The sequence below is a fragment of the Corythoichthys intestinalis genome, chromosome 3, assembly GCF_030265065.1.
Source record: "Corythoichthys intestinalis isolate RoL2023-P3 chromosome 3, ASM3026506v1, whole genome shotgun sequence".
NCBI lineage: Eukaryota > Metazoa > Chordata > Actinopteri > Syngnathiformes > Syngnathidae > Corythoichthys > Corythoichthys intestinalis.
The window spans coordinates 53,142,875-53,264,770 of record NC_080397.1 but is presented as its reverse complement, the minus strand read 5'-3'; the positions used below and the strand labels follow the sequence as shown (position 1 = coordinate 53,264,770).

Below are 121,896 nucleotides of genomic sequence, written 5' to 3'. Positions count from 1 at the left end.
CTAACCTAGGTAGCAAAAGTGCTAGCTTAAATGCTACAAAATGCTAACTTTTTTTGTTTTAATGCCCTTAACTAATGGTTCAAACACATATTCCTACAAAACACGGCTGAATATACCTATAAATTAAATTAAGAATGCATTAAAGAAAAAAAAAAATCTTGGTCTTAACAGGGAGCAGCTGCATTCAGCCATGTGAAATGAGTTAAGTCATATTCACTGTCACCACTAGAGGGCAGTTCATTCACCCAAATCAATAAATACAAATGCAAACACGTTCAAAACAAACCATTACAACGCCACATTAATTAAACGAATACTCGAAGCGGCAAAATTTCATCCGAATCTATTTTCTAATCTAATCTAATAATTACTCGAGTTAATCGATTAATCATTGCAGCACTAAACTGAAGTGATTTACAGCCTTATGTGGGCCAAACCAGAGTGCAGCTATCCTTTATCCATGTGAAATGTCCGAGTGCTCCTGTATGGAAGTATTATTGAACGACAGTCCAGCCACACCCAACGCTGCCACCAGAGGGCAGTGTATTCTTTACCAATAAACAAAATACAGTGATAACTCGTTTTTCGCGGTTAATGAGGACCAGAACACCCCACCACCACCACCACCCAATGTATTCATTCAGATTTAGCATTGGAAAGAGATACATATATGACATGTTTTTTCACTTTTTCTCCTTCAAAGTATAATTAAAAATATATAAATGTATATATACAGAATTTATATGTTTTAATGTTTTTAAGCACTTCAAATGTCAAATTAATCATAGGTTTTAAACATGTTACTGTCCCACCGAAATATTTTTAAACAAGAATAAAGTAGAAAAATGCTTGTCTTCATTAAGTCCTTCATTGAGTGAGTCCACTCGAATCTGCTCAAGCTGTTCACTTACACACAATTAGTTGCCACAGCAACTGTTTAACAGTGGTGTCCAAACTATTCCACATCGGGCCGCAGTGGGTGCTGGATTTCATTCCTACAAAACAAGACGGCATCTTTTCACCAATCTGATGTCTCACAAGTGTAATCAGTTGATTCTAGTCAGGTGCTGCTTGTTTTAGCACAAACTTCATTGGTTAAACTGTGTGTGCTCGATTGGTAGGAACAAAAACCAGGATCCACAGTGGCCCTTGAGGACAGGTTTGGACACCCATGGTTTAACCGGTTAAATGATGATTGACGCATGCGACGCTTTGAACTTTCGGCTTCCAAGCGTCTCTGGAAAGATCATGCCTTAACGTCTGTCAATCATCGTTAACTTTAATAAGCAACTCCAGTGCACGTCCTGGACAGCTCTATAAAATACTGCATTTTATGTATTTATTAATTGGGAAAAAAATCCGTGATGGACTGAAGTTTGAAGCGCGAAGTAGCGATGGATCACTGTACAATACTTTTGGACTTTTTGTATAGTTATTTTGAATTTTTAAAGGGTTAATCCCGATTTACACGGAAATTCGTGTTACATCGCCAGCGTAGGAACGGAACTTGCTCGTAACCCGAGGACTACCTGTATGAGTGAAGTTTTTTTTGTTGTTTTTTGATTTTTTTTTTTTACACTGGATATTTTAGTGATATAATTAGAGAACCATATACGACAACTTTGTACTCATGTAAATGAATGAAAGGCAAATGCAGTAACACCCTGCAGTGACTTATTGTTGTGTATTAACCCATGGAAAAGTGTTATTGTAGACTTGACTTTGTAAGCAAACGATGACAACCTCTTGTCTATATCTACAGTATACTGAAAATGCATAACAGTGCAATACTCTTATTGGTATATACCAGGTTGGTTGTTATTATGAATCCATGGCTTCTTCTGGAAATATTTGCCTTCGACTATCCAAGCTTATCTCCAAATTAATTTTTTGAAATCACAATCAAGATGCTGCAACTTCTACAATCCTAACTCACGTTATTAATTGAGCACCTTGTTTCCACTGTGTAACCACACTTTTAACCACATGATGTATTTAGATTTGGACTTTCACATGATAATTCTCTACTTAATCTAGTTAGCTGCACAGGTTAATACACTGGAATAAGGCCCATGTTATCCAAACGTTGACTTTTGAGGTGGAACACCTTAATATAACATGCTTAATTGCTGACGAATGCCTTTGTACAGTAGTGGACATAAGAAGCTTTTCGTTTTCTTGTTTTGTAATGTATGGTATTTAATGTAGTTAACATTATTGTAATTAGAGGTATGAGAAGACTGGCAATATTTTTGACTATTTAAAGTAATTTTGAACTCATGATATTAAAGACGTACCTCAGGATACTCGTGTTGAAGCATGATGAATGTATCATTGTGAATTGACAAAACACACCATTCAAACTCAAGAAGCCAAAAGAACGATACAGAAAACGCATTATATTTGCATTGTGAGGTTTTATTGAAATGCAGGACAAGGATGTCTGCCAAACATACAAAATATTTGTAAGTTTAACAGCAGTATTTGGGGCATTATGTCAAAGCATTTAAATGTGTCAGGTGGTTTTTCAAGTTCAGAGTGCATTTCATTACACTGGAATCGAGCAGGCCGCGTGAGTAGACATACATGATAGAAAGATTGTTCACATTTGGCTGCAAATGCTGAGGAAGATAAAGGACAAATATAAAGCAATAGATGACATGCAAAGCAGATAAAATGAGCTCAAGTTACGTTGCTGTTGTTTGAGCAGTGGCGCAGCACCCCCTGGTGTTGGGGAAGGGGGAAAAAGTGTTTTTTTTAGATTCCATTTTTTTGGGGGGGGGGGGGGGGGTGAGATGGGTAAAACAAATAAAAATAAATAAAACAGGCATTATTGACTCGCGCTAGCTTAGCCACTCCGGAGCCCTGAAACTAACAAATAACTAACAAACTGCATGGAATTTGTTGAAATCAACTCCCCCGACTAATTAAACCCTGCTAATTTGAAGATTAAAGTGCTTGTGACAGCATTAAAAAAATCTTAAATATTACTATTATTATTATCATGTGAATTTGAATCATATTTAGAGATGACTCGAATGAATATATACAACAATTTGGAAACGCGCAGATGACGAGAAATTAGTCTTTTCATCAGCCGTTTAGCCCCGCCTGTCATTATCGAGCTCGGGCGTTGATGACTTCTAGCCTTGTACTCCAGACTCACCGCTGTTCCAGCGATTGAGTCTGGCCACCATTAAGCGGATAAAATTTCCAGGGCGGAGTAAGCCACAACAAACAGACAGCGGAGTGGACCAATCAGCGACGGACGGGACGAGGGACTTGCGCCCGGAAGTAAGCATAGAACGGAGTTTATTCAACATGGCTAGCGCGAGACAGACTGTTGTCAATGACTTGTGTCGATGTGTTTTTGGTAATTTAAAACTGATTTTACCGTGGATTGGAACATATTCTCGGCTCTCCTGTTCGCCATCTGTGTTGTTGGGGAGACGACTTCCGACGCGGAGAGTGACGTTGCTCGTTAAGAACACGTCACGCAAATAAACGAATCTGATTTGTTGATTGATTTTGTACTTGCTCGAGAGGCCGTTAATGGTCTGGGTCCCAGACTATTCTCTAAGTGTTTGAAAAACACAGGGAGAACAGTCTGGCCGTGCCAGGCAAGATGACTTCAAAATGTCATGATTGCTTCAATCTCTCAACTCCACTCTCTACTCGGTGGGTAAAAAAATTCTGAACTTCCTCTTTAAGACAGAAGCATTGTCAGCCACAAAATGCAGGCCTTATTAAAACGTGTGCCATGGTTCCAGTATTTCCCATAAAATACATGTAGTTTATTCACTTCCTCATAAGTCCAACGGTCCCACAGTTGTCAGACTTATTCCTCCGCGGTGAAAGGGAACTTTTTGAAATCCCAAAAGGCTTACAGGCCTCTCCCTGGTGCAGCAACAAAAACCTGCAGCACATTTGGCTGGCGTGATGCGAAAAATAAACGAATTAATCCGCTGAATCCGTGCTATAAAGCAATGCTGTATTGTGAGATGCTGACCCGGGTGACGTCACATTCGCATTCGTCCTCAATCCAGGAAGTCACTGATTTTCATGGCACAGGATTAAACAAATTTGAATATATACAATGAATCACAAAAGTGAGTACACCCCTCGCATTTCTGCAGATATTTAAGTATATCTTTTCATGGGACAATACTGACAAAATGACACTTCGACACAATGAAAAGTAGCCTGTGTGCAGCTTATATAATAGAGTTGATTTATTTTCCCCTCAAAATAACTCATAATATAGCCATTAATATCTAAAACCCTGGCAACAAAAGTATGTACACCCCTTTGAAAAAACGTACATCCCTAAATGTCCAAATTGAGTACTGCTTGTCATTTTTCCTCCAAAATGACATGTGACTCGTTACAGGAGTGCTGTCAGCATTGCTGCAGAGATTGAAGAGGTGGGGGGTCAGCCTGTTAGTGCTCAGATCATATGCCGCACTCTACATCAAATTGGTGTGCGTGGCTTTCACCTCAGGAGGAAGCCTCTTCTGAAGACGGTACACAAGAGAGCCCGCAAACAGTTTGCTGAAGACATGTCAACAAAGCACATGGATCACTGGAACCATGTCCTATGGTCTGATGAGACAGGCGGGCTTTCTTATGTACCTGAAAATGACAAGCAGTACTCAATTTGGACATTTGGGGATGTACGTTTTTTCAAAGCGTTGTACATACTTTTGTTGCCAGGGGTTTAGATATTAATGGCTATATTTTGAGTTATTTTGAGGAGAAAATAAATGAACTCTATTATATAAGCTGCACACAGACTACTTTTCATTGTGTCAAAGTGTCATTTTGTCAGTGTTGTCCCATGAAAAGATATACCGTAATTTTCGCACTATAAGGCGCACCTGACTATAAGCTGCCACCCACCAAATATGAGACGAAAACGACATTTGTTCATAGATAAGCCACAATGGACTATAAGCCGCAGCTGTCCTTACTGTATTATGGGATATTTACACCAAAAGATTTTAACCGGTAACACTTTATTCGACAGCGGCATCATACGACTGTCATAAGACCAAATGAACCACCATGAAGCTTTGGACCAATTAGCTGCAATGCTTCATTTCTTCAAGAAGCTTCATTTGGCCATCTCTACTCCCTTGGGGGATACAGTCAAGCTCTGCTGCCACCTGTTGTCAACACTGTTGTTGTCCAACATGCCTCCTAGCATGCATTGCAGATGTAAATAACGATCAAAACTCATGAGCTAATCATTTGTTCACTTACTGTTACTGTTCCAGTTGTTTCATTAATTACTTGTTATGGTATTTGGTAACACTTTACTTGACGGTGGCGCCATCAGACTGTCTTTAGACAATCATAATTATTAGATGACACTTTAATGAGCATGAATGACTGCTTATAACAAATGTCATTTAGTGTTATTTGGTAAATTATCTCTCTTTTGAATGGATGTAAAAGAGCCGAGCTGGACATGAATGGAGTTCGTGACATAACTTACTGGATGACACTTAAGCATTCAGTAATGCCTGTGATTGTGCCATGTCACTATTATGACGTTCTTATGACACCCCTGTCAAATAAAGTGTTCCCTATGAAACCCAAATAATTCAACAAATAAGCCGCACTAGACTATAAGCCGCAGGATTCAAAATAAAGGAAAAAAGTAGCGGCTTATTGTCCGAAAAGTACTTAAATATCTGCAGAAATGCGAGGGGGTGTACTCACTTTTGTGATACACTGTAAATCGATCGCTTTCACACACATCCGAGCGGTCCATTTCATTCAGGAGCATAAAAGACTGCGTGAAATATGAAATAAACATGCTTTTTGCTGTCATAGGCACTTTAAGCCTTATGTGAAAAATTCTGAACTTCCTCTCTAAGACAGAAGTTGTTTGACCGTATGAATGTGATATTGTGCTGGCATTGACAGAACAACCGTTTCAAACCTTGTTGGGACTTTGGAATAAGAAAAATACATTAGTGTGTTTGTAAGCAACAAGCGCTCATGAACACCAAGAGTCAATGCTGATGTTGCTCTCCTCGTTGAGTAGCCAATTTTTTTTTTTTGTTGCAATTATTAATGTTAACTAAAGCACGCTTAACTTACTACACAACACAAATTAAAACAGTATAATATAGTGCTAATGGTGGAGGTGCACTTTAAGAATCTTTATGGAAGACACATTAACTTGAATTACATTGGTAAAATTTATGACAGGCAGCATGGTGGGTAATTGGTGAGCAAATTTGCCTCACATTGCTGACATTAGGGTTCAGATCTCCTTACGTGGAGCTTGCTTGTTCTCCCAATACATCCTGAAGACCCAAAATGGTCCACAGCTGTGAGTGTGAACAGTTGTTTGTCTATAAGTGCCCTGCTATTGAGTGAAGAAGTAAAGTGGAGAAGTGAAATAGCAGCGTAACGCAGTCTGCAAGTCAGCTACGAATCTGTGCACACGTTGGCAGACACCTCAGCGTGTGGGTAGTGCGTGAGTAAGAGACATCCAACTGAGCGTGACTGCCTACTCAAGTGTGTGTGAGGAGAAAGAAGGAATGGGAGAAGGTGAATATCAGTCACCAGTGAAGGAGGGCCTCCTACTTCCTGATTGGGAGTCTCTTACTGCTTACAAAGCCTTCACATGGCATGTTTTTCTCAATCCCCTCGAAAGGACCTATCGCAACCCCCCCATAAAACTCGGTCAATTCAAGGCTCCGTCAAATTCTCTCAATGACAGTAGTTGAGTGAACAAACGATTTATGGATGATGGTGGGAGTTCAAATTTCTGAATCTGCACTACCATAGGTGGTTCAGGGTTTCCCCTACATATTAATAATCGTGGCACTGCGCCACACCAAAATAAAAGCCACCACATCTCGCAGATGAGATTTTTTTTTTTTTAATTCGTAATAATTCATGTAAAATTCATTCTAATTATTAATTCGTATTATTCAACATGACGTCTAGATGAATATAAGGTGCTCATTTTTACGCACTATTTGCCATAAGTCGTCTGAAATAGCACGAGAAATACAAATTGTTCTTTTACACGCTTTATTTTGAAAAGCGCATCAGTTCTCCTACTGAAGCTTTGCGCCTGGATTACAGTGGCGCCTCCAGAAATTTTTCATAGGGGTGGCCAGTGGCCACTTAAAATCTTGGGGTGGCACCCCAAAACTAAAAGCCATAATTTCAGGTTTTCATTATATTATTGCAGTAAAAAGGTCAGGGTAAAACTATCAGAAAGACTTAAGGACACGGCTACCGATATACTTTGGTGTATTGTCTAATATTTGATGTTACTAATGATTTAATGTGCATAGCCCATAACTGTCCATTCAACATTTTGAGTTCTACAACAATTCTGTTTTATTGTGTTATGTTCTGTATTAGGCATAAGATGTACATTTAAAGTGATCCTCTAACTTAAATACATGTAGGCTCTAACAAACCACAATTGTTCTCCTGTACTAAAATATGTTGTTAGAAACACATAAAATGTTAAATCAATGGCAATATTTTATAATACACTGTATTTAGTCCATATTTTGACCATTAGTTGGCGCCATGGTTTGCAGGCTGGCAGTGATGATGTAATTGGGATCTTTCCAAATGTGTAGCGTGTTAAACAATTGCTTATTGCTGCCTAAACTCGCGAAGTAAAATGCCACGATGTGCTGCTTTTGGATGCAATTACCAGTCAAATGGAAACAATGGGAGTGAAGTGAGTGGTCAAGGTGGAATTATTATTTTTAGTGAATAAATGTGCATAAGTGGAAGCTTCTCCCCCTTTTTTGTCCCTGTATGCACGTATCCTACCCACCACGCGTTACAACTGACGAAGGCAGAAGTGTTGGCCGAAACATGTCAGGTAAATAACCACCTACAATTGCCTGGGATAAAAGAAAAGTTTTGACGAATCCCCGATCATGTTGTGGAATGAACAGTAGAAGCTAGCGACGTTAGCTTTTATTTACCTGATGTGTTTCAGGAACGCTTCCGCCTTCGGACCCTCTGACGAAGGCGGAAGTGTTCGCCGAAACATATCAGGTAAATAAACCACCTACTATTGCCTGGGATAAAAGAAAAGTTTTGACAAATTTATAAGTGTAGGCAAAATGAACTCAATACAACTATGATCGGGGATTGCCACGAGTTAGCTTTCGGCTAACATCGCTAGCTTCTACTGTTCATTCCACAACACGATCTGAGTTTTGCCTCGAGTTACCTTTCGGCTAACGTAGCTACCTTGTACTGTTCATTCCACAACAGTTGCCAGCTCTGCTTTAACTAGGGCAGTACTTCTCAAATAGTGGGGCGGGCCCCCCCAGGGAGGCGCAGAGCGATGCTGGGGGTGGCGCATGTGATCTTGGGGAACATACTTTTTTGTCGAACTAGAATAAAGTGTAATTGCACATCCACTTAGTGGGTGGCAGTGCCGCTCTCATTTTCAGCGTGTGCGCAGTATTTTTGAACCAAACAAGAGCACACAGCAAAGAGCACTGGAGATATGAAAAGCTAAGACAAGGAAATATGACGAAGTGTATGTAGCACTTAGCTTTTGGCTTTGACTTTTAGTACAGTGCGAGACGAGGAAAGACCAGTCCGTCTACTTTGTCTATAAATGTTCGCAGCCGGCAGCAGGATTTTTTTTTTTCCAGCAAGTGCCAAATATTGCCAACAATCCTCCCGCTTTGTCAGTGTTACATCAGTAAACCAGCGAGCACTGTCAGCATCATATAAGGTGGCATACCAAGTTGCTCAGTACAAAATAACCACACACCACAGCAAAGGAGCTGATACTGCCTGCAGCAGAAATAAAAACTGACCCTCTGTCCAATGCCAAGTCGTTTTTGTTCTATTAATTTTTGTTTTTTATCGGTCTAATTGTTTGACATATTGTCCAAATGAGTTAATGTTGCTAATCAATTTGAATTTATTATTATTTACTGATTTTATTAAATTCTATTTTTCAGTATCAAACGGTCAAAAATGTTATCTGTAGTGTATTTTTACAGAATGGATGTGTGTGTGTGTTTTTAACACTATTGTAAGTTGATCTAGATTACTTTTTTCTTTAATATTAATAAGAATACAATGTTATACAGAGTTGTACTTATAATAAAAAGAATTTTATACACAAACTTTACTACAGTATATTTACAGTTGTGGCAGAGAGTTGGGGGGGGGCGCAGAACGTTTACGTCTTCCTGTGGGGGGACGTAACAGAAAATAATTGAGAAGCACTGGACTAGGGTGACCAAACGTCCCCTTTTGCCCGGACAAGTCCTACTTTCACGTAGTATCCTCGTCGTCCGGGCGGGTTTTATAAATTCATAAAAATGTCCGGTTTTTATGATTTTTCACGGGACCTATTTGAAGAGAATCCCTCCGGCCGCTGGATGGTAGCGCCTGCCTGCGATGACATGGCTCCTTGTAGTAGGGAGGGAAGAAGTAGTTCTTCTTGTTTTTGTTGGCAGTTTACCCCTATTTTAAGCATAACCGCCATCTACTGGGTTGATGATTTGGCCACAACGCCTGCCCAATTGTTAAGTTTTTTACAATAAATACGTATATAATGGCAACTGTTGACTTCCGTCAGAGCTTTGACCGTAAAATCCCATTTGGTGTCGCATCGGTGCGTTGCCGATGATTGTAAACTTTTATAGCAAAGTTTGATTTTTGCCTCAGCTAGCTATCAGTAAGCTAAACCGCGCTAGGCATTATGGGAAATGTAGTTTTGGACTGCTACGTTTGGAAACATGCTGGTTGAATAGTTTGTCAGTTTATTTCGGTTTTTGTTTGTGTGCAATCTAGAACATTTAATGAGAATATCAATTGAATGGGAATAACAATTTGTCAAGGACAATTGTCGTGGTAGTAATTTATGAAAATGTTTAGTTGGCACATAGCCTACTGTGTATATGTGTATTGACTGGACTACATTTCTATGGGTCTGCGTTATATATACTGTATATTTTTTTAAAAGTCTTTTTTTTTTTTCAAACTGCATTTTTCCATCCAGAGTGAGGGGCACACTATAAATATATTAAAGTGATATAGGCATCTTTGAGTGAACTTCGAGTAAAATTCAAGTATCTTGAGGCCGGGCTGAGTGTCCTCTTTTTTGGAAATCAAACTATGGTCACCCAAGCTTTGACAAAGTCATCAGTCATCTATCCAAAAATCACACTTACTTTTTTGCAAATCCTTGATCATAAGCAGACCGGTTGAGGAAGCAGGCATCTTCGAAGTGTTTGTAGCAGAGAACACTACTCGATGATGGCCTGAAATTCATTCGCTTCGTGCGAACGAAAGATGTCCTTTGGCCACTCATACAACTTTTCTTTAGATCAGTGCTTCTCAATTATTTTCTGTTACGTCCCCCCCCCAAAGAAGACGTAAATGTTTCGCGCCCCCCCAAACTCTGCCGCCAATGTAAATAGTATCATTTGTCTATAATATTACTATTATAAGTACGCCTCTGCCTCAAATGTGGTCCTTTTTTCCTATTAGAGAAAATACCAGATCAACTTATAAAGTACAACTTTATTAACATTGTTTTGTTTGAAACAGAAAAGACGAAACGCGCATCAATTTGCCTGAATTAAAAAAAAAAAAAAAAAAAAAGTCACATCCAAACTGTAAAAATACACTGAAGGTACATTTTAGACCATTTGATACTGAAAAATAAAATCAGTAAATAATAACAAATTCAAATTGATTAGAAACATGAACTCATGACGACAATATACCAAAAAAATTTACCGAAAAAACAAAACTGAATAGAAGAAAAAAAAGTGTCTTTGGACAGAAGGATAGTTTTTATTTTCGCTGCTCACGGTATCACCTCTTTTGCAATGGTGTGAGGTTATTTTGCACTGAGCATGCTAACAGTGCTCACTGGTTTATTGATATAACACTGACAAAGCAGGACGATTGTTGGCAATATTCGGCACGTTTTCGCCGAAAAACAACCAAGCGGCTTATCAACAAGATTGGAGTCTAGTGTCTTTAAGTGGTGTCTTAATTGATTTGGCTTCCGGCTTTCCGCGATAATCATTTTTAGACACAGTAAACAGTGGTCTTTCCTCATCTACCACTGTATTAAATGTCAAAGCCAAAAGGCAAACGGCCCGAAAAAAGCACATTCTCGGCGGCCGAGGGAGAAACGTAGGTGAGGGTGGTCGTCGTGACGATCCCAAGCCGAAAATGGCAGTGTCAAGCCGAAAATGGCAGTCCTCGGGCGGACACGTGAGAACCGGAGAAGACAGTGGGTCGCTGCTTGAGACAGACAGGTGTAGGGAACCGACACTGGCCGGAAAACGGCTTTCGAAATCGGCGTACAGCTCTTCATATCTTTCCTCTGTGTCTTCTTGCTTCCTTCAAAAATACTGCGCGCACTTTTAAAATGAGAGCGCCACTGCCACCAGCTGAGTGGACGTGCAAGTACACTTTATTCTAGTACGGCAAAAAAAAAAAAAAAAAAAAAGCATGTCCCCCAAGGTCACATGCGCCACCCCTGGCATCGCTCTGCACCCCACTATTTGAGAAATACTGCTTTAGATTGAGAACAATACATCGCCACACACCGCCGTGGCATCTTACCGAGAAGCAATACTGTTCTATGGCGGACTTCCCTCGCAGTCCTCTGTGTGACGTAATTTCCGAAGATTTCCGTTTGTCGAAGAAAAGCCTTTTCGTTGTCAAGGGCATTGCTATGGGTTAAACCAGTACTTCTCAAATAGTGGGGCTTGCACATCCACTCAGCTGGTGGCAGTGGCGCTCTCATTTTCAAAGTGCACGCAGTATTTTCGAAGGAAGCAAGAAGACACAGAGGAGAGATATGAAGAGCTGTACGCCGTTTTCGAAAGCCGTTTTCCGGCCGGTGTCGGTTCCCTACACCTATCTGTCTCACGCAGCGACCCACTGTCTTCTCCTGTTCTCATGTGTCTGCCCGAGGACTGCCATTTTCGGCTTGGGATCGTCACGACGACCACCCTCACCTACGTTTCTCCCTCGGCCGCCGAGAATGCGCTTTTTTCGGGCCGTTTGCCTTTCGGCTTTGACATTTAATACAGTGGTAGATGAGGAAAGACCACTGTGTCTAAAAATGATTATCGCGGACAGCCGGAAGCCAAATCAATTAAGACGCCACATATAGACATTAGACCCCAATCTCGTTGATAAGCCGCTTGGTTGTTTTTCAGCGAAAACGTGCCGAATATTGCCAACAATCGTCCCGCTTTGTCAGTTTTATATCAGTAAACCAGTGAGCACTGTTAGCATGCTCAGTGCAAAATAACCTCACACCATTGCAAAAGAGGTGATACCGTGAGCAGCGAAAATAAAAATTGTCCTTCTGTCCAAAGACACTCTTTTTTTTCTTCTATTCAGTTTTGTTTTTTCGGTAAATTTTTTTGGTATATTGTCGTCATGAGTTCATGTTTCTAATCAATTTGAATTTGTTATTATTTACTGATTTTATTTTTCAGTATCAAATGGTCTAAAATGTACCTTGAGTGTATTTTTACAGTTTGGATGTGACTTTTTTTTCTTTTTTTTTTAATTCAGGCAAATTGATGCGCGTTTCGTCTTTTCTGTTTCAAACAAAACAATTTTAATAAAGTTGTACTTTATAAGTTGATCTGTTATTTTCTCTAACAGGAAAAAAGGACACAATGTGAGGCAGAGGCGTACTTATAATAGTAATATTATAGACAAATGGTACTATTTACATTGGCGGCAGAGTTTGGGGGGGCGCGAAACATTTACGTCTTCTTTGGGGGGGCGTAACAGAAAATAATTGAGAAGCACTGGGTTAAACAAAGAATCTGGAAGTGTTGCGTTAAAAAAAATAACGAAAATATGCTTATAATTGTTTAGCCGTTGATATGATTCAAAAACATGGTTGGCCAACCTTACTTCACGTCTTTAAATTCACAACCACACTCTATTCCTATCCAACTCTACGGCTATGTGTCCGACTTTTGTGATTTAGCGGCGTGGTTTTGCGATAGGTCCATTGACTCTCCACATCTCCCACAGTTCTATCCTCTCGCATGCTGCAGTTAAGCAGATGGTCACCCTCGCTGGATGAGGAACATGGGGGTGATGAAGCCAGTAGAGGACATGAGGGGGAAGGGAACGAATCTTGAGTGAGGATTTACTGCTTGTGTGCAATGTCACATTCGACAAGCAGTTTGCCTTTACTATATTGTCTGCACAGCATGCCTTGCATGTGACACCCACGTACAACACCCGCCTCTCGTGCGTAACGCGCAAAATATTAAAGATGTTGACAGTGCTAATGATTTACGGTCATGGTTGGTGATGTTAAATCTCAGTGGGATTTATATTCCTCTAATCCATATGACCCCAATTTACAAACCGTGCTCATGAAGGATTTTTGTTACAATGTCAAGACATATTTCTGCTTGAGGTTTTTTCATTTCATATTTAAGGGTCGGTACAGTACCTACAAAAGGATGGAACCGTGTGACACCACTATTGGATAACTACAGATAAATATGGCATCATTACAATGTGAGGATAATTATAATATACGTGGAAAATTAGAATATAAATGAACAATGTGACTGACCTACATTTGGTGATACTTACGACAACCCATCCCCCTTTCTTGTGTTGTGCGTAGTGTAGTGTTGGACAAGTAAAGGCTTGTACCTTAAAAGGTACAATGTCACGAGGGGATACCCTCAAATGGAGTGCTGTAGGGAACATGCCTGTACCTTTTTGGACCTGGTAAAAGGTCAAATAATTATCCCATTAGGGCACAGTAGAGTGGAACGTACCTTGAGGGACAAAACTAGACTCCATTTAGTGGCTTTCTAGTTTATCGTTCACAGCTGAGTCTCAACCTTAAGTTTCCCAGTCCGGCCCACCCAGCCCATCGTCCTCTGAGTCCGACTCCGGCGAGGCTTCTTTTATCCGTCGAAGCGCCTCATAGATGCTCTTGGTCAGAGGGTCTCTTGAGGCAGAGATCTCCTTTTGGCCTTTCCTTTCCTGCGGAGGGACTTGCCTCAGTTTGACACCCTTGCGGATCTGAGCTAAGATGCTGTTGGTGTCGTCATCACTCTGGGCAGCGGGTGGGATGGACCGCTGGTCGACTTTCCTCAGGTGGAAACTGCCTCTCTTCAGGGAGGCCAGTACTTCATCCATGGGGGAGCTTCCTGCGCAGAGGAAATATTCTATGTATCATTTTTTAATGGGATTTAAAAATGAAAGGATTAGGGCTGCAGCCATCGATTATTTATGTCAGGGGTCTCCAAACTTTTTCCTGTGAGGGCCACATAACTTTTCCCTTCTCTGATGTGGGGCAGGGGTCAGTTTGTAACAGAAAAGGTGTGACGATTTCAGGAGTGCCAAAATGTAAAAAAATTAGGGCTGTCAAACGATTACAATTTTTAATCGAGTTAAAAACAGCTCAAAAATTAATTAATTGTAATTAATCGCAATTCAAACCATCTATAAAATATGCCATATTTTTCTGTAAATTATTGTTGGAATGGAAAGATAAGACACAAGATGGATATATACATTCATCATACGGTACATAAGGACTGTATTTGTTTATTATAACAATAAATCAACAAGATGGCATTAACATTATTAACATTCTGTTAAAGCGATCCATGGATAGAAAGACTTGTAGTTCTTAAAAGAAAAATGTTAGTACAATTTATAGAAATTTTATATTAAAACCCCTCTTAATGTTTTCGTTTTAATGAAATTTGTAAAATGTTCAATCAAAAAATAAACTAGTAGCCCGCCATTGTTGGTGTCAATAATTACTTACACAATGCTCATGGGTGCTGAAGCCTATAAAATCAGTCGCACCCAAGCACCAGCAGAGGGCGGCAAAACTCCATAAAACACAAATAAGTTCTTTATGGCGTGTCTTTGACCAGAATCGTCGCCTCCTAGCATAGCATTTGCTCGGCGCTGACATCACTCGTAATTTCAGATGAAGATTTCGAAGTCCAGTATTTTGGAAACACAAAAGTTCCTGAATAGACCCTACTCACCTACGTCACAAAATTACGTGTCACTGTATCCGGCCGCCATATTGTCCGTATTTTTTAGACCTTTTCTCATTGTTTTCAATTAGTCGTGCAAGTTATAGAGCAATTCATGGAAGCCCCGGTGTTATCTGACGCCGTAAACTCATTGGATGCGTTGCATAAAAGGCGTTATGTGGAAAAGCTTCAGTTTATCCATTCGCCAGATCCATATTTGATGCCTAAATCGATGTTTTTCGAACCGCTGTCTTCGCCGTCTTTGACGTCTTTGATTAAGATTAGTGAGCGTTTCACTGTACCGTCATTTAAACCTGTCTGAGCGGGGCATCTGCGTTAATTGTGTCAAATATTTTAACGTGATTAATTTTAAAAAATTAATTAACGCCCGTTAACGTGATAATTTTGACAGCCCTAAAAAAAATATTATTTTTCAGAAAGCCACAATCAAATAACCCTTTCTGGATTCTTCAGGGAACAAAAGTAAATAAAATTTAAAAAATACTATTTGATATGATGATATGATATGATATAATAATAAATAATAATAACACCATTAATTAAATAGATAATAACCAAATAACCCTCTCTGGGTTCTTCACAGAAAAAAGACAGGAAATAAAGAACACTACTGAGAAAAAAAAACAAAAAAAAAAAAACTTTTTTTTTTCTGCTCAGTGGGCCGGACCAAATGTGGATGCGGGCTGTAGTTTGGGGACCCCTGATTTATGTAATCGATTAATCTATCAGTTCAAATAATCGAGAATCCAAATCGAGTTGGATTACAAACATTTAATGTGGTGCAAATTACATTTTAGGATATGTAAAACAAAAAAACAAGTGTTTATGCTTGCAATACTTTTTATTTTGGCTTGCTAAGATTGCAATTTGATTTCACAAGAGCAATAAATACATTTAAAAATAAGTTAAAATAACTAAGCTTAGCCTAAAACGATATTTAAAAAAATGAGGATGTAAGTACAACCAAAGAACAATTGGCTTACTTTTATAGAAAAAGTCCACTAGCTTAAATGCTATAAAATGCAAACTTTTTTTTTTTTTTACAACGCTCTTAACAAATCGCTCCAACACATTTCGCCACCAAAAAAACTGCTAAATATAGTTCTACCCCACCAAAAAAATTGCTTCATATACTTCTGAGGTATAACACGCGAATGCATTAGACGGAAAACACTCAGGTCACTTGAAGTTCCGCTCTGAGGCCCCCAATTTGGCCAAATTTCAAAATTGTCCGATATGCATGTGTGATACGTCATTGGAAAGCTTAAAATCTCAATTTTCTGGGGGAAGAAAAATTTTTAACAGGAGGGCATTTAAAAAAAATAAATAAATAGATTTTTTAAACAGCGAAACCCTATCTGGAGGTGAGAGCACACGAGAGCAGAATTAAAGACGCCACAACTATAACAGGATATTATCGTGTACTTACCTTGTTTCGATCCAAAAACTCCATGTAGCATGTATCACCGAGTGTCAAGACACAGCTGTGAATGGCCACAGCTGGATTTTTTTTTTTTTTAGATTTTATGGGTGAAACATGGTAATATAACAAGGGTCGCGATGCAGAAATCGCAGACATCAAGGAGTGGTCGAGATGTTCTTTGTCATGTATTTACCCTTTTAAACTTTTTTTTTTTGGATCGATTATTTATCATCTGTGACTTTTTTATAAACACCATTTTTTTCATTGTGACGTAATTTGTTTAAAAGTTTAAAATACGCGAGTGAATTATTTTTTTGAAGTCGTTTTTTTTTTTTTAATGAAATATTAGACATCAATTTATGATTCTAAGCTAAAAATGACAGACATTTTGAATAATAAATATAAGTCATTACCTTTGTTTTATGGCTGGGTTGAAACAAAAGCGGTTGCGCGATGTCTGTAAACGGAAGTTTTCAGGGTAAAACGGACAAATTAAATATAGTTCGGGCACTTTATGCGCAATGAATCTGCTATTGCAGCATATAAACATATTGTTCTATCAAACACAACAGTTGTTTTGGCTTAAAATACTGCAGTTTCTTTTAAAGAGGAGTGCAAGAGCAGAAACGGCTTTTTCAGTCTTGTCTATGTTCTCCGCCATAAGCAAACATTAGCTCAAACAAAAACATACTTTATGTTGGGAGCAGCTGGATTCAGCCATGTTAGACGAGTAATGGCATATTCACTGTTGCACTAGAGGGCAGTGTATCCACTCAAATCAATCAAACTAAATGCAACACTTTCAAAACAAACCATTACAATGTCACTCTAATTAAACTAATCCTGGAAGCAGCTAAATTTGATACGAAGCTCTTTTTTTAAAATCAAATTACTCGACTTAATCGATTAATCGTTGCAGCACTAATATATACATTTATGTTCAAAACGACACACATTTTAACAATAAAACACTCGACACAAAATGATTGGTGTTTACACGTCCATCTAGTCGGATCACTATGTAAATTTAGTAGATTAAATTAGCCTAATTTGAAAAAAGTCTGCTAGCTTAAATGCTACGAATGCTAATGAATTAACAATTCTCATAGCAAATCGCTTACACGCAACTTCACAAACTGTAGCTCTAAACTTACCGTATTGGCCCGAATATAAGACGGTCTTTTTTGCATTGAAATAAGACTAAAAAAGTGGGGGTCGTCTTATATTCGCGGTCTAGACCCTCAGGCGACCGGGAGATTGATTTTTGATTGATTGATGATTTTACAACACTGTAGGTGTCCGCACTGGTTCTCATGGGAAACACAGTCTTCCTTAAGACATAACACTACCGCTTTTGTCCACTGACGTCGCTAAAATCGACCAAAACTGAAAAGTTACCAAGTGTTGCTTTAAATTTCCATTTCCAATTTCAATTATTTTTTAAATTCTCTTAATGAATAAAGTGATTTTTATGTATTATTTTATTTCCTGTTTCAATCGTGCTTGTTTTTAACTTTCTTTTTTATTTAACGTCATTTTTACAAATCATTTTAATTCTGCTCATGATGTAAAGCACTTTGAATTGCCTTGTGTTGAATTGTACGAAACAAATAAATTTGCCTTGCCCTTGCCCAAAAGGGCGCAAACAAGCTTTCATGCAGAAAATAATTTATATTAAAAATATATGTATTATATAGTTGAAAAAAGATTAAAATTAAAAACATTAGAATGCCACAAACAAAAAGGGAAAAAAATTGAAATTCTAGTTATTTTTGAAACGCCACACCACAAGCTTTCACACACGTTGAAAAAAAAAACATGCCAACGTGGAACTTTTGGCATCGATGGGTAAAAAAAAGGGCAAGTGTGAGGACACCTGTGCATACTTCTGCTGAGGAGTGCAAATGTCTGGTTGAAAAAAGACCTGAACAATATGGCTGTCGTACCTCGTCGTCCGTGGGCTTCAAAGCCTGGAGTCTTTTTCAGCTTTTTGCGGGCGCTCACCAGCTGGCTGCTGTCAAAGAAGCGAGGATGGAAAGGGCCGAGCGGCGAATGAGGGCGCTCCTCTGACGCACTTTGCTCCTCTGGCCTCTGTGGCCGTCTGCCCGGGCTCTCTGAAGGGGACACCTGTTCTCGTATTGGCAGGAGTGGCAGAGGAGGGGGCGGAGGCGGCGGCGAGGCCGGGGATGCCAACAGCGAGGACAGGGAACAAGGAGAGCAGAAGGAGTCCGCGGGACTGGGCACAGGCAACGGAGGTAGCGACTGCGCCGCCAGGCTTGTGACGGGCTGGGAGGTGAGCGTGGAGCTGGGGTCCGTCTGCACGCTGGTGCTGAGGCACAGCGGCCGCCGGCCCGGGTCGGAACGCTCCTCGTTATCGCCTTCAGCATCCGTTTGCATATTTCTGCCACGCTCTCTCCTTCTGCTGTGAGCCGTACGCATTCGTGCGGACTTTAGAACCACCTGACCTGGGTAGCGCTGGACACACAGACACAAAAATAAGCTAGCGGAAAAAGAGGGAGATTTCTAGCTCGTAGGCCGACATTAAGTGTACCTGTTTGAAGGTGCGAAGTCTATCTAGAGTCCTCTGTCTCTCTTGACGCACTCGGCTATTTTTTCTCTCATCTTCCTCCTCATCGTAATTCGACTGTACAATTAAGTGTGACAGAAATACACGGATAAATTGCTTGTGTACAACCAGGTGGTTAAAAAGTATAGAAATACTGACCTGTAAGGCCTGCTGAGATACGTAGTCGTTTTGTGTGCTTTGACGCATTTGTTGTTTCTTAATGTGGTTCGATACACAGATCTCCTGCAGAAAAGAAACGAGTATTAGGGGTGTGGCAAAATATCAAAATGTTTGTATATCGTGCATAGACTTCACAATCAGTTGACGGGACACGGGGCTCGGGGTCGATCCGTAGGGGGCCTATTTTCAAAAACTTAAAATTCAAATATTTTCAAAACAAAAGCCGCTAGCAACCTAAAACCAAAACAGGCACCTCCCTTAGGCATATATAAGTCTCCATGAGCAGCGACATCGAAAAATGTATTCCCTAATAAAATCTCGATTATCTTTTTATATAACAAACCTTAAAAAGGCTATAAAATTATCAAATTTTACGCTAGATGCACAAAAATCACCAAATGCAGAGGTAATCGCCTATATTTTCAGGGTCAATAGCAATATTTAACATATCATATATGTTTTTGCCCAAAATAGCAACTTAAATTGTTTTATTGAGTTTCAACAGCAAGTTTTCATCAGAAACTTAATACTTGAGGAAAGCATGTAGAATCATGATAATTCTACTCAACATAAGCAAAATTTGGCGTTTTTTAAAAACAATCACAACTTATTTAGGTTGAATTCCGATGTTACTATTGCCTCAGCATGTCTTGCCGGCTATCTGGCCGTCGTCATATTTAAATTGAAATGTTACATAAAATAAAACATGTAAAAGGAGTCGGGGGTTTTTGTATGGACGCAGAAATGTCTAAATTATGCCTGTCAACAATAACGCGTTAACGACCATGATTAATCTGGAAATATTAACGCATTAAAAAAAAATAACGCAATTTACCGCTCATACTAAGTTTGGCCACAACTGCCTCCCGTCGTCCCACACGGTGATGTTTACATTCTTCGCGCGGCAATGCAGGACAAAATGTAGCCCGCCACGATGAGTGAGGATGATGACCCAGGAAAAAAAGCTGCCTAATGGAAATCTGGATAAAACAAAAAAGTTGTGTGCACATACTGCTGTGATTAACTGTCCTTCCATCGAAGCACAAAAGTACCACCTTCGGGCAAAGCATATCTTCGCGAGTGTTAGCAATGATGCTAACACCGCAAACACAAGCCGCAGTCATCAAGCTACACTGGCAGAGTGCGGACTCGGACTTGTCAACAAAAAGACAACAAATAGGTTGACTACTGCTATCGCTAAATGGGTAGCCAGAGACTGTAGACCAGGGGTGTCCAAACTTTTTGTACAGGGGGCCAGATTTGGTGTGGTAAAAATGTGGGGGGCCGACCTCGGCTGACGTCCTTTACGTAGAACAATATATTCAAGCAAATTTTAGCAAGCCATTCAGTGTGTCACGTTTGCTTAATTATTTTTTTCTCTTTCGACTCTCGGGCTATTGCGAAATACTGCTGCTGTGACATTAAACTAGCTTCAAGTTGCTTCAATTTCTCACTGCGTATCTTCCCTGTAATCTTGTCGTACATGTCAGCGTGTCTTGTTTGGTAATATCGCCTCACATTGAAATCTTTAAAAACAGTGACGTCTCTTTGCAAATGAGGCAGACACAGTTTTTGCATATTTTAGTGAAGAAATAGTCTAATTTCCACCTATCCTTGAAACGTCGGCCGTCACAGTCAACTTTCTTTTTTTTTGTTGATTGTCACCATTTTAGAAAATGGAGGTAATGGGTCACACGGAGTAAGGTTGCTTAGCCCTTAAATACCTCCAATATGAAGCAATTATCAGAGAATCCCTAAATTTAAAAAATGAGATCCTAATGAAACCTTTTTTTTTTTCCAAATTTGTAAAAAGAAAAGTCAAAATAAATATGTGTAATAAGCGCTCTATATTTATAACCCATGCTAAATCATGGGGTTTTTTTCTCATGGAACCTGCAGATGCATGTGTTGACTTGCATCCATCACTTTTTTTTTTCAGAAAGAAAGGTCAAAATTCTAAATTAGTCTCAATATCATGAAATTTTAGTTGTATGAAATGTGATACATTTGGCAATAAAGGGTTAAACTGCTGCTGCCTTTTAGTGGGTAAATGAGGGGCAGCATTTTGTGTGTGAACTACTTCATATCCTGGTTGCAGTACTGCTGACCAATTTTTTAAAAGTTTGTGTTCGGGCCAGACGTTATTGATTTTATGACAGAGGCTGGGGGCCAGATGAAATTTGACAACGGGCCGCATTCGGCCCCCGGGCCGGACTTTGGACATGTCTGCTGTAGACCCAATAACTTAGTCGAAGACAAGGTCCTTGAAAATCTCATCCAGATAGCATCGGGCGACCCAACATACAGAACACCTTAACGGGCAACTATTGCCACAAAAATTCACTTTTTGAAAATGAAAAGGCAACGAACGACTAGCCAGAGTTACGTTTGTTGCACTGACAGTAGACCACTGGACAAAAAAAAAAAAGGTATGACTGGCTAACTTAAGCAGTGTTTCTAAACACCTTTACACACATTTTAGTGTAATGTTTTTCAGTTAAGTGTGTGAAAATTGACAAATTATTATTATTTTTTTTTTAATCTCACACAGCTTTCAGGCCATTTAGTGTAAAACTGCAAATGCTGCATTTATTTGTATGAAATGTTTAATTTAACAGACAAGTTGTTTACACATTTTTTGAAACATTAGCTATTGTTACTGTATTGTGCTTGTCTGCTCTTTAAGTTGGAAGTTAATTTTGGGCAATATGCCAAACGGTACTTGAGCCACATTGTTAGTCTGAGGCACTTTAATCTGTTAAGCTCTTTTCTGTATAATACTGACAATTTATTTTATTTTATACGAGCTGAGTTGTTAAATAAAATTTTAAAACTCTATTTGGTTAAGTATTAATTCAGCCATACATCATACATTTCATCTGGAAAACAAATTTTAAGTCAATTATAGTATTTTCCTAGATTTTTTTTTTCCTGAAGAGCAACTTTATTCATCCCGAGGGAAATGTGATTAATCATGATTAATCACACAGTTGACATATGATTAACTAGAGCAAATGTTTTTATCATTTGACAGCACTAGTCTAAATTAATACTTTTTTGCCAAAAAAAGAGCAGTTGGCCGAAAATAACCTGATTATTTGAATGTAAAGTTACTCTATTGTGTATGGATACAAAATCCAACATGGCGGCCGTCACAAAGAAAAGAGCTTTTTTTGTTGTTGAAAATTCTTGTAAATAAGTGCGTAAATATCAGAATTTCTATAGATATGAACATAGAAGAGTCTAGATTCTTGGTTAAAAGCAAAAAACGGGCAGTTATCATTCATTTTACATAAATATTTCAAGCTAAAATTACGCTAATGTGTAATCCAACGTGGCGGCCATCACAAAACAAAGAGCTTTTTAAGTTGAAAATTCTTGTAAATAAATGCTTACATTCCAGAATTTCGACAGACATGAACATATAACAGTCTAGATTCTTGGGTAAAAGAAAAAAAAAAAGGGCGGTCATCATTCATTTTACGTAAGTATTTCAAGCTAAATAGTTGTAATGAGTTCATTTTCACTTATAGATAAGTCGAATTTTTCTTTTATCCCAGAGAAGTTATTGGTGGTTTAATTATCTGACATGTTTCAGTGAACACTTCCACCTTCATCAGAGATCTGTCTGGGATACAGGAGAAATTCGACTAATTTCAAGCTAAAGTTACGCTATTTTTTTTCCATGCATTTTTTTCACAACGTTTCAAAGTGCATGCATGGTGCTATTTAATATAATAATTACCTTAAATCCTCGACCAAACCACTCCTGAGACACTCCTGCCTGCCTGTATGCATTAAAACCGTTGTCCTATTTCCAGGTAAATCTGGCATTAAAACGCAGCGTGCGTTTGAGTTTATCCCATTGAAAGCCAACTCAACGTTCTCCCTGGGTCGGCCCCCTACGGTAAGACGTGGTGCAATGTCTGTTGGAGCTGTCTTGTCAAACTGATGGAGGAGTCTTTGTTTTCGGGCATTTTTAGGTCACTTCCTGTTGATGTTTAGCTTCTTCCTCCAATTTGGGGGGGGTTCAGATAACTTTCTGTTGATTTTCAGTCACTTGCTTTTATTTTGGTGTTGATTTTTGCATACAGAACAGGAAGTGACCCATAAAATGCCGTACCGTTATGTACAAAAAGGTTCCCACTCCTTTCAATTATTACAACAACAAGTATATTTACAGTGGGGCAAATAAGTATTTAGTCAACCACTAATTGTGCAAGTTCTACCACTTGAAAATATTAGAGAGGCCTGTAATTTTCAACATGGGTAAACCTCAGCCATGAGAGACAGAATGTGGAAAGAAAAAAAACAGAAAATTACATTGTTTGATTTTTAAAGAATTTATTTGCAAATCATGGTGGAAAAAGGTACATAAAGTATTGAGATGAACTTTTGGTATTGACCAAATACTTATTTTCCACCATGATTTGCAAATAAATTCTTTAAAAATCAAAAAATGTGATTTTCTGTTTTTTTTTTCCACATTCTGTCTCTCATGGTTGATGTTTACCCATGTTGACAATTACAGGCCTCTCTAATCTTTTCAAGTAGGAAAACTTGCACAATTGGTGGTTGACTAAATACTTATTTGCCCCACTGTACATCCTGGTGAGATGTTACAATGAAGGCAATGTAAATAATTAAACTTTGTCGGCTGATGTGGTGGCAAAAAGAATTTGAAACCCGGTTGGTGAAAAATACTTGCTGTGACGTGCGGTCAGGGTAGGCATGTGAGGTAGAGCGCCCTTGTGGTCTTTCAATTCCACTGAGTAAAACTAAATCTTATGATCGCATAAAATTGTTCTATGATTGTTGCTTTACATTGATTTTCTTTTCCAATTCAATAAAGATAGTTCACAAAACATTATTTGCATGAAAATATCTGGTCCTCATGGAACCTAAAACAAGATGATTTAAGGATGCACTTCTGTGCGAACCAAAAGCGTACACACCCTCTTGTTCTTGAGGTAGGAGCGTTTGGCGGTGATGCGTCCCCTTCGCGCTTCCAATTGCCGTGTGCTGACCTGAAGCCTGCGCAGTTCTTCTTTCTCAGCAGTGTCCTCCTCTGTTATATCATCGGCACTTTCAAATGTGTCATAGTACACCACCTCGTTCTGATGCTCTGCAAACAGGCAACATTTTGCACTGTATGTTCACTAAAGTATAGTACAGTGGTACCTTGACAAACCATCGCATCGACATACGATCTTTTCGACATCCGACGTAAAATTTGACTCGTCATTTGTCTCGACGTATGACGACATTCTCCAAATAAGACGATAAGATATAAGATATGACAGTGTTGCAATTTCATTGTTTTTCCACAAGACGGACGCATGGCGGATTTTTTTGTGAGAGAAATCAACATTGGTCCCAAGAAGGTTAGTGCAGGTGGTGAAAAAAGGAAAAAGGTGACGTTTACCATTGAAAATAAGATGGGAATGATACGAAAAATATAACCATGGTGTGCGAGTCAGTGAACTGGCTCGGCAATACGGACGGAATATGTCTATGATGTTGATGGTCACCTCTTCCAGCCATCATGGAGCACAGCTGTCTCACTGACACTGAGCAACAACCGGTTGGGGAGGGTTGAGCCCTGAGCTGCAAGCCTCTCCATGCATTTTTGGGACTTAAAAATAGCTAATACCTTAGGGACGGTATGACGGAAATTTTTTTGCGGTTTTGAAACCTTGACGTTTTCATACCACGGTATACCTTGAAGCCAGTAATCGGCACATGATTAGTCGTAACCCCGGGACTACCTGTAATTGCTATTTTTTTTAATTGTACAAGGAGTATTTATTTAGGATTTAGCATGTGTTTTTAGTAGGGCTGTCAAACGATTACCATTTTTAATCGAGTTAATTACAGCTTAAAAATTAATTAATCGTAATTAATCGCAATTCAAACCATCTATAAAATATGCCATATTTTTCTGTAAATTATTGTTGGAATGGAAATATAAGACACAAGACGGATATATACATTCAACATACGGTACATGAGTACTGTATTTGTTTATGATAACATTAAATCAACAAGATGGCATTAACTAGGCCTGTCGCGATAACAAATTTTAGTGTGCGATAATTATTCTCATAAATTATTGCGATATGCGATATTATTGCGCCCCCTCCCCCAATTTTTTTTTCAACCAATTTACAATACCACAGTGAGAATATAGTATATATTAATAGACCAAGTACACCCATTTAAACGCGATAAATATTTACTCTTAAATTCAAAAATACTTTTTAAGAAATCACAACTAAAAACAATAGACCATGCCTCTTAAGTAAAAAACAACAATATTGATACCACACAGAATAAATAAAATGTGTTTAAAAAAAAAAAAAAAAATTGCACTTAATAACTTAAGCATTTAGGCAAATGAAAACTTTTCCCGTCATAGCTTCTGCAATGGTGTTCAATAGGGATGCAACGATACAGTTAAGCCATCGTTCGGTATGATTTTTGATACGGGGGACACAATTTTCGATCCGATTCAATACGTTTAATGCTCTGTAAAAAAAAAAAAAAAAAAAAAATTTTTTTTGTTTCGATTTTTTTTGTTTGTTTGTTTTTTGCTAATGAGCAAAAATTAAATTGCCATCATATGAACATGCATTTTAGTGCATAATATTTATGTGCTTACTTCTTACTGATCTGAAAAAAATTTGTATAAAAGTGCTGAGAAAATCTTTACTGTTTGTAAAGTGAGGCAGGGCACACTGTTGATTGCTAGAGCTCTCTTAGCAGCTAGGTTTACTACATGAGCAAGACATCCTATTTGTGGTCCGAATCCATCTGTGTCACGTACTGAATTAACAATAATTGCAACATTATCTATAGTCACTGGTATGGATTGATTTGGCCTTCTTAACTTCCATTCAGTCATGACAGTTTAGAATTAATCGATGTAGTATATGGAATACGTGTCCCATAATCACTCTGGGCTCACGTAGCCAATGGCATGGGACGTAGCACATCTAGTTTGCCATTTCATGATATCTAGTGTGTGCGCGCATTGAAAAAGTTAGCAAGCGCCGCTGAAGTCACGTCTGCTCATTACAACACAACACCAGCATATGACAATCGACTTTCATAAACAGGACGAGTTTGAAGCAGTTGTTCGTTGTCAAAGCGAGGTTGTTCGTAGCAGCCAAGTCGGTAACAATGTTTTGGCAGATTTCGTTGTAAATATCCGCCGTTGTGCCGAAAAATAGCCGCCCCGCGTGAAATGTCACTCCTGACGGGAGCGCCCACACGTCAACAACACCGGCGCACCAGAGATGGTCCACAGTCACTCCGGAGGACTGACACGGCCGGTATACGTTGAACAATAGGATATAATGGGAACGATTGGCTCCGGCGCTAGTTTTTGCAGCGTCAGAACACCGGACCCGGAACGAAGATGCATTTTGCGTAGTTGGTAACAAGGAATCCGAACTTTTAATAGCACGTCTGCCGATAAATCGCAGCGGAAAAATTACCGCCTTCATTTTTATTTAATAAATGGAATTATTGCATATTGTGACAGGCTTAGCATTAACATTACTAACATTCTCTTAAAGCAATCCATGGATAGAAAGACTTGTAGTTCTTAAAAGATAAATGTTAGTACAAGTTATCTTAATGTTTTCGTTTTTTGTCATTTGTAAAATTTTCATTCAAAAAATAAACTAGTAGCTCGCCATTGTTGATGTCAATAATTACACCATGCTCACTCCTGGTACTAACCCATAAAATCAGTTGGACCCAAGCGCCAGCAGAGGGCACCAAACACCAAAAAACCAGTAATAAGCTGACATTACACTGTACTGTACATTTTACCGTAATTTCCCGAATATAACGCGCACTTTTTTTCCCCAAAATCAACTTGGAAAATCATGGTGCGCATTATAAACGGGTACATGGATGGAGACAGAAATATATATATATTACATGTACATATCAACCAATTTTTTTTAATTGACACGGCCACGTTGTGTTGAAGAAACGTATGATGCGACCCGTTTCCGACCATTACGGTACGTGATGTCACCATTTTGTTTCGGTAATACTTCACTTTAATCGGCCGAATGATTTCGTCTGTGTTCAATTCTGCTTTTTTCACTCTTCATAAAGCACAGAATTTAGTTTCTTGAACTCATTTGAGTCAACGTTTATTGCAACTCCGCAACTCGGACCATAATAAACGTAAGCACACAGACTTTCTGTGTCCGTCAACTGTATCTGTCCCTTGGGAAACTCAAACCCAAATAACAATAGTTCCTATTGTTACTGTTGTGTTGACAGCGATGAGCTCTCATGGATTTCCGACTTACGTTCTAACTTTCATTTTACAGTATGGAAGAAACATTTATTCATCATGATGAAAAGAGCAAGTTATACAGCAGCCTTTAAAAGAAAAGTCACATCTGTTTTGTTTTCTGCTAGATTCTGGTAAGTTGGAGAAGTTGTCAATCATATTATTACCGTAAATATTGTCAGTTTATGGTAATGTTTTGAACTACCAATGTGCTATGCTTGTGCTGTGTTTCACCAGTCAGTAAAATGACATTTCTGAATCTGTACACGAGCTCTGTTTTCTTGTATTCTACTTATTGGTGCTAAAATTAGGGTGCGTGTTATAAACGGGTACAATAATTTTCCCTAGATTTTAGAAGTAAATTTGGGGGGCGCATTATACACGGGTGTGCCTTATATTCGGGAAATTACGGTAATCTGTTTGAGCAGGACATGTGCGTTAATTGCGTCAACTATTTTAAAGTGATTAATTTAAAAAATTAACTACCGCTCGTTAACGCGATAATTTTGACAGCCCTAGTTTTTAGGCTGTTGAACGAATTAATCGAATTATAATGTATTCTTATGGGGATATCACGCTCGACATTCGACCATTTGGACTTACAAACAAGGTCCTGGAACGAATAGGTTTGTATGTACACTCAAAAAAATGAATCAGGCAATTTGTAAAGTTTACTAAAAGACAGTGTGCATTTTCAGCAAGAAACCATCATGTTTCCAAGGTGAGCATGATTGAATCATGCAGTCTCTACATAAACATGAACAGTGAATGAGTAGCTAGATTAGATCATGTTGATGCAACATAATGTTAACGTGCCTTTCCAGCCAATTGCAATAGTCTCGTCATTCGTCGCGAGATTTAAAAGTAGGGTTGCCAACTCCCTGAAAAAATAAGTGACACCTCATTGGTAGAGCCGGCCGGCCCAATAACCGTCACTAATTAATTATTGTTTTGTTTGTGAAAAGTGTTTTTTTTTTTGTTTGTTTTTTAGGGCTGTCAAAATTATCGCGTTAACACGCGGTAATTAATTTTTTTAATTAATCACGTTAAAATATTTGACGCAATTAACGCACATGTCCCGCTCAGACAGTATTCTGCCTTTTGGTAAGTTTTACAGCAAGTTTTTTTGTGCTGTCTAACAGCGAACTCTTGTAGTTGCTTTGCGTCACGTTTATTGCTTTCTTGCCAGTTCATTATGGCTGCACGACGTCTCGGGCTGACGCCTACGTTGTAATGTTGTGCTTATATGATCCTTGGACAAGATTTGTCCGTAAGTATGGTTGTTGTAAAGAATGTACATATTATGTTAGTAAGTGAAATGTTATATTTTTTGTATGAGACGCGTTTTTTATATGTTTAGTAAACCTGTATAGCGTGCTAAGCTAACGTTGTTGCTAATGCAATGCTTGTGTACTCTTTTTTTGTAGTTTCACTACAGTCTAAAGAGGACAGTGGTTTGAGGCCATTTTATTAATAAATCAGATGAAAAAGGAAGAAGTCTGATTATTAAGGCGTCGTTCACTAGCTGTCTAGCTTTGGAAAAAGTAGACGCTTCGGAGTGAGGACAGCAAAGACAGATTTAAATGACAGTAGAGTGAAATGCCCACTATAGTCCTTATGTACCGTATGTTGAATTTATATATCCATCTTGTGTCTTATCTTTCCATTCCAACAAATTATTTTACAGAATATATATATAATTTACAGAAAAATATGGCATATTTTATAGATGGTTTGAATTGCGATTAATTGCGATTAATTACGATTAATTAATTTTTAAGCTGTAATTAACTCGATTAAAAATTTTAATCGTTTGACAGCCCTATTTTTTTTAGATGGGGCTTTGCAAGGCACAGGCCCAGCTAGTAAAATTCCTCAACTTTATTTTTATTTCTTTCTTTGATAATCTTATTATCCACATTAATCGGCGCACTGGAGACTCCAAACCGTTTGACCGACCGACTAAATATTGCCATGTAGTGTATTTGTTGAGCTTTCAGTAAAAGATAATGTAGTGACAAAACTGTTCTGCCCAAAAGCATGATGGGAAGTGGGTTACCCTGACTGTGTGTAGCGGCTGCAAATACTATATCGTGTCAGTGTTGTGTACAATGTAGGGTGTTAAGAAAAAGATCAATTCATATTTGTTTTCCCAACGTTGCCCCCTCAATAGTTAGTATTGTTATGGAAGAAAGCTCTAGATAAGTAAAAGCGTGGCCAAAATGAATGCCTGCATCCACTCTACTCACTTGCCACTGCCTCTTAATTCTATATATGTGTAGGACGGCGCCATTGTAGTCTGTTTGAGGCAATGCATGAGTAGGTTGCTCCGTGCATGGGTTAAATATTTTAACATGATTAATTGAAAAATTTAATTACTGCCCATCAACGCGATAAATTTGACAGCTCTAGTTGTGCCTTATGTTGGTTCAACATGCGTGCTTTATGTTAAAAGAACACAATTGCTTAATAATGAAGGAAAGCAATTTAATCAGGTGCAAATTATGTATTTCTTTAATGTCGTTTCAACATGTATTTTGGGGTGAACATGAATTCCTTATGTTGGCTCAACAAGAGTGCGTTATGTTCGCGCAACATAAGTGCCTAATGTTGACGAGACATGTGTGCTTTATGTTAAAAGGACACAATTGCTAAATGCTGAAGGAAAGCAATATTATCAGGTGCAAATTCTTTCCACAATTTTTTTATGTCAGTTCAACACCCCATTTTTTTCAGTGTATAGACGGACTACTGTACACTGGAATTTCTCATGTTTAAAAATAATTACATTACAGTTCAGACCCAGATGTTATTGTAATACAGGGTGTCCATAAAGTCTCTTTACCATTTCAAAAATGTATTAAAAATGCAATTGATTAGATATTTTATTCAGATTTGTTCTATTGTATTCAGCGTTTGTTGAAGTTTTTTTTTACCTCTTTTAATACATTCCTACAAGGGAACCATTAGTTGCACGAAGAACATCAGGACGGTATTCAATTTCTTGCCAAGTTCGCTGTAGCATAGCCTCATCAATTGTGGCAATGGCATCAGTAATCCTTCGCTTAAGGTCAGTACCCTATTTTTCGGACTACAAGTCGCAGTTTTTTTCATAGTTTGGCTTGGGGTGCGATTTAGGTGTGAAATTATTAACACATTATGATATTGTAGCCCAGAGAAAAATATTGAAGCGTTATACCCAATAACAACACTAGAGGGCATGAGCGACATTTGAATGAAGTCAGACTCACAACTATGACGTCCGCGCATGCGCACTTCCTTTAGGAACGTTGGCCTTTTCTAACTGACAGGGAAAAGTTTTGTTCGCCCCAGAAAGAAATTTTAAAAAGATAAAGAAAAGCAAATTGACGAATGCATCAACTGTTGCTGTATGGCGTCTGTTGCTTGCTTGAAGTGAATTCAGACGGTCGCGTGGTGAAAATATTGAGCAGAAACCACTCGGTAAGATGTGGAAACAATTCGCTAATTCGCTAATGCTAAATTTGCATTCATGGCTAACTGCTAGCGCCTTATTCATGCAGGCCAAAAGCCTTGTCTGAGAGGAAGAGGACCAGGCGTCGTCAGTTAAGACTATTCGGTGAGATATTTTTATTAAAATATACTGCTGTTTGTAATGGTATAAAATATATTTTCCATTTGAAAGGAAAAGAAATGTAATTTCTGTTTTTGGTTATGGAAAATGTACCATTTACAGTATTGCGTGAAAAAAAATCTTTTGAGAGCCTAATTGACATTTTTGTGTTATGGAAATGTCATTTATTGCATACAAAATGGTTTGTAAATGACGAGAAGTATATTCTTGAGTGTTTACACTCAGTAGTGTTTGAAAAAGTCGTACAAAAATGAAACATTGAAACTGAAAAGATTGTAACTCAGGACCTGTGTTAAATAAAGGTCGGGTTTTTTTTCTGATTGGAAAAAAAAGAAAGATCATCAGATTGGATTCAACGATGGCGAGCTAACCCAGAGTGATTTGAAGAACCAAGAACATCTAAAATTCTGGAATAACAGACGGACTGTCTGTGTGGTAGGATTGTATCAGTCAACGGACTGATACCTACATTTTTCTTTTTTTTTCTTCCAAAGAGTGCACTCCAACGAACATTTGAAAAAAAAAAAACTTGCAATAGAAAAACTAAGACATTGAATTAGTTGCCACTGCAACTAATATTGGACAAATTTTGACTTTGACAAAACAATTGACTGAGACTCAAGACTATTTTTTCTATTTTTCTTGTTGTTAATTTTATAGTGTGTTATTAATGGTTCTTTGTCTTTGTTAAAAATTGTTTTTTTATATTGTTCATTAAAAATATACAAAAAGCATTCTAATTGCCTAAACCTGATGTTTGATGTGGTTATCGTATCCAAACCAAATAAACGGAACCTAGATTGTTGCTCCTATTGGTATACATACAGAAGGGTATAGATAGGTGCTACAATATCATTTCACGTGTTATTTTGGTGTTTTGGAGTGACACTGGTGGTTTGGTTAGCATGTTCTTTATGCTATTGTTATCTGAATAACTTAATAGCTATGGCCACGTTCGCGTTCTGCCTTTGGCAATGTGTGTTCAATTATATTACTGACTTTTTTATATTGAAATACATGCTTTTAGTTTGTGGCGCTTTCACGCCCGCGTGGGGTCGCACTCGCACTTGTTTACGTGAAGAAGAGCGCTTACACGCCAGAAGACCGACAGCTACGTAGCTGAGTGAGTGGGCGAGTTAGCGAGAGGGCAGCACGGCTGCGAACCTACGTTCATTGTTTATGCTTGTAAAATATCTCTACATAGGCAACGCCTGTGTGTGTCATCTTTTCTGTTGTTGGTAGCCATTGATATTACTCAAAAACATGGTTGGCCAACCTTACTTCACATTTCCGCTTTAACGTCAAATAAATAAACTCTGCCGTTCTTTTCGCGTGCGTCGCGTTGAGCCGCTTCTGGGATGCATCTAACACGCGGCTGCACTGCAACTGGTGTGCATTGGCTGATTGACTCTAACGCCCGCGTTTCACTGCGTTCTCGCAGCGGCCACGTTGTCGCGCCGTTGACGTGTCTGGACTGTCCTACCGTGTTAGTCCTCATTATAGTAGAGAAGAGGGAGTAAATATAATCTCCACAAAGAAACTGTAACCCGATCGACTCACAGCCTCGAAAAGTAAGGGATATATTACGTCAGAAACTCGTTCGGTACGCGTCCGTTCCGAACCGACTATCACGTACCGAAACGGTTCAATACTATTACATGTACCGTTACACCCTTAATAAACGCTGAATACAATAGAACAAATCTGAATAAAATATCTAATCAATTGCATTTTTAATACATTTTTGAAATGGTAAAGAGACTTTATGGACACCCTGTATTACAGGAGGATTTGTGGGGACTGGCAGTAAACGTATGTGACCATCCCTTCACATATCCGGTTCCATGGTGTAATGGTTAGCACTCTGGACTCTGAATCCAGCGATCCGAGTTCAAATCTCGGTGGAACCTTAGTTATGCTGTCATTTGAAATTAGTTATTCAAATTGTTCACACAGGGCATTTTTTAAAATTGTCAATAATATTCCGTTTGGAATAATATCAAATATGTGCAGTATGTTTCCTATCATAGTTGTAGTTTGCATTGCTGAAAGAGTGCTCTGCTTCAAACTGAGAGATCTTGGATGAAAACACTTTCTCCCTCGAGGGAGTTACACCATTTGGAATGAAGACACACCTGTCATTTGCCTTCGAATGCTGTCGAGCTGAGCAGTGAGAAGTAGCTCTTCACACTGAAGGATTTCAGCCTGGATGTCATACAACTGGAGCTGCAGCTCATAGTACTGTGACTCCATGTGGTCCAGGAGGGTCATTGCATCCTCGCTGCTACACAGGCTCTGCATCTGAAGGGAGGAGGTTGTATTCATGCATGGCTCCACATTATGGACTTGTTTTTTCCTCGTATACCTCCTCTCGAAGGGTGTGTTTCCGCTGCTCCAGGCTGATCTCCCGGGCTCTTTGCAGTTGCAGTGTTTCCTTGGCGACCGAGTAGCGGATTCTCTCCATGCGCTCCACCGCTGCTGTCCATGAGGCCTTACCAAACTTGCGCTGGTCCAGTTTCATACGTTCATAAACACCTACAAACACAAATAAATGGTCAAGCTGCTTTAGGTAACAGAGTTTGTGTGCAACAACATAATCCAATTACAACGTTGTGTTAATTGAAGAGAGACTAAAAATGAGAGCAAGACATCTAATGGTCATTTTAGGGAAGCTTCACACCTGCTATGAAACCACCCTTTGTTTGAAAGTTAATATGCTCGATGAGCCAGCATAACAAATTTTCCCAATGAAAAGTTCTAAAATAACCCACTTCTGCCCTGGGTCACATACCCATTTTTGTTACATTTGTAATGAAGAAAAACATCACAATGTTGTAATATATAAAACAGAAAAATTAAAATCAAAATTCGCATAATTTTTCGACATATATACGTGTAATAAATGCGTAACTGCCCGTTTTTTTGCTCTTTTAAGAAAGAATCGAGACAGTTTTACGTCCATATCTACAAATAATTCAGTGATTGAAGCATTTATTCACAGGAATTTTCTTCTTTGTTTACACATGGAGGAAGCTAATTTTCGTAACTGACTAGCCTCATCGTTGGCAATATTTACGCGAAATAAATGCTACCTTCACGTTTTTTTTTTTTTTTTTTTTTGCTTTTAACCAAGAATCGAGACTGTTTTATGCAGGGGTGAAAGTGGTTAGAATTTCTTGCTGGAACTCCCCGGCGTGAAGGTCGCCACGGAGCCAGAAAATTTATTTTTTGGGGGTATGATTTTCATTCAAAATTGTATTTTTTTCAATGATTTGCAAAATAAAAGGTAACACAAACAGCTATAACCCCAACCTCCAGCTCCTAATTTTTATTTTCCCTCATCTCCTCTCATACTAAATGCCAAATCCCAATTTTAACTACTTAAGAACATAGGATGTATATTAAAATTGAAGATAATGTAAACATTTTTTGTTGTGTTTTTTTTTTTTAAATAAAGATATAAGTAACATACATTCAGAAAAATAAGTACATATGACATTTTATGTAGAGTGAAATGGAATATATTTTGAAGATCGTGCAAACATTGACTTTTTTTTAAATCAAAACTTGGAAATGAATAAGTAGCCTAACATAAATGAACAAATATAAGAGCACATTGACAGCTAAGATGTTCAGAACCTCCCCTTATGAGCAAATAAAACTAAATATGATAAATGAGCCACCTTAACTTTCCTTGCTCTTGTAGATTTGATCCATTTTCTGTTGCAATTTTTTTTTTTTTTGCTGTTTCAGAAAACATGCACATTTGAACCAATCAGAGCTAACTATGTCTGGTGATCACATGTCAGTATGTCAGCCAATTGAACAGATAAATGAGCCCAGGCTTTTTGCTTGCATTCGCCCATTGACGTGACTCGTCATCGTCAGACTCGGATAACTGCAGCAGCTGGGGAAACCTCCATGCCGTCCGTGGAATAAAATAAATAATAAATATCGGTGGAAATGGATTACGCTACACAAGCATTTTATTATGGTTGTTGTTAATACTTGTGTATGTACTAAATCTGATGTTGGTAGATTGTTTTCTTCTTGGAGATTAAATGCATGTGTGGCAGCTTTGTATTTTTTTTTTTTTTTTTTACATAGCGTTTTGACAGTTGCCGTCATATTTTCGGAATCAAAGCACCATATACCGGAACAGCGTTCCGGCCCAGAATCTTATACCGTAACTGCGTTCCTGACCGTTCCCGCCTACTTTCACCCCTGTTTTTATGTCCATATCTATAAAGGATTCAGGGATTTAAGCATTTATTCACAAGAACTTTCGCCAGAAAAACTCTGTTTACGTCAGGCAGCCGCTAGCTTCATTTGCTAACAGAAGCATTGTACTTCGACATATATACGTAAAATAAACGCTAACTGCACGGTTTCTTTGCTTTTAACCAAGAATCGAGACTGTTTATGTCCATATCTATGAAGAATTCGGGGATTTAAGCATTTATTCACAAGAACTTTCGCCAGAAAAACTCTGTTTACGTCAGGCAGCCGCTAGCTTCATTTGCTAACAGAGTAGCATTTTACTTCGACATATATACGTAAAATAAACGCTAACTGCACGGTTTCTTTGCTTTTAACCAAGAATCGAGACTGTTTATGTCCATATCTATGAAGAATTCGGGGATTTAAGCATTTATTCACAAGAACTTTCGCCAGAAAAACTCTGTTTACGTCAGGCAGCCGCTAGCTTCATTTGCTAACAGAGTAGCATTTTACTTCGACATATATACGTAAAATAAACGCTAACTGCACGGTTTCTTTGCTTTTAACCAAGAATCGAGACTGTTTTATGTCCATATCTATGAAGAATTCGGGGATTTAAGCATTTATTCGCAAGAATTGTCGCCAGAAAAGCTCCTGTTACGCCAGGCGGCCGCTAGCCTCGTTCACTAACAGTATTGTCATTGTCATCATCATCAGTATCATTGACAGTTACAGAGTGTGGGATAGTTTGGCGAAGAAAGAGAAACAGTGACACAGAATATAGAGTAATTTGCCCGAAAAGACGATGACAGACAAAGGAAGACGGGAAAAAAGCATATGCTTATCGATACAGGGACGCACAGTCTAGCATGTTAGTGTTGCATAGTCCTTTTTTTTTTTTTTTTAATATATATGTATATAGTGTATAATGATAATAAAGGGCTATTGTATTCTATAATAAGTTGTGACTGTATATAGAATGTATTAATGATCTATTTACATATTATTTATGATTGATTCAGCATGTTTTCCTCAAGTATTGAGTTTCAAATGTTAAATTGAGTGATTTATTAGCTGTTGAAAACTTGCAGTAAATTAAAAAAAAATTAAGTTGCTATTTTGGTCAAAAAACTACAAAATACTGTATGATATGTTAAATATTGCTATTAATCCTAAAGATATAGGTGATTATCCCTGCATTTGGTGATTTTTTTGTGCATCTAGTGTTACATCTGAGACTTTTATAGCCATTTTAAGTTGTGTTATACTTATATAAAAATAATTAATCGGTATTTTATAAGGGAACGACTTTGAATTTTTTGATGCCGCTGCTCATGGAGACTCATATGTGGCTAAGGTAGGTGCCTGTTTTGGTTTTAGGTCGGTAGCAGCTTTGAGTTTGACAATATTTGAATTTGAAGTTTTTGAAAATAGGCCCCCTACGAATCGACCCTGTTTCCTGTGTCATGTCAATAGGTTATGAAGTCTATGATATCTAGGTTATGAAGTCTATGATATCTAGCTAGCTACTATAAATCATGCACAGACACACACACTCACTGCAAACAAGCTGACATAGTTACAGCAACCATGAACATGAAGTAATAAATTGACCAATCCGAAGAGGGTGTGGTTGACACTGTGACGCTAACCCTGAACAATCTGCTTTCGGATCAATCTTGTGCCCTTGTTTCAACCTGTCCTTGTTAAAACATGACCGCTGCTTTACACTGACGCATAAATAGACTTTGTTGGTTGAAAACACAGGGGTCAGTCAAAGGACAAAACTAGCATTCTGTATTTGTATGTGTATGTTTGTGTGTGTTATTCAGTGTTCTCAGGCAGAGAGTAGAGTAGCCAAAATTTTTACTCGAGTAAAAGTAGTCATCCGAAAAATGCACTCAAGTACAAGTAAAAAAAAGTATTTGGTGAAAAGAATACTCCAGTAATGAGTAACATTGTGAGTAACTGCTTAGTATGTTTGATTTTTTCTTTTCCAATGGTATTTTTTTCTCTCAGCATAAAGTTGTCTATATAAACTGTTATTATTATTATACTGTGTTACATTACATAACCACATTAAGGCATAGAAATTTGAAGAGAAAAAAAAGTATTGAAATCTAGCGAGAGAAACAAATCTACAGAACTGAAGCATCATTCGTCCAAAGAGCATGAGTGCCCTCTACTGGAGATAATAGTTCCTAGTTTGAATAGTGAATGGTTCCTTCATAGTTCCAATTATGAAATTAAAAGGATCATATCACCGTTTTTCCGTGGTCAATCATTGGCATAAAAACTGGGAGAGAGGTTAAAATACTTAGATTTCTACGGTGCTTTAAAGAGATGCACGGATAGAAAGACTTCTTAAAAGGTGAACATTATTTTGAGGTAAAATAATTTGACATTAGAACCCTTATTGATGTTTTCGCTTTAATACAATTTGTTAAATTAGTTAAACCAGGAGGTCGCCATTGTTGTTGACGTCGCAGGGCGGTGACGTTAAAAGGCTACGCTGCCTGGCTTTCAGAGTATGACTCTGGCGACATAAACGTCATCTTTTTAGCCCTTTCAATTTGAACCTGAGAGGAACATTATTGAGCATGACAGCACTGTCAATATTTCACAAAACGAGCAGCAAATGCAAAATGAACAGGAAAGGCGGGATGAGACGAGAGTAGGACAAAACCGGCGTTCTGTCAAAATGAGCTACACAGGCGAAACGTCCTAAAAGAGGCGAATTTGACACCCAATGTACTATCGTGCACTTTTAGCTTGTTTTGTTTGGATGCATAAAGACAGAACATATACTAAAGATGCCTAAAGAATATACTAAAACGTAGTAACATTAAATATGGGTGGTTTAAATACATTACGTGACTAATGTGGTCAACATTCTGCTTTAAAGCTACCAGAAGAAAACACAATGCTTAAAAGTATGAGAGGGAAACACATGCAAAAAGTATTTTTAGGCAATGAAAAGGTAATAAAAGACTTAATAAAAACACAAACAGTAAGTACTCGCATGTGTTGGACGTCTCGCCGCGTAGAAGGAATTGCAGAATGCCGGTAGTGTTCGTCTAGTGAGTAACAAACTACGTCATCACCCCGAGTGTCCATTGCGCGCATAAAACATGGCGCCCTCCGTAGGTCAAAACATGTACTAAATATTATAGATTTTTAACTCAATGGCAATATCTTAAGTGTTTATAATAATATATTTTAGTAAAAGAGAACAATTGTTGCCTTTTTGAGCGTACAAGTCTATTAGTCCGCGGGTCCCTTTAAAGTCGCCACGTGATTGAACAAGCCGGCGTGATTACAGAAGGCAAGTTTGAGTCTGATTGTTATAATGGAGTTATGTGATTAAACCATGTAACACATTTTTGGTCCCAGGTTCTAAGTGGTATTTACTAGTTGTTGTTTTTTTGTCACATTGACATATAGAAACACTTTTGTTTCCCAAAAAGTTTGGGTTTGTGGTCACGACTTTGAAATTCTATTTTCCACTTTTCTTTACTGTTGTATTTTCTAATGCTTTTATATATAAAAAAATGTACATTTTCCTCCTTATTTTATAGACTTAGTTTGACCTGAAACACGAAGAAATGACATTTAACAAATGTTTTCTGAATAACTCAAACTTAAAATTAAAAATGTTGAATTTACCCTATAATTTTAGCAAAGCCAAACTTTTACCTTTTTAGTGGCCTTTTTCATTTAGTTTGGAGCGAACCCAAGCAACACATATAAAATTATTACAAACCAGGAACAGAATTTTATTTTTTTTCTGTAAGATGGCGTTATTTTTGCGATGTCTCATTGGTTATTCTGATAGAGCTACTGTTTTCTTCGCTAGCAAAAAAAAATTAAAATCCAATATGTAGAGGAAAAATGTAACGATGAGTGTAGCTTAAAGTAGCGGAGTAAGAGTAGCGTTTCTTCTTCACCAATCTAATGAAGTAAAAGTACAAAGTTGGCTTAGTAAAACTACTCTTAGAAGTATTTTTTTCCACGAAAAATTACTCAAGTAAATGTAACGGAGTAAATGTAACACGTTACTACCCACCTTTGTTCTCAGAATTTTTGCAACTGGACTTTTCTGGTTGTCTTAGATGTTTTAGCGCTCGTCTACTTTCATCACTTCCACTACTGCAATGACACAATATGACATTACCTTTCTGAGCTCTAGCTGTTGTCTCAAAGTATTTTACGGTGAATTCTTGAATAATAAGGACAGCTTCTTGAGCTTTCCTCTGCCAATCAGAATCCTCCTGCTGGAGAGCAAAAATGCGCCTTGGGCCCAGGTAGTCATTCTCCATGGAGATCTAGTGAGAGAGGTTCAGGTTTGTGATGTTATTCATTCATCCAAAAACATTAAAGACACAACACAGCACATTTTCTCTCGGGTGAAAGTGGTAGTTCATTGAAATGAATGTTTTTATGGATTTATTCAATCCCCATAAACAGTTTAACTCGATTTCACTGGTTCGAGTAGAAAACTGCAAATGCTCAAAGATGATTAAACATCCTTCGATCCAGTATATTATTTTCAATTAAACCTACCATGAAGCCACGAACTGTATGTAAAAAAAAGTTGTCCAAGCCTTTAACATCCTATAGACTTACTGACAGGAAAAGCTCTGCTTTAGAATGGCCAGTGTTTTAAGAGGACGCTCGCAATCCTGAAGCTAATGCTAATGCGAATGCTCCGCTAACGCTAGGATTTACATTTAGTGTCTGATGATCACTCAGCACACATCTTTAAAAGCTAAAGCAACATTGCATATTCTATCTTGCTAAGATAAGAATTTTTTTTTTTACCGTGTTTCCAAACAAGCCATTTCACATGGGTCTCATGACATAATGAGGAGACGTTTGACCTTTTTTTCATTTTTTAACATATCAAAACAAAAACCAACCAAACCGAACGAACGAAAAAAACCAAAAGAAAACTCCCGCCTTGGGTCAGCTGTGAGGGGGGGGCGTGACCCTGGGGTGGCGCGTGTGTGGCATCTCCGCTCATCTCCGTGGCTATCGCATGTTCGGTGGGATTCGCGCACGGCTGGGTGTGAATGGGCGCAATTGGGTGGAGGTCCTCGGTGCTAGGATTATCGATGGGGCGGCGTAGGTGGGTTGCCAGCGGGCTCACACTCACATGGAATTCACATGAGTACTGGGTTCTAGATCACAGGGCTGATTTGTGTACACTCCAGCCCTCCCAATCACTTATCTTCTAGACCCCCCCCCCTCTTTCCCTGGTTAACAACCCCCCCACATGGTGTCAACCGGAAATACATCAAGCTGACGATAACACCAACAGTTGGTGTAGGCCAGGGGTCCCCAAACTTTCTCCTGTGAGAGCCACATAACTCTTCACTTCTCCGATGAGGAGCCGGGGTCAGTTTGTAACAGAAAAAGTGTGACGATTGCAGGAGTGCCTAAATGTAAAAATGTATTGTTTTTCAGAAAGCCACAATCAAATAACCTGGATTCTTCACGGAACAAATAAAAATAATAAATAAAATAATATAATTAGGGCTGTCAAACGATTAAAATTTTTAATCGAGTTAATTACAGCTCAAAAATTAATTAATTGTAATTAGTCACTATTAATCGCAATTCAAACCATCTATAAAATATGCCATATTTTTCTGTAAATTATTGTTGGAATGGAAAGATAAGCCACAAGATGGATATATACATTCAACATACGGTACATAAGGACTGTATTTGTTTATTATAACAATAAAATCAACAAGATGGCATTAACATTAACATTCTGTTAAAGCGATCCATGGATAGAAAGACTTGTAGTTCTTACAAGATAAATGTTAATACAAGTTATAGAAATTTTATATTAAAACCCCTCTTAATGTTTTCGTTTTAATAAAATTTGTAAAATTTTCATTCAAAAAATTAACTAGTAGCCCGCCATTGTTGATGTCAATAATTACTTACACAATGCTCAAGGGTGCTGAAGCCTATAAAATCAGTCGCACCCAAGCGCCAGCAGAGGGCGGCAAAACTCCATAAAACACAAGTTAGCATTTCACTGTACTGTCATTTAAATCTGTCTGAGCGGGCATGTGCGTTAATTGCGTCAAATATTTTAACGTGATTAATTTAAAAAATTAATTAACGCCCGTTAACGTGATAATTTTGACAGCCCTAAATATAATATAATATAATATAATATAATATAATATAATATAATATAATATAATATAATATAATATAATATAATATAATATAATATAATATAATATAATAATAACACTATTAATTAAATAGATAATTTTCAAATAACCCTCTCTGGGTTCTTTACAGAAAAAAGTAAAAAAAATTTTTTTTTTTTTTAAATACAAAAAAAATTGTTCAGGGGGCCGGACCAAATGTGGAGGCAGGCCATATCCGGCCCGCGGGCCGTAGTCTGGGACCCCTAGTGTAAGCGTTCAATGTATTTCTTGTTGTTGTTTGTGTGTCTTCTGTCTTTCTCCTTCTTTTCCTCTGTTCCCCCATAACCCCTTCCTGTTCGCTGCTTTGTCTAAATAAACGAGATGTTAAAAAATAAAATAAATTTTAAAAAATAAATAAAGTGTATTTTTCTACTACTGGTACACAATAATGTGACATTCATTCATTTTCCATGCCACTTTTCCTCACGAGGGTCGCGGAGGTGCTGGAGCCTATCCCAGCTCAATAGGAGTAAAATTTCGAATGAGTTGTTAAGTGTTGGTAAGCATTTTACACATATCACAACTAATGGTACGTAAATATTAAGCCCTATTCAATTACATAATTAAAATATTAAGCCCTATCTAATTAAAGTGGCATGAATTTTAACAAAGCTCGAAACATTATATCTCAGTTAACTACAGAACGACTTTTGACTGTTACGACATTAATAGTTATGAGCTAGTTAAACTGTTTGGATCAACAGCGCCTGATCTGTTTGCAGGTAAGTATAATTTAACTGAAGAGCATGAAGAAAAAAAAGTCACCATTAAACAGCAATTGATACACCCACACCGTAAGCGGAGTTCTGAATTCAATGAATGGATCCATTACTATGCACATCCCTACTGTACAACCACCACCATTAAAAGGAATATCTTTGACTGTGTCAGTCAACTAACCATAATCAGATTTATACAAGGAAACGTTTTGCTCTAGCGCTTGTATTTTATCTCATTAGACTATGCAGGCGTACCTAATGGTTTTTAAAGAGTACTTGAATTCGGAAGTGGGCACTGAGTGGCATTCAGTGGCTCTCCAATTACCTGCAGTCTCAGAGACATATAAATAAATTAGAGTTTGTGTGCTGCTATAGGGTTACCCTGCACATTAATTTTTTTAAGAAAAGATAATAAAACATAACCAAAAATAAAACACAGTGGCCCTAGTTAGACTTAAAATAGCGGTTGAAAAAGTCTCTGAACCTTTTGGAATTTCTCACATTTCTGCATAAATTTACTATCAAATGTGATCTGATCTTTGTCAAAATCACACAGATAAAAAAAACAGTGTCTGCTTTAACTAAAACCGCCCAAACATTTATAGGTCTTCATATTTAATGAGGATAGTATGCAAACAATGACAGAAGGGGAAACATTAAGCAAGTGAACCACCACATTTAATATTTTGTGCCCCCCCCCCTTTGGCAGCAACAACTTCAACCAGACGCTTCCTGTAGCTGCAGATCAGTGTGGTTTTTCATTTAGGATGAATCTTGGCCCATTCTTCTCTGCAAGACTGCTGTAGTTCAGTCAGATTCCTGGGATGTCTGGCATGAATCGCTGTCTTTAGGTCATGCCACAGCATCTCAATGGGTTTCAAGTCTAGACTTTGACTTGGCCACTACAGAACGTGTATTTTGCTCTTCTGAAACCATTCTGAAGTTGATCTACTTCTGTGTTTTGGATCATTGTCTTGTTGCAGCATCCATACTCTTTTAAACTTCAACTGTCTGACAGATGGCCTCAGGTTTTCCCTGCAAAACATCCTGATAAACTTTTAAATTCATTCTTCCATTAATGACTGCAATTTGTCCAGGCCCTGAGGTAGCAAAACGGCCCCAAATCATGATGTTCCCTCCACCATGCTTCACGGTCGGGATGAGGTGTTGATGTTGGTGAGCTGTTCCATTTTTCCTACACACATGACGTGTGTTACTCCCAAACAATTCAACTTTGGTTTCATCAGTCCATAACATATTTTGCCAAAACTTCTGTGGAGTGTCCCAGTGCTTTTTTATGAACATAAACGAGCAAAAATGGCTTTCTCCGTGGAGTCTTCCCATGAACACCAATCTTGGCAATAGTTTTACATATAAATAGTTGATGTGTGCACATAGATATTGGAGTGTGCCAGTGATCTCTGTAAGTCTTTAGCAGACACTCTAGGGTTCTTTTTTACCTCTCTGAGTATTCTGCGCTGAACACTTTGCATCATCTTTGGTCGAGGGCCACTCCTTGGGAGAGAGGAAACAGTACCAAACTTTCTTCATTTGTAGACAACTTCTCTGACTGTCAATTGTTGAAGTTTTAGAGATGGTTTTGTATCCTTTCCAACTTTCCCAGCTTTATACAAATCAACAATCCTTGATCGCAGGTCCAGACAGCTCTTTTAAACGAGCCATGATGCGCATCAGACAATGCTTCTGATCAAGACAATTCTTACCAGGTCTGTGTTTTATAGTGGGCAGGGCAGGTTTAATCCACTCATCAGTGATTGGGCACACACCTGACTTAAATTATTTGGTAAAAATTGGTTTCAATTGCTCTTAAGTCTCCTTAGGCAGAGGGTTCACTTAGTCATTTTTCCCCCTTCTGTCATTGTTTGCATGCTATCCTCCTTAAAATATGAAAACCTATAAATGTTTGGGTGGTTTTAGTTAAAGCAGACACTTTTTTACATCTGTATGATTTTGACAAAGATCAGATCACATTTGATAGTGACTTTATGCAGAAATGTGAGAAATTCCAAAAGGTCAAGAGACTTTTTTACAACACTGGAGCGTCAGGGTCTAGAGTGCTAACCATTGAGTCATGAAAAATTGCTGAAAAATGTAGCCTAAGGGGTCGTTTACATGGTGACTCTCTGGGAAGACGAAAAATTTCATGTTTGCAACTATATGGTTCCGTCTCCATTCGACCAATGTCGCAAATTGGCATCAAAACGATGTAGTATTCATGCCAGGCCCTAGGGGGCAGTGCGGATTTACAAGGCGACAGCGAATGATGCGCTTTGACCTCCGCAGCCCGGAAGACAACATACCCGGCCGCTCCAAGCAATGGCATTTTTCTTTTGTTCCAAAAGGCACAGAAATGGAAACATTCAACATATTTAAATTAAAAATATTTTAAAAACAGTAAATTAAATACAACGTTCCGCCATATTTGCTGTTTTTAATGTTTAGTAGCACCGATGCGCACGCCCAGTGTGACGTGTACAAGTGCTGACGTTATCGGCGCGGGTTCCGCGCTGCGGGACCTTTTGATATGCTTGCGGAGCAAGCACCCCCAAACCCCCGCAATCGAATTCTTCCACTTTGGAGGCAGGATTCCAAGGTTTGCGTCTTTGCCTTCCGTCTTCGCCGACACCATATGAACGCGAGGCCACTTCACAACACAGTCTTTGCGTCTTGGTGTCGCAGAGTCACAATGTAAACTGCCCCATAGTGCTGCAACGATTAATCGATTAACTCGAGTATTCGATTAGACAGAAAGATTCAAATTAAATTTCAAATTAAAGGGGCGTTGTCATGGTTTGTTTTTGAAAGTGTTTGCATTTAGTTTTTGTTAAGACCAACATAAGCTAGTTTTTTGTTTGAGCTAATGTTTTTATTAATGCATTCGTATTTTAGTTTAAAGGTAAATTTAGCCAATTTTTGTGGGAATATATGTCTGAACCATTTGTTAAGAGCATTAAAAAAAAAAAATTAAATAAAAAAGGTAGTATAGCATTTAAGCTAACGGACTTTTGCCATGTAAGTTAGCCAATTGTTCTTTTGTTGTACATCGATCCTTATATATATTTTTTTTTATACCGTTTGAGGCTCAGCTCAGGTATTCTTAATTTTTTTTATCTTTATCCGATTATTCGAACTAACTAGTTAATCGATTAATCGACTACTAAAATAATCGATAGCTGTAGCCCTACAAAGACAATAGTTTTATAGAAAGAGACTGTGCTTTATGTTAATGCATGAAGTGACTGTTCGATCCCTCTTCCCATCATCAGCTTTTCTTCTTGTAGTGTATTCAAAACATGTTCCGGGAAGATTGCATATGCTTTGCATGGTGCCTCACATTCAAAACATACTCAATCAAGCAGCTTCACACATGTGTCGGTTTAACATTCATTGTTCTGTTACCTTGATCTGTTGTCTCCGCAGCATGGCCAGCTCCCTCATGTCTCGAAACGGCTGCAACAGGTACTGGTACAGTTGCGTGGAGGCCTCCAACAAGCATCCATAGGCCTGGTCCTCCTCCTCATAAAGCTCCAACAAGTCAACCATACTGTCCATGCTCCTGTGTTTGTCAAGAAGCTTCACACACACAGGAAAGAAAACATTTAGCCTATCAGCTTCCACTCTTCTACAAAGACTTTCCATGAGATATTCAAGTGTGTTTGTTATACCTAATTGACACACCACTATAACCTTCACGTCTACAAAAGGCATATTGAAAAGAAGACTGTATTATTAGTCCATCAATAGAAAGTCACACTCCACTAGCTGAAAGAAGGATGCTTTGTGCAACTGTAAATACTGACAGTACAACAAAGCACACACAGTCAGTGCTAAATGTGATCTGCTGCTGGGAATAAGATCAATATTCACACGTTTTGTTGCCAGACTGAGCAGGCTACATGCAGCTCTGAATTAAGTCAATCCTCAAAGAGGATCGATACGACAGCATGAGTGTGTGCATGTGAGTGTGGTCTGATTTTACTGTCACAAATTGGGTGGAAAGCATACAACAATAATAAAAACAAGTTGAATACAGCTATAGGAGGTGTAAAAAAGGTGAGGAGCAGGGGTTACTTCTACATGATATGCTGACGCTGCAGCAGCATTCTAGTTTGAAGTTTGCAAATGTGCCTCACAGTCAAAAAGGTCCTGGGTTCAAATTTCAATCAGTCTTGATTAGTGCTGCAACGATTAATCGATTAACTCGAGTATTCCATTAGAAAAAAAATATTCGAATTAAATTTTGCTGCTTCGAGTATTCGTTTAATTAAAGTGGCGTTGAAATGGTTTATTTTGAAAGTGTTTTCATTTAGTTTTACTGATTAGGGCGGATACATTGCCCTCTGGTCTGCCTCTTTTCACATAGCTGAATCCAACTGCTTCCTGTTAAGACCAACGTAAGCTAATTTTTTGTTTCAGCTAATGTTTTTTAATGCATTCATAATTTAGTTGATAGCTATATTTAGCCGTTTTTTTGTGGAAATATGTGTCTGAACCATTTGTTATGAGTATTGTAAAAAAAAAAAAAAATTTTTTTTTAAAGCATTTTATAGCATTTAAGCTAGCGGACTTTTTCTATGTAAGTTAGCGAATTGTTATTTTGTTGTACATAGATCCTCTTTAAAAAATATATATATATACCGTTTGAGGCTCAGCTCAGGTATTTTAATTTTTCATGTTCCTTATCCGATTGCTCGATTATTCGAACAAACTAATCCATCGATTAATCGTCTACTAAAATATTCAATAGCTGCAGCCCTAGTCTTGATTTCATGTACTGATCTCCCGTGCTTGGGTGGATTTTTCAGGGTTTCATACATCCCAAAAAATAGCGATCCCTCGCTATTTTGCAGCTCAACTTTCGCACCCTCAGTAGATTGCGGATTTAAAAAATCTTTTTGCAAGAATAAAAGAGTTCTAAAACACTTTATTTAAATTTACCTTTGTATGTTCACTTACACACACGAATCATATGAGACAGTGAGAGAATGTACAGTACATAATATTTATATCATTTATACATTGTTTTATGTATGTTATTTACAGTATATTGCAGTGGTATCTCTACTTAGAAAAATAATTGGTTGTGGAAGTAGTTTCTCAACTTGAAAATTCTGTACGTAGAGACACATTTTTCATGTAAATGCCCTAATCCATTCGAAGCCCCTCATAACTCAGACATAAATCTTTGATAATGCAAAAAAATGCAACAAAACATGTAACAAATACAAGTTAAAATTAGATTATTGCACAATAAACATAAAATCGGAGTTGTGCATAGTGTAAAAAACAAATACAGTAAAGAATAAAAGTTAATACCTTCATGCAAGGGTCGCGTTAACCGAATATTTTCCGTCGTTGACCGGTTTTTTAAAACGGTGACGGAAAAAACTGAAGTCCGTTCGTCATTTTGACAGGTTGCAATTCACACCCCAGACCACAGGGTGGCATATTAATTAGCTATTGTCTCTCTTAATGCATGACGTCATTGGCTATTCTGTCAGAATATTGTAGCGTCACCGTGGTCTGGCGGCAGCACCGTGATTGACACATCAACGCGAGGTTCTTATTGGTGCACCCGGTGTGCCAGCGCGTCATCCAATTGGTGGACTAGATTGTCGCCTGTGTATAGACAAGTTTCCGAGGTACTTCCGGTTTACTTCCTTTTGTCTTCCTTCCCCTTCCGTTTCCGCCTGTTTACCGTTGAAGTCAATGGCGGTGGAATCGAAGTTGGAAGGTCTTTATACAAGATCCCGGGAATGTTATTTTGATGTAGGCGGGTGGAGAACCAAGCCAAGGCTTCCATGCTTCGTACCATGTCGATTTCCAAACCATGGGTGCTCGTACTCGTCATACAGGTGGGAGGGAAGGAGATGTACAAAACTGACAGCTCCTGCAGTCATGCCCCCGCTGTTATGGAAGGTAATGTGCTCTAAAAATACAAAACCTAAAATCTGGCGCATGAAACGACTTGTTGCCTTTGCTATTGATATTACGATGATGATTGTAATTACGAAGTTTTATCATTTTTACAACAACTAGCTTCTGCTACTGCTGCTAGCCGCCTGTTGCTAATCGTGTTTGAATGTACCGCATAAATCCAAGTGTTAAAGTTTTTATTCGTTTGTTTACAGCTGGGAAATGCTGTTATAAAAGAGAAGACGACTTGTACGTTGATGGACATATGTCGAACATAGATCGTTTGCGTTCCACAATGATGATGACAGCTCGACTCCCGGGAGAGGCCGAGAGAGGCAGGAATTGTGACAGACGGTGGTTTGCCAAGATCGCCATGATCCAACTACGAACTTGTGAACGGTAGCATCTTTAAATATATGCTATTGGAGCTGGAATTACAGAGGACGGGAAAAAAGCACATCTAAATGCCGCCGAGAGCCTCCGTGATGTCGCTATTTGTTCACGAGGCTCCGGAGCTCTGCGGTCTGATATCACATTCTCGTATGCTATTTTTGCAATACTTTTATAAATGTGATTTATTGACCTGTTTTGGAGTGCACCAATCGTTTTAAATAAAACAAGAAATTGAATCATGTCTAAATGTTTTATTGCGATCAATGCCTGCAATAAAAAGAAGAATGACATACTATTTGTGTTTACATCATATGTACATAACCTTGTAGCATTTCCTTGTAACAAAACAATCCATGTCAGCCCTTCTGCAGTCGGCAAATGTAATATAACTTGTAATTTCACCACATTTTGGTCACTAATGGCCTCACGTTAACACAGGCTGACCGTTGTTAATAATTTTGTCCACGAATGATCAACGAAGTGACACGAACTGCCATCCAATCTCATCTACATGTCATCTAGGTCGTGCTGAATCAATTTTTGAAGATTCCATGGGTTGCTCTGGCTTGATTTCGTAGTTTTATCGTCGTCAATACACTGCTAATACACTGCTACTCGACCGGATCGGAAGTGCGAAGCAGACATTTTCCAAGATGGCGGCGCCCGTATTTCGCTCAGGAAACTTGTCTATAGACCCCAATCACATGACGTCACAACTCCGCCCCCTGACTGGAGCAGCCAGCTCGTCGTGTTTACACATTACCGCTACGTACATGCCTCCTATTACGGCGTGTTTTTCTGCTCGTTAACATTAATAATGAAAATGGCGAAGAAGTGTGTGGCGGTTGGTTGCAGTAACAGAGAAGATAGACGGAGAGACTTGAAGTTCTACCGTATTCTGAGAGACCCAAAGAGGAGAGCGAGATGGACTGCTGTAATTCGACAAGAAATCTGGGCACCAAACGATCCACAGACTATGTAGTAGTCATTTTATATCTGGTAAGATGCATTTAATATATATTTAGAAGATTTTGGGCTGACAACCACAATTAAGATCATTGTGTCGCTGGTGATTGGGGTCTATATAGTTGCCTCTTTTTCTTTGGGAGTGGAGTTGTTTTGTTGGTGTTGGCGGTAAGCAGAGTAAAAAGAGGGAGAAAAATACAACTTCCGTGTCTAATTTTTCGCCGCCAAGCAAGCGTTACAATATTAATTAAAAATGAATGAAAACTAAATACGATTGAATATGTCATCATTATCATTTTAAAAATTTAAGTGACTGGTAAAAATAGATTATGACTGGATTTTTATGACCCTGTCAGTCAAAATGACAGACAACGAAAATGTCTCGCGCAACCTCTGCCTTCATGTAAAGCTGTCGGAACATGAGGGGCGAATGAAGAGGCCACTCGGATACAGAGCAGCTACGTATGTTACGTTCAGTAAACTGGGAGCTACGAGTACCAGCCATACTGTATTTTTGCCTTTCGTATCCTGAAATTTCTTTCTTATAAAGAGGCAGTATTTTGCCACTGTGGCGTGTCTTAACCTGAAAATTCTGGATGTATAGACGTTCATAAGTAGAGGTACCACTGTACAGGTAATGCCTAGTTTACAAACGAGTTCTGTTCTTGCGCTGGCGATGTGACCAGGATTTCCGCAGAAGTTGGAATTACCTATTTAAATACCTCTAAATTAAAAAAAAAAAAACTATCGAAAAACATGTATCGTACAACATTGTATTGTCCTCACCAAGACATTAGAGCTAAGTAATAGCTAGACAGCGAGCAGAGCTCCGAAATGACGATGTCAAACATCCGTGTGGTTTGCTGACTTTATTCAGCTGCTAATGGCATCAACACTTGCAGAATGAAACGAAAATCAAATGAAATTAAATCAGTCTCATCTTCAATAACAGCAATTCAAATTTGCGTTTACAAGTAGCTGCTGATGCAGCAATAACAAATAATTAGCATGTATCAGTTAGCATCCGCACATCATCAAAAACACAACACATAAACTCGCCCCAAGTATTCGACCACAATTGAAAATGCACAATAAACAATAAAAAAGGGGATATATATACTGTATATACAGCCGTCGCCTCTGGATGCTTCACGAACAACAAATGTGTGCGCAGGCTGTCACCTCTCTCAATCGGCTGCGCTCTTCCCCATGTGTGCATGTGTGGGTACTACCTGCTCTACGCTTCCTGCGCTAAAATAATAGCATGCGTCACAAAACAAAAGTCAAAATAAAAAAATTTAAAAAATTAAATCAGTGAGACTTTGTAAAGTCGAAATCACAGTCGGGTACGTCGTGAACCTGGGACTACCTTTACTAATATTTTATTTACATTATTCAAACTTTTCTTGAATGTTTTATATACACTTACTGATATTACAGTATACATGGCGGAAAACAAAGACAAGGCAGAAAAAGCAGTTTCTGCTCTTGCACCCCTCTTTAAAATAAACTGCTTTATTTTAAGGCAAAAGAACTGTTGTGTTTGATAGAACAATATGTCTATATGCTGCCATAGCGGTTTCATGGTGAATCAAGCCCCCAAACTATTTTGAATTTGTCCATTTTACCCTGGAGACCCCAGTTCACAGACACTGCGCAACCACTTTTGTTTCAACCCAGCCATAAAAAGAAGGTAAGTAATGATATTTATTATTCAAAATGTTTTTAGCTTAGAATCATTAATTGATGTAAATGAACAGTACTTATATAGTGCATTTATCTGCATGGTTACCATGTCCAAAGCGCTTTACATTAGATACACATTTACCTGTTCACACACACATGGGGCTGCTGCCATGCAAGGTGCTGTCAACCCATTGGAGGCAAATCAGGGTTCAGTGCCTTGCCCAAGGACACTTCGACAGTGGGCAGTCGTAGCCGGGAATTGAACCACTGACCCTTTGGTCCAAGGACAACTCCAGCTTCCAACTGCGCCAGGGCCGCCACAGTCTACTACTTAGTTTAAAAAAAGAAAACTTTTAAAACTTAAACTTTTAAACAAATTATATCACAATGAAAAAAATAGTGTCTGTAAATAGGACAGGGATATCGACCTCATAACTATAACTTAATAGTATTTTTTTTTTTTTTGCTGTCGCATTTTCCCCAATATTTTAGATGATAAATAATCGATCCAAAAAAAGAAAAATTGGAAAAAAAAAATGTTTAAAAGAGAAAAATTTTGAAAAAGAAAATCTCGACCACTCCTTGATGTCAGTGATTTCTGCATTGCGACCATTGTTATATTACCGTGTTTCACCCATAAAATCCCCAAAAAGTCCAACTGGGGCCATTCACAGCTGTGTCTTGACACTCGGTCAGACATGCTACACGGAGTTTTTGGATCGAAACAAGGTAAGAACGCGATAATATCACGTAAAAATCATGATGTCTTTAATTATGCTCTCTCAAGCTCCCACCTCGAGTTAGGGATTAGAGGTTTTAATTTTTTATTTCTTTTTAAATGCCCTCCTGTTCAAAAATTTTCTTCCCCCAGAAAATTGAGATTTTAAGCTTTCCAATGGTTGCAACACATGCATATTGGACAATTTTTAAATTTGGCCAAATAAGGGGTCTCAGAGCGGAACTTCCAAGTCACCTGAGTGTTTTCCGCCATACAGTATATATACACAAAAAAATGTATGTTAAAAATGGGGGGAGGGTGACACTACTTTGCGGTTTTTCACTTTACCCGGTCGGTTCAGGTCTCCATTAACAGCAATAAGTGAGCGATCTTTTTATGAACCCCTTGAATGAATGACCATCAATCCAGGTTGACCAGCTTTTTCTAAAGGCTTCTTGTGCTGTTAAACGTGCATTCATCTAAGTACGTACCGTACATCGATCCATGTTAATGAGTATTAATAGACATACTGTTTAGACAATGAACAGTTAGTTATTGAATCATAGTCTATTAAATCATAGTGCTCGGGATGCATGCTCTACATTTTTTAGGCTTTCATGGATTTGCAAAATTGCTCCATAATATATACTGTATATGAGATCAATCTTGTGATTTAATACGGAGCTGTCTGAATGGCTGAGAGAAGCCAACGCCTGAATTAACATGGTTGCTACACTACGCCAACAAAACATGATAATACACAACCCAAATTAAGTGGGATACAAACCTGTATGATGGATAGTCTTGTTGACGTTTTGCTCTATATTTTCATACCATGCAAAGAACTAAAACACCAACGTGCAGTAGGCATGCAAGGAGGAACGTGACAGTGCAAGGAGGCCACAAACAGTGCTGCATTTCCTGCAGAGGTGGAAGAGTAGCCAAACATTTTACTCGAGTAGGAGTAGCGTAACTTCAAAATAATATTACTTAAATAAAAGTAAAAGTAGTCATCCCAAAAATGTACTCAAGTACAAGTAAAAAAAAGTATACGGTGAAAAGAATACTCAAGTAATGAGTATCATTGCGAGTAACTGCTTACATTTTTGTTTGATTTTTTTTTTTTCCTCAACACAGTTATCTATATGAACTGCTGTTATAATGATACTGTAAAATAACCCATTAAAGAGTCACATTAAGTCAAAGAAATACAAAAGAAAAATAATTGCAGGGAGAAAAAAATGACAGAAATGAAGCATTATTTGTTCGAAGAGCATGAGTGTCCTCTAGTGGAGAAAATAGTTCCTAGTTTGAACAGTGAATACTAGAGGTGTGTAAAATTTCCGATTCTTAGATTATTCGCGATTCGGCCGTGGAAGATTCGAGAACGATTCACAAACATCCAAATTCCGATTATTGAAATATGCCAAGTAAAGCGGAAGTACAACACATTCAGCGCGCCGCGCGGTCAATGAGGAACGGAGCGAGAGTAGCTAAAGATCATGCTTCTCATTACCCGGCCTCTTGGGTAATGCCAATGCTCAACTCACGGCTCTAGCTCAACTCATGCCACGAGATACCAAAACACAACAACATACCTGACTGCTGCCAAAAAGCTGCTACAAAGTACATCCACATAATGTTACGGTAGATATCATTTATATAGGACTAGATGTAATATCGATTCCATAGTGTTAGCAGCACACCTACAAAAAGCTAGATGCGGGCGTTAGTAAACGGCCGCCATCTTAAAGCAGTACACTTCCCTGCAAGGCTGTTGTAGCGAACCTTCCAAGCAAACCTAATTAACTTTTTATCTAAAATACTCCTAAATCGGTAAAATATTGACTTGAATCTTTAAAATAGTTTTAAAACTTTCACATGTCGAAAGTAGACAAAAGGGAAATTATGGAATAACGGGAGCAATTTTAACAACTTTAACGATAGATTCACAACATTAAATTAATTGAAAGTAGTTTAAAGCTGCTGATACAGAATGGGGACTGGAGTTTTTTATTTACTGTTATTTTTGTATATTTGTTTACTGCTATATGTTAACTTGATAATGAAATAGTAGTTTGGTTTAGCCAGAGTATTTTTGAACAATTTTGGAACTAATGTACAAAACTTTTTTTTTTAAATTAAAATAAAAAAAAAGGAGGGGGTTGCATCAATAATTGTTTTATAATCGAATCGGAGCCTCCGAATCGTAATCGAATCGTTAGGTGCCCAAAGATTCCCAGCTCTAGTGAATACTGTAGTTCTTTCATGATTCCAATCATAAAATTAAAAGGATCACATCTAAGGTTTTCCGTGGTCAATCAGTGCCAAATAAAGACAGGGAGAGAGGTTAAAATTTGTGCTTTCGAGTCATGTTGAAGGCAGCACTCTATGTCAAATACTTCGTTTTTTACGTTGCTTTTAAGACGCCATGCTGGTGTGATCACAAAACAGCAGGCTTGCGTCTGATTGGTATAATGGAGTCAAGTGATTATTGTTTTGACGTCTCGTTGGTGAAATTGGTAGAGCTACTCTTGGTATCGGTGGCAAAAAAATTAACGAATCTCACATGTAGAATAAAGAGGAAAAATGTAACGACTCTTGTGTAGCCCAAAGTACCTGATTAAGCAGCACATTAGACACATATTACATATTACATAAAATAAATGCTAATTGCCCAGTTCTTTGCTCTTTTAACAAAGAATTGAGACTGTTTTACGTCCATATCTACAGTATAAAGAATTCAAGGATTCATATTTATCCATAAGAATTTTCAACATAAAAAGCCCTTTGTGGTGATAAGGCGGCACCACAGTGGCTTAAAGACTAGCAGCACATTCGACATATTTACGTAAAATAAATGCTAACAGCCCGTTTTTTTTTTTGTTTTTTATTTTGCTTTTAACCAATAATCGAGACTGTTTTACGTCCATATCTAAAAAAGAATTCAGGGATTTAAGCATTTATTCAAAGAATTTTCAAAGTTAAAAAGTTCTTTGTGGTGACAAGGCGGCGCCACAGTGACTTGAAGACTAGCAGCACATTAGACATATTTACGTAAAATAAATGCTAACTGCCCGTTTTTTCTTCTTCTTTCATTTAACCAAGAATTAAGACTGTTTTACGTCCATATCTAAAAACAATTCAGGGATTTAAGCATTTATTAACAAGAACTTTCAACAGAAAAAGCTCTTTGTGTTTCCACTCGGTCAGCTTTTTGACAGAGATAGGCCCCCTATTAATAGGCCCCACGCCCCGTGAATATTATGAAGTCTATGGCACAAAGTTATCTATATGGGCTATTATAATGATACTGTACAATGACCCATTACATAACCACATTAAGCTAAAGAAATACACACACAAAAACCATTGAATTCTGACGAGAGAAAAAAAATACATCAAAGAAGCATTACTCGTCCAAAGAGCATGACTGCCCTCTGGTGGAGAAAATAGTTCCGAGTTTAAACAGTGAAGAGTTCCTTCATAATTACTATTTTGAAATTAAAAGGATCATATCTCCGGTTTTCCGTGGTCAATCGGTGCCAAATAAAAAGTGGGAGAGAGGTTAAAATCCGCGCTTTCGAGTCGTGTTGAGGTCAGGACTTTATATCAAAAACTTATTTTTTTACGGTGCTTTAAAGACACCACATAATTGAACAGGCTGGCGTGAACGGCAAGCTTGCATCTGATTGGTATTGAAATCATGTGATTATTGTTGCGACGTTTTATTGGTGAAATCGGTAGAGCTACCTTATTAACACACCAGACATGTCTCTATTCTTGGCATCGCTGGCAAAAGAAAAAAAATCTAATATGTAGAATAAAGAGGAAAAATGTAACGACTCTTGTATAGCCCAAAGTAGCGGAGCAAGAGTAGCGTTTTTTCTTCACAAATCTACTCAAGTAAAAGTAAAAAGCACAGTTTAGTAAAACTACTCTTACAACCCCAAGCAAAAGAATCAAGAATCTGCATTGGACAAGGTGTCAAGAGTCAAGAATCTGCATTGGACAAGGTGATGATGCTGGAACTTTGGGGTGGTGCTGTTCCAGTGAGATTTACAAAGATGACTGCCTTAATAAAACATCAAAATTCCCTCAGTCCTTGATGATATGGGGTTGCATATCAGGCAAAGGCACTGCAAATAGCTAAGATCCCAACCCTATAGAAAACCTGTGGTGGAAATTGAAAAAAATGGTCCACAGCAATGCTCCGAACTGCAAGGATGATCTGGCAACTGCAATCTAAGAGAGTTGGCACCAAATTGATGAAGAATACTCATCAAGTCCATGCCTCAGAAACTGCAAGCTATCATAAAAGCCAGAGGTGGTGCTACTAAATACGAGAGATGTGTTTCGATTGTTATTTCTTTGTTTGTTTCTCATTGATTTCACTTTTTTTTCCCCTCAGAATGGAGTGATTCCATATATATTTCCTTGCACTTGCTCTATAAATGTAACGTTTACTGACCACCACAATGTTTTTTATTCGTTTCTTTTAGTGTTTTTGAATGCTAAAGAGTTGCACTTTTGAAACAATTCATTCTTTTTTCAATTTTTTTTATCTGAGTTTGTTCTCCATGATCAAATATCTGAGTGCTCGTCCGAGACTGGTGATTCCATACTTTTTGCTAGGGGTTGTAGAAGTACATCTTTCTCAAAAAGTTACTCAAGTTAATGTAACAGAGTACATGTAACACGTTACTACCCACCTCTGATCTCCTGGAACAGTTGTAGTAAAAAATACTAAACACTAGAGATGATGCCGATCGATCGGGTCCGATCACGCCATTTCAAAAGTATCGGAATCGGCAAAAAAATATCCGCCATGCCTTTTTTAAATATATATATATATATATATATATATATATATATATATATATATATATATATATATATATATATATATATACACACACACATATATATATATATATATTCATATATATATATATTTATTTATTTATTTATTTTTATTAAATCGTTTTCTAATTGTATTTAACGTTACAGACATAATATGTTACACTCATCCAGAGTCTTTAGTTTAGGCTTAAGGTAGGGTTATCAAATTTATCCCTATAACAGCGGTAATTAATTTTTTTTAAAAATGGAACACGTTAAAATATTTAATGCAATTAATGCATGCACAGCACGACCCACTGACGTATTGTTGCGCTTAATCTGTAATGGCGCCGTCTTACCTCTATAGAGAGATAAAAGACAGCATAAAATAAGTAGAGTGAATTTTGGCAGCCTTTGGAGCTTTTTTTTAATTACATTCCTTTCCCTACGATTAGAAATATCATGGAAAGCAATGTGGGGAAGCAAGGTAGCAATTGATCTTTTTCTTACCACCATAAAATATTTCCCAACGCAGAGAAGATATATCAATTGGTAGCACTACACACAGTCATGGTTCCACTTCCCATCATGCATTTGGGTTGAATGGCTGCAGTATCATTTACTGAAAGCACAACAACTAGATGGCAATATTTAGTCACAATATACAAAGTCACAAGTCTTTCTATCCGTGGATCCCTCTAACAGAAAGAATGTTAATAATGTAAATGCCATCTTGAGGATTTATTGTCATAATAAAAAAATACAGTACTTATGTACTGTATGTTGAATATATATATTCGTCCGAGTTTTATTCATTTTTTTCTTAATGCATTGCCAAAATGTATATGATCGGGAAAAATTATCGGGAATGATTGGAATTGAATCGGGAGCAAAAAAAAGCAATCGCATCGGGAAATATCAAGATCGGCAGATACTCAAACTAAAACAATCGGGATCGGATTGGGAGCAAAAAAACATGATCGGAGCAACCCTACTAAACACCTGTACTAAGCTGCACTAATGTGAGCCTGGAAATTGAAAAAAAGTTGACACTCACCTCTTGCAGGTGTTTACTTTCACGGCGAAGCGCCTCCTCGTACCCACACTGCCTTAACTCGCTCAGACTCTCATAGTACTCGTCTGGATCATCATTTTCAGTGAACAGAACCTGAGAGAGGATCTTCCACCCGCATATATCAAGCGCGTGGCCAAAGTACAGTTGCAACTTGGAACAAAGTCCATCCATCTCAGCTTCGGAGACTTCAGCCGGTCCAAACAGCACCGTCCACATCCCACTGGGTTCCTCTGGAAAGATGGGAAGACAAGGCTCCAGATCTGAGTTGACCGAACACAGCTGCTGATGGACCGTCCGCAGGTCCTGAAAGGAAAAGAGGCCCGCCCAGCTGCAGTCCTCCCGGCTCAGACTGTCCTCCAGGTCCAAGGTGTCCACAGAGTGCAGCAGCTCCTCTCGCTGTGTCTCTTGATCACAAGTGACGTGAGATGACACATAGTTGACCACAGTTTTAATCTTAACAGGGCTTAATTTGGAACCCGGGAGCTGGCTTTTAAGGCCTTTAGTCGCAGCCTCCCTTGTTCCCGAGCCCGGGCTCCTGGACAATTTGTCCCCGACGGGACTTCCGGCCCATCTTGTTTTGTCTCCATCCTCCGACGGTGGGTCTCGGCTGCCGCCGCCAAAGCTTCTCCGTTGCACCGTCCTGTTGTGACACGTAATGGCAAATTTGCCTTCCACTTCGTTCCAGGCAACGATAAAGACGAATTTGTGTTTCTCCTTCTCGTCAAACGCATGTGGGCGAACGGCGACCCAGCCCGACTCAAAATTATCCTCCATTGTGAATGACATCTCTGCAAAGTGATGAAACTACACCGCTATGCGCATGACTCTGGTGGAGTTTTAAGCATTTACTAACAAGCCACTAGCTCATCTGACTGCCCTTTCGTTCCGGCGGATGCTTTGGAAATAGTGCGGTGTCATTTCCATCCACTTGGATGTCAGGCAGTTCCATCATTAGCATAGCATCGAAGCATCTCACGCGAGTGCGCATTGTATTTAAGCACCGCGGACAGCCTTTAAAGCAATGTTCCTCACCCTTTGCTCCGTAAATCGATGCAGAAATGCTCACCGTATATCCTCGTGACATCGAGGAATAGGGCCATTAAAACTGAGTGTATCCAATCCAGCAGTCTTCTGTGAGGTGCTTTCCAGCCAATAACATTAACATGTTTACCTTTACATCTCAGCTGACCACCAGACCACCGACTTTAACGAGGTTGCCTTCAAAGACAGGGGGAAACCTGGGAAATCGAACAAGTGGAAAATGCGTCAAGAAAATTTTGCCTTTAATTTTGTTTCCTCAATTTTTTTTAGCGTACTGGAAGAGCTGGTCTATTTAACTTCTCGCAATGGCAGTTATTATGAATTCATTATTGTCTTAATGTTTTTATTTTTAACCCTTGGATGCACAAGTTACTGGACCCTACACTCTTCCACAAGTGGGTCCAAAATGACCCATATTAGAACCAATGTGTTTTTATGCCATTTTGGTGAAGAATAATATCTTGTATATTAATTAGTACGATATTTAGGGAAACACAAGAATTATTTTGTGCTTGAAATATATTTATGATTCAATTAACATAAAAAAAAAGATCAGCAATAGACTTTATCCTTCCTTGTATTTTATCATCAATGATGAAGCGCTCCCATGCATCTTTTTGGTGAGACAGCGTTGCTAAGCCCTTGTGGAGGCACTGACCGCTTTCTGAGGATATTGTGGCTCTGTGTTCTGTCCTGGGCCGGAGGTAATTCCCTCTAGTAAGAGCCCTACCAACTTTGGACCCTTTCTTCTTCAGTGGACAAATAATTGGATTCTTATGAGTCAGATTGATCCTGTTCAGTTGGATTTCCAGGTGGACAACTGCCACTGCCACCTGGACAATAGTCTGGGTCCTCATCATCAGAAATTTCGGACACTTGAGTCCAACCCCGTCACTGCCTCTCCATCATCCAACATATGTAGGACCATTTCAGCTGTAAATCTAGCACAAATCCGATTTTTTCGTGTTTTTCCGACTCAACTGAACGGTAAGAGTCGCATATAAGTGGACCATTTTCAAATTCGATCCAAGTAACTTTCGTATGTGGTTAAAATCTCATCCAGGCCACATTTTTCCAGAATGTGGCTGCGGTCCGAACTGTCAAATCCCCAAAATTGGAATTCAAGCAGCAATTAACAGCAAAGAGCAAGAGGTCAGGGTGCTACAGTCAGGGGCGCCGTATAGGGGGGAAAAGTGGTACTGATTCTAAGGGCCCATGGCCTGAGGGGGCCCACAAAGAAAATTAGAGCATTAGGTAATCGTTTGCAAATTTAAATATTAATCATTATAATTTTAAAAGGTATAAAACGAAGGGTTTCTTTTTCTTGTTTTGTTTTTGGCAAAAAGTAAACATCCAGAGAGCATATGTATTGCCAGCAAACCCCCCGCGTATTTTCATTAATTGGTTTCGTCCGCCCTTCCTTTGATCAGACCGCGCGCAGGCTGAGCAGCGGTGCACATTTACACCAGTCAATGACTCTGAGTACTGTGTGTGCGGTAGGCTACATCAGAAATGTTTTCAAAACAGAAATCAGGCTATCAAAAGAGGAAAGAAAATAAAGCAAAGCAGGAGAGGGGTCGAAAAGGCCAACAGGATGTGAAAAAGTACTTCACAAAGGAAGGTTAGTGTAAATTGTGTCTGTGTAGTGCTGAAAATTAACCTGTTATTTTAGCTCACGCGACGTCTATTAGAAAGCTCAGAAGCAGGTCCCAGCTCACTCCGTAAGAAATACGGGATTTTCCCGACCTCAGTGAGCGACATTGACCAATTCAAGAACATGAATTCCAAATAATGACGGCATTTTTTGGTATCATACAGATGTTGAAAGTTGGTGTGGATTTTTTTTTTTAATCTGGTTGAATCCAGTTTGTCAAGAATTTATTGAATTTAGTTTGTCATCAATTAAATTTAGTTAGTTAACAAGGAAGGGACCTGGCTTCGGAGCTGTAGCCTATAGTGGAGATTGTAAGTTTTCAAATGGGGCTAAGCCTACTCCATAATGAAATACTGTAATTGTTTGCTAGCTAGTGTTTGCTCCACTTTTAGCTTACATTTAATTAGTACAGCAGGTTAACCCTTTCGCAAGCTCTCCACACCAAAACAGTTGTCTCTGCCCTCGCCTGTTGTAATAGGCACAAGCACAACTCCTCTTGCTGCGTCTGGCTCAGCAGCCCTGTCTCCTGACACCCTTTATGAGCCAGCCTCATCTTTACTCCCAACTGAAGGAGGTGAGGAATCAACTTGAACACTGCCACACCACACATAAAATATCAGTGGCTAAGAGACAAATAATAATAAGTAATAATAATTATTATTATTATTAATTAATGATACATAATTAATAATTAAATTAAGATACTAGAATAATATAGAAGATATTGTTATATTTGTCATTTTATGTACACTACAGAGCCAGGACCATCTTCAGTAAGACACCTGAACTCTGTGTATACTGCTACATTCCCCCCTAACTTGTCCTCTCTTGGTCTCCTGAATGCAATTTTTAAGATGCAGCTGCAAAGCATTTTTGGAGAAGTGTGCATCGCTTTACGAATATTTTGCACACTCCCCGTAACGGTTGCAGGCGGCGAGAGAGCTTTTAGTAAGCTAAAACTCATAAAAAATTATATGAGGTCCACTATGTGTCAGGACAGGCTTTCTAGTCTTGCCATGTTGTCCACTGAAAGTCAGTTGGCTAGGAAGCTAGACTTTAATGATTTGATCACTGACTTTGCTATCAAGAAGGCTCGGCGCTGGGCTCTTGGTGACTAAGGTGGAGCAACCTGCAATCTGCTTGCTTTGTTTGTAATTGTGAGTGTGATTGCTTGTGTGTGTGTGTGTGTGTGTGTGTGTGTGTGTGTGTGTGTGTGTGTGTGTGGTGTTCGCTTTGTTTGTTATATCATTCTAAAGATTGTTTTTTTGATTGGCGTTAATGTATGCTGTAGTATTGTTAGAATAAAAGTTTTGTTTTAACTTCAGTCATTCATTGTGGTATTTGAGAATATTTCTAATAAAAATATATTTAGATTGTAAAAGATGGGCTTCAGTACATTTCTTAAAGATGATATCAGTCTATTCATTATTGCTCTATACGCTGTATGTTTACATAAATATATTTTCATCTTAAATTAATGCAGAAAATGCACAAATTAGTGTGTAAAGATTCACCAGAATGCAGGAAATTACGTAGTTGATACTCTAAATGTGTGTGTGTGTCCCGGCACTGGTGGTGGGGCCCAAAGTGATATCTTTTCATGGGGCCCAAAATCCCTGGCAGCGCCCCTGGCTACAGTAGCTGTGCAGCTGTGCATTAGCGTTAGCGCCTAGCTTGAACGCGGCTTTTGGGGACGGAGCGGGCTTGACAACAGTCATATAAAAATAAAATGGGTTGAGAATAAGCCTGACAATGCTCGGTTTTCTCTCTGCTCCAATGCTCCTGCGTATGCGGGCCACTTTGTTCAGCACATCTCGGACTGCAAATTAGAGCGCGTGTGTGATCAATGGACAAAGGCAGTCTGAACGGGTACGCCAAAAAAACAGTGATGACAAAAAATCGGAATCGTGCATTAGGACCTGCGGTATGAACCTAGCCTTAGTTAGCTAGCTAGTTATGAAGTAGGTTAATTTGTTGATAAATAATCAACAAAAGACATGAAAGACACACACACAAAATACCATATGGACATAATACTTACAGTACACGTAACAGCTCTTGCTGTGTAAAATAATTTTCATAAGGGATGTCACTTTTTACATACCTAGTCTGTGTGGTCCACTGTATTTCTGACAGCCAAAGTTGATAAGCATGAAAGGTTCCCATTGGATTCCATAGAAAATAGATGTGGGTCATTTTTGACCCACTTGTGGAAGCTTAGGGTAGTAATACAAAAATGACAATTTCTTCAAATGTATAAAAAGTTCATCAAAAATTTGAATGGCATTATATCAAGAACATGTTTTTTGAGGAATACCTGGAATATGAATTGATAACAATTTTTTATTCTGAAGATATTTCAAGAAAACAACCTCACCGGGTCATTTTTGACCCACCATGCATCTAAGGGTTAATCAGGGGTGAAAGTGGGTAGGAACGGTCAGGAACGCAGTTCCGGTATAAGATTCAGGGCTGGAACGCAGTTCCGGTATAAGATTCAGGGCCGGTATACGGTGCTTTAATTCTGAAAATATGACGGCAACTGTCAAAACGCTATGAATTTTTTTTTTTTTTTTCATACAAAGCTGCCACACATGCATTTCATCTCCAAGAAGAAAACAATCAACCAACATCAGATTTACATACACAAGTGTTAACAACAAGCATAATAAAGTGCTTGTGTAGCGTAATCCGTTTCCACCGATATTTATTATTTGTTTTATTCCACAGACAGGATGGAGGTTTCCGCAGCTTCTGCAGTTATCGGAGTCTGACGATGACGAGTCACGTCAATGTGCAAATCCATGCAGCAAAGCAAAACGCCTGGACTCATTTATCCGTTCATTTGGCTGACATATTGACATGTGATCACCAGAAATACAGTGCCTTGCAAAAGTATTCGGCCCCCTTGAACCTTGCAACCTTTCGCCACATTTCAGGCTTCAAACATAAAGATATAAAATTTAATTAAATTTTTTTTTTTTTTTTTTTTTTTTTTTCCCGTCATTCTTGAGGGGAATTCCAAATCAGACTGCTTAGGCTATACTTTTCTCCAAGATCGTCATCCATTATATATGGTACGCTCACCGGTGTCGTGCCAATGTAGTTACCCCAGTCAAAAATTGGATCCCCTTGGCGGAGCCATTGCGCTGCACTGATTTCCGTGTTTATGTGATGTAGTTATCTACGAGGTTTTTATGGAAGCCCATTCCCGCCACAAAAAAAAAAAAAAAAAAAAAAGTGTGAAAACTTTTTTTTTCTCAACGAAACAAGAAGCCCATTTCCGCCAGTAGAAAAAAAAAATATTTTTGCTTATTATTTATTTTATTATTTTTATTATTTATACCTTCACAGAGTCACGGATAAGGTTGCTGTTGAGTGCAACATCTACAGTGGGGCAAATAAGTATTTAGTTAACCACTAATTGTGCAAGTTCTCCCACTTGAAAATATTAGAGAGGCCTGTAATTGTCAACATGGGGACCTCAACCATGAGAGACAGAATGTGGGAAAAAAAAACAAAAAATCACATTGTTTGATTTTGAAAGAATTTATTTGCAAATCATAGTGGAAAATAAGTATTTGGTCTATGCCAAAAGTTCATTTTAATACTTTGTTATGTACCCTTTGTTGGCAATAACGGAGGCCAAAGGTTTTCTGTAACTTTTCACACACTGTTGCTGGTATTTTGGCCCATTCCTCCACGCAGATCTCCTCTAGAGCAGTGATGTTTTGGGGCTGTCGTTGGGCAACACGGACTTTCAACTCCCTCCTCACCCCGTGGCAACAAAATGATAACAAGAACGGGGAGCAAAAATCCCAGAACCACACGGGGGGACCTAGTGAATGACCTACAGAGAGCTGGGACCACAGTAACAAAGGCTACTATCAGTAACACAATGCGCCGCCAGGCACTCAAATCCTGCACTGCCAGACGTGTCCTTCTGCTGAAGAAAGTACACGTCCAGGCCCGTCTGCGGTTCGCTAGAGAGCATTTGGATGATCCTGAAGAGGACTGGGAGAATGTGTTATGGTCAGATGAAACCAAAATAGAACATTTTGGTATCGATAATGTACTCGATAATGTACTCTGCCCCACCCATGCACGTGCCTGAGACTCTTATGTGACCAAGTTTTGCATTATACGTGTTTGAATGATTACCCATCATTTTCCTTTTTTTTGAGGGTGGGGGGCATTATTATTATTATTATTATTATCATTATTTTTATTAATTTCATTTCAGACAGTTCCATCCCATTTTTACAAGTGCAGTTCATCAGCTTTCAACTGGTTCACATAACAAATAAAACTAACAAAACAAAACAAGACAAAAATGTCTGAAAAGAAGTGGGAAGAAGAAAACGTATTTAATTCCACCCTGAATCTCATTTATAAAGCATTTAAATAAAATATTTTCCTGCAACCAAATTTTGCTTTAAGTTCATTAGTTTGAATATGTTTTACAAAGCTTCCAAATATCTTGGAATAAGGGTTTGTTTGCCATATATTTGGTTTAAACATGTTTCAATATGAGCCGAAAAGACAGTTATGTTAATGTAGAAAAATAGGGGACAGACTTAACTTAATTGCAAACAAGGTTTCTTCATGCATTTGCTAGCATTTAATGAAAAAATATCGGAACCTTTTGGAATTTCTCACATTTCTGCATAAAACCACCATCAAATGTGATCTTTGTTAGATGAAAAAACAGTGTCTGTTTTTATGAAAACCACCCGAACATTTAGAGGTTTTCATATTTTAATGAGGATATTATGCAAACAAGGACAGAATGGGAATATAAGTAAGTAAACCATCACATTTAATATTTTGTGGCCCCCCCTTTGGCAGCAATAACTTCAACCAGACGCTTCCTGGAGCTGCAGATCAGTCTGGTATATCAATCAGGACAAATCTTGGCCTATTCTTCTGTACAAAACTGCTGTGGTTCAGTCAGATTCCTGGGATGTCTGGCATGAATCGCTGTCCTTAGGTCATGCCACAGCATCTCAATGGGGTTCAAGTCTGGTACTCGACTTGGGCACTCCAGAACATGTATTTGCTTGTTCTGAAACCATTCTGAAGTTGATTTACTTCTGTGTTTTGGATCATTGTTTTGTTGCAGTATCCATCCTCTATTTAGCTTCAACTGTCTGACAGACGGCCTCAGGTTTTCCTGCAAAACATCCTGATAAACTTTTTAATTCATTCTTCCATTAATGATTGCAAGTTGTCCAGGCCCTGGGGCAGCAAAACAGCCCGAAATTATGATGCTCCATCCACCATGCTTCACGGTGGGGATGGGGTGTTGATTTTGGTGAGCTGTTCCATTTTTCCTCCACACATGACGTTGTGTGTTACTCCCAAACAATTCAACTTTGGTTTCATCAGTCCACAAAATATTTTGCCAAAACTTCTGTGGAGTGTCCAAGTGCCATTTTGCGAACATTAAATGAGCAACAATGTTTTTTTTAGACAGCAGTGGCTTCCTTCGTGGAGTTTTCCGATAAAAAACATTCTTAGCCCTAGTTTTACATATTGTTGGTGTGTGCTCAGAGATGTTGGACTGCGGCAGTTATTTCTGTAAGTCTTTAGCAGATACCCTAGGGTTCTTTTTTACCTCTCTGAATATTCTGCGCTCAACTCTTGGCATCATGTTTGGTAAACGGCCACTCCTTGGGTGAGAAGCAACAGTGCCAAACTCTCTCCATTTGGTAGACAAGCTTTCTGACTGTCGATTGATGAACATCCAGACTTTTAGAGATGGTTTTGTATCCTTTCCTAGCTTCATACAAATCAACAATCCTTAATTGCAGGTCTTCAGACAGCTCTTTTGACTGAGCCATGATGCACATCAGACAAAGTTGATTGAATATTTGCTTAATTGATTGAATATTAACTTGTGCTCATACATACCTAATACATACAGTGCCTTGCAAAAGTATTCGGCCCCCTTGAACCTTGCAACCTTTTGCCACATTTCAGGCTTCAAACATAAAGATATAAAATTTTAATTTTTTGTCAAGAATCAACAACAAGTGGAACACAATCGTGAAGTGGAACAAAATTTATTGGATAATTTAAACTTTTTTAACAAATAAAAAACTGAAAAGTGGGGCGTGCAATATTATTCGGCCCCCTTGCGTTAATACTTTGTAGCGCCACCTTTTGCTCCAATTACAGCTGCAAGTCGCTTGGGGTATGTTTCTATCAGTTTTGCACATCGAGAGACTGACATTCTTGCCCATTCTTCCTTGCAAAACAGCTCGAGCTCAGTGAGGTTGGATGGAGAGTGTTTGTGAACAGCAGTCTTCAGCTCTTTCCACAGATTCTCGATTGGATTCAGGTCTGGACTTTGACTTGGCCATTCTAACACCTGGATACGTTTATTTTTGAACCATTCCATTGTAGATTTGGCTTTATGTTTTGGATCATTGTCCTGTTGGAAGATAAATCTCCGTCCCAGTCTCAGGTCTTGTGCAGATACCAACAGGTTTTCTTCCAGAATGTTCCTGTATTTGGCTGCATCCATCTTCCCGTCAATTTTAACCATCTTCCCTGTCCCTGCTAAAGAAAAGCAGGCCCAAACCATGATGCTGCCACCACCATGTTTGACAGTGGGGATGGTGTGTTCAGGGTGATGAGCTCTGTTGCTTTTACGCCAAACATATCGTTTTGCATTGTGGCCAAAAAGTTCAATTTTGGTTTCATCTGATCAGAGCACCTTCTTCCACATGTTTGGTGTGTCTCCCAGGTGGCTTGTGGCAAACTTTAAACGAGACTTTTTATGGATATCTTTGAGAAATGGCTTTCTTCTTGCCACTCTTCCATAAAGGCCAGATTTGTGCAGTGTACGACTGATTGTTGTCCTATGGACAGACTCTCCCACCTCAGCTGTAGATCTCTGCAGTTCATCCAGAGTGATCATGGGGCTCTTGGCTGCATCTCTGATCAGTTTTCTCCTTGTTTGAGAAGAAAGTTTGGAAGGATGGCCGGGTCTTGGTAGATTTGCAGTGGTCTGATGCTCCTTCCATTTCAATATGATGGCTTGCACAGTGCTCCTTGAGATGTTTAAAGCTTGGGAAATCTTTTTGTATCCAAATCTGGCTTTAATCTTCTCCACAACAGTATCTCGGACCTGCCTGGTGTGTTCCTTGGTTTTTATAATGCTCTCTGCACTTTAAACAGAACCCTGAGACTATCACAGAGCAGGTGCATTTATACGGAGACTTGATTACACACATTTGGATTCTATTTATCATCATCGGTCATTTAGGTCAACATTGGATCATTCAGAGATCCTCACTGAACTTCTGGAGTGAGTTTGCTGCACTGAAAGTAAAGGGGCCGAATAATATTGCACGCCCCACTTTTCAGTTTTTTATTTGTTAAAAAAGTTTAAATTATCCAATAAATGTTGTTCCACTTCACGATTGTGTCCCACTTGTTGTTGATTCTTGACAAAAAAATTAAATTTCATATCTTTATGTTTGAAGCCTGAAATGTGGCGAAAGGTTGCAAGATTCAAGGGGGCCAAATACTTTTGCAAGGCACTGTATACATATTGCCATATTTTTTCTTATTGATATAACCAATAAATGATTATTGCTTGCTATACTAGGTTGTAGTATAATGTTTAAGTGTTATAAAGTGTAAAGAGGGTCGGGGTGACAACTGCCTTGCTTCATGGCCGCAACATTGCGTAACTAGACCTTCTGGGACATCTTCAGCATCTGACGTCTAGACTTTCGTCTAGACTTTCGAGGACATCTTCCATTCGAGGACATCTTCCATGGCCGCAGCGTTGCATAACTGAAGTTTAGTTTTAGATCAGTTTTGGTGACTAAACAGCGTAATCTAGCATTTCACTGTCTAGTCCCTCCTTGCTCTCCTTGGCCAAGAAAACTGAGTGTCTTCTCTCCTTATTTTTGGGTAATTTTACAAATGTCTACCTAAGGATCTATTTTTGAACTTGACAGGTGGTTTTAGTTAGATCACGCTGTTTTTTCATCTGTGTGATTTTTGACAAAGATCAGATCACATTTGATGGCGATTTTATGCAGAGATGTGAGAAATTCCAAAAAGTTCAGATACTTTTTCATACCACTGTGGGTACATTTTACTTTGTTTTACCCGAGAGGGCCCATAAAGTGTTTCATGAAGTTAATTACCTTGGTCTTTCCAAGGGAAAGAACAAGGTAATGCTGTTCTGCAACTTTATCGTACTTATTACCTTGGTCTTTCCAAGGGAAAGAACAAGGTAATGCTGTTCTGCAACTTTATCGTACTTATTACCTTGGTCTTTCCTATGGAAAGAACAAGGTATTGTTATTCTGCAACTTTATTCGCCTTATTACCTTGGTCTTTCCTATGGAAAGAACAAGGTATTGTTATTCTGCAACTTTATTCGCCTTATTATTACCTTGGTCTTTCCAAGGGAAAGAACAAGGTTATGTTGTTGTACAACTTTATTGTACTTCTTTATTATTATTCTTTATTACCTTGGTCTTTCTGAAGGAAAGAACAAGGTTATGTTGTTGTGCAACTTTATTATTATTATTATTCAATAATTCTCCGCGTTTTTTTGAGCCAACGCACAGCCCAAACCGTAGCACCGATCGGCACCGTTGAAGTATCGGCACGACCGGATTTTTCGCGTGACGATGGGAATTTTTCAAACCGCCACGAAAAATTTTCCGTTCGCCCGTAAACGGCAATTTTCCGAAAAATAAAAAAAGTTTCAAAATGTATCTAGTCCTACAATTTTTGACCAAATCACATAATTTGGGCATCAAAAATTCCGGGACGGTGAGGGGCATAAAAGTTGTATACAGAATTTGGCAAAAATTTACGGTTCCCCGGAAATTTGCCAAAAACTTTCCTATTCATTTTGAATGGAAAAAAAACGTGCGCTTCCCAGCCCGAACCGTTAGACCGATCGGCACCGTTCAAGTATCGCCACGACCGGAATTTTCGCGTGACACAGGAAACTTTACAAATGGCCCCGAAAATTTTTCCGTTTGTCCGTAAACGGCAATTTTCCGTGAAAAACAAAAAAGTTTCAAAATGTATCTAGTCCTACAATTTTTGACCAAATCACATAATTTGGGCATCGAAAATTCCGGGACGGTGAGGGGCATAAAAGTTGTATACAGAATTTTGAAAAAAATTACGCTTCCTCGGAAATTTGCCAAAAACTATCCCATTCATTTCGAATGGGAAAAGTTCCCATTCACTTCCAATGGGATTTCCAATGGAATTTACATTGCATTGATGCCATTGACGGCCATGCATGTCGAATCTACTGATGCCAATGTACTTGGATTCAATTGACTATATGGATGTCGATGCCATTGACGGCCATGGACGTCCAAAATTTTTCCCATTCATTTTCAATGGGGAAAAAACAAAATTTCCCCAAATCAACAGAAAATGACCAGATATCAATAGGACGTGTCCCCCAAACTTCCCCAATTCCATTGACGCTTATGAAGGGTGCCACCATTGACTTCCATGGACGTCCAAAAATTTTCCCATTCATTTTCAATGGGGAAAAAACTAAATTTCTCCAAATCAACAGAAAATGACCAGATATCAATAGGACGTATATCCCAAACGTCCCCAACTCCATTGACGCTTATGGAGGGTGCTGCCATTGACGTCCATGGACGTCCAAAATTTTTCCCATTCATTTTCAATGGGAAATTTTTTTTTTTCCCCATATCAACAGAAAATGACTAGATATCAATAGGACGTGTCCCCCAAATGTCCCCGATTGCATTGCTGCTTATGGAGGGTGATGCCATTGACGTCCAGGGACGTCCAAACTTCCCATTCATTTCCAATGGCATTTCTTCATGTTTGTTCATTTTATTGATGCCAATGTACTTGGATTCCATTGACGCTTATGTCAGTTGATACCATTGACGTCCATGGACGTCCAAAATTTTTCCCATTCATATTCAATGGGAAATTTTTTTTTTCCCCAAATCAACAGAAAATGACTAGATATCATTAGGACGTGTCCCCCAAATGTCCCCGATTGCATTGCCGCTTATGGAGGGTGATGCCATTGACGTTCATGGACGTCCAAACTTCCCATTAATTCCAATGGCATTTCTTCATGTTTGTTCATTCTATTGATGCCAATGTACTTGGATTCCATTGACGCTTATGTAAGTTGATACCATTGACGTCCATGGACGTCCAAAATTTTTCCCATTCATTTTCAATGGGAATTTTTTTTTTTTTTCCCAAATCAACAGAAAATGACTAAATATCATTAGGACGTGTCCCCCAAATGTCCCTGATTGGATTGCCGCTTATGGAGGGTGATGCCATTGACGGCCATGGACGTCCAATTCTCCCAATCTTTTCTAATGGCTTTTACTTTGTTTAGTGCCATTGACTGGCATTATGGTCCATTCTATTGATAGACCTGAGTGGGGCTAAGATTTGTATCTCCACAGAGGAAAGACCAAGGTGTGTAATTTCTCCCGAAATTGCAGTTTCTAGTTATTATTATTATTCAATAATTGTTGACGTTTTTTTCGGCGCGCCGCGCAGCCCGAACCATAGCACCGATCGGCACCGTTCAAGTATCGATACGACCGGAATTTTCGTGCGACGATGGGAATTTTTCAAACGACCCCGAAAATTTTTCCGTTCGGCCGTAAACGCCGATTTTCCAATTTTTAAAAAAAATTTCAAAACGCTACTTGTCCTACAATTTTTGAGCAAATCACATAATTTGGACATCAAAAATTCCGGGACGGTGGGGGGCATAAAGATTGTATACAGAATTTGGAAAAAATTTACGGTTCTCCGGATATTTGCCAAAAACTATCCCATTCATTTCCAATGGGAAAAGTTCCCATTCACTTTCAATAGTATTTCCAATGGACTTTACATTGCATTGATGCCATTGACGGCCATGCATGTCGAATCTATTGATGCCAATGTACTTGGATTCATTTGACTATATGGATGTCGATGCCATTGACGTCCATGGACGTCCAAAAATTTTCCCATTCATTTTCAATGGGGAAAAAACTAAATTTCCCCAAATTAACAGAAAATGACCAGATATTAATAGGACGTATACCCCAAACGTCCCCAATTCCATTTACGCTTATGGAGGGTGATGCCATTGACGTCCAGGGACGTCCAAACTTCCCATTCATTTCCAATGGCATTTCTTCATGTTTGTTCATTCTATTGATGCCAATGTACTTGGATTCCATTGACGCTTATGTAAGTTGATACCATTGACGTCCATGGACGTCCAAAATTTTACCCATTCATTTTCAATGGGAAATTTTTTTTTTTCCCCAAATCAACAGAAAATGACTAGATATCAATAGGACCTGTCCCCCAAATGTCCCCGATTGCATTGCTGCTTATGGAGGGTGATGCCATTGACGTCCAGGGACGTCCAAACTTCCCATTCATTTCCAATGGCATTTCTTCATGTTTGTTCATTCTTTTGATGCCAATGTACTTGGATTCCATTGACGCTTATGTAAGTTGATACCATTGACGTCCATGGACGTCCAAAATTTTTCCCATTCATTTTCAATGGGAATTTTTTTTTTTTCCCCAAATCAACAGAAAATGACTAGATATCAATAGGACGTTTCCCCCAAATGTGCCCGATTGCATTGCTGCTTATGGAGGGTGATGCCATTGACGTCCACGGACGTCCAAACTTCCCATTAATTTCCAATGGCATTTCTTCATGTTTGTTCATTCTATTGATGCCAATGTACTTGGATTCCATTGACGCTTATGTAAGTTGATACCATTGACGTCCATGGACGTCCAAAATTTTTCCCATTCATTTTCAATGGGAAATTTTTTTTTTTCCCCAAATCAACAGAAAATGACCAGATATCAATAGGACGTGTCCCCCAAACTTCCCCAATTCCATTGAAGCTTATGGAGGGCGCCGCCATTGACGGCCACGGACGTCCAAATTTCCCAGTCATTTCTAATGGCATTTAATTATGTTTTTTCATTCTATTGATGCCAATGTACTTGGATTTCATTAACGCCTATGTAAGTTGATACCATTGACGTCAACGGACGTCCAAAATTTTTCCCATTCATTTTCAATGGGAATTTTTTTTTTTTTCCCCAAATCAACAAAAAACGACAACATATCAATAGGACGTGTCCCCCAAACTTCCCCAATTCCATTGACGCTTATGAAGGGCGCCGCCATTGACGGCCATGGACGTCCAAATTTCCCATTCATTTCTAATGGCATTTAATTGTTTTTTCATTCTATTGATGCCAATGTACTTGGATTCCATTGACGCCTATGTAAGTTGATACCATTGACGTCCATGGACGTCCAAAATTTTTCCCATTCATTTTCAATGGGAATTTTTTTTTTTTCCCAAATCAACAAAAAATGACCAGATATCAATAGGACGTGTCCCCCAAACTTCCCCAATTCCATTGATCCTTATGAAGGGTGCCGCCATTGACGGCCATGGACATCCAATTCTCCCAATCTTTTCTAATGGCTTTTACTTTGTTTAGTGCCATTGACTGGCATTATGGTCCATTCTATTGATAGACCTGAGTGGGGCTAAGATCTGTATCTCCACAGAGGAAAGACCAAGGTGTGTAATTTCTCCCGAAATTGCAGTTTCTAGTTACCTTGGTCTTTCTGAAGGAAAGAACAAGGTTATGTTATTCTACAACTTTATTATTATTATTATGCAATGGTTTCTCCGCGTTTTTTCGGCGCGCCGCGCAGCCCGAACCGTACCACCGATCGGCACCGTTCAAGTATCGACACGACCGGAATTTTCGCGCGACGATGGGAATTTTTCAAACGACCCCGAAAATTTTTTCGTTCGCCCGTAAACGGCGATTTTCCGATTTTTTACAACTTTTTCAAAACGCTACTTGTCCTACAATTTTTGACCAAATCACATAATTTGGACATCAAAAATTCCGGGACGGTGGGGGGCATAAAGATTGTATACAGAATTTGGAAAAAATTTACGGTTCCCCAGAAATTTGACAAAAACTTGCCCATTCATTTTTAATGAGAAAAATAAAATTTCAAAATGTATCTAGTCCTACAAATTTTCACCAAATCACACAATTTGGGCATCAAAAAATCCAGGATGGGGAGGGGAATAAAGGTTATTAACACAATTTGGAAAAAATATACGGTTCCCCGGAAATTTGCCAAAAACCTGCCCATTCATTTTTAATGGGAAAAAAAGACAACTTTCAAACTGTTACTAGTCCGTCAATTTTTGACGAAAACACACAAGATGGGCGTCAAAAATTCCGGGATGGTGAGGGGCATAAAAAATACCGAGAAATTTTTTTTGATAAAATGTACGGTTTCCCGGCAAATTGCCAAAAACTGGCCCATTCATTTTTAATGGGAAACAAAGAAAAGTTTCAAATTGTATCTTGTCCTTCAATTTTTGACCAAATCACACAATTTGGGCATCAAAAATTCAGTGATGGTGAGGGGCATAAAAGTTGTATACAGCATTTGTAACAAATTTACGGTTTCCCAGAAACTTGCCAAAAACTTTCCCATTCATTTCTAATGAGAACATTTCCCATTCACTTCCAATGGGATTTCCAATTGAATTTTTTTATTTTTTTTTATTTTACATTGCAGTGATGCCATTGACGGCCATGCATGTCGAATCTATTGATGCCAATGTACTTGGATTCAATTGACTATATGGATGTCGATGCCATTGACGGCCATAGACGTCCAAAATTTTTCCCATTCATTTTAAATGGGGAAAAAACTACATTTCCCCAAATCAACAGAAAATGACCAGATATCAAGAGGACGTGTCCCCCAAACATCCCCAACTCCATTGAGGCTTATAGGGGGTGCTGCCATTGACGTCCATGGACGTCCAAAATTTTTCCCATTCATTTTCAATGGGGAAAAAACTACATTTCCCCAAATCAACAGAAAATGACCAGATATTAATAGGACGTATACCCCAAACGTCCCCAACCCTATTGACGCTTATGGGGGGTGCTGCCATTGACGTCCATGGACGTCCAAACTTCCCATTCAATTCCAATGGCATTTCTTCATGTTTGTACATTCTATTGATGCCAATGTACTTGGATTCCATTGACGCTTATGTAAGTTGATACCATTGACGTCCATGGACGTCCAAAATTTTTCCCATTCATTTTCAATGGGAATTTTTTTTTTTCCCCAAATCAACAGAAAATGACTAGATATCAATAGGACGTGTCGCCCAAATGTCCCCGATTGCATTGCCTCTTATGGAGGGTGATGCCATTGACGGCCATGGACGTCCAAATTTCCCATTCATTTCTAATGGCTTTTAATCATGTTTTTTCATTCTATTGATGCCAATGTACTTGGATTCCATTGACGCCTATGTAAGTTGATACCATTGACGTCCATGGACGTCCAAAATTTTTCCCATTCATTTTCAATGGGAATTTTTTTTTTTCCCCAGATCAACAGAAAATGACTAGATATCATTAGGACATGTCCCCCAAATGTCCCCGATTGCATTGCCGCTTATGGAGGGTGATGCCATTGATGTCCATGGACGTCCAAACTTCCCATTCATTTCCAATGGCATTTCTTCATGTTTGTTCATTCTATTGATGCCAATGAACTTGGATTCCATTGACGCTTATGTAAGTTGATACCATTGACGTCCATGGACGTCCAAAATTTTTCCCATTCATTTTCAATGGGAATTTTTTTTTTTTTCCCCAAATCAACAGAAAATGACTAGATATCAATAGGACGTTTCCCCCAAATGTGCCCGATTGCATTGCTGCTTATGGAGGGTGATGCCATTGACGTCCACGGACGTCCAAACTTCCCATTAATTTCCAATGGCATTTCTTCATGTTTGTTCATTCTATTGATGCCAATGTACTTGGATTCCATTGACGCTTATGTAAGTTGACACCACTGACGTCCATGGACGTCCAAAATTTTTCCCATTCATTTTCAATGGGAAATTTTTTTTTTTTTCCAAATCAACAAAAAATGACTCGATATCATTAGGACGTGTCCCCCAAATGTCCCCGATTGCTTTGCCGCTTATGGAGGGTGATGCCATTGACGTCCATGGACGTCCAAACTTCCCATTCATTTCTAATGGCATTTCTTCATGTTTGTTCATTCTATTGATGCCAATGTACTTGGATTCTATTGACGCTTATGTAAGTTGATACCATTGACGTCCATGGACGTCCAAAATTTTTCCAATTCATTTTCAATGGTAAATTTTTTTTTCCCCCAAATCAACAGAAAATGACTAGATATCATTAGGACGTGTCCCCCAAACTTCCCCGATTCCATTAACAATTATGAAAGGTGCCGCCATTGACGTCCATGGACGTCCAATTCTCCCATTCATTTCTAACGGCTTTTACTTTGTTTTTTGCCAATGACTGGCATTATGATCCATTCTATTGATAGACCTGAGTGGGGCTAAGATCTGTATCTCCACAGAGGAAAGACCAAGGTGTGTAATTTCTCCCGAAATTGCAGTTTCTAGTTATTACCTTGGTCTTTCTGAAGGAAAGAACAAGGTTATGTTATTCTACAACTTTATTATTATTATTATGCAATGGTTTCTCCGCGTTTTTTCGGCGCGCCGCGCAGCCCGAACCATACCACCGATCGGCACCGTTCAAGTATCGACACGACCGGAATTTTCGCGCGACGATGGGAATTTTTCAAACGACCCCGAAAATTTTTTCGTTCGCCCGTAAACGGCGATTTTCCGATTTTTTACAACTTTTTCAAAACGCTACTTGTCCTACAATTTTTGACCAAATCACATAATTTGGACATCAAAAATTCCGGGACGGTGGGGGGCATAAAGATTGTATACAGAATTTGGAAAAAATTTACGGTTCCCCAGAAATTTGACAAAAACTTGCCCATTCATTTTTAATGAGAAAAATAAAATTTCAAAATGTATCTAGTCCTACAAATTTTCACCAAATCACACAATTTGGGCATCAAAAAATCCAGGATGGGGAGGGGAATAAAGGTTATTAACACAATTTGGAAAAAATATACGGTTCCCCGGAAATTTGCCAAAAACCTGCCCATTCATTTTTAATGGGAAAAAAAGACAACTTTCAAACTGTTACTAGTCCGTCAATTTTTGACGAAAACACACAAGATGGGCGTCAAAAATTCCGGGATGGTGAGGGGCATAAAAAATACCGAGAAATTTTTTTTGATAAAATGTACGGTTTCCCGGCAAATTGCCAAAAACTGGCCCATTCATTTTTAATGGGAAACAAAGAAAAGTTTCAAATTGTATCTTGTCCTTCAATTTTTGACCAAATCACACAATTTGGGCATCAAAAATTCAGTGATGGTGAGGGGCATAAAAGTTGTATACAGCATTTGTAACAAATTTACGGTTTCCCAGAAACTTGCCAAAAACTTTCCCATTCATTTCTAATGAGAACATTTCCCATTCACTTCCAATGGGATTTCCAATTGAATTTTTTTTTTTTTTACATTGCAGTGATGCCATTGACGGCCATGCATGTCGAATCTATTGATGCCAATGTACTTGGATTCAATTGACTATATGGATGTCGATGCCATTGACGGCCATGGACGTCCAAAATTTTTCCCATTCATTTTAAATGGGGAAAAAACTACATTTCCCCAAATCAACAGAAAATGACCAGATATCAAGAGGACGTGTCCCCCAAACGTCCCCAACTCCATTGAGGCTTATAGGGGGTGCTGCCATTGACGTCCATGGACGTCCAAAATTTTTCCCATTCATTTTCAATGGGGAAAAAACTACATTTCCCCAAATCAACAGAAAATGACCAGATATTAATAGGACGTATACCCCAAACGTCCCCAACTCCATTGACGCTTATGGGGGGTGCTGCCATTGACGTCCATGGACGTCCAAAATTTTTCCCATTCATTTTCAATAGGAATTTTTTTTTTTCCCAAAATAAAAAGAAAATGACTAGATATCATTAGGCCGTGTCCACCAAATGTCCCCGATTGCATTGCCGCTTATGGAGGGTGATTCCATTGACGTCCATGGACGTCCAAACTTCCCATTCAATTCCAATGGCATTTCTTCATGTTTGTTCATTCTATTGATGCCAATGTACTTGGATTCCATTGACGCTTATGTAAGTTGATACCATTGACGTCCATGGACGTCCAAAATTTTTCCCATTCATTTTCAATGGGAATTTTTTTTTTTTTCCCCAAATCAACAGAAAATGACTAGATATCAATAGGACGTGTCGCCCAAATGTCCCCGATTGCATTGCCTCTTATGGAGGGTGATGCCATTGACGGCCATGGACGTCCAAATTTCCCATTCATTTCTAATGGCTTTTAATCATGTTTTTTCATTCTATTGATGCCAATGTACTTGGATTCCATTTACGCCTATGTAAGTTGATACCATTGACGTCCATGGACGTCCAAAATTTTTCCCATTCATTTTCAATGGGAAATTTTTTTTTTCCTCAGATCAACAGAAAATGACGAGATATCATTAGGACGTGTCCCCCAAATGTCCCCGATTGCATTGCCGCTTATGGAGGGTGATGCCATTGATGTCCATGGACGTCCAAACTTCCCATTCATTTCCAATGGCATTTCTTCATGTTTGTTCATTCTATTGATTTCAATGTACTTGGATTCCATTGACGCTTATGTAAGTTGATACCATTGACGTCCATGGACGTCCAAAATTTTTCCCATTCATTTTCAATGGGAATTTTTTTTTTTTTTCCAAATCAACAAAAAATGACTCGATATCATTAGGACGTGTCCCCCAAATGTCCCCGATTGCTTTGCCGCTTATGGAGGGTGATGCCATTGACGTCCATGGACGTCCAAACTTCCCATTCATTTCCAATGGCATTTCTTCATGTTTGTTCATTCTATTGATGCCAATGTACTTGGATTCTATTGACGCTTATGTAAGTTGATACCATTGACGTCCATGGACGTCCAAAATTTTTCCAATTCATTTTCAATGGTAAATTTTTTTTTTCCCCAAATCAACAGAAAATGACTAGATATCATTAGGACGTGTCCCCCAAACTTCCCCGATTCCATTAACAATTATGAAAGGTGCCGCCATTGACGTCCATGGACGTCCAATTCTCCCATTGATTTCTAATGGCTTTTACTTTGTTTTGTGCCAATGACTGGCATTATGATCCATTCTATTGATAGACCTGAGTGGGGCTAAGATCTGTATCTCCACAGAGGAAAGACCAAGGTGTGTAATTTCTCCCGAAATTGCAGTTTCTAGTTATTATTATTATATCATCATCTTATTCTCCGCGTTTTTTCGACGCGCCGCGCAGCCCGAACCGTACCACCGATCGGCACCATTCAAGTATTGACACGACCGGATTTTTCGCGCGACGCGGGGACTTTTTCAAAATCCCCCGAAAAATTTTCCGTTCGCCCGTAAACGGCAATTTTCCGGAAAAAAAAAAAAGGTTCAAAATGTATCTAGTCCTACAATTTTTGACCAAATCACATAATTTGGGTATCAAAAATTCCGGGACGGTGAGGGGCATAAAAGTTGTATACAGAATTTGGCAAAAATTTACGGTTCCCCGGATATTTGCCAAAAACTATCCCATTCATTTCTAATGGGAAAAGTTCTCATTCACTTTCAATAGGATTTCCAATGGACTTTACATTGCATTGCCATTGACGGCCATGCATGTCGAATCTATTGATGCCAATGTTCTTGGATTCAATTGACTATATGGATGTCGATGCCATTGACGGCCATGGACGTCCAAAATTTTTCCCATTCATTTTCAATGGGGAAAAAACTACATTTCCCCAAATCAACAGAAAATGACCAGATATCAATAGGACGTGTCCCCCAAACGTCCCCAACTCCATTGACGCTTATAGGGGGTGCTGCCATTGACGTCCATGGACGTCCAAAATTTTTCCCATTCATTTTCAATGGGGAAAAAACTACATTACTCCAAATCAACAGAAAATGACCAGATATCAATAGGACGTATACCCCAAACGTCCCCAACTCCATTGACGCTTATGGGGGGTGCTGCCATTGACGTCCATGGACGTCCAAAATTTTACCCATTCATTTTCAATGGGAAATTTTTTTTTTTCCCCAAATCAACAGAAAATGACTAGATATCAATAGGACGTGTCCCCCAAATTTCCCCAATTGCATTGCTGCTTATGGAGGGTGATGCCATTGACGTCCTGGGACGTTCAAACTTCCCATTCATTTCCAATGGCATTTCTTCATGTTTGTTCATTCTATTGATGCCAATGTACTTGGATTCCATTCACGCTTATGTAAGTTGATACCATTGACGTCCATGGACGTCCAAAATTTTTCCCATTCATTTTCAATGGGATTTTTTTTTTTTTTCCCAAATCAACAGAAAATGACTAGATATCATTAGGACGTGTCCCCCAAATGTCCCCGATTGCATTGCCGCTTATGGAGGGTGATGCCATTGACGTTCATGGACGTCCAAACTTCCCATTCATTTCCAATGGCATTTCTTCATGTTTGTTCATTTTATTGATGCCAATGTACTTGGATTCCATTGACGCTTATGTCAGTTGATACCATTGACGTCCATGGACGTCTAAAATTTTTCCCATTCATTTTCAATGGAAATTTTTTTTTTTTCCCCAAATCAACAGAAAATGAGTAGATATCATTAGGACGTGTCCCCCAAATGTCCCCGATTGCATTGCTGCTTATGGAGGGTGATGCCATTGACGTCCACGGACGTCCAAACTTCCCATTAATTTCCAATGGCATTTCTTCATGTTTTTTCATTCTATTGATGCCAATGTACTTGGATTCCATTGACGCTTATGTAAGTTGATACCATTGACGTCCATGGACGTCCAAAATTTTTCCCATTCATTTTCAATGGGAATTTTTTTTTTTTTTCCCAAATCAACAGAAAATGACTAGATATCATTAGGACGTGTCCCCCAACCTTCCCCGATTCCATTAACAATTATGAAAGGTGCCGCCATTGACGTCCATGGACGTCCAATTCTCCCATTCATTTCTAACGGCTTTTACTTTGTTTTTTGCCAATGACTGGCATTATGATCCATTCTATTGATAGACCTGAGTGGGGCTAAGATCTGTATCTCCACAGAGGAAAGACCAAGGTGTGTAATTTCTCCCGAAATTGCAGTTTCTAGTTATTACCTTGGTCTTTCCAAGGGAAAGAACAAGGTTATGTTGTTGTACAACTTTATTGTACTTCTTTATTACCTTGGTCTTTCTGAAAGAAAGAACAAGGTATTGTTATTGTGCAACTTTATTACCTTGGTCTTTCCAAAGGAAAGAACAAGGTAATGTTATTGTACAACTTTATTGTTACCTTGGTCTTTCTGAAAGAAAGAACAAGGTATTGTTATTGTGCAACTTTATTGTTCTTATTATTATTATTATTACCTTGGTCTTTCCAAGGGAAAGAACAAGGTTATGTTGTTGTACAACTTTATTGTACTTTTTTTTATTACCTTGGTCTTTCTGAAAGAAAGAACAAGGTTATGTTATTCTACAACTTTATTATTATTATTATGCAATGGTTTCTCCGCGTTTTTTCGGCGCGCCGCGCAGCCCGAACCGTACCACCGATCGGCACCGTTCAAGTATCGACACGACCGGAATTTTCGCGCGACGATGGGAATTTTTCAAACGACCCCGAAAAATTTTTCGTTCGCCCGTAAACGGCGATTTTCCGATTTTTTACAACTTTTTCAAAACGCTACTTGTCCTACAATTTTTGACCAAATCACATAATTTGGACATCAAAAATTCCGGGACGGTGGGGGGCATAAAGATTGTATACAGAATTTGGAAAAAATTTACGGTTCTCCGGATATTTGCCAAAAACTATCCCATTCATTTCCAATGGGAAAAGTTCCCATTCACTTTCAATAGTATTTCCGATGGACTTTACATTGCATTGATGCCATTGACGGCCATGCATGTCGAATCTATTGATGCCAATGTACTTGGATTCATTTGACTATATGGATGTCGATGCCATTGACGGCCATGGACGTCCAAAATTTTTCCCATTCATTTTCAATGGGGAAAAAACTAAATTTCCCCAAATCAACAGAAAATGACCAGATATTAATAGGACGTATACCCCAAACGTCCCCAACTCCATTGACGCTTATGGGGGGTGCTGCCATTGACGTCCATGGACGTCCAAAATTTTTCCCATTCATTTTCAATGGGGAAAAAACTAAATTTCCCCAAATCATCAGAAAATGACCAGTTATCAATAGTACGTCTCCCCCAAACGTTCCGAACTCCATTGACGCTTATAGGGGGTGCTGCCATTGACGTCCATGGACGTCCAAAAATTTTCCCATTCATTTTCAATGGGGAAAAAACTAAATTTCCCCAAATCAACAGAAAATGACCAGATATTAATAGGACGTATACCCCAAACGTCCCCAATTCCATTTACGCTTATGGAGGGTGATGCCATTGACGTTCATGGACGTCCAAACTTCCCATTCATTTCCAATGGCATTTCTTCATGTTTGTTCATTCTATTGATGCCAATGTACTTGGATTCCATTGACGCCTATGTAAGTTGATACCATTGACGTCCATGGACGTCCAAAATTTTTCCCATTCATTTTCAATGGGAATTTTTTTTTTTTCCCCAAAATCAACAAAAAATGACTAGATATCATTAGGACATGTCCCCCAAATGTCCCCGATTGCATTGCCGCTTATGGAGGGTGATGCCATTGACGTCCATGGACGTCCAAAATTTCCATTCATTTCCAATGGCATTTCTTCATGTTTGTTCATTCTATTGATGCCAATGTACTTGGATTCCATTGACGCTTATGTAAGTTGATACCATTGACGTCCATGGACGTCCAAAATTTTTCCCATTCATTTTCAATGGGAATTTTTTTTTTTCCCCAAATCAACAGAAAATGACTGGATATCATTAGGACGTGTCCCCCAAATGTCCCCGATTGCATTGCCGCTTACGGAGGGTGATGCCATTGACGTTCATGGACGTCCAAACTTCCCATTTTTTTCCAATGGCATTTCTTCATGTTTGTTCATTCTATTGATGCCAATGTACTTGGATTCCATTGACGCTTATGTAAGTTGATACCATTGACGTCCATGGACGTCCAAAATTTTTCCCATTCATTTTCAATGGGAATTTTTTTTTTTTTCCCCAAATCAACAGAAAATGACTAGATATCAATAGGACGTGTCGCCCAAATGTCCCCGATTGCATTGCCTCTTATGGAGGGTGATGCCATTGACGGCCATGGACGTCCAAATTTCCCATTCATTTCTAATGGCTTTTAATCATGTTTTTTCATTCTATTGATGCCAATGTACTTGGATTCCATTTACGCCTATGTAAGTTGATACCATTGACGTCCATGGACGTCCAAAATTTTTCCCATTCATTTTCAATGGGAAATTTTTTTTTTCCTCAGATCAACAGAAAATGACGAGATATCATTAGGACGTGTCCCCCAAATGTCCCCGATTGCATTGCCGCTTATGGAGGGTGATGCCATTGATGTCCATGGACGTCCAAACTTCCCATTCATTTCCAATGGCATTTCTTCATGTTTGTTCATTCTATTGATTTCAATGTACTTGGATTCCATTGACGCTTATGTAAGTTGATACCATTGACGTCCATGGACGTCCAAAATTTTTCCCATTCATTTTCAATGGGAATTTTTTTTTTTTTTCCAAATCAACAAAAAATGACTCGATATCATTAGGACGTGTCCCCCAAATGTCCCCGATTGCTTTGCCGCTTATGGAGGGTGATGCCATTGACGTCCATGGACGTCCAAACTTCCCATTCATTTCCAATGGCATTTCTTCATGTTTGTTCATTCTATTGATGCCAATGTACTTGGATTCTATTGACGCTTATGTAAGTTGATACCATTGACGTCCATGGACGTCCAAAATTTTTCCAATTCATTTTCAATGGTAAATTTTTTTTTTCCCCAAATCAACAGAAAATGACTAGATATCATTAGGACGTGTCCCCCAAACTTCCCCGATTCCATTAACAATTATGAAAGGTGCCGCCATTGACGTCCATGGACGTCCAATTCTCCCATTGATTTCTAATGGCTTTTACTTTGTTTTGTGCCAATGACTGGCATTATGATCCATTCTATTGATAGACCTGAGTGGGGCTAAGATCTGTATCTCCACAGAGGAAAGACCAAGGTGTGTAATTTCTCCCGAAATTGCAGTTTCTAGTTATTATTATTATATCATCATCTTATTCTCCGCGTTTTTTCGACGCGCCGCGCAGCCCGAACCGTACCACCGATCGGCACCATTCAAGTATTGACACGACCGGATTTTTCGCGCGACGCGGGGACTTTTTCAAAATCCCCCGAAAAATTTTCCGTTCGCCCGTAAACGGCAATTTTCCGGAAAAAAAAAAAAGGTTCAAAATGTATCTAGTCCTACAATTTTTGACCAAATCACATAATTTGGGTATCAAAAATTCCGGGACGGTGAGGGGCATAAAAGTTGTATACAGAATTTGGCAAAAATTTACGGTTCCCCGGATATTTGCCAAAAACTATCCCATTCATTTCTAATGGGAAAAGTTCTCATTCACTTTCAATAGGATTTCCAATGGACTTTACATTGCATTGCCATTGACGGCCATGCATGTCGAATCTATTGATGCCAATGTTCTTGGATTCAATTGACTATATGGATGTCGATGCCATTGACGGCCATGGACGTCCAAAATTTTTCCCATTCATTTTCAATGGGGAAAAAACTACATTTCCCCAAATCAACAGAAAATGACCAGATATCAATAGGACGTGTCCCCCAAACGTCCCCAACTCCATTGACGCTTATAGGGGGTGCTGCCATTGACGTCCATGGACGTCCAAAATTTTTCCCATTCATTTTCAATGGGGAAAAAACTACATTACTCCAAATCAACAGAAAATGACCAGATATCAATAGGACGTATACCCCAAACGTCCCCAACTCCATTGACGCTTATGGGGGGTGCTGCCATTGACGTCCATGGACGTCCAAAATTTTACCCATTCATTTTCAATGGGAAATTTTTTTTTTTCCCCAAATCAACAGAAAATGACTAGATATCAATAGGACGTGTCCCCCAAATTTCCCCAATTGCATTGCTGCTTATGGAGGGTGATGCCATTGACGTCCTGGGACGTTCAAACTTCCCATTCATTTCCAATGGCATTTCTTCATGTTTGTTCATTCTATTGATGCCAATGTACTTGGATTCCATTGACGCTTATGTAAGTTGATACCATTGACGTCCATGGACGTCCAAAATTTTTCCCATTCATTTTCAATGGGATTTTTTTTTTTTTTCCCAAATCAACAGAAAATGACTAGATATCATTAGGACGTGTCCCCCAAATGTCCCCGATTGCATTGCCGCTTATGGAGGGTGATGCCATTGACGTTCATGGACGTCCAAACTTCCCATTCATTTCCAATGGCATTTCTTCATGTTTGTTCATTTTATTGATGCCAATGTACTTGGATTCCATTGACGCTTATGTCAGTTGATACCATTGACGTCCATGGACGTCTAAAATTTTTCCCATTCATTTTCAATGGAAATTTTTTTTTTTTCCCCAAATCAACAGAAAATGAGTAGATATCATTAGGACGTGTCCCCCAAATGTCCCCGATTGCATTGCTGCTTATGGAGGGTGATGCCATTGACGTCCACGGACGTCCAAACTTCCCATTAATTTCCAATGGCATTTCTTCATGTTTTTTCATTCTATTGATGCCAATGTACTTGGATTCCATTGACGCTTATGTAAGTTGATACCATTGACGTCCATGGACGTCCAAAATTTTTCCCATTCATTTTCAATGGGAATTTTTTTTTTTTTTCCCAAATCAACAGAAAATGACTAGATATCATTAGGACGTGTCCCCCAACCTTCCCCGATTCCATTAACAATTATGAAAGGTGCCGCCATTGACGTCCATGGACGTCCAATTCTCCCATTCATTTCTAACGGCTTTTACTTTGTTTTTTGCCAATGACTGGCATTATGATCCATTCTATTGATAGACCTGAGTGGGGCTAAGATCTGTATCTCCACAGAGGAAAGACCAAGGTGTGTAATTTCTCCCGAAATTGCAGTTTCTAGTTATTACCTTGGTCTTTCCAAGGGAAAGAACAAGGTTATGTTGTTGTACAACTTTATTGTACTTCTTTATTACCTTGGTCTTTCTGAAAGAAAGAACAAGGTATTGTTATTGTGCAACTTTATTACCTTGGTCTTTCCAAAGGAAAGAACAAGGTAATGTTATTGTACAACTTTATTGTTACCTTGGTCTTTCTGAAAGAAAGAACAAGGTATTGTTATTGTGCAACTTTATTGTTCTTATTATTATTATTATTACCTTGGTCTTTCCAAGGGAAAGAACAAGGTTATGTTGTTGTACAACTTTATTGTACTTTTTTTTATTACCTTGGTCTTTCTGAAAGAAAGAACAAGGTTATGTTATTCTACAACTTTATTATTATTATTATGCAATGGTTTCTCCGCGTTTTTTCGGCGCGCCGCGCAGCCCGAACCGTACCACCGATCGGCACCGTTCAAGTATCGACACGACCGGAATTTTCGCGCGACGATGGGAATTTTTCAAACGACCCCGAAAAATTTTTCGTTCGCCCGTAAACGGCGATTTTCCGATTTTTTACAACTTTTTCAAAACGCTACTTGTCCTACAATTTTTGACCAAATCACATAATTTGGACATCAAAAATTCCGGGACGGTGGGGGGCATAAAGATTGTATACAGAATTTGGAAAAAATTTACGGTTCTCCGGATATTTGCCAAAAACTATCCCATTCATTTCCAATGGGAAAAGTTCCCATTCACTTTCAATAGTATTTCCGATGGACTTTACATTGCATTGATGCCATTGACGGCCATGCATGTCGAATCTATTGATGCCAATGTACTTGGATTCATTTGACTATATGGATGTCGATGCCATTGACGGCCATGGACGTCCAAAATTTTTCCCATTCATTTTCAATGGGGAAAAAACTAAATTTCCCCAAATCAACAGAAAATGACCAGATATTAATAGGACGTATACCCCAAACGTCCCCAACTCCATTGACGCTTATGGGGGGTGCTGCCATTGACGTCCATGGACGTCCAAAATTTTTCCCATTCATTTTCAATGGGGAAAAAACTAAATTTCCCCAAATCATCAGAAAATGACCAGTTATCAATAGTACGTCTCCCCCAAACGTTCCGAACTCCATTGACGCTTATAGGGGGTGCTGCCATTGACGTCCATGGACGTCCAAAAATTTTCCCATTCATTTTCAATGGGGAAAAAACTAAATTTCCCCAAATCAACAGAAAATGACCAGATATTAATAGGACGTATACCCCAAACGTCCCCAATTCCATTTACGCTTATGGAGGGTGATGCCATTGACGTTCATGGACGTCCAAACTTCCCATTCATTTCCAATGGCATTTCTTCATGTTTGTTCATTCTATTGATGCCAATGTACTTGGATTCCATTGACGCCTATGTAAGTTGATACCATTGACGTCCATGGACGTCCAAAATTTTTCCCATTCATTTTCAATGGGAATTTTTTTTTTTTCCCCAAAATCAACAAAAAATGACTAGATATCATTAGGACATGTCCCCCAAATGTCCCCGATTGCATTGCCGCTTATGGAGGGTGATGCCATTGACGTCCATGGACGTCCAAAATTTCCATTCATTTCCAATGGCATTTCTTCATGTTTGTTCATTCTATTGATGCCAATGTACTTGGATTCCATTGACGCTTATGTAAGTTGATACCATTGACGTCCATGGACGTCCAAAATTTTTCCCATTCATTTTCAATGGGAATTTTTTTTTTTCCCCAAATCAACAGAAAATGACTGGATATCATTAGGACGTGTCCCCCAAATGTCCCCGATTGCATTGCCGCTTACGGAGGGTGATGCCATTGACGTTCATGGACGTCCAAACTTCCCATTTTTTTCCAATGGCATTTCTTCATGTTTGTTCATTCTATTGATGCCAATGTACTTGGATTCCATTGACGCTTATGTAAGTTGATACCATTGACGTCCATGGACGTCCAAAATTTTTCCCATTCATTTTCAATGGGAATTTTTTTTTTTTTCCCCAAATCAACAGAAAATGACTAGATATCAATAGGACGTTTCCCCCAAATGTGCCCGATTGCATTGCTGCTTATGGAGGGTGATGCCATTGGCGTCCACGGACATCCAAACTTCCCATTAATTTCCAATGGCATTTCTTCATGTTTGTTCATTCTATTGATGCCAATGTACTTGGATTCCATTGACGCTTATGTAAGTTGATACCATTGACGTCCATGGACGTCCAAAATTTTTCCCATTCATTTTCAATGGGAAATTTTTTTTTTTCCTCAAATCAACAGAAAATGACTAGATATCATTAGGACGTGTCCCCCAAATGTCCCCGATTGCATTGCCGCTTATGGGGGGTGATGCCATTGACGTCCATGGACGTCCAAACTTCCCATTCATTTCCAAAGGCATTTCTTCATGTTTGTTCATTCTATTGATGCCAATGTACTTGGATTCCATTGACGCTTATGTAAGTTGATACCATTGACGTCCATGGACGTCCAAAATTTTTCCCATTCATTTTCAATGGGATTTTTTTTTTTTCCCCAAATCAACAGAAAATGACTAGATATCATTAGGACGTGTCCCCCAAATGTCCCCGATTGCATTGCCGCTTATGGAGGGTGATGCCATTGACGTTCATGGACGTCCAAACTTCCCATTCATTTCCAATGGCATTTCTTCATGTTTGTTCATTTTATTGATGCCAATGTACTTGGATTCCATTGACGCTTATGTAAGTTGATACCATTGACGTCCATGGACGTCCAAAATTTTTCCCATTCATTTTCAATGGGAATTTTTTTTTTTTCCCCAAATCAACAGAAAATGACTACATATCAATAGGACGTGTCCCCCAAACTTCCCCGATTCCATTAACAATTATGGAGGGTGCTGCCATTGACGGACATGGACGTCCAATTCTCCCAATCTTTTCTAATGGCTTTAACTTTGTTTAGTGCCAATGACTGGCATTATGGTCCATTCTATTGATAGACCTGAGTGGGGCTAAGATTTGTATCTCCACAGAGGAAAGACCAAGGTGTGTAATTTCTCCCGAAATTGCAGTTTCTAGTTATTACCTTGGTCTTTCTGAAAGAAAGAACAAGGTATTGTTATTGTGCAACTTTATTGTTCTTATTACCTTGGTCTTTCCAAGGGAAAGAACAAGGTATTGTTATTGTGCAACTTTATTATTATAATAATTATTATTACCTTGGTCTTTCTGAAAGAAAGAACAAGGTATTGTTATTGTGCAACTTTATTGTACTTATTACCTTGGTCTTTCTGAAGGAAAGAACAAGGTTATGTTGTTGTGCAACTTTATTGTACTTATTATTTATTCATCTTATTCTCCGCGTTTTTTTGAGCCAACGCACAGCCCAAACCGTAGCACCGATCGGCACAGTTCAAGTATCGGCACGACCGGAATTTTCGCGTGACGATGGGAATTTTTCAAGCCGCCACGAAAAATTTTCCGTTCGCCCGTAAACGGCAATTTTCCGAAAAACAAAAAAAGTTTCAAAATGTATCTAGTCCTACAATTTTTGACCAAATCACATAATTTGGGCATCAAAAATTCCGGGACGGTGAGGGGCATAAAAGTTGTATACAGAATTTGGCAAAAATTTACGGTTCCCCGGAAATTTGCCAAAAACTTTCCTATTCATTTTGAATGGAAAAAAAACGCGCGCTTCACAGCCCGAACCGTTAGACCGATCGGCACCGTTCAAGTATCGGCACGACCGGAATTTTAGCGTGACACAGGAAACTTTACAAATGGCCCCGAAAATTTTTCCGTTCGTCCGTAAACGGCAATTTTCCGTGAAAAAAAAAAAACTTTCAAAATGTATCTAGTCCTACAATTTTTGACCAAATCACATAATTTGGCCATCAAAAATTCCGGGACGGTGAGGGGCATAAAAGTTGTATACAGAATTTGGAAAAAAATTACGCTTCCTCGGAAATTTGCCAAAAACTATCCCATTCATTTCGAATGGGAAAAGTTCCCATTCACTTCCAATGGGATTTCCAATGGAATTTACATTGCATTGATGCCATTGACGGCCATGCATGTCGAATCTACTGATGCCAATGTACTTGGATTCAATTGACTATATGGATGTCGATGCCATTGACGGCCATGGACGTCCAAAATTTTTCCCATTCATTTTCAATGGGGAAAAAACAAAATTTCCCCAAATCAACAGAAAATGACCAGATATCAATAGGACGTGTCCCCCAAACTTCCCCAATTCCATTGACGCTTATGAAGGGTGCCACCATTGACTTCCATGGACGTCCAAAAATTTTCCCATTCATTTTCAATGGGGAAAAAACTAAATTTCTCCAAATCAACAGAAAATGACCAGATATCAATAGGACGTATATCCCAAACGTCCCCAACTCCATTGACGCTTATGGAGGGTGCTGCCATTGACGTCCATGGACGTCCAAAATTTTTCCCATTCATTTTCAATGGGAAATTTTTTTTTTCCCCATATCAACAGAAAATGACTAGATATCAATAGGACGTGTCCCCCAAATGTCCCCGATTGCATTGCTGCTTATGGAGGGTGATGCCATTGACGTCCAGGGACGTCCAAACTTCCCATTCATTTCCAATGGCATTTCTTCATGTTTGTTCATTCTTTTGATGCCAATGTACTTGGATTCCATTGACGCTTAAGTAAGTTGACACCATTGACGTCCATGGACGTCCAAAATTTTTCCCATTCATTTTCAATGGGAAATTTTTTTTTTCCCCCAAATCAACAGAAAATGACTAGATATCAATAGGACGTTTCCCCCAAAATGTGCCCGATTGCATTGCTGCTTATGGAGGGTGATGCCATTGACGTCCACGGACGTCCAAACTTCCCATTAATTTCCAATGGCATTTCTTCATGTTTGTTCATTCTATTGATGCCAATGTACTTGGATTCCATTGACGCTTATGTAAGTTGATACCATTGACGTCCATGGACGTCCAAAATTTTTCCCATTCATTTTCAATGGGAAATTTTTTTTTTCCCCAAATCAACAGAAAATGACTAGATATCATTAGGACGTGTCCCCCAAATGTCCCCGATTGCATTGCCGCTTATGGGGGGTGATGCCATTGACGTCCATGGACGTCCAAACTTCCCATTCATTTCCAAAGGCATTTCTTCATGTTTGTTCATTCTATTGATGCCAATGTACTTGGATTCCATTGACGCTTATGTAAGTTGATACCATTGACGTCCATGGACGTCAAAAATTTTTCCCATTCATTTTCAATGGGATTTTTTTTTTTTTTCCCAAATCAACAGAAAATGACTAGATATCATTAGGACGTGTCCCCCAAATGTCCCCGATTGCATTGCCGCTTATGGAGGGTGATGCCATTGACGTTCATGGACGTCCAAACTTCCCATTCATTTCCAATGGCATTTCTTCATGTTTGTTCATTTTATTGATGCCAATGTACTTGGATTCCATTGACGCTTATGTCAGTTGATACCATTGACGTCCATGGACGTCCAAAATTTTTCCCATTCATATTCAATGGGAATTTTTTTTTTTTCCCCAAATCAACTGAAAATGACTAGATATCATTAGGACGTGTCCCCCAAATGTCCCCGATTGCATTGCCGCTTATGGAGGGTGATGCCATTGACGTTCATGGACGTCCAAACTTCCCATTAATTCCAATGGCATTTCTTCATGTTTGTTCATTCTATTGATGCCAATGTACTTGGATTCCATTGACGCTTATGTAAGTTGATACCATTGACGTCCATGGACGTCCAAAATTTTTCCCATTCATTTTCAATGGGATTTTTTTTTTTTTTTCCCAAATCAACAGAAAATGACTAAATATCATTAGGACGTGTCCCCCAAATGTCCCTGATTGGATTGCCGCTTATGGAGGGTGATGCCATTGACGGCCATGGACGTCCAATTCTCCCAATCTTTTCTAATGGCTTTAACTTTGTTTAGTGCCAATGACTGGCATTATGGTCCATTCTATTGATAGACCTGAGTGGGGCTAAGATTTGTACCTCCACAGAGGAAAGACCAAGGTGTGTAATTTCTCCCGAAATTGCAGTTTCTAGTTATTTATTCATCTTATTCTCCGCGTTTTTTTGAGCCAACGCACAGCCCAAACCGTAGCACCGATCGGCACAGTTCAAGTATCGGCACGACCGGAATTTTCGCGTGACGATGGGAATTTTTCAAACCGCCACGAAAAATTTTCCGTTCGCCCGTAAACGGCAATTTTCCGAAAAACAAAAAAAGTTTCAAAATGTATCTAGTCCTACAATTTTTGACCAAATCACATAATTTGGGCATCAAAAATTCCGGGACGGTGAGGGGCATAAAAGTTGTATACAGAATTTGGCAAAAATTTACGGTTCCCCGGAAATTTGCCAAAAACTTTCCTATTCATTTTGAATGGAAAAAAAACGCGCGCTTCACAGCCCGAACCGTTAGACCGATCGGCACCGTTCAAGTATCGGCACGACCGGAATTTTCGCGTGACACAGGAAACTTTACAAATGGCCCCGAAAATTTTTCCGTTCGTCCGTAAACGGCAATTTTCCGTGAAAAAAAAAAAAGTTTCAAAATGTATCTAGTCCTACAATTTTTGACCAAATCACATAATTTGGGCATCAAAAATTCCGGGACGGTGAGGGGCATAAAAGTTGTATACAGAATTTGGAAAAAAATTACGCTTCCTCGGAAATTTGCCAAAAACTATCCCATTCATTTCGAATGGGAAAAGTCCCATTCACTTCCAATGGGATTTCCAATGGAATTTACATTGCATTGATGCCATTGACGGCCATGCATGTCGAATCTACTGATGCCAATGTACTTGGATTCAATTGACTATATGAATGTCGATGCCATTGACGGCCATGGACGTCCAAAATTTTTCCCATTCATTTTCAATGGGGAAAAAACAAAATTTCCCCAAATCAACAGAAAATGACCAGATATCAATAGGACGTGTCCCCCAAACTTCCCCAATTCCATTGACGCTTATGAAGGGTGCCGCCATTGACTTCCATGGACGTCCAAAATTTTTCCCATTCATTTTCAATGGGGAAAAAACTACATTTCTCCAAATCAACAGAAAATGACCAGATATCAATAGGACGTATATCCCAAACGTCCCCAATTCCATTGACGCTTATGGGGGGTGCTGCCATTGACGTCCATGGACGTCCAAAATTTTACCCATTCATTTTCAATGGGAAATTTTTTTTTTTCCCCAAATCAACAGAAAATGACTAGATATCAATAGGACCTGTCCCCCAAATGTCCCCGATTGCATTGCTGCTTATGGAGGGTGATGCCATTGACGTCCAGGGACGTCCAAACTTCCCATTCATTTCCAATGGCATTTCTTCATGTTTGTTCATTCTATTGATGCCAATGTACTTGGATTCCATTGACGCTTATGTAAGTTGATACCATTGACGTCCATGGACGTCCAAAATTTTTCCCATTCATTTTCAATGGGAAATTTTTTTTTTTCCCCAAATCAACAGAAAATGACTAGATATCATTAGGACGTGTCCCCCAAATGTCCCCGATTGCATTGCCGCTTATGGGGGGTGATGCCATTGACGTCCATGGACGTCCAAACTTCCCATTCATTTCCAAAGGCATTTCTTCATGTTTGTTCATTCTATTGATGCCAATGTACTTGGATTCCATTGACGCTTATGTAAGTTGATACCATTGACGTCCATGGACGTCCAAAATTTTTCCCATTCATTTTCAATGGGATTTTTTTTTTTTTCCCAAATCAACAGAAAATGACTAGATATCATTAGGACGTGTCCCCCAAATGTCCCCGATTGCATTGCCGCTTATGGAGGGTGATGCCATTGACGTTCATGGACGTCCAAACTTCCCATTCATTTCCAATGGCATTTCTTCATGTTTGTTCATTTTATTGATGCCAATGTACTTGGATTCCATTGACGCTTATGTAAGTTGATACCATTGACGTCCATGGACGTCCAAAATTTTTCCCATTCATTTTCAATGGGAAATTTTTTTTTTTTCCCCAAATCAACAGAAAATGACTAGATATCAATAGAACGTGTCCCCCAAACTTCCCCGATTCCATTAACAATTATGGAGGGTGCTGCCATTGACGGACATGGACGTCCAATTCTCCCAATCTTTTCTCATGGCTTTTACTTTGTTTAGTGCCATTGACTGGCATTATGGTCCATTCTATTGATAGACCTGAGTGGGGCTAAGATCTGTATCTCCACAGAGGAAAGACCAAGGTGTGTAATTTCTCCCGAAATTGCAGTTTCTAGTTACCTTGGTCTTTCTGAAAGAAAGAACAAGGTATTGTTATTGTGCAACTTTATTGTACTTATTACCTTGGTCTTTCTGAAGGAAAGAACAAGGTTATGTTGTTGTGCAACTTTATTGTACTTATTATTTATTCATCTTATTCTCCGCGTTTTTTTGAGCCAACGCACAGCCCAAACCGTAGCACCGATCGGCACAGTTCAAGTATCGGCACGACCGGAATTTTCGCGTGACGATGGGAATTTTTCAAGCCGCCACGAAAAATTTTCCGTTCGCCCGTAAACGGCAATTTTCCGAAAAACAAAAAAAGTTTCAAAATGTATCTAGTCCTACAATTTTTGACCAAATCACATAATTTGGGCATCAAAAATTCCGGGACGGTGAGGGGCATAAAAGTTGTATACAGAATTTGGCAAAAATTTACGGTTCCCCGGAAATTTGCCAAAAACTTTCCTATTCATTTTGAATGGAAAAAAAACGCGCGCTTCACAGCCCGAACCGTTAGACCGATCGGCACCGTTCAAGTATCGGCACGACCGGAATTTTAGCGTGACACAGGAAACTTTACAAATGGCCCCGAAAATTTTTCCGTTCGTCCGTAAACGGCAATTTTCCGTGAAAAAAAAAAAACTTTCAAAATGTATCTAGTCCTACAATTTTTGACCAAATCACATAATTTGGCCATCAAAAATTCCGGGACGGTGAGGGGCATAAAAGTTGTATACAGAATTTGGAAAAAAATTACGCTTCCTCGGAAATTTGCCAAAAACTATCCCATTCATTTCGAATGGGAAAAGTTCCCATTCACTTCCAATGGGATTTCCAATGGAATTTACATTGCATTGATGCCATTGACGGCCATGCATGTCGAATCTACTGATGCCAATGTACTTGGATTCAATTGACTATATGGATGTCGATGCCATTGACGGCCATGGACGTCCAAAATTTTTCCCATTCATTTTCAATGGGGAAAAAACAAAATTTCCCCAAATCAACAGAAAATGACCAGATATCAATAGGACGTGTCCCCCAAACTTCCCCAATTCCATTGACGCTTATGAAGGGTGCCACCATTGACTTCCATGGACGTCCAAAAATTTTCCCATTCATTTTCAATGGGGAAAAAACTAAATTTCTCCAAATCAACAGAAAATGACCAGATATCAATAGGACGTATATCCCAAACGTCCCCAACTCCATTGACGCTTATGGAGGGTGCTGCCATTGACGTCCATGGACGTCCAAAATTTTTCCCATTCATTTTCAATGGGAAATTTTTTTTTTCCCCATATCAACAGAAAATGACTAGATATCAATAGGACGTGTCCCCCAAATGTCCCCGATTGCATTGCTGCTTATGGAGGGTGATGCCATTGACGTCCAGGGACGTCCAAACTTCCCATTCATTTCCAATGGCATTTCTTCATGTTTGTTCATTCTTTTGATGCCAATGTACTTGGATTCCATTGACGCTTAAGTAAGTTGACACCATTGACGTCCATGGACGTCCAAAATTTTTCCCATTCATTTTCAATGGGAAATTTTTTTTTTCCCCCAAATCAACAGAAAATGACTAGATATCAATAGGACGTTTCCCCCAAAATGTGCCCGATTGCATTGCTGCTTATGGAGGGTGATGCCATTGACGTCCACGGACGTCCAAACTTCCCATTAATTTCCAATGGCATTTCTTCATGTTTGTTCATTCTATTGATGCCAATGTACTTGGATTCCATTGACGCTTATGTAAGTTGATACCATTGACGTCCATGGACGTCCAAAATTTTTCCCATTCATTTTCAATGGGAAATTTTTTTTTTCCCCAAATCAACAGAAAATGACTAGATATCATTAGGACGTGTCCCCCAAATGTCCCCGATTGCATTGCCGCTTATGGGGGGTGATGCCATTGACGTCCATGGACGTCCAAACTTCCCATTCATTTCCAAAGGCATTTCTTCATGTTTGTTCATTCTATTGATGCCAATGTACTTGGATTCCATTGACGCTTATGTAAGTTGATACCATTGACGTCCATGGACGTCAAAAATTTTTCCCATTCATTTTCAATGGGATTTTTTTTTTTTTTCCCAAATCAACAGAAAATGACTAGATATCATTAGGACGTGTCCCCCAAATGTCCCCGATTGCATTGCCGCTTATGGAGGGTGATGCCATTGACGTTCATGGACGTCCAAACTTCCCATTCATTTCCAATGGCATTTCTTCATGTTTGTTCATTTTATTGATGCCAATGTACTTGGATTCCATTGACGCTTATGTCAGTTGATACCATTGACGTCCATGGACGTCCAAAATTTTTCCCATTCATATTCAATGGGAATTTTTTTTTTTTCCCCAAATCAACTGAAAATGACTAGATATCATTAGGACGTGTCCCCCAAATGTCCCCGATTGCATTGCCGCTTATGGAGGGTGATGCCATTGACGTTCATGGACGTCCAAACTTCCCATTAATTCCAATGGCATTTCTTCATGTTTGTTCATTCTATTGATGCCAATGTACTTGGATTCCATTGACGCTTATGTAAGTTGATACCATTGACGTCCATGGACGTCCAAAATTTTTCCCATTCATTTTCAATGGGATTTTTTTTTTTTTTTCCCAAATCAACAGAAAATGACTAAATATCATTAGGACGTGTCCCCCAAATGTCCCTGATTGGATTGCCGCTTATGGAGGGTGATGCCATTGACGGCCATGGACGTCCAATTCTCCCAATCTTTTCTAATGGCTTTAACTTTGTTTAGTGCCAATGACTGGCATTATGGTCCATTCTATTGATAGACCTGAGTGGGGCTAAGATTTGTACCTCCACAGAGGAAAGACCAAGGTGTGTAATTTCTCCCGAAATTGCAGTTTCTAGTTATTATTATTATTATTATTCAATAATTCTCCGCGTTTTTTTGAGCCAACGCACAGCCCAAACCGTAGCACCGATCGGCACCGTTGAAGTATCGGCACGACCGGATTTTTCGCGTGACGATGGGAATTTTTCAAACCGCCACGAAAAATTTTCCGTTCGCCCGTAAACGGCAATTTTCCGAAAAATAAAAAAAGTTTCAAAATGTATCTAGTCCTACAATTTTTGACCAAATCACATAATTTGGGCATCAAAAATTCCGGGACGTTGAGGGGCATAAAAGTTGTATACAGAATTTGGCAAAAATTTACGGTTCCCCGGAAATTTGCCAAAAACTTTCCTATTCATTTTGAATGGAAAAAAAACGCGCGCTTCACAGCCCGAACCGTTAGACCGATCGGCACCGTTCAAGTATCGGCACGACCGGAATTTTCGCGTGACACAGGAAACTTTACAAATGGCCCCGAAAATTTTTCCGTTCGTCCGTAAACGGCAATTTTCCATGAAAAAAAAAAAAGTTTCAAAATGTATCTAGTCCTACAATTTTTGACCAAATCACATAATTTGGGCATCAAAAATTCCGGGACGGTGAGGGGCATAAAAGTTGTATACAGAATTTGGAAAAAAATTACGCTTCCTCGGAAATTTGCCAAAAACTATCCCATTCATTTCGAATGGGAAAAGTCCCATTCACTTCCAATGGGATTTCCATAGAATTTACATTGCATTGATGCCATTGACGGCCATGCATGTTGAATCTACTGATGCCAATGTACTTGGATTCAATTGACTATATGGATGTCGATGCCATTGACTGCCACGGACGTCCAAAATTTTTCCCATTCATTTTCAATGGGGAAAAAACAAAATTTCCCCAAATAAACAGAAAATGGCCAGATATCAATAGGACGTGTCCCCCAAACTTCCCCAATTCCATTGACGCTTATGGGGGGTGCTGCCATTGACTTCCATGGACGTCCAAAATTTTCCCCATTCATTTTCAATGGGGAAAAAACTAAATTTCTCCAAATCGACAGAAAATGACCAGATATCAATAGGACGTATACCCCAAACGTCCCCAACTCCATTGACGCTTATGGGGGGTGCTGCCATTGACATCCATGGACGTCCAAAATTTTTCCCATTCATTTTCAATGGGGAAAAAACTAAATTTCTCCAAATCGACAGAAAATGACCAGATATCAATAGGACGTATACCCCAAACGTCCCCAACTCCATTGACGCTTATGGGGGGTGCTGCCATTGACATCCATGGACGTCCAAAAATTTTCCCATTCATTTTCAATGGGAAATTTTTTTTTTCTCCCCCAAATCAACAGAAAATGACTAGATATCAATAGGACGTGTCCCCCAAATGTCCCCGATTGCATTGCTGCTTATGGAGGGTGATGCCATTGACGTCCAGGGACGTCCAAACTTCCCATACATTTCCAATGGCATTTCTTCATGTTTGTTCATTCTATTGATGCCAATGTACTTGGATTCCATTGACGCTTATGTAAGTTGACACCATTGACGTCCATGGACGTCCAAAATTTTTCCCATTCATTTTCAATGGGAAATTTTTTTTCTTCTCCCAAATCAAAAGAAAATGACTAAATATCAATAGGACGTGTCCCCCAAATGTCCCCGATTGTATTGCTGCTTATGGAGGGTGATGCCATTGACGTCCATGGACGTCCAAACTTCCCATTAATTTCTAATGGCATTTCTTCATGTTTGTTCATTCTATTGATGCCAATGTACTCGGTATCCATTGACGCTTATGTAAGTTGATACCATTGACGTCCATGGACGTCCAAAATTTTTCCCATTCATTTTCAATGGGAATTTTTTTTTTTTCCCCAAATCAACAGAAAATGACTAGATATCAATAGGACGTGTCCCCCAAATGTCCCCGATTGTATTGCTGCTTATGGAGGGTGATGCCATTGACGTCCATGGACGTCCAAACTTCCCATTAATTTCTAATGGCATTTCTTCATGTTTGTTCATTCTATTGATGCCAATGTACTTGGTATCCATTGACGCTTATGTAAGTTGATACCATTGACGTCCATGGACGTCCAAAATTTTTCCCATTCATTTTCAATGGGAATTTTTTTTTTTTCCCCAAATCAACAAAAAATGACCAGATATCAATAGGACGTGTACCCCAAATGTCCCCGATTGTATTGCTGCTTATGGAGGGTGATGCCATTGAGGTCCATGGACGTCCAAACTTCCCATTAATTTCTAATGGCATTTCTTCATGTTTGTTCATTCTATTGATGCCAATGTACTTGGTATCCATTGACGCTTATGTAAGTTGATACCATTGACGTCCATGGACGTCCAAAATTTTTCCCATTCATTTTCAATGGGAATTTTTTTTTTTTGCCCAAATCAACAAAAAATGACCATATATCAATAGGACGTGTACCCCAAATGTCCCCGATTGTATTGCTGCTTATGGAGGGTGATGCCATTGAGGTCTATGGACGTCCAAACTTCCCATTAATTTCTAATGGCATTTCTTCATGTTTGTTCATTCTATTGATGCCAATGTACTTGGTATCCATTGACGCTTATGTAAGTTGATACAATTGACGTCCATGGACGTCCAAAATTTTTCCCATTCATTTTCAATGGGAATTTTTTTTTTTTCCCCAAATCAACAAAAAATGACCAGATATCAATAGGACGTGTCCCCCAAATGTCCCCGATTGTATTGCTGCTTATGGAGGGTGATGCCATTGACGTCCATGGACGTCCAAACTTCCCATTAATACTAATGGCATTTCTTCATGTTTGTTCATTCTATTGATGCCAATGTACTTGGTATCCATTGACGCTTATGTAAGTTGATACCATTGACGTCCATGGACGTCCAAAATTTTTCCCATTCATTTTCAATGGGAATTTTTTTTTTTTGCCCAAATCAACAAAAAATGACCAGATATCAATAGGACATGTACCCCAAATGTCCCCAATTACAATGATGCTTATGGAGGGTGCTGCCATTGACGGCCATGGACGTCCAACTCTCCCAATCTTTTCTAATGGCATTTCTTCATGTTTGTTCATTCTATTGATGCCAATGTACTTGGTATCCATTGACGCTTATGTAAGTTGATACCATTGACGTCCATGGACGTCCAAAATTTTTCCCATTCATTTTCAATGGGAATTTTTTTTTTTTTGCCCAAATCAACAAAAAATGACCATATATCAATAGGACGTGTACCCCAAATGTCCCCGATTGTATTGCTGCTTATGGAGGGTGATGCCATTGACGTCTATGGACGTCCAAACTTCCCATTAATTTCTAATGGCATTTCTTCATGTTTGTTCATTCTATTGATGCCAATGTACTTGGTATCCATTGACGCTTATGTAAGTTGATACAATTGACGTCCATGGACGTCCAAAATTTTTCCCATTCATTTTCAATGGGAATTTTTTTTTTTTCCCCAAATCAACAAAAAATGACCAGATATCAATAGGACGTGTCCCCCAAATGTCCCCGATTGTATTGCTGCTTATGGAGGGTGATGCCATTGACGTCCATGGACGTCCAAACTTCCCATTAATTTCTAATGGCATTTCTTCATGTTTGTTCATTCTATTGATGCCAATGTACTTGGTATCCATTGACGCTTATGTAAGTTGATACCATTGACGTCCATGGACGTCCAAAATTTTTCCCATTCATTTTCAATGGGAATTTTTTTTTTTTGCCCAAATCAACAAAAAATGACCAGATATCAATAGGACGTGTACCCCAAATGTCCCCAATTACAATGATGCTTATGGAGGGTGCTGCCATTGACGGCCATGGACGTCCAACTCTCCCAATCTTTTCTAATAGCTTTTACTTTGTTTAGTGCCATTGACTGGCATTATGGTCCATTCTATTGATAGACCTGAGTGGGGCTAAGATTTGTATCTCCACAGAGGAAAGACCAAGGTGTAATTTCTCCCGAAATTGCAGTTTCTAGTTATTATTATTATTATTCATCTTATTCTCCGCGTTTTTTTGAGCCAACGCACAGCCCAAACCGTAGCACCGATCGGCACCGTTCAAGTATCGGCACGACCGGATTTTTCGTGTGACGATGGGAATTTTTCAAACCGCCACGAAAAATTTTCCGTTCGCCCGTAAACGGCAATTTTCCGAAAAATAAAAAAAGTTTAAAAATGTATCTAGTCCTACAATTTTTGACCAAATCACATAATTTGGGCATCAAAAATTCCGGGAAGGTGAGGGGCATAAAAGTTGTATACAGAATTTGGCAAAAATTTACGGTTCCCCGGAAATTTGCCAAAAACTTTCCTATTCATTTTGAATGGAAAAAAAACGCGCGCTTCACAGCCCGAACCGTTAGACCGATCGGCACCGTTCAAGTATCGGCACGACCGGAATTTTCGCGTGACACAGGAAACTTTACAAATGGCCCCGAAAATTTTTCCGTTCGTCCGTAAACGGCAATTTTCCGTGAAAAAAAAAAAAGTTTCAAAATGTATCTAGTCCTACAATTTTTGACCAAATCACATAATTTGGGCATCAAAAATTCCGGGACGGTGAGGGGCATAAAAGTTGTATACAGAATTTGGAAAAAAATTACGCTTCCTCGGAAATTTGCCAAAAACTATCCCATTCATTTCGAATGGGAAAAGTCCCATTCACTTCCAATGGGATTTCCAATGGAATTTACATTGCATTGATGCCATTGACGGCCATGCATGTCGAATCTACTGATGCCAATGTACTTGGATTCAACTGACTATATAGATGTCGATGCCATTGACTGCCATGGACGTCCAAAATTTTTCCCATTCATTTTCAATGGGGAAAAAACAAAATTACCCCAAATCAACAGAAAATGACCAGATATCAATAGGACGTGTCCCCCAAACTTCCCCAATTCCATTGACGCTTATGAAGGGTGCCGCCATTGACTTACATGGACGTCCAAAATTTTTCCCATTCATTTTCAATGGGGAAAAAACTAAATTTCTCCAAATCAACAGAAAATGACCAGATATCAATAGGACGTATATCCCAAACGTCCCCAATTCCATTGACGCTTATGGGGGGTGCTGCCATTGACGTCCATGGACGTCCAAAATTTTACCCATTCATTTTCAATGGAAAATTTTTTTTTTTCCCCAAATCAACAGAAAATGACTAGATATCAATAGGACCTGTCCCCCAAATGTCCCCGATTGCATTGCTGCTTATGGAGGGTGATGCCATTGACGTCCAGGGACGTCCAAACTTCCCATTCATTTCCAATGGCATTTCTTCATGTTTGTTCATTCTTTTGATGCCAATGTACTTGGATTCCATTGACGGTTATGTAAGTTGATACCATTGACGTCCATGGACGTCCAAAATTTTTCCCATTCATTTTCAATGGAAAATTTTTTTTTTTCCCCAAATCAACAGAAAATGACTAGATATCAATAGGACCTGTCCCCCAAATGTCCCCGATTGCATTGCTGCTTATGGAGGGTGATGCCATTGACGTCCAGGGACGTCCAAACTTCCCATTCATTTCCAATGGCATTTCTTCATGTTTGTTCATTCTTTTGATGCCAATGTACTTGGATTCCATTGACGGTTATGTAAGTTGATACCATTGACGTCCATGGACGTCCAAAATTTTTCCCATTCATTTTCAATGGGAATTTTTTTTTTTTTCCCCAAATCAACAGAAAATGACTAGATATCAATAGGACGTTTCCCCCAAATGTCCCCGATTGCATTGCCGCTTATGGAGGGTGATGCCATTGACGTCCATGGACGTCCAAACTTCCCATTCATTTCCAATGGCATTTCTTCATGTTTGTTCATTCTATTGATGCCAATGTACTTGGATTCCATTGACGCTTATGTAAGTTGATACCATTGACGTCCATGGACGTCCAAAATTTTTCCCATTCATTTTCAATGGGAATTTTTTTTTTTTTCCCCAAATCAACAGAAAATGACTAGATATCATTAGGACGTGTCCCCCAAATGTCCCCGATTGCATTGCCGCTTATGGGGGGTGATGCCATTGAGGTCCATGGACGTCCAAACTTCCCATTAAATACCAATGGCATTTCTTCATGTTTGTTCATTCTTTTGATGCCAATGTACTTGGATTCCATTGACGCTTATGTAAGTTTATACCATTGACGTCCATGGACGTCCAAAATTTTTCCCATTCATTTTCAATGGGAATTTTTTTTTTTTCCCCAAATCAACAGAAAATGACTAGATATCAATAGGACGTTTCCCCCAAATGTGCCCGATTGCATTGCTGCTTACGGAGGGTGATGCCATTGACGTCCACGGACGTCCAAACTTCCCATTCATTTCCAATGGCATTTCTTCATGTTTGTTCATTCTATTGATGCCAATGTACTTGGATTCCATTGACGCTTATGTAAGTTGATACCATTGACGTCCATGGACGTCCAAAATTTTTCCCATTCATTTTCAATGGGAAATTTTTTTTTCTCCCCCAAATCAACAGAAAATGACTAGATATCATTAGGACGTGTCCCCCAAATGTCCCCGATTGCATTGCCGCTTATGGGGGGTGATGCCATTGACGTCCATGGACGTCCAAACTTCCCATTCATTTCCAAAGGCATTTCTTCATGTTTGTTCATTCTATTGATGCCAATGTACTTGGATTCCATTCACGCTTATGTAAGTTGATACCATTGACGTCCATGGACGTCCAAAATTTTTCCCATTCATTTTCAATGGGAAATTTTTTTTTTTCCCCAAATCAACAGAAAATGACTAGATATCATTAGGACGTGTCCCCCAAATGTCCCCAATTGCATTGCTGCTTATGGAGGGTGATGCCATTGACGTCCAGGGACGTCCAAACTTCCCATTCATTTCCAATGGCATTTCTTCATGTTTGTTCATTCTATTGATGCCAGTGTACTTGGATTCCATTGACGCTTATGTAAGTTGATACCATTGACGTCCATGGACGTCCAAAATTTTTCCCATTCATTTTCAATGGGGAAAAAACAAAATTACCCCAAATCAACAGAAAATGACCAGATATCAATAGGACGTGTCCCCCAAACTTCCCCAATTCCATTGACGCTTATGAAGGGTGCCGCCATTGACTTACATGGACGTCAAAAATTTTTCCCATTCATTTTCAATGGGGAAAAAACTAAATTTCTCCAAATCAACAGAAAATGACCAGATATCAATAGGACGTATATCCCAAACGTCCCCAATTCCATTGACGCTTATGGGGGGTGCTGCCATTGACGTCCATGGACGTCCAAAATTTTACCCATTCATTTTCAATGGGAAATTTTTTTTTTTCCCCAAATCAACAGAAAATTACTAGATATCAATAGGACCTGTCCCCCAAATGTCCCCGATTGCATTGCTGCTTATGGAGGGTGATGCCATTGACGTCCAGGGACGTCCAAACTTCCCATTCATTTCCAATGGCATTTCTTCATGTTTGTTCATTCTTTTGATGCCAATGTACTTGGATTCCATTGACGCTTATGTAAGTTTATACCATTGACGTCCATGGACGTCCAAAATTTTTCCCATTCATTTTCAATGGGAATTTTTTTTTTTTTCCCCAAATCAACAGAAAATGACTAGATATCAATAGGACGTTTCCCCCAAATGTGCCCGATTGCATTGCTGCTTATGGAGGGTGATGCCATTGACGTCCACGGACGTCCAAACTTCCCATTCATTTCCAATGGCATTTCTTCATGTTTGTTCATTCTATTGATGCCAATGTACTTGGATTCCATTGACGCTTATGTAAGTTGATACCATTGACGTCCATGGACGTCCAAAATTTTTCCCATTCATTTTCAATGGGAATTTTTTTTTTTTCCCCAAATCAACAGAAAATGACTAGATATCATTAGGACGTGTCCCCCAAATGTGCCCGATTGCATTGCTGCTTATGGAGGGTGATGCCATTGACGTCCACGGACGTCCAAACTTCCCATTCATTTCCAATGGCATTTCTTCATGTTTGTTCATTCTATTGATGCCAATGTACTTGGATTCCATTGACGCTTATGTAAGTTGATACCATTGACGTCCATGGACGTCCAAAATTTTTCCCATTCATTTTCAATGGGAATTTTTTTTTTTTCCCCAAATCAACAGAAAATGACTAGATATCATTAGGACGTGTCCCCCAAATGTCCCCGATTGCATTGCCGCTTATGGGGGGTGATGCCATTGACGTCCATGGACGTCCAAACTTCCCATTCATTTCCAAAGGCATTTCTTCATGTTTGTTCATTCTATTGATGCCAATGTACTTGGATTCCATTCACGCTTATGTAAGTTGATACCATTGACGTCCATGGACGTCCAAAATTTTTCCCATTCATTTTCAATGGGATTTTTTTTTTTTTCCCCAAATCAACAGAAAATGACTAGATATCATTAGGACGTGTCCCCCAAATGTGCCCGATTGCATTGCCGCTTATGGAGGGTGATGCCATTGACGTTCATGGACGTCCAAACTTCCCATTCATTTCCAGTGGCATTTCTTCATGTTTGTTCATTTTATTGATGCCAATGTACTTGGATTCCATTGACGCTTATGTAAGTTGATACCATTGACGTCCATGGACGTCCAAAATTTTTCCCATTCATTTTCAATGGGAATTTTTTTTTTTTCCCAAATCAACAGAAAATGACTACATATCAATAGGACGTGTCCCCCAAACTTCCCCGATTCCATTAACAATTATGGAGGGTGCTGCCATTGACGGACATGGACGTCCAATTCTCCCAATCTTTTCTAATGGCTTTAACTATGTTTAGTGCCAATGACTGGCATTATGATCCATTCTATTGATAGACCTGAGTGGGGCTAAGATCTGTATCTCCACAGAGGAAAGACCAAGGTGTGTAATTTCTCCCGAAATTGCAGTTTCTAGTTTATTATATCTTCATCTTATTCTCCGCGTTTTTTCGGCGCGCCGCGCAGCCCGAACCATACCACCGATCGGCACCGTTGAAGTATCGGCACGACCGGATTTTTTGCGCGACGCAGGGACTTTTTCAAAATCCCCCGAAAAATTTTCCGTTCGCCCGTAAACGGCAATTTTCCGGAAAAAAAAAAAAGTTAAAAAATGTATCTAGTCCTACAATTTTTGACCAAATCACATAATTTGGGTATCAAAAATTCCGGGACGATGAGGGGCATAAAAGATGTATACAGAATTTGGCAAAAATTTACGGCTCCCCGGAAATTTGCCAAAAACTTTCCTATTCATTTTGAATGAAAAAAAAACGCACGCTGCACAGCCCGAACCGTTTGACCGATCGGCACCGTTCAAATATCGGCACGACCGGAATTTTCGCGCAACGATGGGAATTTTTCAAACGGACCCGAAAACTTTTCCCTTCGCCCGTAAACGGCAATTTTCCGGAAAAAAAAAAAAGTTTCAAAATGTATCTAGTCCTACAATTTTTGACCAAATCACACAATTTGGGCATCAAAAATTCCGGGACGGTGAGGGGCATAAAAGTTGTATACAGAATTTGGAAAAAAATTACGCTTCCTCGGAAATTTGCCAAAAACTATCCCATTCATTTCAAATGGGAAAAGTCCCATTCACTTCCAATGGGATTTCCAATGGAATTTACATTGCATTGATGCCATTGACGGCCATGCATGTCGAATCTACTGATGCCAATGTACTTGGATTCAATTGACTATATGGATGTCGATGCCATTGACGGCCATGGACGTCCAAAATTTTTCCCATTCATTTTCAATGGGGAAAAAACAAAATTACCCCAAATCAACAGAAAATAACCAGATATCCATAGGACGTGTCCCCCAAACTTCCCCAATTCCATTGACGCTTATGAAGGGTGCCGCCATTGACTTACATGGACGTCCAAAATTTTTCCCATTCATTTTCAATGGGGAAAAAACTAAATTTCTCCAAATCAACAGAAAATGACCAGATATCAATAGGACGTATATCCCAAACGTCCCCAATTCCATTGACGCTTATGGGGGGTGCTGCCATTGACGTCCATAGACGTCCAAAATTTTACCCATTCATTTTCAATGGGAATTTTTTTTTTTTTCCCCAAATCAACAGAAAATGACTAGATATCAATAGGACCTGTCCCCCAAATGTCCCCGATTGCATTGCTGCTTATGGAGGGTGATGCCATTGACGTCCAGGGACGTCCAAACTTCCCATTCATTTCCAATGGCATTTCTTCATGTTTGTTCATTCTTTTGATGCCAATGTACTTGGATTCCATTGACGCTTATGTACGTTGATACCATTGACGTCCATGGACGTCCAAAATTTTTCCCATTCATTTTCAATGGGAATTTTTTTTTTTTTCCCCAAATCAACAGAAAATGACTAGATATCAACAGGACGTTTCCCCCAAATGTCCCCGATTGCATTGCCGCTTATGGAGGGTGATGCCATTGACGTTCATGGACGTCCAAACTTCCCATTCATTTCCAATGGCATTTCTTCATGTTTGTTCATTTTATTGATGCCAATGTACTTGGATTCCATTGACGCTTATGTAAGTTGATACCATTGACGTCCATTGACGTCCAAAATTTTTCCCATTCATTTTCAATGGGATTTTTTTTTTTTTCCCAAATCAACAGAAAATGACTAGATATCATTAGGACGTGTCCCCCAAATGTCCCCGATTGCATTGCCGCTTATGGAGGGTGATGCCATTGACGTTCATGGACGTCCAAACTTCCCATTCATTTCCAATGGCATTTCTTCATGTTTGTTCATTTTATTGATGCCAATGTACTTGGATTCCATTGACGCTTATGTAAGTTGATACCATTGACGTCCATGGACGTCCAAAATTTTTCCCATTCATTTTCAATGGGAATTTTTTTTTTTTCCCAAATCAACAGAAAATGACTAGATATCAATAGGACGTGTCCCCCAAACTTCCCCGATTCCATTAACAATTATGGAGGGTGCTGCCATTGACGGACATGGACGTCCAATTCTCCCAATCTTTTCTAATGGCTTTAACTTTGTTTAGTGCCAATGACTGGCATTATGGTCCATTCTATTGATAGACCTGAGTGGGGCTAAGATTTGTATCTCCACAGAGGAAAGACCAAGGTGTGTAATTTCTCCCGAAATTGCAGTTTCTAGTATCTTCATCTTATTCTCCGCGTTTTTTCGGCGCGCCGCGCAGCCCGAACCATACCACCGATCGGCACCGTTGAAGTATCGGCACGACCGGATTTTTTGCGCGACGCAGGGACTTTTTCAAAATCCCCCGAAAAATTTTCCGTTCGCCCGTAAACGGCAATTTTCCGGAAAAAAAAAAAAGTTAAAAAATGTATCTAGTCCTACAATTTTTGACCAAATCACATAATTTGGGTATCAAAAATTCCGGGACGATGAGGGGCATAAAAGTTGTATACAGAATTTGGCAAAAATTTACGGCTCCCCGGAAATTTGCCAAAAACTTTCCTATTCATTTTGAATGAAAAAAAAACGCACGCTGCACAGCCCGAACCGTTTGACCGATCGGCACCGTTCAAATATCGGCACGACCGGAATTTTCGCGCAACGATGGGAATTTTTCAAACGGACCCGAAAACTTTTCCCTTCGCCCGTAAACGGCAATTTTCCGGAAAAAAAAAAAAGTTTCAAAATGTATCTAGTCCTACAATTTTTGACCAAATCACACAATTTGGGCATCAAAAATTCCGGGACGGTGAGGGGCATAAAAGTTGTATACAGAATTTGGAAAAAAATTACGCTTCCTCGGAAATTTGCCAAAAACTATCCCATTCATTTCAAATGGGAAAAGTCCCATTCACTTCCAATGGGATTTCCAATGGAATTTACATTGCATTGATGCCATTGACGGCCATGCATGTCGAATCTACTGATGCCAATGTACTTGGATTCAATTGACTATATGGATGTCGATGCCATTGACGGCCATGGACGTCCAAAATTTTTCCCATTCATTTTCAATGGGGAAAAAACAAAATTACCCCAAATCAACAGAAAATAACCAGATATCCATAGGACGTGTCCCCCAAACTTCCCCAATTCCATTGACGCTTATGAAGGGTGCCGCCATTGACTTACATGGACGTCCAAAATTTTTCCCATTCATTTTCAATGGGGAAAAAACTAAATTTCTCCAAATCAACAGAAAATGACCAGATATCAATAGGACGTATATCCCAAACGTCCCCAATTCCATTGACGCTTATGGGGGGTGCTGCCATTGACGTCCATAGACGTCCAAAATTTTACCCATTCATTTTCAATGGGAATTTTTTTTTTTTTCCCCAAATCAACAGAAAATGACTAGATATCAATAGGACCTGTCCCCCAAATGTCCCCGATTGCATTGCTGCTTATGGAGGGTGATGCCATTGACGTCCAGGGACGTCCAAACTTCCCATTCATTTCCAATGGCATTTCTTCATGTTTGTTCATTCTTTTGATGCCAATGTACTTGGATTCCATTGACGCTTATGTACGTTGATACCATTGACGTCCATGGACGTCCAAAATTTTTCCCATTCATTTTCAATGGGAATTTTTTTTTTTTTCCCCAAATCAACAGAAAATGACTAGATATCAACAGGACGTTTCCCCCAAATGTCCCCGATTGCATTGCCGCTTATGGAGGGTGATGCCATTGACGTTCATGGACGTCCAATTCTCCCATTCATTTCTAATGGCTTTTACTTTGTTTTGTGCCAATGACTGGCATTATGATCCATTCTATTGATAGACCTGAGTGGGGCTAAGATCTGTATCTCCACAGAGGAAAGACCAAGGTGTGTAATTTCTCCCGAAATTGCAGTTTCTAGTTCTTATTATTATTATTCATCTTATTCTCCGCGTTTTTTTGAGCCAACGCACAGCCCAAACCGTAGCACCGATCGGCACCGTTGAAGTATCGGCACGACCGGATTTTTCGCGTGACGATGGGAATTTTTCAAACCGCCACGAAAAATTTTCCGTTCGCCCGTAAACGGCAATTTTCCGAAAAAATAAAAAAGTTTCAAAATGTATCTAGTCCTACAATTTTTGACCAAATCACATAATTTGGGCATCAAAAATTCCGGGACGGTGAGGGGCATAAAAGTTGTATACAGAATTTGGAAAAAAATTACGCTTCCTCGGAAATTTGCCAAAAACTATCCCATTCATTTCGAATGGGAAAAGTCCCATTCACTTCCAATGGGATTTCCAATGGAATTTACATTGCATTGATGCCATTGACGGCCATGCATGTCAAATCTACTGATGCCAATGTACTTGGATTCAATTGATTATATGGATGTCGATGCCATTGACTGCCATGGACGTCCAAAATTTTTCCCATTCATTTTCAATGGGGAAAAAACAAAATTACCCCAAATCAACAGAAAATGACCAGATATCAATAGGACGTGTCCCCCAAACTTCCCCAATTCCATTGACGCTTATGAAGAGTGCCGCCATTGACTTACATGGACGTCCAAAATTTTTCCCATTCATTTTCAATGGGGAAAAAACTACATTTCTCCAAATCAACAGAAAATGACCAGATATCAATAGGACGTATACCCCAAACGTCCCCAACTCCATTGACGCTTATGGGGGGTGCTGCCATTGACGTCCATGGACGTCCAAAATTTTACCCATTCATTTTCAATGGGAAATTTTTTTTTTTCCCCAAATCAACAGAAAATGACTAGATATCAATAGGACGTGTCCCCCAAATGTCCCCAATTGCATTGCTGCTTATGGAGGGTGATGCCATTGACATCCAGGGACGTCCAAACTTCCCATTAAATCCTAATGGCATTTCTTCATGTTTGTTCATTCTATTGATGCCAATGTACTTGGATTCCATTGACGCTTATGTAAGTTGATACCATTGACGTCCATGGACGTCCAAAATTTTTCCCATTCATTTTCAATGGGAATTTTTTTTTTTTCCACAAATCAACAGAAAATGACTAGATATCAATAGGACGTGTCCCCCAAATGTCTCCGATTGCATTAACAATTATGAAGGGTGCCGCCATTGACGTCCATGGACGTCCAATTCTCCAGTTCATTTCTAATGGCTTTTTGTTTTGTGCCAATGACTGGCATTATCATCCATTCTATTGATAGACCTGAGTGGGGCTAAGATCTGTATCTCCACAGAGGAAAGACCAAGGTGTGTAATTTCTCCCGAAATTGCAGTTTCTAGTTATTACCTTGGTCTTTCTGAAAGAAAGAACAAGGTTATGTTATTCTACAACTTTATTATTATTATTATGCAATGGTTTCTCCGCCTTTTTTCGGCGCGCCGCGCAGCCCGAACCATACCACCGATCGGCACCGTTCAAGTATCGACACGACCGGAATTTTCGCGCGACGATGGGAATTTTTCAAACGACCCCGAAAAATTTTTCGTTCGCCCGTAAACGGCGATTTTCCGATTTTTTACAACTTTTTCAAAACGCTACTTGTCCTACAATTTTTGACCAAATCACATAATTTGGACATCAAAAATTCCGGGACGGTGGGGGCCATAAAGATTGTATACAGAATTTGGAAAAAATTTACGGTTCTCCGGATATTTGCCAAAAACTATCCCATTCATTTCCAATGGGAAAAGTTCCCATTCACTTTCAATAGTATTTCCAATGGACTTTACATTGCATTGATGCCATTGACGGCCATGCATGTCGAATCTATTGATGCCAATGTACTTGGATTCATTTGACTATATGGATGTCGATGCCATTGACGGCCATGGACGTCCAAAATTTTTCCCATTCATTTTCAATGGGGAAAAAACTAAATTTCCCCAAATCAACAGAAAATGACCAGATATTAATAGGACGTATACCCCAAACGTCCCCAACTCCATTGACGCTTATGGGGGGTGCTGCCATTGACGTCCATGGACGTCCAAAATTTTTCCCATTCATTTTCAATGGGGAAAAAACTAAATTTCCCCAAATCATCAGAAAATGACCAGTTATCAATAGTACGTCTCCCCCAAACGTTCCGAACTCCATTGACGCTTATAGGGGGTGCTGCCATTGACGTCCATGGACGTCCAAAAATTTTCCCATTCATTTTCAATGGGGAAAAAACTAAATTTCCCCAAATCAACAGAAAATGACCAGATATTAATAGGACGTATACCCCAAACGTCCCCAACTCCATTGACGCTTATGGGGGGTGCTGCCATTGACGTCCATGGACGTCCAAAAATTTTCCCATTCATTTTCAATGGGAATTTTTTTTTTTTCCCCAAATCAACAGAAAATGACTAGATATCATTAGGACGTGTCCCCCAAATGTCCCCGATTGCATTGCCGCTTATGGAGGGTGATGCCATTGACGTTCATGGACGTCCAAACTTCCCATTAAATCCCAATGGCATTTCTTCATGTTTGTTCATTCTATTGATGCCAATGTACTTGGATTCCATTGACGCTTATGTAAGTTGATACCATTGACGTCCATGGACGTCCAAAATTTTTCCCATTCATTTTCAATGGGAAATTTTTTTTTTTCCCCAAATCAACAGAAAATGACTAGACATCATTAGGACGTGTCCCCCAAATGTCCCCGATTGCATTGCTGCTTATGGAGGGTGATGCCATTGACGTTCATGGACGTCCAAACTTCCCATTCATTTCCAATGGCATTTCTTCATGTTTGTTCATTCTATTGATGCCAATGTACTTGGATTCCATTGACGCTTATGTAAGTTGATACCATTGACGTCCATGGACGTCCAAAATTTTTCCCATTCATTTTCAATGGGAATTTTTTTTTTTTCCCCAAATCAACAAAAAATGACCAGATATCAATAGGACGTGTCCCCCAAATGTCCCCGATTGGATTGGCGCTTATGGAGGGTGATGCCATTGACGTCCATGGACGTCCAAACTTCCCATTCATTTCCAATGGCATTTCTTCATGTTTTTTCATTCTATTGATGCCAATGTACTTGGATTCCATTGACGCTTATGTAAGTTGATACCATTGACGTCCATGGACGTCCAAAATTTTTCCCATTCATTTTCAATGGGAATTTTTTTTTTTTCCCCAAATCAACAAAAAATGACCAGATATCAATAGGACGTGTCCCCCAAACTTCTCCAATTCCATTGACGCTTATGAAGGGTGCCGCCATTGACGGCCATGGACGTCCAATTCTCCCAATCTTTTCTAATGGCTTTTACTTTGTTTAGTGCCATTGACTGGCATTATGGTCCATTCTATTGATAGACCTGAGTGGGGCTAAGATTTGTATCTCCACAGAGGAAAGACCAAGGTGTAATTTCTCCCGAAATTGCAGTTTCTAGTTATTCATCTTATTCTCCGCGTTTTTTTGAGCCAACGCACAGCCCAAACCGTAGCACCGATCGGCACCGTTCAAGTATCGGCACGACCGGATTTTTCGTGTGACGATGGGAATTTTTCAAACCGCCACGAAAAATTTTCCGTTCGCCCGTAAACGGCAATTTTCCGAAAAATAAAAAAAGTTTCAAAATGTATCTAGTCCTACAATTTTTGACCAAATCACATAATTTGGGCATCAAAAATTCCGGGACGGTGAGGGGCATAAAAGTTGTATACAGAATTTGGCAAAAATTTACGGTTCCCCGGAAATTTGCCAAAAACTTTCCTATTCATTTTGAATGGAAAAAAAACGCGCGCTTCACAGCCCGAACCGTTAGACCGATCGGCACCGTTCAAGTATCGGCACGACCGGAATTTTCGCGTGACACAGGAAACTTTACAAATGGCCCCGAAAATTTTTCCGTTCGTCCGTAAACGGCAATTTTCCGTGAAAAAAAAAAAAGTTTCAAAATGTATCTAGTCCTACAATTTTTGACCAAATCAAATAATTTGGGCATCAAAAATTCCGGGACGGTGAGGGGCATAAAAGTTGTATACAGAATTTGGAAAAAAATTACGCTTCCTCGGAAATTTGCCAAAAACTATCCCATTCATTTCGAATGGGAAAAGTTCCCATTCACTTCCAATGGGATTTCCAATGGAATTTACATTGCATTGATGCCATTGACGGCCATGCATGTCGAATCTACTGATGCCAATGTACTTGGATTCAATTGACTATATGGATGTCGATGCCATTGACGTCCATGGACGTCCAAAAATTTTCCCATTCATTTTCAATGGGAAAAAAACAAAATTTCCCCAAATCAACAGAAAATGACCAGATATCAATAGGACGTGTCCCCCAAACTTCCCCAATTCCATTGACGCTTATGAAGGGTGCCGCCATTGACTTACATGGACGTCCAAAATTTTTCCCATTCATTTTCAATGGGGAAAAAACTACATTTCTCCAAATCAACAGAAAATGACCAGATATCAATAGGACGTATATCCCAAACGTCCCCAATTCCATTAACGCTTATGGGGGGTGCTGCCATTGACGTCCATGGACGTCCAAAATTTTACCCATTCATTTTCAATGGGAAATTTTTTTTTTTCCCCAAATCAACAGAAAATGACTAGATATCAATAGGACCTGTCCCCCAAATGTCCCCGATTGCATTGCTGCTTATGGAGGGTGATGCCATTGACGTCCAGGGACGTCCAAACTTCCCATTCATTTCCAATGGCATTTCTTCATGTTTGTTCATTCTTTTGATGCCAATGTACTTGGATTCCATTGACGCTTATGTAAGTTGATACCATTGACGTCCATGGACGTCCAAAATTTTTCCCATTCATTTTCAATGGGAATTTTTTTTTTTTCCCCCAAATCAACAGAAAATGACTAGATATCAATAGGACGTTTCCCCCAAATGTGCCCGATTGCATTGCTGCTTATGGAGGGTGATGCCATTGACGTCCACGGACGTCCAAACTTCCCATTAATTTCCAAAGGCATTTCTTCATGTTTGTTCATTCTATTGATGCCTATGTACTTGGATTCCATTGACGCTTATGTAAGTTGATACCATTGACGTCCATGGACGTCCAAAATTTTTCCCATTCATTTTCAATGGGAATTTTTTTTTTTTCCCCAAATCAACAGAAAATGACTAGATATCATTAGGACGTGTCCCCCAAATGTCCCCGATTGCATTGCCGCTTATGGGGGGTGATGCCATTGACGTCCATGGACGTCCAAACTTCCCATTCATTTCCAAAGACATTTCTTCATGTTTGTTCATTCTATTGATGCCAATGTACTTGGATTCCATTGACGCTTATGTAAGTTGATACCATTGACGTCCATGGACGTCCAAAAATTTTCCCATTCATTTTCAATGGGATTTTTTTTTTTTTCCCAAATCAACAGAAAATGACTAGATATCATTAGGACGTGTCCCCCAAATGTCCCCGATTGCATTGCCGCTTATGGAGGGTGATGCCATTGACGTTCATGGACGTCCAAACTTCCCATTCATTTCCAATGGCATTTCTTCATGTTTGTTCATTTTATTGATGCCAATGTACTTGGATTCCATTGACGCTTATGTAAGTTGATACCATTGACGTCCATGGACGTCCAAAATTTTTCCCATTCATTTTCAATGGGAAATTTTTTTTTTCCCCAAATCAACAGAAAATGACTACATATCAATAGGACGTGTCCCCCAAATGTCCCCGATTGCATTGCCGCTTATGGAGGGTGATGCCATTGACGTCCATGGACGTCCAATTCTCCCATTCATTTCTAATGGCTTTTACTTTGTTTTGTGCCAATGACTGTTATTATGATCCATTCTATTGATAGACCTGAGTGGGGCTAAGATCTGTATCTCCACAGAGGAAAGACCAAGGTGTGTAATTTCTCCCGAAATTGCAGTTTCTAGTTACCTTGGTCTTTCTGAAAGAAAGAACAAGGTATTGTTATTGTGCAACTTTATTACCTTGGTCTTTCCAAGGGAAAGAACAAGGTATTGTTATTGTGCAACTTTATTATTATAATTATTATTATTATTACCTGGGTCTTTCCTATGGAAAGTCCAGGTAGTGCTGTTCTGCAACTTTATTCGTCTTATTATTATTATTATTATTTATTATATCATCATCTTATTCTCCGCGTTTTTTCGGCGCGCCGCGCAGCCCGAACCATAGCGCCGATCGGCACCGTTCAAGTATTGACACGACCGGATTTTTCGCGCGACGATGGGAATTTTTCAAAATCCCCCGAAAAATTTTCCGTTCGCCCGTAAACGGCAATTTTCCGGAAAAAAAAAAAAGTTTAAAAATGTATCTAGTCCTACAGTTTTTGACCAAATCACATAATTTGGGCATCAAAAATTCCGGGACGTTGAGGGGCATAAAAGTTGTATACAGAATTTGGCAAAAAATTACGGTTCCCCGGAAATTGGCCAAAAACTCTCCCATTCATTTGTAATGGGAAAAGTTCCCATTCACTTCCAATGGGATTTCCTATGGACTTTACATTGCATTGATGCCATTGACGGCCATGCATGTCGAATTTACTGATGCCAATGTACTTGGATTCTATTGACTATATGGATGTCGATGCCATTGACTGCCACGGACGTCCAAAATTTTTCCCATTCATTTTCTATGGGGAAAAGACAAAATGTCCCCAAATCAGTAGGAAATCAACAGATATCAATAGGACCTTTACCTCAAATATCCCCGATAGCATTGATGCTTATGGAGGGTGATGCCATTGACGTCCATGGACGTCCAAATTTTTCCCATTCATTTTCAATGGGGAAAAAACAAAATGTCTCCAAATCAGTAGGAAATCACCAGATATCAATAGGACCTTTACCCCAAATGTCCCCAACTGCATTGACGCTTATTGAGGGCTCCGCCATTGACGGCCATGGACGTCCAAATTTCCCATTCATTTCTAATGGCATCTAATTATGTTTTTTCATTCTATTGATGCCAATGTACTTGGATTCCATTGACACCTATGTAAGTTGATACCATTGACGTCCATGGACGTCCAAAATTTTTCCCATTCATTTTCAATGGGAATTTTTTTTTTTTCCCCAAATCAACAAAAAAAGACCAGATATCAATAGGACGTGTCCCCCAAACTTCTCCAATTCCATTGACGCTTATGAAGGGCGCCGCCATTGACGGCCATGGACGTCCAAATTTCCCATTCATTTCTAATGGCATTTAATTATATTTTTTCATTCTATTGATGCCAATGTACTTGGATTCCATTGACGCCTATGTAAGTTGATACCATTGACGTCCATGGACGTCCAAAATTTTTCCCATTCATTTTCAATGGGATTTTTTTTTTTTTTCCCAAATCTACAAAAAATGACCTGATATCAATAGGACGTCTCCCCCAAACGTCCCCAATTCCATTGACGCTTATGAAGGGTGCCGCTATTGACGGCCATGGACGTCCAATTCTCCCAATCATTTCTAATGGCATTAATTTGTTTAATGCAAATGACTGGTATTATTGTCCATTCTATTGCTACACCTGAGTGGGGCTAAGATCTGTATCTCCACTGAGGAAAGACCCAGGTGTAATTTCTCCCGAAATTGCAGTTTCTAGTTACCTTGGTCTTTCCAAGGGAAAGAACAAGGTATTGTTATTGTGCAACTTTATTGTTCTTATTATTATTACCTTGGTCTTTCTGAAAGAAAGAACAAGGTATTGTTATTGTGCAACTTTATTGTACTTATTATTTATTCATCTTATTCTCCGCGTTTTTTTGAGCCAACGCACAGCCCAAACCGTAGCACCGATCGGCACAGTTCAAGTATCGGCACGACCGGAATTTTCGCGTGACGATGGGAATTTTTCAAACCGCCACGAAAAATTTTCCGTTCGCCCGTAAACGGCAATTTTCCGAAAAATAAAAAAAGTTTCAAAATGTATCTAGTCCTACAATTTTTGACCAAATCACATAATTTGGGCATCAAAAATTCCGGGACGGTGAGGGGCATAAAAGTTGTATACAGAATTTGGCAAAAATTTACGGTTCCCCGGAAATTTGCCAAAAACTTTCCTATTCATTTTGAATGGAAAAAAAACGCGCGCTTCACAGCCCGAACCGTTAGACCGATCGGCACCGTTCAAGTATCGGCACGACCGGAATTTTCGCGTGACACAGGAAACTTTACAAATGGCCCCGAAAATTTTTCCGTTCGTCCGTAAACGGCAATTTTCCGTGAAAAAAAAAAAAGTTTCAAAATGTATCTAGTCCTACAATTTTTGACCAAATCACATAATTTGGGCATCAAAAATTCCGGGACGGTGAGGGGCATAAAAGTTGTATACAGAATTTGGAAAAAAATTACGCTTCCTCGGAAATTTGCCAAAAACTATCCCATTCATTTCGAATGGGAAAAGTCCCATTCACTTCCAATGGGATTTCCAATGGAATTTACATTGCATTGATGCCATTGACGGCCATGCATGTCGAATCTACTGATGCCAATGTACTTGGATTCAATTGATTATATGGATGTCGATGCCATTGACTGCCATGGACGTCCAAAATTTTTCCCATTCATTTTCAATGGGGAAAAAACTACATTTCTCCAAATCAACAGAAAATGACCAGATATCAATAGGACGTATACCCCAAACGTCCCCAACTCCATTGATGCTTATGGGGGGTGCTGCCATTGACGTCCATGGACGTCCAAAATTTTACCCATTCATTTTCAATGGGAAATTTTTTTTTTTCCCCAAATCAACAGAAAATGACTAGATATCAATAGGACGTGTCCCCCAAATGTCCCCAATTGCATTGCTGCTTCTGGAGGGTGATGCCATTGACGTCCAGGGACGTCCAAACTTCCCATTCATTTCCAATGGCATTTCTTCATGTTTGTTCATTCTTTTGATGCCAATGTACTTGGATTCCATTGACGCTTATGTAAGTTGATACCATTGACGTCCATGGACGTCCAAAATTTTTCCCATTCATTTTCAATGGGAATTTTTTTTTTTTCCCCCAAATCAACAGAAAATGACTAGATATCAATAGGACGTTTCCCCCAAATGTGCCCGATTGCATTGCTGCTTATGGAGGGTGATGCCATTGACGTCCACGGACGTCCAAACTTCCCATTAATTTCCAAAGGCATTTCTTCATGTTTGTTCATTCTATTGATGCCTATGTGCTTGGATTCCATTGACGCTTATGTAAGTTGATACCATTGACGTCCATGGACGTCCAAAATTTTTCCCATTCATTTTCAATGGGAATTTTTTTTTTTTCCCCAAATCAACAGAAAATGACTAGATATCATTAGGACGTGTCCCCAAAAGGTCCCCGATTGCATTGCCGCTTATGGGGGGTGATGCCATTGACGTCCATGGACGTCCAAACTTCCCATTCATTTCCAAAGGCATTTCTTCATGTTTGTTCATTCTATTGATGCCAATGTACTTGGATTCCATTGACGCTTATGTAAGTTGATACCATTGACGTCCATGGACGTCCAAAATTTTTCCCATTCATTTTCAATGGGATTTTTTTTTTCTTCCCAAATCAACAGAAAATGACTAGATATCATTAGGACGTGTCCCCCAAATGTCCCCGATTGCATTGCCGCTTATGGAGGGTGATGCCAGTGACGTTCATGGACGTCCAAACTTCCCATTCATTTCCAAAGGCATTTCTTCATGTTTGTTCATTCTATTGATGCCAATGTACTTGGATTCCATTGACGCTTATGTAAGTTGATACCATTGACGTCCATGGACGTCCAAAATTTTTCCCATTCATTTTCAATGGGAATTTTTTTTTTTTCCCAAATCAACAGAAAATGACTAGATATCATTAGGACGTGTCCCCCAAATGTCCCCGATTGCATTGCCGCTTATGGAGGGTGATGCCATTGACGTTCATGGACGTCCAAACTTCCCATTCATTTCCAATGGCATTTCTTCATGTTTGTTCATTCTATTGATGCCAATGTACTTGGATTCCATTGACGCTTATGTAAATTGATACCATTGACGTCCATGGACGTCCAAAATTTTTCCCATTCATTTTCAATGGGAATTTTTTTTTTTCCCCAAATCAACAGAAAATGACTAGATATCATTAGGACTTGTCCCCCAAATGTCCCCGATTGCATTGCCGCTTATGGAGGGTGATGCCATTGACGTTCATGGACGTCCAAACTTCCCATTCATTTCCAATGGCATTTCTTCATGTTTGTTCATTTTATTGATGCCAATGTACTTGGATTCCATTGACGCTTATGTAAGTTGATACCATTGACGTCCATGGACGTCCAAAATTTTTCCCATTCATTTTCAATGGGAATTTTTTTTTTTTTCCCAAATCAACAGAAAATGACTAGATATCATTAGGACGTGTCCCCCAAATGTCCCCGATTGCATTGCCGCTTATGGAGGGTGATGCCATTGACGTTCAAGGACGTCCAAACTTCCCATTCATTTCCAATGGCATTTCTTCATGTTTGTTCATTTTATTGATGCCAATGTACTTGGATTCCATTGACGCTTATGTAAGTTGATACCATTGACGTCCATGGACGTCCAAAATTTTTCCCATTCATTTTCAATGGGAATTTTTTTTTTTCCCCAAATCAACAGAAAATGACTAGATATCAATAGGACGTGTCCCCCAAACTTCCCCAATTCCATTAACAATTATGGAGGGTGCTGCCATTGACGGACATGGACGTCCAATTCTCCCAATCTTTTCTAATGCCTTTAACTTTGTTTAGTGCCAATGACTGGCATTATGGTCCATTCTATTGATAGACCTGAGTGGGGCTAAGATTTGTATCTCCACAGAGGAAAGACCAAGGTGTGTAATTTCTCCCGAAATTGCAGTTTCTAGTTATTATTATTATTCATCTTATTCTCCGCGTTTTTTTGAGCCAACGCACAGCCCAAACCGTAGCACCGATCGGCACCGTTCAAGTATCGGCACGACCGGATTTTTCGTGTGACGATGGGAATTTTTCAAACCGCCACGAAAAATTTTCCGTTCGCCCGTAAACGGCAATTTTCCGAAAAATTAAAAAAGTTTCAAAATGTATCTAGTCCTACAATTTTTGACCAAATCACATAATTTGGGCATCAAAAATTCCGGGACGGTGAGGGGCATAAAAGTTATATACAGAATTTGGGAAAAAATTACGGTTCCCCAGAAATTTGCCAAAAACTGTCCCATTCATTTCTAATGGGAGAATTTCCCATTCATTTCAATGGGATTTCCAATGGAATTTACATTGCATTGATGCCATTGACGACCATGCATGTCGAATCTATTGATGCCAATGTACTTGGATTCAATTGACTATATGGATGTCGATGCCATTGACGGCCATGGACGTCCAAAAATTTTCCCATTCATTTTCAATGGGGAAAAAACTACATTTCCCCAAATCAACAGAAAATGACCAGATATCAATAGGACCTGTCCCCCAAACTTCCCCAATTCCATTGACGATTATGAAGGGCGCCGCCATTGACTTACATGGACGTCCAAAATTTTTCCCATTCATTTTCAATGGGGAAAAAACTAAATTTCTCCAAATCAACAGAAAATGACCAGATATCAATAGGACGTATACCCCAAACGTCCCCAACTCCATTGACGCTTATGGGGGGTGCTGCCATTGACTTCCATGGACGTCCAAAATTTTTCCCATTCATTTTCAATGGGGAAAAAACTAAATTTCTCCAAATCAACAGAAAATGACCAGATATCAATAGGACGTATACCTCAAACGTCCCCAACTCCATTGACGCTTATGGGGGGTGCTGCCATTG

General features: G+C 39.1%; 1 protein-coding gene and 1 non-coding gene across 2 annotated transcripts; one reads left to right on the top strand and one right to left on the bottom strand.

The window, feature by feature from the left end:
* Positions 1-12,778: 12,778 nt before the first annotated feature.
* On the bottom strand, positions 12,779-59,154 carry LOC130913819 (junction-mediating and -regulatory protein-like). Its single transcript, XM_057832704.1, has 10 exons — positions 57,934-59,154; positions 45,755-45,928; positions 39,554-39,704; positions 33,524-33,693; positions 33,294-33,459; positions 24,184-24,353; positions 19,208-19,291; positions 19,034-19,126; positions 18,429-18,957; positions 12,779-14,192 (listed from the first exon to the last, which is right to left on the bottom strand). Exons 1-10 carry the CDS (start codon positions 58,735-58,737, stop codon positions 13,882-13,884), a joined length of 2,652 nt encoding a protein of 883 aa, XP_057688687.1. The 5' UTR covers positions 58,738-59,154; the 3' UTR covers positions 12,779-13,881.
* Positions 32,997-33,068, top strand: trnaq-cug (transfer RNA glutamine (anticodon CUG)). The gene has a single exon. It is a non-coding gene; the product is annotated as a tRNA-Gln (tRNA).
* Positions 59,155-121,896: the final 62,742 nt, after the last annotated feature.

What these genes read in the sequence shown, in the direction of transcription:
- LOC130913819 (XM_057832704.1), bottom strand. Translation starts at nt 58,737, where the DNA reads ATGTCATTCACAATGGAGGATAATTTTGAGTCGGGCTGGGTCGCCGTT. An exon ending in AAAGTAAACACCTGCAAGAG is followed by an intron (nt 45,929 to 57,933) that starts GTGAGTGTCAAC and finishes GTGTGTGTGAAG; the next exon opens with CTTCTTGACAAACACAGGAG. An exon ending in TGAAGCCCACGGACGACGAG is followed by an intron (nt 14,193 to 18,428) that starts GTACGACAGCCA and finishes TCCTCTGCGCAG; the next exon opens with GAAGCTCCCCCATGGATGAA.